Raw genomic sequence first — 121,896 nt, forward strand, 5'->3', positions numbered from 1 at the left:
TCCACATCTTATGTCATGAGGGAATCACAAATTAAAACAATGAGATACTGATACACACCTATTAGAATGGCCAAAATCTAGAACACTAACGCCAAATGCTGGTGAGAACACGGAGCAACAGAAACTCTCATTCACTGCTGGCAGGAATACAGTTTAGATGACAGTTTAGAGATTTCTGGCAAAACTAAACATATGATCAAACATGCCCCTTGGTAATTACCCAAAGGAGAAAAGCCTGAACATGATCGTTTTATAGCAACTTTATTTATAACTACAGGCCTGGTGCATGAATTCATGCATGTGTGGGGTTCCTCGGCCTGGCCGGCAATCAGGGCTGATCGGGCCCATCAAGGCCAGCTGTGGAGAGGGACTGAGGGAGGTTGACTGTGGGAGCGCACTGACCACCAGGAGGCAGCTCCTGCATTAGCCTCTGGCCCCTGGTGGTCAGTGTGCATCATAGTGACCAGTCATTCGGTCATTTGGTGGACAGGTCATAACGGTCACTTAGGCTTTTATATATATAGATTACCAAAAGTTGGAAGCACCCTATTGAGTGTCAAAATCAGAACTCACAATAACATTTTTTACTCCCAAATCTATGCTCTCTCTCTTTTTAAAATTTATTTCTTCATTACAGTTGGACATAAAGTATTATATTAGTTTCAGATTACAACATAGTGATTAAACATTTATATACCTAATGAAGTTACTACCACAATAAGTCTAGTGCCCACCTGACACTATATATAGTTATTACAGTACTAGAGGCCCAATACATGAAATTCGTGCAAGGGTAGGCCTTCTCAGCCCTGGCTGCCTCAGCCCTCACAGCCCCGCCCCGTACCCACTGGTTGTTCCAGAAGGTGGTTCTACTGTCTGGTCTAATTAGCATATTAGCTCTTTATTATACAGGATTATTGACTGTAATTCCTATGCTGTACTTTACATCTTTAAGACTATTGTTATAGCTGGCAATTTATACTCCTTTTTTTAGTTTTATTTTATTGTTTAAAGTAATACATATAGTATTACATATACTTCTTAATCATTTTCAGCTTTTATGCCCATCCTCTTAATCCCCCTCCCTCCTATAATCTGTAAATGCACAACGATTACAGAATACCTTGTCCAATGTCTAAATCTTTTCAGACAGCAAGTGTATTACATGTGCATTATAAATTAGGGAAATATACCTCCAAAAACTCATGTAAATTTTAAGCACATGGATTATGAGAAGGCAATCAATTTAAATATCTCAAGTTGCTTTAAGTTGAGTTCCAACTTAAAGAAAGTGGAAAAAAGCCATAGCCTGTTTGGCTCAGTGGATAGAGCGTCAGTCTGCGGACTGAGGGGTCCCGGGTTTGATTCCAGTCAAGGACACATGCCCAGGTTGCGGGCTCAGTCCCCAAAAGGGGGTGTGCGGGAAGCAGCCAATCAGTGATTCTCTCTCATCACTAATATTTCTATCTCCCTCTTCCTCTCCCTTCCTCTCTGAAATCAATAAAAATATATTTTAGAAAAAAGTGGAAAATATATGCAAAGTTTGCAAAGGCTATTTTTATCATTCAAAGGAATTTTAGCATTAGGCAGAGTAGAAACAAGGCACAGAGAGTTGTGTAGATAGCCCTGGTCATATTACTTAATATTTCTGGTCTCTGTTTACTCATTTGTAAAACTGGCTACCTCATCGGTAGTAGTATTATTAAGTATCATAAAAGTGCATGCAGATAACATAATGCCTGGCATGTAATAAGCACTCACACATGTTACCACTTATCACACTATGAACTCAAGTATTTGTTGGTTAAATTAGCAATGAAAATATAGAAAAAGCCTATGAAAAGTCACTTCTAAATAATTTTTAAAAGAAATGTGAGCAAAACTACAGGTATTTTAAGTCTTATAGATCACAGACAATTTTTAAAGCTTAGGCTCACTCTGATTTTTCTCATGTGGATTAGTACCATCTAAGTCTGCCCAACTAAGTCTTTTTGCATAAAACAATCATTAGAATTTCTTGCCAAGAAGAGAAAACAAAGCACATGTATTCCCTTTCCTTCAATCGCCTTTTTTGTTATTGTTGTTGTTAATCTCCACCCGAGGATATTTTCCCATTGATTTTTAGAGAGAGTGGAAGAGAAAGGGAAAGACAGAGAGAAATATCGATGTGAGAGAAACACATCAATTGGTTGCCTCCTGCACATGCCCTGACCAGGGCCTGAGCCAGGGAGGAACCTGCAACTGAGCTACATGCCCTTGACCGGAATCCAACCCAGGAATCAAACCCAGGACCCTTCAGTCCACAAGCTGATGCTCTATCCACTGAGCAAACCAGCTAGGGCTCCTTCAATATCCTTGTAAGTACTTCTTGTTTCTGTAAGTTAGTCCTACACTGTCTGGGGTTTTCTTTCTATTTGTTCACTACAACATCCTGAATTTAAATTTGGACTCTGCTACTTATTATCTATGTGTCCTTGGGCAAATTATATTAACCATAGATGAGGATAATAATATGTATATCGTAAGGTTGTTCTAAGGATTAAAAGTAATGTATTTTAAGCCTAGCACAGACACTAGTGCATTGAAACTTTAATTAACTTTAGTCTTTCTTTCTTTCTCTCTTAATATTTGAGACCAGAGTACACCTTCCACTATGTATTTTTTTCTCAAATTAAGGTATATAAGAATCACATGGAGTTTGTGAAAAAGACAAATTTCTAGGCAAAAATCTCCTAAGATTTTGATGCCAAGATTATGAGGCCAAGAAATTTTCATTTTCAAGAAATCAACTTAGGTGATTTCATGAAGTATCATACTTTTTAATGTTAATTTAAAATATATATAACTCAGAAAACATAGTAAAAGAAGCAACATAGGAATTAACATGATAAACTAGAAAATATCTATTTTGAACAGAAACCAGTAATGAAGATATAGAGGGGGAAATAAGACATAAGAAGTATAGAAAATAGTAATATGGCAGGCATGAATATTATCAGTAGTTATATTAAATGTAAATGAAGAAAACATTCCAAACAAAGGTATCTATTGGCAGAATGGATTTTTTTAAATCAATAAATATTAAATACCTGGCAGACAGATTTTTTAAAAATGATCCAACTTCGTGCTGCCCATAAGGACACATCTTAGATTTAAAGGCACAAATGGGTTGAAAGTAAAAGGATGGGAAAAGTTATACCACTCAACAGTACTTAAAAGAGAGCTGCAGTGGCTATACTAATATCAGACCTAATGGATTTCAAGACTATAATCATTGTTAGTGACAAAAAAGGACATCGCATCACGATGAAAGGATCAATGCATAAAGAAAACATAATAATTATAAGCATATATTAATGTACCTAATAAAAGAGCTCTCTTGCCTGGCTGGCCTGGCTCAGTGGTTGAGGGTTGACCTATGAACCAGGAGGTCACGGTTAGATTCCCAGTCAGGGCACATGCCCCAGTTGCAGGGTGGAGCCCCAGGATAGGGCATGCAGGAGGCAGCCAATCTATGATACTTTCTCATCAATGATGTTTCTATCTCTCCTTCTCGAGGACTGAAGGGTCCCAGGTTCAATCTGGTCAAGGGCAGGTACCTAGGTTGCAGGCTCATTCCAGGTCCCGGGCAGGCGGAAGCAAGTAATCGATGTGTTTCACTCACAGCCATCTCTCTCTCTCTCTCTCTCTCTCTCTCTCTCTCTCTCTCTCTCTCTCTCTCTCCCTCCCTCCCTCCCTCCCTCCCTCCCTCCCTCCCTATCACTCTATCAAAAAAAGCAATGAAAAAATATCCTCAGGTGAGGATTAACAAAATAATAAAATAAATGCATCCTCTAAAGCGCTTTACAAATAAATAAATAAAAGAGCTCTCATATAAATGAAGCAAAATTAAAGGCAGATATTGACAATTCAACAATAATATTTGGAGACTTAAACCAAACTCCATAATCCCTCCCTTATGTAGTCAACATGAAAAGGCTCACGAAACGAATTATCCCAAGTCAGGTCTGAGTTAGTTCCCTGAGCCCTTTGTACCAAGGTTGTCCCCATGTTTAAATCCAGAGTGTTCCCTCAGACATTATATGGTAGGTTACATCATCTCATTCACATCATTATTATTCATACTTTTAAAAGGGTAACTTTTAAATAAGATTGAAGATTTCAATGATAGGCATTTAGAAACCAATGTATTTTTTAAGCAGTTTTCTACACACACACACACACACACACACACACACACACTCACACACACACACACACACACCACCTAACAGCTGACATTTACTGTCTCTTTGAATTTTCTACTAACATTAGTCAATCAGATCCAGGAGCACTTCTAGGCTGTAGCTATATTCAGTACAAAGAGTACTTATGATTCACACACTGTATCTTCTCACTGATCACTGTTAATTTCCAGCTGACCTTTCCTAGTATCTCAACCACTTACCTTTCTATTTCTGTATGAAATATTCAGTTATGAATTTACATCTGAAATATATCTATCACTTCAAACTTTTCTTTGAATTAAAATAATCTTCAGGCTAATCCTTTATACAAAGAAAAATTTAAGGACAGTTTTTAGTTGTAACTATAAATCTCATTATCAGTAGGTACAGATTATGCATTGTGTAGCATATGCTGTGTGTGTATTTTTTATAATTTACCTTTTATCTCTATAGGTGTCTCTTTGTCATGATTCTCTCTCTCTGAATATCTTCCTTATTCTCTAGATGTTTCTGCTGCTTACCTTTTTAATATTAGGGTTTCTCTGAATTTCATCCTTGACCCACTTTTCTTTTTGTTTTGCCTTTCATTGCTAAGAAATCTAAGCCTCTCTTATAGCATTACAGATCTATAAGCCAATGATTCCTAAATCTCTGTTCCTTTCCTGAAAAATTCTTCTGTTCCAATCGTTATTTCCACATTCTTACTGTATAGTTAATTTGCATGTCCCATAGGCATCAACTCAACATCTCCCCAAAATATTCAAATCCAATCTTCCTGGCCTCTTCCCAACAAATCTTCCTGTTCTATTCATTGCTTCAATTAATGCACCACTATTTACTCTGCCCTTGAGTCATCCTTGATCTTCCCTGTTTCTATTTCCCACGTCTCAGGTCCCCCAAATACTGTCGATTTTACCTCTAAAATTCCTCACATCATTTGTGATAGGTTAAACATGGACACAAATCATATGCCACTCCTCTCACCATAATTGGATTTTCCCATGCAATTTGATTTGGCCAATTAAACATTAGCAAATATGACACAAACTAGGGGTTTAATAAGCATTTGTACCTTGGGACTTGTCCTCTTGGAACTCTGCTCTGAGACACACTGATGTACAGAAGTCAGTCTTGCTCAAGCATGAGAGCGCCTGTGGAGGAGAGAGAGGCCTTAGCCCGCTGTCAGCCCAACAGCCAGACATATGAGTGAGTCCATCCTGAACCAAGCGGGATATCCAATCATAACCTGATTGCAACCACAGGAATGTTCCCAGCAAGACCAGCAATAGAACCATCCAGCCAACTCATATATTGATAATAAATAATAAATCATTCTTTGTTGTAGCCACTCATTTTGAGGTGGATCACTAGGCAACAATAGTTAATAGAAATATAACCCCTTCTTCTCTGTGTTGATGGCCCTACTATATCTCTTCTGGATTTTAGAAGTAGCAAGTTAACTAAGCTCCCCAACTCCTGTATTTCCTCTCCCAATTTATCCAAAACCACAATCTTTATTACATTCGCATATAATGAAATTATTTCTATATTTAGAAACTTTCAATAATCACATTACATGAATAATGGCCACACTCTTTAGAATCTTTAATCTTTAATGGCCTCACACTCTCCACCCAATTTACTATTCTAGCATCTATTTACAGGATCTTATATATTTAAGCATTTGTTGCACCATCATAGTAACCATAGTGACCATAGTACACTAAATACAATAAGAATTAATTTAATTAGGTACTATGAATAAATGTTTCACCATGATCAAAAACTGGGTTTTGCTTTCTTTCACTTAAATTCGAATCTTGAAAACAAAGCAGTTCTATGTCCATTTTACTGATGAGGAGACAGGTTCAAAAGTGCTCAGTTCACAGAGTATTAGAACCTTTAATAAAAGTGTGGTTATCTGTTTCCTAGCAAAGAACATTTTGTACTAATTACATACTCTACATCTTCAAAAACACTATGAATTTGCATAATTTCAAAAAGAAAATTTAAATATTCTACCAAAATCAGGCTCTCTGACAGTGCTGTATCATTTTATATGATACTAGAGGCCAGATGAACGAAATTTGTGCAAGAGTAGGCCTTCCTTCCCCCAGCTGCCAGCACCAGCTTCCCTCTTGTAGCTCTGGCTTCATCCAGAAGATCATCTGGAAAGATGTCTGGTCTAATTAGCATATTATGCTTTTATTATTATAGATTTCTTTGATTCCATGTTATAAATATACAGTGAATTCTGTTCCTTTCATCTAATGTCAGGTTGCATGATAAAATATTTAATTAATGCTTCTTATTATGGTCAGTACTTAAGTAGCCCAATCCCTCCCCCAGTATTGTCAGAGAATGCTTATCATTTTAGTAGGGTCAGCCTGCTAAAGTCAACATATTTAATCTTCAGGTGTAGTACTTGGCTGAACGCCAGTAAAATCAAAAAGGTAGGTCTGAACAAGGAAGAAAATTTGCAAGTGTAGACAAGGTAAAACATCCTTTCAATAGATGCAGTAGAAAGTGTGTTCTATTCTGTAGGAAATGAACAATTCTAATGGATTGAATACACCATTGATTGCCTCTCCCACTTACCTGATTGTGAACTTGGACACTTAATTTCCTTGTCTTGATTTAACTTGTCTGAAAAATAAGAGTAATTATGCCTCACAAGTTGTTGGAAGCTTACCTAAAATAGTAGACATAGAACACATTGCACAATGTTTGGCATAGAGCAAGAGAGAAATAAACTGTAATAATTACAACTGTTGTTATGTTAGATAATAAAAATGTTCATGATTACTACTGGGGTGTTGAAAATTAAAGCTCTTTTCTTAACTGTGATAATATTTTATTTAGAATGTTAGTGTTGTCAGAAGATGCCGGGAGCCGGTCCATCCTTGCTGTTTCAAGGGACCTGGCATATATGGCATATGGTTCTTAATATGTTTGCTCACCTTCTTGGTGCTGTGTTTTAACCAAGGTCACCTCTCTGAGAAAGGTTGAATCCCCAGGTAGGGATTTTCCCCTGAAGTTAGGGAGGGAATAAAACCCCTCAACTAAGTGCCAGGCGGGTAATTAATCACTTTAACTATGAATAATCATGCTTAAGCTACATAATCTTTACTCCCTGGAATGGAGATAAGAAACGCCCTAACCTTTGTAATAGAGATTGATAGGATTGAATCAACTGGTATAAATACAGATGTAACAAGACAGAGAGAGACAGAGCTTAGAAGAGAGCCAAGAAGACAGAACCTACACAGAACATAGAACACAGAACTTAGGAGACAGAATTCAGAAGACAGAACCTACACGGAGCCTGGAGACAGAAGAACTTCGCTGGAGAGAACATGGCAAAAGATCCTGGACTGAGCCTGACTACAGAAATATGGCAAGAGAACCTGACTAGAACCTGGTGACCGAACCTGGCTGGAGAGCCTGGACGGAGCCTGGCTGGAGAACCTAGCAAGAGAACTGGACACAGAGCCTGGCTGGAGATCCTAACCAGAACCTCTCTGGAGATCCAGACCAGAACTTGGCTAGAGATCCTGGCTAGGCTGCTGATCAACTGAACGCTATCTCCGTGTCATTCCTTCTTCGCCGACTCCGTCTACACCTTTGGGGACCCCTGGACCTGCTGGGGTTGGACCCCGGCAAGAAGATAAGACTGGGAAGAAGATATTGGTCAGAATGTATAAAATGCTCATGGCTAACCCAATCACATGGCAAAGTGAATGAGACCACTATGGTTAATTTGGACAATATCAATTCACTCCCTTAAGGAACTTGCCCACTCAGATACCATTGAAAATTGAAAAAACTATTACAATTCTATTTGCATTTGGAGAATTCTATTAGCATTGGGAAAATAGCTTCTGGGTAGCCAACCAAGGATGGCTACTGCAGTTGTCTCTCCCATCTTTTTTCCGCTTCCATCTCCCTTTCTTTCTTTTTTTAAAATATATTTTATTGATTTTTTACAGAGAGAAAGGGAGAGAGATAGAGAGTTAGAAACATTGATGAGAGAGAAACATCGATCAGCTGACTCCTGCACACCCCTCAGTGGGGATGTGCCTGCAACCCAGGTACATGCCCTTGACCGGAATCGAACCTGGGACCTTTCAGTCCGCAGGCCGACGCTCTATCCACTGAGCCAAACCGGTTTCGGCCCATCTCCCTTTCACCCTACAGTCCACTCCACTCTAACATCTGTCCCTCTTGTTCTTCCAGTCACCTCCTGAAGCAACTATTGACTTCCACGTTCTGAAATGTAAACAACATTTTTTTAGTTCTGATCTTACTTCATCTCTTAGTAACTCATGACACATTTGATTCTCCTCCTGGAAATGCTCTTTTCTTGGTTTAAGTAATGCAAAACTTTACTGACTTTCTTATTTAGTATCTCCCTCCCTCTCTGTAGAGGACCTTTTCTCTTCCACTTGACCTGATATGACTCAGAACTTTCATTTTTTCTCAGTACATCTATCTATATGCCAATTACTCCTAAATTATATCTCTAGCTCACACTTCCAGTCCTACATGCTGAATTGCTTCTTTGACCCATTCACTTGATCACCTCACTGGCATCACAAGATTAACAATTCCAGAACTGAAGTTTTTATTTTTATCCCAAGATTGTGTCTCCTCCAGATTCATATTTTTTAAATATATCTTTATTGATTTCAGAGCGGAAGAGAAAGGGAGATATAGATAGAAACATCAATTATGAGAGAGAATCATTGATTGGCTGCCTCCTGCACGCCCCAAACTAGGCATCGAGACTGAATGTGCCCTGACCATGACCTTCTGGTTCATAGGTTGATACTCAATCACTGAACCACGCTGGCCGGGCCAGATTCATATTATTTTAATAAATGATACTATCATCCCTAAATCACCCACCCATCTGCTCAGGCCAAAAATCTGGGCACGTCTTGACATCTTTCTCCTGTCTCCACATTTAATATATTTTTAAGACTAGGTGATTCTACCCTCACACTATCCTGAATTTATTTATTACTCTCCATTTTCACCGCCAACACCCTAGTGCATGCTATTCCAATTCTCACCTAGATTAATTAAATTGTCTCCTTACAATGTCTATCTTCTTCCACTTCATTGCCCCAATCCAGTGCAATGTTCATATTGTAACCAATGTTGTTTTTTAAAGATATAGATGAAATTATGTCGCTCTCTTATTTAAAATCCTTCTGTGACTTCCCATTATACTAAAATATGACTCAAACCACTCAGTATGGCCCACAAGGCCCTGCCTTCTAGATGTGGATGTGGTCCATCCATGCCAACCTCTTCACTCTCATCTCATGTTCTGCTTGTCCCCACTAACTGTACTATGGCCATTTTGGCCTTTTAGTTTCTTAAACACCCTTTTCCAACTCCAAGAACTTGTTCATGTTCTTCCCCAGATTGCCTGTATTGCTGTCCATACACATCTCCCTCTCACACACAAACTGCACAAATTCTTTGTTTAACCCCTATTCATCCTTCAGAAAGGCTTTTTCATGAATGCCTCAATTAAAGGCAGTGCCCTTGTGTTCTTTTTTATATCACCTTGCTCTTTTTATTCATATCACATTCTGTAATTTTAAATTTTATTTTAATTTTACAAACAGATAACAAAGATGTAATTATTAAAGTTTATTTCATGCTTTTGCTGCCTGGTAGAAATTATGTTTACTTTAGAGTATTTCTTAATTTACCTGCATATATTTTTTAAAGAGATGTTTGGAACCCTTATCCCATTTTAGGGACTACTATAAAGAAATATCAATATACACACAAGTGTGCAAAAGTTTCTTTAGAACTCTGGGTACTAATGAAATTCTAAAATTTGTACATACAGGTATTGAATTCTAACTGCTATTTTAGCCCAACAAAATTCAGTCCTTGTTAAAATTTATTTCATTCTTGCACAATGTTAGATCCAAAAAAAGGAAAGAAAATATAAATTCAGTAAAATAGAGCTTCAAGATTTACTCTCAATAATGAATGATAAATCTCTTATCCAATGAAATCTAGTTTATTTTGATAAGTATATACCAAAAAATACCTCTATGTCTTTATAGACTACTGTCTTGTCCCTGATTTTAACTTATTAGAATGCATCAATTGCTCTATGTCAATTATTTGTGGGGAAAACATCAGTAATATTTTTTCTTTAACATTTCAAATAGGAAATCCCCATTAGTATAATAAATAATGTATTTGTCAAGGAATTGGCAAGCCATCTTAATCAGAAAACTTCCTGGCTGACAATCACACAAAATTGAAACCACAAAGCATATCTTAAATGTTTCAGCACTTGGATTTTCCTAAGTACTTCTTTTAAGTTCTTTCTGAATAACTTGTACAAAGATCAAAACATACTAATTTCATCATTGCTGCCCAAAATCATAAAAGAAACTTATAAAAGCTAATTTATACATTTACTAACTTATAAACAACAAAATGTTTCATGACTTTATTGAAAAGAGTCAATATGATACAAGATATTTCTCACTTATAGAGTCTGAAATAGTTGATAGCCAAAATATCTTCAAACTCTAAAAATACTAATTTTTTTACTCTTAGGCTAAATTGTACATATTTCCCTCTTTTCATAAAGAAAGGTAATAGTATATATGTTTCACCATTTCTATATTTCTACTTTATACTCATTAACTAGAGGCCTAGTGCACGAAATTCGTGCACTCATGGTGGGGGGGGCCTCAGCCCGGCCTGTGCCCTCTTACAGTCCAGGAGCCCTTGGGGGATGTCCGACTGATGGCTTAGGCCCGCTCCCCCCAGCAGTCGGACATCCTTAGCACTGCCACAGAGGCCAGAGAGGCTCCTGCCACCGCTGCTGCTCTCACCAGCCATGAGCCTGGCTTCTGGATGAGCCGCACTCCCCCTGTGGGAGTGCACTGACCACCAGGGGGAAGCTCTTGTGTTGAGCATCTGCCCCCTTGTGGTCAGTGTGCTTCATAGCGACTGGTCGTCCCGCCATTGGGCTGAAACCGGCTCTGACATCCCCTAAAGCAGTGGTTCTCAACCTTCCTAATGCCACAACCCTTTAATACAGTTCCTCATGTTGTGGTGACCCCCAATTTCATTGTTACAAATTGAACATAATTAAAGCATAGTGATTAATCACAAAAACAATATGTAATTATATATGTGTTTTCTGATGGTCTTAGGCGACCCCTGTGAAAGGGTCGTTCAACCCCCAAAGGGGTCGCGACCCACAGGTTGAGAAACGCTGCCCTAAAGTGTCCTAGATTGCAAGAGGACACAGGCCAGGCCAAGGGACCCTACCCATGCATGATCGGGACCAGGGAGGGACGCAAGAGGTTGGCCAGCTGGGGAGGGACCACAGGAAGGGCTCCAGGACATATCCAGCCTGTCTCACTTAGTCCCGATGGGCCAGACCCCAGCAGCAAGCTAACCTACTGGTTGGAACTTCTGCCCCCTGGTAGTCGGTGCATGTCATAGCGAGCAGTTGAGCAGCCTTAGCATTCATTAGCATATTTTTTTATTATTATTATTAGTTAAGGTATTACAAATGTGTCCTCATACCCCCCATTAACCCCCAGCCTCCCCCCCACACACAAACTCATGCTCCCATCCCCCTGTTGTCCATGTCCATTGGTTTGGCTTATATACATGTATACAAGTCCTTTGGTTGATCTCTTCCCCTTACCCCCACCCTCCCCTACTTTCCTTCTGGGGGTTGATAGCCTGATCGCTGTTTCTCAGTCTTTGGGTCTGTCCCTTTTCATCAGTCTATGTTGTTCTCTATAATCCACAAATGAGTGAGATCACGTGGTATTTATCTTTTTCTGACTGGCTTATTTCACTTAGCATAATGCTCTCCAGTTCCATCCATGCTGTTGCAAAAGTTGCCTTTTGCAACAGCATGGATTCATTAGCATATTACTCTTTGATTGGTTGAACAGACAATTGGACATTGGGACATTTAGCATATTAGGCTTTTATTATATAAGACCAGTCAACTATCTGCCCCCTAGTGGTCAGTGCATGTCATAGTGAGCAGTTGAGTGGCCTTAGCATATCATTAGCATATTACGCTTTGATTGGTTGAACAGACGACTGGACACTTAGCATATTGGGCTTTTATTATATAGGCTGTGTAGTGTACTGAACTGGTGTACTAGAGATCTGGACTCAGTCTTGCCCCTCTGGGAAGTAGAAAAACAATAATAACTCATTGCCACTTCTTTCCTTGAATAGACAGTTAATTTGGAGGATTTTCTGCCACCCCTCCACTCTCTCTTTCTATATCCTCCTTTTCTATTAAACACACATACATGCTGCCACCCCATCACCACTACCACCACTACCACCACTACCACCATCACCACCATCACTACCACCATCACCACCACTGCTACCACCAACATCACCACTGCCATCACTACTACCACTACCACCACCACTACCGCCACCACCATCACCATCACCACCACCACCACCACCACCATCATGGTACCTTGCCACTTCAGCCAACAGATCTGCTTATATCATAGGTATCAGGGGTAGGAAAAGATACTATGTGGAATGTATGAGAAGTCACAGTGGGAAAATCACAACATTGGTCCCTGAGGTACTAGAGCAAAGACATACAATTTGTAATAGTGAATATATGTCTTTTGAATTGCAACTTCTGTCGTGGTACTGAGCTGTGGTAGAAATTGAAAGCTTGACTATGGGATACCAAGGGATAATATGGCTATAATTTCCCACATGAGCTGAATTTTTCCTTATTCATCAATTCAGATAACTCAGACTCCTTTCCTCCACCATGGCTATACTGGCACCTTGTCCTCAGCTCAATCCTATGGCCCAAAAGGGGCATCTCTGAGTTTTAGCTAATGAAGCATGAAAATACCCAAGCTTGGTTTACAGATAAGTCTTCTCAGTATGTAGATCCAAGCCACTACAGCCTAACTCAGGGGAAATCTTCCTAATTGGGAAAGTTTGGGACAGTGCATCTCATCATCTACGTTTCATGATAAAAAGTTGCCTCAGATTAGAATATATAAGGATTCATGGGTAGTTTGGCTAGTTTGATCAAAATCCTAGAAGAAAAAATATTGAGATTAAAGACAAAGATGCCTGGCAGAAGCGAATATATATGAATAAATAGAAGTGGGTATAAAGCATGAAGACCTTTGTATTGAAAGTTAACACCAATCCAAGAGCTCCCACCATGGAGGAGTTACTAATCAACCAAGTAGATAGAATGGCTCAGCCACTTTGACAGCCAGCTGCCATTGGCCAGTCCAACACTGGGACAATGGACATATTAAAAAGCAACAGTGATGACAGAGATAAAGGTTAGGCCTGCCCAGCAGCTGGTGGGCACTCACTTTCCATAATGTATCTAGCTACTACTCCCTCTGAATGTTCAACCTGCCAGCAACAAAAACAATACTGAGCGCTTATGTGCACCATTTCTTAAGGAGACTATCTGTCCACCTGATGGCAAGTTGTCTACCCTGAGCCCCTTCTACCCTGAAAAGCTCTGAGATTGAATCAGATAGGAATAGACCTTCTAGATATGAATTGCCTTTACTGTCCATAGCGTCTCAGCAAACATCACTACCTAAGAGCTTGTTCTACCTGCACAGGATCTCAATACAGCAGAGTAGGCATGAGAGTAGGTCCATAACAAATGGATTCAACGGTCATATCATGTTCATGAAAATGTGGATCCAAGCAATGATGAGTGGATGGTTATGAACATGGAGATTCATTGTCTATACATCTTCGCAAGAAAGGATTTATGTCTCCAAATGGCCAGGTGCTGTCAGCCCCTTCAGGAATTTTCTCAGCTTCAGAAACCCCACTTCCTGTGGAAGTACACATCTAGCAACTGATCCAGGTATGAGTTAAAAGTTTCAGACAACTCATCACAATGAGTTAGGGCCATTTTAGCTCCAGAGCTCAATCAAGATGACTAAGTCTGGCATCACATATATATCACAGCTCAATTTTCCCTGCCACACTTTATTGCCTTGCCTTTTCTTCTACAGTTGTTCATCCCAAGGGCACTGCCTAATAAACATCTATGCTCTAAGCCCCACTTATATGGGTTCCTAGACTGGTCAAATTCTTAGAAAGATATGTAGAATGTTAGTTCCTAGGAGCTGGAAGGAGAGGGGAAAGAGGAATTAGTATTTAATGGGTCAGAGTTTCAGTTGGGGGAAATAAAAAAGTTCTGGAGAGAAATGATAGTGATGGTTGCACCACAATGCAGATGTACTTAAATGACATAGAATTGTACATTTTAAAATATTATGTATATTTTACCACAATAAAAAAAAAGAGAGAGAGAGAGAGGTAGTGAATACAATATGTGAGGAGAAGAAAAGTGGAAATTTCTTTGAAATTAATGCTTTGTTTCTATTGCGGAAACCAAGATGGGCTGATTTGCAAGGAGTGGTGGAGCGACCCTAGTCATGGAAAACTGATAAACGGGATCCAGAGTTTAGAAAGGAAGAACTTCTAATAACTGTCCTCCTGACCAACAGGATAGGAGAGCCCAAAGACCCAGATGATTATCTTTATGCTGAAATGCAAAGAGAAATGGGCATCTTTTGTCTCTCTCAAAAGGTTCTGTTTCTTCCTCCCAATAGCTTTTCATGGAAGCATGAATTTCATGGGAAATTGCTGGAGAACTGGCTAATGGACAGATTTGGATTTGGACTAGGCTGCTTGTCTGCGCAACAATGTCACTGTGGGCTAAGACAAAGGGTCATTAGATTGGCGAGAACTTTCCCCATTTCATAAGAGGAACACTGGCAGGTTGCTAAGATTCACAGGCAATCAATAGGACACAGGAATCAACTAAACTTGCTGGCACAGCAGCCATGGCAACAACCTTGGCAAACCCTCTGCACAGATAGCAACAAGCCACTTCAAAATCACTGGGAGCTGAGCCAAGAGAGGGAACACGGAGACAAGGACTTTGTAAATCTTAAGGATAAACTCCCTACACATGAAAAACAAAGAACAACTTCCAAAGCGTTTTCTTTGATTTCTTTTGATCTCCCTTAATTTAAGAAGCCTGGCCCTAAAGACTGGAGATCAGGCCCAGTCTTTCAAAGGGAAGGACAAATTGCCCCAAAGTCCTTAACATGCAAGCAAGTCCATTATAACGTGAGATCTGCCTGGAAAGTCCTGTTTTGAACAAAGGATAACATTCAAGAATCTCAGGGACCTTTAGATACAGGATCAAAAATAACGTTAATTCTGGGAAACTGGAATATAAGTAGAGAAATCATTTTGACTATTGAAAGATATGGATGTGATAATTGCTGGATACAGAAGACCAAAGACGTTTTCCTGAAGTGATATCTCCTTCCCCTGATATGTAATTGCAAGTGATTTATTGCAATTCTAGGAATGGAAAGAACATTCAAAAGGTTAAAGGGTAGGACCCAAACATTTGGGCATACCAAACGGGACCCTCTAGAACAGCGGTTCTCAACCTGTGGGTCGCGACCCCTTTGGGGGTCGAACGACCCTTTCACAGGGGTCGCCTAAGACCATTCTGCATATCAGATATTTACATTACGATTCATAACAGTAGCAACATTAGTTATGAAGTAGCAACGAAAATAATGTTATGGTTGGGTCACAACATGAGGAACTGTATTTAAAGGGCCAGAAGATTGAGAACCACTGCTCTAGAACAACTATATATCACAGTTGCAAATATCAAATATTACCAAAGTGCATTAGGAGTCTACCAAATTACATAACAAGGGTGTTGAAGGAACTGAGAATAACCCCATATACCACTTATCCCAGATTTGACTAGTCTAAAATAGAGATGAACATTAAGTCAACCTTTTAGTAATCCTTGGTCCCTGATGTAGCAAATGCAGTTTTTAGATCCCTGTTAACTTTGGTCACCAATCTAGTTTGACTTCATTTAGACAGAATCATACCTTTATTGTCCTACTATAGGGATAAATTCTCTAGCACTAGAGAAAATAGGAATTACTTTATCTTGAAGATTATTAAAACATCTTTACTACTTTTTACATTCATAAAGCCAAAAGGTTTTAAGCTGAAACATTTCTCTCTGTCTCTCTCAGCCTGAATACACTCAAGTAGACACACACACAACTCCCCCAACACATACACATTCCCATGTAGCTTTATTAAAGTTATATGTTAAACTTCCTACCCTCACCCCATGTTTCACCATTAATTTATTTAAGCAACTGGAGGGTGAACAAATAGGAATAACACCAGAGCGTTAAAGCAACAGCCAGTCTTGCCACTCAAAGTGTGGTCCGTTGCCTAGCAGCACCAAGCAGCATCTGGGACAGTGTTAGAAATGCAAAATCTTATCGCCCTCTCCTCCTCCTGACTTATAGGTGAACGAATTTGTCCTTTAACAAGACCCTCCAGTTGATTTTGTGGGTCCTTTAAAGTTTGAGAAACACTACTCTACACTAGTGGTTCTCAGAATATGGCCTCCAGCCAATAGCATCATTATTACCTGAGAACCTGTTAAAATACAAAGTTTTGGGTCCAACCCAAGACCAACATATCAGAAACTCTTCAGCTTGGGGCCCAGCAATCTGTGTTTTACCAGGACTTGCAGCTTGAGACCAGGTGGCAGCTGCTACCATTATCATTACCATATCCCCAATGATGATTGCTCACCTAACAGTAGTGACATTGACAACTGTTGCCAAAAGCGAACAGACCTCAGAAAGGCCCTTAAGAACCTACAGGATTTGTATCTGCATAGCTTTCTAAACTCACCTGTGCCACTCTCCCAACTGATCACTAAGCTCTAGCCACAAAGCTCTTCTTGCCTTTGGGACTCTGCTGTCTCCTCTTCTAGTAAGATTCTTATTCTCCATTTAGGGTGTCTGGCTCTTTCTTACCCATTAGGACCCATCAAAAACACCACCTGTTGAGAGAAGCTTTCTCTGACTCATCCTATCAAAATGTGTTCTCTTCTCCCTGTGTCTGAACCTTGTTTTCCTCATAGAGCATGTCACAATTCACAATTATGGTATTTGTTAGCTTATTTATTCACCATCTATTTCCTTATTAGACATTAAACTCCAAGATGCAGGACCCATCTGCCTTGATCACCACATTGTGCCTAACAGTATCTTCTGTATAGCAGGCTTCAATGGATATTTACTGGATAAATTATTAAATAGGAGCTATTACGGAAAAGTACCAGACGCAGATAAGTAGATGGAGCCTTACCATTGTTAGTGGTGGTACCACTAAGATCAATTCTTTCTGTGATCATAGTGGGAAAAGAAATGGTCTTTTCACACTGAATCAAGAAAATACGTCAGTTGTCCATAATGTTTGATAAATTTCAACATTAGAAGTTCTCTAAGTACTGAAGGTTTATTCTAGGGAACTTAAAATTTTGTCATTTAAATGATTATGTTATACAAGTAGAATAACTTTCACCTGAAAAGGAATGAAGCCAAAACATAAAAAAAAAATGTTTAATTTCCTTTCAAATGTGTGTTGAATTCAATACAAATTGTTAAAGCATTTTTCTAGGTCAAAAGAACCAATGTTACATTTAGAAGGCAAATGGATGCAAAAAAATATAATCTATGCTCTACTTTATTTTTAAAAAGTAACTCAAGATCTTATTCTATGTTTAATTGTTGTAATAATGATGTCTTCTTTACAGACAAAGATACTACAACAAAATAATGGCACAATAAAGGAATTTTTGTTGTTGTTTTTTCTCTTTGTAATATCTTCATATACCAGTAAAAAATAAACTCTTTAATAAATAAATATATAATAAATATTTGAAAATTGAAAATGTATAAATAGGTCCATCCTTTAAAAAAAATGTTTCATCTTGGTGTGGCACGTTTCATAGTCCACGTTACACCCAGGTTTTTTACATAGAATTTTTTACATAACCTGAAAAATCCTTCAAGGTCCTTAAAATATGTGTAGCAGTAATCCTGGCCAACCATGTCAATCCATTTCTTCAACATGAAGTATCTACTTTTAATGTAACTTTTAGAGTAAACATATTCCAGAGAGGTGAGGCACCAGAGCAGCAAACTAGGTAGGGTTCCCATTATCCACGTCTTAGAGATTTTCAGCTTCAATCTAGCATTAAGGACTGAGCCAGTGTACGTAAGGGAACTTAATCCACTTATAAAGAGAGATCTTGAGCTATGTCCAGTCAAAGTTTTTTTGTTTGTTCCTAATGTTCTTTCCAAATTCAGTCTCTGAGTGGAAAATAGGCTCTGAAACATTCTGAATGTCTTCCTGGGTTATTATTTTACTCTGGGAACTATAATAAGAAAAAATGGTTGCAGTTTGGTTCTTCAGTAAAGACACGATCACACTCTAAGTGTATATTAGTATGTCCTTATACAATGCAGGAACTCTTTCTGGATCCACTGGTCTAGGCAGGAAATGCGTAAACTTCTGATGTCTTTTGGACCTGGCACCATCTCTTGGAGTTCCGTCTTTGTTAAGTGCCACAAAATACCTGCGGCCAGTGTCTCCGTGTTTATATATGTTGGATGAATAGGTATTATACCAGTTCTCTTCAAATTGCTCCCTAAAGATGCATTCAGAAGTCAGTTTCTCCTAAAAGAGAGAAGATAACTGTCATTAAAAAAAGAGAAAAAAAAACCTTTGAAAATATTTTTTTAGAAAAATCTCAACTCTCTTTTTAGTTCTTTGCCTATAATTATATCCTTGCCAAGGAAGGAGAAAGATTGAATTGTTTTTACTTTATTTTGCTTTGGTTCTTATGTAACTTGGAATTCTTTCTCCCAGCAGTTCAATTCAAAGAACTTTGTTTCATGTCAATTCTCAATTTTATTTTCAAATACTTAAAAAAATATTCTGAACTTTCTCATGCTTCATTTTATTTCCCTCCTAATACTATCACCAACAAAGAGGCCTGTAGTTTATGTTGTTCCATCATTAGATGCCAAAGTTCTACGCAGAAAATCTCTACTACATCTTGAAACACTTCAGGTTCTTGCTAACATCCAAATTCTTAATTTAAGACCATCACTCCAAACCATATATATTCGCTTTATGAATTTATGAATTTATTGTTTGTTGATACATTCCCCATGACTAACTTTGATCTGGATGTTACTTTTAGGTAAATGCAGGAAAAGCCCAGTAACTTCTTGTCTCTTCAAGATGGACTGTATATTATTCTAAGAGTTGATTTTTTTAATACAACATATACATGAAAAAGGGAAATTATGTGCATGCTTTTCTCCTTCAATTGTAATCCTACTCTTGTGATTATTACACATGTAGTATTTCTCTTCTGAACAGACAGCCTGGAAAGAGCAAGGTTTGCTCTTATGAAGGACAGAAATAAGTGGAATGCCACTCACTGAAATATTATAACCAATTTTTTCTATGTATATGGAGTTTCTAACTGTACATGTGGTCTCAGTTGAGATTTTAAGGGGAAAAAGGTACTAGACAGTGCCATCAGCTAAATCATAGCGTAAACTGTCTTTGTAACTTGTTAAAGACTTGGACTTTAAGAAGTGATTTTGGCTTGGCCGGTGTTGCTCAATGGTTGAGCACCAACCATTGAGCAAGGAGGTCATGGTTTAATTCCTGGTCAGGGCACATGCCCACGCTGTGGGCTCCATTGCCAGTGGGGGACATGCCAAAGGCAGCCAATCAATGATTCTCTCATCATTGATGTTTCTCTCTCTCTCTCTCCCTCTCCCTTCCTCTCTGAAATCAATAAAAACATATTTTAAAAAACAAAACAAAGATAGCATGTGATATATACTTAGCTATAGAGGACAATAATGAGTAGAAAATTTTTACATTAAATGAATGTAAAGGCAAAAAGAATCTAACATGGCAGAAAGAAAATGCTCTCATTTTCTTTATCTCTGGTGGGAATGACCAAAATATGAAGAAAAGTAAAAAGACCTAAGATAATGGGCAGGAAAGCCTAGTGAGCTAAAAGCAATAAGGGTTTAAGCTTTGGAAATAAAACTGAGCTACTATACTATTGCTCAGACACATAGAAACATATCAGAACATAAAATTTGTACATAAATATATTTCTTCTGAAATGCATTATTAGTAGATATTTTACTTACAAAATGGATAGTCATTATTTTATGAATTACATAATTTTTAAAAAATACGTACTGATCCATAGAGTTCTCCTTTGTCATTCATTCCAAGGTAGAGACCACTGTCCACACCTCTAATACTGACCAGTCCCACTGCCACACTGATGAATTCCAGGATACCTAAATTCATTAACAAAATAACAATTTGTATTTATTAATGAACATATGACTAATAAAAATCTTCCAGACAGCACTAGACCAATGTTGCTAACTATAAATATAATGATGTACGTGATAGTCCCGTGTAAACTGAAAAGTGCTGTACAACTGACTTATTCTGACGGCCCTCCCATTTTATAGATGGAAAAAAACTAAAAAGAAAATAATCTCATCATTGTATAATGTTAAGGGTATAACACCTTAAACCAGACAGGCCTGGGTTTGAATGACAGTTCAGGAATTCACTGACCATTTGAACTATCCAAATCATTTGTCTTCTTTGAGCTTCAGTTTCCTCATATGCAAATTAAGGGAAATGCCTCCCTACAAGAGAGAGGTAAGAACTAGCACACACATTAGGCATTCTACAAGTGGAAGCTATTGTGATCATAAATTACTATATAATAGAGGTGTTCTTAGCTCTCTGTGATCTCATTAGTTAATTATAACTCTGGTCTATTAATTATGCCTTTGTGGGGTTTTTATTGTTGTTTTTTTGTTGTTGTTGTTGTTTTGCTTACCATGAGTCAAGTCAATCTTTTTCTAGCTGCAACCAGTATAACTTATATGGCTGTGTTGGTATTTTATATTTTATTGAGAATCTTCTATTTACATTTTCTGTCTGGTCCTCCAAAACAGTCCTCTAGCATAGGTATGGAGATATTATCATCCCATTTACATATAAAGAAACTGAGGCTCAAGGAGGTTTACTGACTTGCCTAAGGACATGACATTTGTAATTGATAGAACCCATACTTGAACTCACACTTCTGAACCTTAACCCAATGCTTCTACCTGAGGACACTGTTTCTTGAATACAATACAGTAGCTTCAAACTTTATAGATCCTATAATATGCTATTTTTTGTCACATGATTTTTTAAAGTAAATTTTATAGTTCAAAGAACTATAATTCACTAAATGTGATAGCCAAATACCAAGAATTTAGCATGCAAATCAATTTTCTATTAATAACTTTCTAGAATTACTTTCATTTACCAGAAGGTAAACTAGTGTTAAAAACTCTCCACTCAATACACTAAAATACCATAGTAAAGAAAACAACAACAAAACACCACAAAAGTTAATGTTTATGTCTGCAACATGCTCTTTCTAACCTTTGGACTAATGTCTTTGTCTTGTTCTTCCTCTTAGATTTTGCTGGAAAAGTATATAGACATACTTTCTGTACTTGGAACTTCCTTCCTCAATAGCTTTCTACCTTTACCCATTCACCCCCTCTTAAGCTCTACAAACAGTGTAAATGTGCACCATTTAGCCTGAGTCTTGCTTTTAAGTCATTTTTTTATTATTGTGCAAGTTTCTATTTGGACACATGATATTCCCAAGTCCAAGGGAAAGTACAAAATCTAGTTATTTGCCTATACGGAGGGCTCTACTCTGTCCAGAGCCTACTTCATTCTTTGGCAAAAACGCAGATTCTTAAGCTTTAATGTAGATTCTTAAGAGCCCAAAATGAATGTTTTCAAACTATTAGAAGATCATGTAGAATACTAGAGCTATCAAGGATCTTACAGCAACAATACATTACTAAATAGTCTATAGTGGCTTAAAAGAGTCAGTGTCCCTAAGGCAGAGAGAAGATAAGATATAGCAGGAAGACGCAGACTCCATAGAACAGCTATTATAATGACAACTTTAGAGGTAGGGAGTAAATGGCAATTAAATTTGCTGTCAGGCTCCATTAATGATGGATTCATATTAGAAATAAAAATATCGGGCCAAATCATGTTGGTAGAAGTAGATACGTTAATGAAATTTCATCCAGGATACACTTACAAATGTGTAATTATTGAAGTTGTAGTGAATGTTAAATTTACATTGAAAAGGATACTCTGGCTCACGTGTAACTTAATTTTCTTTAAGTGTCTGCTTTACATTAAGATGCTCCCGTCTTTCAAAGAACAGGAACTGATTAACTGATTAGGATGCATAATAGAGCCAGTTTTCAAATCCAATAAAATGTTTCATTTGCATATAGACCAATTATATAACAGATCTTATATTCATTTTTCTTGCAAAACTAAAACCACCTGTTCTTTAATTCTCATCTTAAGATATTGCTATCTTGTCAAAAATATGAAATTGTGGAAAGATAAAAATTACACATATTCTTAGAATAATTCTATTAGATAGTTTCAACTTTATTAAACAACATCCAAAACTTCATACATAACCAGGTATAAATAATTTTGTAATGGTTCATAGGGTTGATGGGAAAAGGGATATGTGTGGGTTTTTTTGTGTGTTCCTCTTAAAGATTTTAGCCACACTTTTTAATTCTGATCCTTTTTTTCCTCAAGGAAATAGTATACCACCTAGTAATTTGTAGTCATTAGATTCTTAAATGAGATCTGACAAGTCTTTTTTTATTTATAATATGAGGTGGCAACTAAGCTAATTCCTTCACAAAGAGTAGACATGAAAAACTTTCCTTAAGAGGTAATCGCAGATTTTAGATAGATTTTCTAATGCCCAGTGTCCCATAAAAAGACTTGGAGGTACTTTGTCTTTCTGGTATCATTTTCAAAGCCAGCCTTCTTTAAAATCATAATAAACAGGTGAGTCAACCCACAATGCAACCACATCAGACAAATCTATGGAAAATAGGGGAGAATAAAGGAAAAGCCTCTAAAGAAATATGTTTGATCTCAGTTAAGCTCTTTTTAAAGTAATGATTCCATGTTTAGGTATTAGGTAAACTCCTACTGTGCAGAGAAACTCTATTATAAGTATAGAGCTAACTCCAATAGGAAATTATTTTAACCTCACTGGGACCTTTCTGTCTATTGATGTGGTTTTGCAATTTTAAAATCCAGAATTCTGATTTTTTTACTTAATTGTGACCAAATCAGTATAAATTATCAAACATGTTAATTTACTTTAACATCTGAAATATCCAATCTTATGCTTTTTCAAAATTAGTTTTTTGATGACACAGAAATGAGTTTTTTAAAAAAGTAGCAAAATAATTTCATAATTAGGAATTAAAACCCTAGGAAAAGAAGGCAAGTAGCGAAAGAAACATAAAATTATACATGCTAAACATAAGTTTCTTCTCACCTACACTCCTTTGTAGTAAATTATGATGTCTTAGCTATCAGAGGCCACTAGGAGGCACTGTAATGCATTGTAATGCAGTCTGTTCATTCTAGGCTACCAGACCAATCTGGTTATCTTCTCTTTGTGACAGTAAATATTTTATTCTGATAAGTAGCCTCCCACCATAGAGTGACAAACGAGCACAAAAATCAATCAAAGTCATATTTTTGCAATTACTAAACAATTACTCAAAAATTTAGCAAAAAAAAATTACCCTAAGATAGTAATTCTGATATGCAATCTTCATTTCTTAAGGAATGGATTTAAATACCAGTTTAATGAGTGTTATCAAGTCTACAAATATTTACTCAAAGAAGCAACTCTTGTCATTGGGGAGATTACATGAATTGCAAGTGTTCCCAAGGCTACGTTATGTATGGGAGGGGGAAGTCTGAATATTACCTAAGCTTAGCTTCCACCTGCTCTACTTACAAGCCTTCATACATTTGTGTTCATTTCTAAATCTCCTGGTAGCTGCAGGATCTTTCTGTCATGAATGAAGTGCAGTAATTCTTAGAGGTGAGAGAGCTGAGCCACCTGGTGTCACCAAAGTTCGTGAGAATCAGAATCTCAGACTCTTCCATTTAGAACCCACTGTCCAAAAGTGACCCCAAAGTTGGCCACTAGGTCATGACACGTTTGACTCATAGTCACTGGGAATTCGGAAGAGATCAGTGGGAGCTGCAAACATACGGGTTTTAAAAAGTTCAATTTCTAGGCCTTGGAGTGCTACCAAATGACCACCCCATGCTCATTTCTACATTGAGAGTGACAAACGCCACTCAGCCCAAGATTTCCACTTCTCCAAAGTATGAATGAGTACTACGGGCCAAAAAGGGAATGAGAGTAAAACAAGGAGATTAGAACAAGATAAGAGAAGGCCATTTAGAGAAGAGATTCTCAGAGAATCCTACAGTGCTAAGGAAGGTGAGGGAAACCTGATCCCGTGTTGGGCCCCTTCACATTGCTGCTGACCAGTAAATGGTATCTCTGAGAGAGAAAAAACAACAGTGAATCTCTCCAATGATGTCCCAAATTTGATGATCAAACCCTTTGAGAGTGCTAGGCAGTTAACTCTAATATGATGAACAGTTCTGCAATGGGGGGAAAGATCCCGGGGTGTCAGAACCTGAAAGGGTCTTAAAGCGATCACCTATTCAATCCCATCCTTGTACAGTCAAGAAAACCACGGCTCAAACTGGTGAGGGCACTTGCTAGTTGGGGAGGAATTAACAGCAGAGACGTTCTGATTTCCCAGTCTAGTGACTTAAGGATCTGCCTTCACAATCGCCCACTTGTTTCTTTCCCTTAACCCCTGCGGCTCCCAGCGCCGCCGGAGGTATTCTGAAACCTGTCCCTAGGTGTTCCCACCCATATCTTCTTTCGCTTCCCCACTTCCTCTTACGTGCGGTCAACACCGAGATCTTTGCTTTGGGGTTTCGCAGTTTGTAAAGAGGAGCCTAGCGGAAGGACTGGGCATGCTCAGTAGCCATAGGCTTTTTTTTTTCTCTCTCTCTCTCTCTCACCCAAATAGCACTTCTCTAAATGGCCTTCTCAGAGGACTGCTGCCAGGTGAGCCTGACAGGAGCGACGGTGCCCACGGAAAGTCCACCTGCTGCCCCTGCAGGTGGACACTCGCTGTGCTCTAGGTGGGCAGGTAAATGCTCGCATCCCGCACAAGAGCAGAGCAGCCCTGAATGCTAACTGTAGGGTGTGTTTGAAGAAGCGAATGCTTCCTGTTACTACTTTTTGCTGATAAAACGGTAGCGGGGGGAGGGTGGGGGGCGGTGGAACGTGACAGGAAGTGGGAGGAAATAGTGTGGGGATTTTAAAAACAAAAACAAACAAACAACTGCCTGCGAGGTAGGCGGTGCGAGGGAGATCCCAGGCAGTAGAAGGGCTGGGAGTAACGCGCGCGCGGAGCCCCCCCTTTTTCTCCTCCCGCCCCGGCTTCCGGAGCCGCGGGCCCGACCTCAGTTAGAGGACCAGCCCTCGGGGGTCCCCGCGCTGCTCCCTCGAGCGCCAGCCCCGTCTCCCTGCGCCGGCGAGGAGGGCGGCGGCCGGGTGTGCAGAGGCGCCGGGCGGGGGCGCAGGTACCTACCGAAGAGGCTGTGGTCCTGCCGGGTGCCCCGCACGCTGCCGTCTGGCAGGATCTGCAGGTGGAAGCCGGTGCGGCAGTAGAGCTGCCGGCGGCGCAGGATGCCGTGCAGGTGCGCCAGCTCCGCGCCCCCCGGCCCGCGGGCGCCCCGCTCCGCCGCGCCCCGCCGCTCGCCCAGCAGCGGCGGCCGCTCCCCGGCCGGGGGCAGCAGGAAGTGCGAGCCCACCTGCTGGCCCAGGCCCTCCAGGCCCCCCAAGAGGCCCCCCACTTCGGCTAAGGGAGCCATGGGTGGAGGGGTCAGAGGGAGAGGCGGAGGATCCGCCGAGCAAAAGACGCCCAATAAAAAGGACAGCTGGGGTGGGAGGTGAGTGAAGAAAAATGATAGCGAACGGAGCGCAGAAAGTTCGGACCCGGCTACTCCTGCGAGGTCGCGGGATGAACTTGGCGCTGCGGGGGCTGGGAAGCGGCCGCTGTCTCGGCGCGATCCTCTCTCCGTGGGCAGGTGGGAGCGGGCTGCGGGCCTCGCAGAAGCATCTAGGGCTGCGGCTGCCGGCACTGGGGCAGGGGGCCGGGGCGCCCGCTCCGCAAGCCGATCAGAGCCGCCCTGTGTCCATACACGCCGAGTATATAAGCGGGTCCTCTTGACATATGCTAATCGAGTCCTTTCAAGCGCGCTGGGGAGGTTCTGTTTGAAATCTTAAACCGGCCTCCTCTCAACACGTTTTCGCTCTTCGGAAGTGACCAAAGGGGGCCCTGGACGCTTCTCTGTCCGTGCAGTCGCCAAAAGCATTCCCACACGTGGCCAGAGCCGGCCAGCAGCTTCGGGGAGGCGCAGTCAAGGCCCCTCTTTGGGGCTGGCTGTCTTGGGAACAACCTTGATGCGGCTCCGCCGCTGCTGTGCAACGGCCTTTGATGTGCGCTCCTCTGCAGTGATAGATGGCTGCTAAAAGGAGCCCAGCTTGGCAGGTATATAGGAGAAGGGGAAGTGGGGCGGGAGGGGAGGCCGGGAGGGGGAGGGGGAGGGGGAGCAGAGGGAAAGGAGAGGAGAGGAGGCGAATTGGACTCCTCCGGAGCTGCTGGGAGAGCCTGCAGTGGACAGGTGCAAAGAAAGGTAAGAGAGGGAAAAGGGAAAAAGGGCGTTACCTGAGGCTTAGACCTGCCCAGACACACATGAAAGGAGAATCAAAGCTTTGACAGTTTAACTCGCTAATTTTAAAACACTAATAAAATGTACAAGCATTACTCTTTTCTTTTATCATTTAGATGGGGGATTTTCTTTACATAATCAGGGTTAGGTTAGAAACACACGGGCTCTCCCTTCCCAGGCCCTCTTTAATGTTAATCGTTACTCAGCACATGATATAACCACGATTGTCTTATAGCTACCTGGAAGTTTTACATTGTGTGCTAAGGTCATGAACTGTTAACCAATCTAATATAATAATATAATAAATCCTCAGTCTAGGGATTATGAGTAAATCCAAATAGGCGGAAAAAAGGTAGTGTTCATCCTTATATTTGCCACGAATAGAAAATGAGTATCTTTAATAGTGTCATATGTAATGAGTCGCCTCCGGGGCCCTTCCTAACCCAAGAGCACCCCCCTTTCTTCTTGGTTGCGTTTTCTTTAAGGTTAGATTTTTTTGTTTGCTTTTAATTATAAAAACAGTGTTGATTCTTGACATGTTTTTGAGATATGAAGAGTTACTGGCAAAAAAAATGAAAGAATGCCTGTATGTATTTATTAAATAAAAAATCGTTGAAGTGAAGGAGTTGGATACATCTCCATTGGAACTTATAAACTCTCGGTTTGGACCACTAGTTAAATTCAAGATGTTTCCATTACTATTTTTTCAGTGGTAGAAGCATTGAGAATCCATCTTTTGGGGGATTTATGCTTCCCCTGAGCAAAAAGTGTTAGGGAATCACTAAAGATTAGTTTTCCAGTCGAGTTTCATAGTCTTTTCAGCAAAAGCCTAAACCGGGGAGCGCAAGTGGATGGGATCGCTTTATTTTATTTGGTCTAAAGGGTTGGGGGCTTTTTGCTAATTAATTGGCAGGTGCTTTAAAGCAGGTAAAGTTACACCTTTTCATCACTATGGCCCTAAGTACTGACCCTGGTGCCACCAAGTTATAAAAGAGTCCTTAAAACAAGTGATTTACTGTTGATAGATATGAAATAAAACAAAAACACTGGCTAAAAACAATAAACAGATAAATCACTTTAGAAATGTATACTGCCAAGTCTGTTTTAAAGGTTGTACCAGGTAAATGTCATATTATTTTACCTTTCAAACAACAGCAGTCTGTCTTGTGGTAGGACCCCCAAATCCACCATAATCAAGATTTCAAAGGACATCTGTGTAAACATTATCACATCAGTGTAAAACACCAACCAATGAGCTTTTACTTTGAACCAAATCTTCTTAATTGCAGTGTTAAATCAAAGAAAGTTAGATCAAAGTTGTGTGAATCTCATAAGGGGATAACTAAAATAGCCAGTACATACATCGAACACTTTTAAAGAAGAGATACTTAAAGGTTTAAAACAAAGATCAAGTACCTTTTAATGAGGTTTGTTTTAAGGTCTAGGTTCTGCACAACATATAATACTATTAATTATTCCATGATGGATATATAACATCGTCACCTGTTCCTTGAGTACTAGTTTGGTACCAAATGAAATATTTTAATTCTATAAAACATTTCCTCACACTTGGAGTCTTGCTGTGCGAGTTACAGCTCTAAGACTGCTTAAGTCTTATATTATTTACATATGCAAAAATATGGGGACATTTTATACATAGTCACCAAAACCCCAATACTTTAATAATAAAACTACCTTCTCTTTGTGCAGCGTTGGCATTTTCCAGTGCATTGTCTTACTTAGTATTTGGTCACCACAATAATCCTATGAGATAGGCACATTCCACATTATAAGGGGAAAAAAATTCTTCCGGATTCTAGTTCAGGGTTTAGTCCTACATCCCAGGGCAATGTCCTTAAGCTCTCTGAAGGCCTGTTGTCTCTTTTGTACAATAAGAACAATATAACTCCTGCCTAGTTCACTACATCTAGGATTGCTATGAGATTTAAATGTGAACTTGTTTAGGAAAGTGTTTTTAAAACTATGAAATTTTCCATGCATACAAGATGTTAGATACCTTCGGTTGTTGGGGGGAAATCTGCTTTATAATTTAACAAATGCTATTCATTTGAAATACAAAATAAATCTTTTTTCCCCCAACCAAACCTGTAATGTGTAAGTTTTGAATGGTGCTTAATGCCATTTTATAAAGGGCCAGAATAGAAACAAAAAGATAAGGACTTCTTTTGTTTGCACTAGTCATGTGACAGGAAAAGATAACACTAAAGATTTTTTTGCACATGCTGTGATGATATCATGGGAAGTTAAATAATTTTGAAGAGTGTTTTACAAGAGTGCATTATTCAACTTTTAAGTATACACTGCAATCTAATCAACTCTACCTATACTTCCTAGAGACCACACTTGCCTTGCTGTTCTACAAATATGTGGTACAATTTCTACTTCCACAAATGTAGTTACAGTTTTCCAGACCATAGAATTTCCTGCTAGCTTTTCAGCAAGCATATTGCCGTGAATTTTTGTTTCACACATGAAAAAAGATGGGTTTTGATAATTCTACATGTGTTTAACTTAAGAAAAAGAAAAAACTGATTTAAAAGTCATGACTTTTACCCCCATAAATAAAAGTACACTGGCTCACATTATTTTTATTTGTAATTACAAAATATTGGCGACAACATAAATTTCCTTGCATAGGAAACTGATTGAGCACGTTATGATATTTTCACACAGTGGAGCATTATACAGCTGGGAAAAAATGACAAAGATGGCTCTAAACTAATATGGAGCATTTCCGGGATATATTATTAAGTGAAAAGAGCAAAGCTTTAGCATACTTTATGTACAGTGTATTACCTTTTCTATAAGAAAGAAGGAAAATAATAAACTTCTACCTGTGTATGTTCATTTTTTCCCAAAAATAAACATAGATGGAAAAACCAGAAACTAATTGGTTAATTGACTACCTGGGTGAACATAAGAAGTGAAAGGAAAGTGACACTTCTTTGAGAACAACCTTTTTATAGAGTTTTGACTTTTCGAGAAATGGAAAGGTTATAATTTTTTTAAGTAGAATAAAATAAACAAGAATGAGGGGGAAATGGAATGGGACCAGAAGCAAATGAACCTAACTGAATTCAAATAAATAACATAACCACACAGAATGTAATAATAATATATATATTTTTAAAAACTAAGTAACTTTCAAATACAGTTCTTTGGCTATATAATTAAGGTCTAGAGAGAAAAGCAAACATAAACAAACATTGAATTTCAGTTACAAAGACTGATTTCCCCAGTGGTAGGGGTTAGACTAGTCTATTGTAAGATTGAGCAAATAATGACATACATTGACAATAATGAAAGCTAGGTGTTTCAGTTTTAAGGAATAGAGCGACAGACATGAAAACAGGGTAAGATTAGAATGAATCTTACAGTATGAATTGAAATTGCAGTTATTGGTATGAACACATAGGGGTGTGTGTGTGTGTGTGTGTGTGTGTGAGTGTGTTTCATCTTAGTTCTGTCCACTAAAGGGGCCTAGCATCAAGGATACACCACAGACAGTTGAGCACACCTAGTGTCTAGATCTTTAGCTTCTCAATTCAATCTACCATTAATATGACTCATAATTCCTGGAAAATATCTGGTTTCAGGACTGGAGCACCTTTTTCTTTTTAAGACTATTTTTAAGAGGAGTTTTAAGTTCACAGCCAATAAGAGGATACACACTTGCATAGCTTCCCCGTCCCCTACCTGGGTGGTACATTTGTCACAATTGAGGAACCTACATTGACACATCATCACCCAAAGTCCATCGTGTACATGGGTTGACTCTTAGTGTTGTACAGTCTGGGGGTTGTGACAAATGTATAATGATACGTGTCCATCTTTATAGTATTCTTTCACTGCCTTGAAACCCTCTGTGCTCTGCCTATTCATCCTTCCCCCCACCAAACTCATGACACCACTTATCTCTTTACTGTCTCCATAGTTTTGTCTTTTCCAGAATGTCACATAGTTGGAATCATACAGTACATTCTCTTCTTTCACTTAGCAATATGCATTTAACTTTTCTCCATGTCTTTTCATAGCTTAATAGCTAATCACGTTTTAGCACTCAATACTATTCTATTGTCCAGATCTACCACAGTTTACTTATTCACCTGCTGAAGGACATATTGGTTGCTTCCAAGTTTTAGTAATTCTTAATAAAACTATAAATTTCCATGTGCAGGTTTTTGTGTAAAAAACCGTTGGGTAAATACCAAGCAGTGTGAATGCTGGATTGTATGGCAAGAGTATGTTGAGTTTTGCAATGAACTGCCAAATTATCTTCGAAAGTGGTTGTTCCATTTGCATTCTGACCAGCAATGAATGAGAGTTCCCATTGCTCCACATCCTCACCATTATTTGGTGGTGTGGATTTTGGTGGTGTGTTTTGGATGTTGACCATACTAATATGTGTGGAGTAGTATCTCGTTTTAATGTGTGATTCCCTAATGACATAAGATGTGGGGCATCTTTTCACATGTTTATTTGCCATCTAGATATCTTCTTTGATGAGGCAGTTCTAAAGCTCTTTGACCCATCTTTTAATTTGGGTAGCTTGCTTCCTTTTGTTGAATTTTGAGTTATTGGTATAGTTTGGATAACAGTCCTTTATTACATGTGTCTTTTGCAAATATTTTTCCCCAATCTGTGGTTTGTCTTTTCATTCTCTTGACTTTGGCAGAGCAGAAGGTTTTAATATTAATGAGTTCAAGCTTAGAAAATTATATACAGGATGAGGCAAAAGTAGGTTTACAGTTATCAGTACATGAAACAGAGTTTATTCTTGTATTAATTATTGTATTATTTTCAATATGAACAACTGTAACCTACTTTTGCCCCACCCTGTATTTCATAGATCATGTCTTTTGTGCTATATCTAAAAAGTCATCACCATGTCCAAAGTCATTTAGGTTTTCTCCCATGAGGAGTTTTAGAATTTGTATCTCACATTTAGGTGTATGTTCCATTTTGAGTTAATTTTTGTGAACATGTAAGATCTGTATCCATATTCATTGTTTTGTATGTGGATGTCATATTATTCCAGCACCATTTATTGAAAAAGTATCCCATTTTTACTCCATTGACCTTTGATCCTTTGTTAATGGTCAGTCAACTATATTAAATGGATCTATGTCTAGGATCTCTATTCTCTTCCATTGGCTTATTTGTGTCTTCTTTCACCAATACCACAGTATCTTGATGCTGTAGCTTTATCGTAAGTCTTATGGTCAAATATTGTCAGTCCTCCAACTTTGTTCTTCTCATTCAATATTGTACTGGTTAGTCTGGGTCTTTTTTTTTTAATATATATTTTTATTGATTTCAGAGAGGAAGGGATGGGGATAGAGAGATAGAAAAATCAATGATGAGAGAGAATCATTGATTGGCTGCCTCTTGCACGCCCCCTGCTGGGAATTGAGCCTGCAACCAAAGCATGTGCCCTGACCAGGAATTGAACCATGACCTCCTGGTTCATAGGTTTATGCTCAACCACTGAGCCACGCCAGCTAGTCTGGGTCTTTTGCCTCTCCATATGAACTTTAGACTCAGTTTCTCCATTGCCATAAATAACTTTAATCAAAATAATAATAGGAGCAAGATATTCATAGAATAAAATAATAATTCATGAGTGCAACTGTTCAAATAAATAAATAACCAATCAAACAAATAAAAACAGTAAAGGAGAAGGGAACACTTTTCCTTATTGTAGATTCCTACTAATAAATACTGAAAGAATGATGGAATTAGAAAATGATGATTTTGCATCTATCATAGAATCATTGCTAACCCAGCAAAGTCATTAATGCATGCTAAAACTCTAAAACAAAAAATAAAATGAATAAGAAAAAAGAAATAAAATAAAATGAATGGGTAAAAGTTTGATGAAGAAGAAGCTATTTACAGTCTCCAATATCCCCTCCAAATTGTTTCTTAATCACCAAGAGAAAATTATAACTTTACAGTGAATTAAATCTAGCAAATACTATCTTAACCAAATAATAAAAATAAACAACAATAATGGGACAAACCATGTGCCTCTTGATATCCTAGGAAGGATGCATTGTCATTTTTCTGTGTGTTCCTGTCCAAAATGCATAACCTGAATCTAATCATGAAAAAAAAATCAGCAAACCCCAATTGAAGGACATTCATCAGAACAACTTGCCCATAGTCTCACAAACTGTCAAAATCAAGAAAAAAGTTAAGGAACTGTTCCAGATTAAAAGAAACTTAAGAGACATAAAAACTAAAGGTGATGCATGATTCTGGCCTGAAGCTGAACCAGAAAAATATAAACCGTGTAAGAGACATTATTGAAACAAGTGACAAAATTTTAATATAGACTCTGAATTAAATAATAGTATCGTATCTATGTTAAATTTCCTACCTTTGACCTTTTTACCATGAATATATAAGGAAAAGTCTTAGGAAATACAAAATAAAAATCATGTGATTTTAAAATTCCACTCACGCTGGAGTGAGAAATGTTAGTTCATGGAAGTCAAGTGATGCATTTGTAAGGTGAGGACCAGCTTGGGGCTAGTACCAGCTATGCAAGTGACGTATGTCAAGTCACCTGCAACTTGCCCGGAAGGCAGGTTAGAGAGGATAAGACAAATGTCAACCACATTACATTGTAGACGTTAAGAACAGGCATCAATAATGTAGCTCCTAATAGCACAGTTACTGAAATGCTACACGTGTACAGTAGCCTGGTGTGCATGTTACCGTAAGAGAAGCACGTTCTTTGGCGTAGTCCTCATACTCGAATGAATGCTCCATGAGGGCAGGGGTCTTCGTCTGTTTTGTTCGTGGATGTGTATCAGGCACTGACAACAGTACCTGGCATATTTTTATACGTGATACATATTATTGGTTGATTGACATACACCTAAAGACTTTTCAGAAACCTGAGTACTTGCTTTGATTTATTAAATTTATTTTTATATTTCCCCTAAGAATGGTTCTGGGTCATAGAATGTATATTCAAAGACTTACATTGAACTTGACTGTTAGAAAACGCATGCACACTGGGCAAAATATCCTTCTTCTTAAAAAGTAAGAACTCCTGGGCATAAAATCCACGCACTGAGGGAAAGGACAGCCACTAGAGGACGGTGTGGGCACACCCGCTCCCAGACCCTGAGGAAGCCAAGAGGGAAGACCTTGATAGAGGGGAAGGAATGCTGCCAAGTTTCACTTCTCCAGCTTCAAGTCACTGGTAAATTCCTCCTGCAAGTTTCACTTTCGAAAACAAAAACAGAATAACAGCCCAATGATAATGAGTAGGTCATTGGCAAAGATAAAAGTCAGAAAAACTGCAAAAATGTCAATAATCCCATGAGGAATGAAATACAGCTCAGCAGATTTTTGTGCAGCTGTCAGGACACCTTGAAAGTGTTGACGCTGAAAATACTTGACTCCAGCTATTCCTGTGAACTAGGCTATAAGTTTCTAGCTGGCAGTGAAGTTGTGAACTGCGTTCAAGGACAAGGAGCTAAGTCAAGTGCATGCAGTAGCAAGGAACTGGATTCGGAGTACTTTGTTGTCATACAAAACGAAGAGCAGTTCTTTGAGAAATGCATCACCCATAAAACAGCATGTACCAGAATCGGCAACAAAAAGACATGATCACAACAGCAAATAATCTCTTCGTGGATTTTTTAAAATAAGAGAAGAAAGTTTCAGACAGCAACCTTTTAGGAGTGAGTTCAGTCAACTCAGATCCACTAGTATTTCCTCAAAGTTATCAATATAATAAATTACAAATATTTCCAATGAGCTGAAACTATTGAAAAAAATATTTTTTCAGGGCAATCATTTTAACCTAGTAGTTTATTGGCTTGTGTTTCTGAATTTTGAACAATAATTCAATGCATTGCTTTATCCTTCTGAAGAAAGAACTTATACTCATGTTAAATTCACATGAATTCTCAGTCATTTTATAAAAACAAATATTTGTCTCTCAGTCAAAAAATATGTGACTTCTTACTGTAGAACAGGTGCTGTCTGTATTTGTTAAAAGGCAAAACACAACCTCTATCTTCCTGCTACTTACAGTCTAGTTGGCAAATACAAACAAGTAGAGAACATTATAGTGGTGGTGCTATGATGGGGAAGTTCAAAGTAATTTGTTAAAGCAGGTAGCAGGGTAAAGACTAAGCCAGCCTTGGAATGGTGCGAGCATTTTGGAGGAAGTTTCATCTAAGCCAGCAGTTCTCAACCTGGGGGTCGAACGACCCTTTCACAGGGGTTGCCTAAGACCATCCTGCATATCAGATATTTACATTATGATTCATAACAGTAGCAACATTACAGTTATGAAGTAGCAACGAAAATAATTTTATGGTTGGGTTACAACATGAGGAATGTATTTAAAGGGCCAGAAGGTTGAGAACCACTGAAGCAGAGTCCCATTGGGAGTGAGTGCCAGGAGGGGAGGGAGAGCAGACAATAGCCAGGTCAGGACTGTCTCCTGGGAAGGACCATTCATTCACTTTCCTCTGCTCTAAGATGCAGGCCTCAGACTCAGTTATCTCCATGGTCCCATCCAACCTAACATTTTATGATGTTCTATCCAAATTTCAAGGTAAAACTTAGTTGGAAAATAGAATTCAGTAACTTTGCTCTATAGACTAATTTTCACAAACCTCTGTCTTCAAATTATTTAAATTCTCCTTCCCTTAAAACCAGGACTTTAACAACGATAAGGAAGGTTCTAAGGATGACACTCAAATATTGATATTTTATAAAAGCAAATATATAAATAAAAATGTTCATGTATACATGAGCTTCCAACATCTGAAGTGCTCTTAAACATAACACAATATTTCTGTAGCTGTACCTGCAAGTTCCCATTATTATGTAAATGCTATATAATTTTTACTCTAACATAACCCACTTATAGCATATGTACTGGTAAATTATCTTTCAAAGTATGGTATTTTACTAATTTCACATAAAAGCCCAAATCAATTTCAATGTAAAGCTGCGTCGTGGTCAGTTATCACCTTTAAGACCTCTGTCCCCAACCTTTGTTTCACATCTCTGCCTCGTTACCTCTTCCAGTAGAATGCATACCAGTCCTTCATAATTATCAGAGAGGGTTATAGGAACTTTTAATTTTCATCTCCAGACTGGAAATAAGAACAAAACCACATTCACAGTGTTTTCTGAAATTCATCTCTCATTTGTTTCCACTTGTAAAAGACTTAAAATGCCTAATTAATGTTTAGCTCCTCCTTCTTCATTTGCTTTATTTTCAGTCTGAGAGAGCCCCTGGTTTGGATAAAGATCTCAAATTTCAAATATTGGTTTTATCATTGCTCAGTGTTCCTCTTTACATAAAAATCACTTTATGGACAAATTCTTCACGGGCACATAGGCAGGCACTAGAGGACTTGCTCAGTTCCTTAATAAGTAAGTCCATGTAATATATTCAGCCATAGCCAAGAGTTCAATGGTTAATTCTAGATATAGAACGCAGGCTCCAGTACATAGATTTTGATCACAGCATATGCCCTGAAACAAATACCACACACAGTAAAATCCCAATCAAACATGGTTTCCTTGTCTAGCACCGCAAGGGTGAAGGAACAGACCTCCCTATTCTGGAACAATTTGTTCGAGGAGACCTGTGCACCTGCTCGATGATGTTAGAGTAGCTCACTTAGTGGTTTTTTAAAAAGTCTTAGCATCAGGGGAAGGTTCACTTCATTCCCCTTGATGTGGTGGTCTGAGGTTTACAGGTTCCTGAACATAAGATTTGAGACAATCTTGAAAAAAATTACAATCATTTCCAAAGTGCAGACGAGTTTTGATATGCTTCAGTTGCCAAGGAATTTATGAAAACCCATACTTCAGACTTTTCGTTTTTAGATCAATCTCTCGTGTTTGAGGCAAGCTGATTTATTTTAACAGAAAAAAAAATTGCATAGTGATCTAAATCACTTGATTTATCCCCTTGCCTTAAGAATGACTACTTTGCTGTGGACAAGATAAAACTTTTAAGTGTAATAAATTTCAGTATTGCTTAGATGTATTATATCATCGTAAATTTGAAATAACCTATTTTAATCAAACTTAAAAGTCAACATTAGCATAAAGCAACACTTAATTAGCCTGCAATATCCAATGAGAGCTGGGTCCTGTTGGTTACCAGCTGGTAAAGGCACAGTTTTTCACTGGCTCACTGCAGACTCCGTTCAAGTCTCCACTGGCTCTGGATAGTCAGTTATTTCTGTCCAAGCCTGAGATGACTTTTTTAAACTCTAAGTCTTTGGAAAAACAAATATAATTATTTGGAAAGAGTAAAAGTAATTAATATTAATGTCTGTATATAGGTTGATTAAAACCAATTAACCCCAGAAGGGACGGGATGTTGTTAAACTCCTTTCTTGATTAAAAAAAAGATAGGTAAATTTTTGCCATTTGTAGCTAAAGATTTCTTTCGACAGTTTTCACTAAAGACTTCCCACCCCACAAAAAACAAACAAACAAAAAAACCTTTAAAAGGTTAAAATTTTTTCAGACTTGGCTATCTCTAAATTATTTTCTATTTTTACAGGGTAAATACAACATGTTCACATGTATACTACAGAAAATTTAAATGTTTTTTAATTTATCTGTTCCTGCAATTATCTTCACTGTCTTCTCTAATTGAAGAGTTGCAAAAAAACAAAAATTAAAAAAAAAACACCTATGGTGGCTCAACAATGCAGCTCTGCTCAGTCTAATAGCCTGCTCTTAGCAGATATATTCATCCACCAAGGCATTTTCCTATGAATTCTGGACCCGATCTGAAAATTTTGCTCATCAGAGTGTTCTGGGTAACCAATACCAATCAATTGGAGTTGGCAAGAAGCAATACTGGTTTGCCATCCTAAGCTTCATGCAGGATGTACACTGACTTACCTTATGCTATGCTTGATTTCTCCTCTTGGTGCCGAGCTGTCCATCTGCTCTGAAGACGGCCCTTCTGTTTGGTTATCTGTCCTTAAAGCAATTTCTCATCCAACACCTGACAGTCTGGGGTTAGAGCCAAAGACAAGGGTATATACTGGTTGCACTAGGCCTTACTACTAGGTACCTACTGGGTCTAGCCATACGGACATTACAGGAGAACGTACTACAACTCAAAGAAGATAAGACACTAGGTAGTTGCTTAAAATATGACGTTCCTTTTGGCTTTTCCTTAATAAATAAGGAGAATAGTTAACGAGCATCTTCTTAGGGGTTTTTAGGTACCAAAAGACTTTTATTAAGGTGCTCCTTGGTTAAATCTTTCAAAGCTATAACAAGATTATCTACCTTTTCCATGAGTTTCCAACTCTTCAATTTTTCACTCTTATCTCAACTCTTCACAAGTTCTATACATTCCTTCTAAGTTGTACAGTTCAGAACTGAGCAAGCCCTCTAGTAAATAACACATTAGTATAAGAGCACTAGGAAGAAATTCTATTTTTTATTTTATATAAGCTTTTTATTGAAGTATAACATACATGAAAAGGGATTGTGAGTTTTCCCAGAGTGAATATACTTGTCTAATTCGTACCTAGATCAAGAAACAGAACATGAACAGAACTCCAGAACCCTCCTTTCTCCCTTTCAGTCACTATCCTCTACCCCCAAAACACTATATTTCTGAAATATGTGTCATTTTGATTTTAAAAATATAATAATACAATTGGTTCTTTTGTGTTTGCCTTCTTTAACTCAATGTTCTGCTTGTGAAATTTACTCACAGGATTGCATGTAGCTGCACTTCAGTAATTTTCTTGCTATAGAGCGTTCAACTATATGAATGTACCATACACACACAGAAAATCCATACCAGTGTTGATGGACATGTGAATACTTTCTAGTTTGGGGCCAATTACAAATATTTCTCCGTGTCTTTTGGTGTGCATAAAGTAATCAATTTTTGATGAGTATTCACCTGGGAGTGAAATTGATGTGTCATATGGTATGTGTATACTCAGTTCCAGCAGTTACATTTTTAGAAAGATTGTTTTGCTACCCTAATGCTATTCTTGCATAAAAGATGGTCATTGTTTTATTCTGAAGCTATTCTCCACCAGAAAACAGCTTTGAATGGGCATAGACACTTGAATCACTATCAGGCATGAAAAAAAAGGATATAACAACTGAAAAAGGGCTCACTTGTTAGACAGGAAGCTGTACTAGTAGCAAATCTGAGCTGCTATTCCTTGTTTCCCAAATATGTAAGATAAGAGGTTCCTGCCACTAAATGGAGGACAAAGACAACAGTGAGAATTAAACAGAGAGACACTGTCAGCAAAGGCCCCGGAAATTATATAAACTCAGAAGTTGTGGAAGTCAGACTGGACAGATGTAATGGTCAGATTGTTACTGGTCTTGAAGTCAGATGGTTAAATGTACACAACTGGCAGCTTGGTGGTTGTCACTCGTGAGACATTAAGAACAAAAAGGGAGGGAGCTGTCAAGGTCAAGTCAGTGAGTGACCTTTGGCGGTGGATCATGCTGACATTCCTCAGAGGCCCACAGGTGGAAGCCTATTGCTTCGAGGCTCTAGGTCCAGCAGGATCATGCCAACGTACATGTAAGATGGGGCCCAAGTAACAAAATCACAAAACTTCCTGCGTGAACCCATCTCCATGACCACACCCTCTGATCCTTCCTTACCAACTCCTCGGCTCTCTCCTTTCGGCCTCCCATGTGCATTCCTTTCATTTCCAGGTGTGCTGCTTGCTTTATCATCTCCTTTGGTGGCCGATGAGCTACTTTACATTCGTTTCTCTCCTGATTTACCATTTCTATCTTGGTCTCCCCGCCACACAGTAATAATAAATTCCTCTCTCCATTTAATAAACATTGAGGCCCTACTATGTGCCAGGAACTGGGCTAAATACTAAGTAGCTCTGACTTCTTGGGGCTTAGACACAGCTGTTTGAGGGAAAAGGGCAGGGTGCAAACCGCCGTCAACCTGTCATTGGGAGCGGGACACCATCAGATGGAAAACGGGCCCTCGGTGGCTGAGTCACTGGTTCCACAGCTCTGGATTCTGGAAGTTGAGTTCTAGACCCTGGTGTCCAGTGTTTCTCTCTCTCTCTCTCTCTCTCTCTCTCTCTCTCTCTCTCTCTCTCTCACACACACACACACACACACACACACACACACACAAGTGACACTGACAGTGTAACAGACAAGTAGAACAAGAATGAAGATGGCACAATACACATCAGTTCTTTATTTTATATGTAAACCCAACAGCTTCCCTCCAAAAGTAAGGGTATTCTTCAAGACAGTTCTGATTTGTTGAATTAAGTGGCCTCGGGTATGGTAATGTTTTTAAATATATATATTCAAACGGTAACTAAAAAAGCTAAACAGCATTAGCTTCCCCCGATCCAAAGTCCAGGAGCTTTCATTGTGTAGTCAAACCCCCTTCAGTTTAATCTGCCGTTTGCATGGCTTGAGCCTAGGCTTCTGCCTCATTTCTGTTGGGCTCAAGACACAATACAAACGATTGGAGAGCTCGCGTGGGAAGATCGGGAGACCGTTAGGCGATGGGACCTCCTCGGAGGGGCGCTGCTAGCGACCGCAGACCACCCGGTACGGCAGGGGCGAGGGCGCGGCCGGCGGAGGGGCGCCCGGCACCCCGCACCCCGGGCTCCCCCGGCTCGGCTGACCTGGCCGCCGCGGGGCTGGTGCCCGCGACAGGTGTCGCCGGGGCAGGCGCAGTGCTGTCTGCGGGGTTGGCTGCGAGTGCGGCGAAGGAGCAGCCGTCCGTCCCCCAGGCTCCCCCTGACCCCGACGGGAGACCCCGCGTCCCCGCCGCGGACACCGGCCCGGGGTCCCCCAGGCAGGCCTCGCGCTCGCAGGGGTCGCTCTCGCCCCGCGCGCGCCTCCACGCTCCGACTTCTCGCGAGATTTTCCCCCAAACCCCCCCCTCCCGCCCCCTCCAGCTCGGGGCCGGCGGCTCCGCTATGGCTGCACTGCGGAGGCTCCTGTGGCCGCCGCCCCGGCTCCCGCCGGCACCCTCCCCTCACCAGCCCTTCCCCGGGCCGTGGGGGCGGCCGGTGGGGACAGCCGCGGGCCCTCCCGGCCGGCCCTGCCCCTGCCGGGAGGAGGAGGACCGGGCTGTGGCGGAGGCGGCGTGGAGGCGGCGGCGGCGCTGGGGGGAGCTGAGCTTCGCGGCGGCGGCCGGCGGCGGGCTGGTCGGCCTCGTGTGCTACCAGCTGTACGGGGACCCCCGGCCCGACTCCGCGCGGGCGCCGGACCCCGGGCGCCCCTCCGAGGGCGCCGACTTGGAGCCGGAGGACCCGCCCCGCGGCCGGGGGCTGCTGCCCATCCCGGTCGCCGCTGCCAAGGAGACGGTAGGTGCGCGAGCGCGAGCGTCCGCCAGGTGTTCCCCTGCGTGCGGGGCGGGCCCGCGGGGTGCGGGCCCCGTGACCCCGTGACCCCGGCCTTGGGAGGTGGTGGCGGTGTGAGCTCTGCGGCCGCGGGCAGGGCCCTCCCGCCACCGAGACCGACACCTTGTAGGCCGGCAGCCCCGGTGCGCATGCAGCTGCTGCCAAGGCTCGGAAGGTGCTGTCACTGATGATGGAGAACCTCGGAGGTTGCTGCAGCGACCGCGTAGCAAGGGCAACCCCAAACCAGGACAAAACAAAACGAAAACCAAGGTCACGCCCTGCAGAAAGCGGAGGGCGGCCTATGAGAGGAGGGACTCACCGGCCGGCCGGGCGGCCACAGCAGTGATCCCGGAGGCCCGGGCGGGGCGGGGCTGCGAGGTCTTAAAAGACATTATTGTTCATCAGTCGCAAAGGACCAAATGCCAAAACGGTGTAGAGTCGTTATCTCAGGTCAGAAAGAATGAAGATGTCACCAGATAGGGAAAAAAAAAATACACACACAAAAAACCTAATCAAAGGAATCTAGCCCACCCACTCCACCCGTTCCCTAAGGTAGAATCTCCTAAATAGGGACAATAAGTGAGAAGATGGATGGACAGGACAGCGAAAGTAGGAGACTAAAGGAGGCTGACGCCTACAGAGGAATTCGCACGAACATGTTCCGGTATCGTTAGTACTTAATATAAGGTAAGGATGAGTAAAAGGGAAGAATGAGTACAGGGACATGATGTTTTTGTTGCATCAGGATACTTAACAGTCACGTAAATGACTAGGAAAATCGTCTAGGAATGTTTTCCTTGCAGGACTAGAGGAGTGTGAAGGGCTCGGATGACAATAATTTAGAAAAGAGGCAACTGTTTTCAATGAAATGTATGTACCCTTTATTCTTTGCACGAGATGCACAGTGGCGATCTGATGCTGTAGGTGTGTCATTTCTTTTGGTGGAGGCTGTTGACGCATTTAGGTAAAGGAATCTACTTAATTGTCCTTCTAGCAGCAAATCACAAATTCTAAGCATAAAGTACTTTTATACAGTGAATATTTAAAACACTAGCAAATACTTCAACCTGCATCCTCCAGACCCCACACACATCTATAATAATAAAAGCATAATATGCTAATTAGACGAGTCAGCCGAACGACCTTCCAGACAACCTTCTGGATGAAGCCGGGGCCGGGAGGGCCGAGCCCCTTGCACCAATTTCGTGCATTGGGCCTCCAGTATATATATGATACATTAAACTTGTGTTCTGATGGACAAAGACAGAACTTTGCATCAACCACAGTTGATCTGGGAACAGAATAGGAATGTAGGAAACATCAAGTAGTCTTGTTTTCTTCTTTAAAAAAAATAAATTTTACTTTTAAAGTTGAGAGACAGGGTCATGCAGTTTTAATTTAAAAGACCATACTCAGAAAGCCAGGACTCTGAGTTCACGACTTACTGATTGTATCGTTACTCAACTTCTCAAAGCCTGTTTCCTCACCTGCAAAGGAGGTTGGTAGTGTCTTCCTCATACCATTATGAGAGTTAAATGAGATAATACATTTTAAAAAAGAATGGTACCCCTCGCACATAGTGAGCATTCAGTCAATTTGTTTAATTTTATTTGTTCATTTATTTACTTTATGGCTCTATTTATTTGCTTATGTTACTGCTAGGAGCCCAGCACACGATTTGAAATCGCCCAGCACCACCCACTCCCTCTCCAGCCCTTGAAGCAGCCATGGACGCTGCTGATCAGGCCCTCCCCCAGCGCAAGTGTGCGGAGGGCCCTGCTGCCCTGCCCCCAACGCTGCACGTGCAACCTCTTCCTGTCCAGGCAACTGTTATTGCATCCCGGATAATTAGCATATTTCTCTATTTCTATAGGTCTTGTTTATTGTTAGTGAAAGTATCTATACATTGTTTTAGAAGTCAAATAATTACTAAAGTCTGTATCTTACCCTTCCCAAGTTTCCAATTGTACATTCTGATCATTATTACTTTGGTATGGGACCTTTTTCCCCCCCTCTGAAAACTTTTATAATCTTCTCTTTATCCTGGTGTTTAAACAATTCACAACAATAATCACTGGTGTGGACATTTTTTCATTTATTGTGCTAGTTACTTTAGGGCCCTTTCAGTATGGAAATTCATGTCTGAAAGTTCTGTATACTTTTTAAAAAAAATAGATTTTTATTGATTTTCAGAGAGGAAGGGAAAAGGAGAGAAAGACATAAAAACATTAATGATGAGAGAGAACCATTGATTGGCTGCCTCCTGCGCGTTCCACACAGTGTCGAACCTGCAACCTGGGCGTATATGGCCTGATCTGGAATCCATCCCTGACCTCTGGTTTATAGATTGATACTCAGCCACTGAGCCATGCCGGCTGGGCCTATATATTTTTCTTGTATTATTTCTTTGACAGTTTTCTCCATTTTCTGTTTTCTTTTTCTGAAACCTCTATTAGTTTGAAGTTACATCTTCTGACAGTTCCTGATCTAATTCTACTCTTTCGTTTGTTCCAACTACTTCATTTTTTTAGTTGGTTTGCTTTTGTGGGAGATATCTGTATCTCCAGAGATAACTTTATCTTCTAGCCTTTCTATTGAACGTTTTATCTCAGTTATCCTAATTTTTTAATTCGAAGAACTATTCTCTGTTCCCCGGTGTTCGTGTGTTACAGTGATCTATTTTGTTTTATGGCTGCTACGTGTCTCTTTTTACTATAAGGATATGAATTATAGTTTTGTTTTTAAGTTGTCTTCTGCTCCATGCATTGTGTTATCTCTTCCAGGTCCTTTTTTATATTTTATTTTCAATGCTTTCACTATCATTTTGAGGTTTCCTCCACATATCTGTGGTTGTTGCCTATCTACATTTGAGGCCTCTCAGAAGCTCTTTTTATAGGAACATGGCTTTTTATTTGGTGATCTGGGCTTTTCATTAGAGTGGCATCCACATCCCAGTATTTTATAAATATTTTTCTCTGGTCTCATTGAGCTTCTCCAAAGAATGGGAGAAGTGGGAGGAACAGTAACCTGGATGCACAGCACATTGCATGTATGTGCGAGAACATGTGTGTTGGGGGAATACCCAGTGATGTACTTACATATTGTTATCCTCTGTTTTCAGCCTCACAGCTTTCTCTGCCAACACAGTTCCTTGTGTTCCCAAGGCCTTATCCTTTCTGAGATCTGTAACCCGAATTAGCTTGCTTCTGTTTGGTGTCCTCCTCCATGGTACCCAGGTTGTGCCTCTGCTCCTCTGGTCAATTACCTTCCCCCCATCTATTCAAGTTTATAAAAAATTAATGAATTTTCTTGAGTGTCCTTTTCTCTTTCCTAGTTTTTGTATGTTTATACCTTTTAAGAAATATTTTATTGTGATTTTAATGTGGTTTTGGGAGGAAGAGGTTGAAAGAAACTCATAAGGTCAGTCTGCCATTTTTTCAGAAGTATTTTAAACCTGTGTTGCCACTTCATTTATTATGCTTATTTGATTTTCCTGAAGTGGTGGAAATGTCTCCTTTTGATGTTTAAAACTATAGCAAGAACACTTGATTTATAAAGCCTCTTTTAATTAAGCAGTATGTTATATTGAACATAGCCTAGCATATAAATTACCCTGTGTGTGTTATGAGACTAATTTAACTGATGGCAGTATGCAGCAGTAACCTACAGACATGCAGCATGTTCTATTACTGTAGCCTCGAACATTTTTAAAGACATTGCCTCTGAACTTCCAGACGTCCTTCCCCAACTCTACCATACACTCCAAGATGATGACTTTTTGCAGTTATTTATTAATTGCCTGTCTTTTCTGCTTGTCTTTGCCCTTTAAGGAGAGGTCTTGTGTTGGTCTTGATCACCTTTATAGTATCATTGCCTGGTATGAGACATAATCCTGATAGATATGCAATAAAAGTTTGTCAAATGAATAAGTTTATATCAAATACTTGCATGGGACCTGCATATTGAAAAGGCGCAACCACAGTCTGTGAGAATTAATAGCTTAATATCTTGTTCAGCTATAGTCGTTATTTATAGCATTGGAATTGGGAAGACTTCAGTTAAGGTCAAAATTCCAGGCTTTGGGAAACCAAATCACGTGACACTATATTTATTTTAATTGTGCAAGTTTATCTTGCCAAAATTTTTTTAGTAAACATGGCCTTGAACTTTATTAATATTATAAAGAGATGTTGACAAGATTCTGTTTAGAACCTTTTAGTTTTAGCCTTAAAGTATTATTTTTTTATTAATGGAAAAAAAGTTTTATTCTATAACTGCCTTTTTGTTTCAGATCCAGAATTACTTTACTAGATTGCTTAACATACTTTAATCCATTGTTTTACTTATTATACAGAACACATGATCTATTTTATGATTTGTTAATCTTAAGAAGCTCTAAGCAACTTATTTTTATTCTCAAGTAAAAAAGAAAACAGTGTTTGTATCTTTCTTATTTATTTCTATAATAATTGCCAGTAATCATTCATTTTTAAGTTTCTTTCACTTTATCTCTTTTCCAACTTCTTTTTAGGACAGCACATTTTGAGACAAGGCTATGCTTCTTCTTTCAGAATATCGAAGATTTTGCCAGATGTTTAAAATACAAACATTACAGAGTGAGGGAAGTCACATAGAAATTGAAGATAGGTTAATTTTGTATAAAATAACGTTGTTAGGAAGCTAAGTTAGGCAATCACCTCTTTTGGTTTTCTGAATCACTTTGTCCTGCTAGTGGCCCGATCATGGTGTAAATTCACATATGACAATTTGTAGTGGTTTTTTTTTCCTAAGTAAATCGCAGAATAAAATTTGAATGAATTTGGAAATAATATTCCTCCTCTGGCTATACAAAACCTGGAGTTATAGAAATGCATGCACCTGTTGTCTGGGTTGCAGTGAATGATAGTTACAGCATTTTATGGGTATCCTTTTATTTAGATTCACATAGGGAATTAGGAAATGAAATTGTCATGACCTTGAATTTAAATTTTAAAAAAATTTAACATCTGTAATTCTCTTCCAAGACTTAGAAATTGTCCAGAAATGCATATTAATCAGTTTTAGTGAAAGTGTATGTAATGGTCAATGTAATTTCCACATTCAAAATAAATAAATAAAAATACTAAATTGTATTTCAAATTGGAATTCAGGTAATACTATTGGGATTTAATGTAATTTCCAACTTGATTCTCATAGACCAGGGTTGGGGATGGAGCCTGCAACTGAGTTACGTGCTCTTGACTGGTAATCCTCGACCCCTTGTCTGTGGGCCACTGCTCTATCCACTGCACAAACCGACCAGGGTACTATTACATCTTTTAATTTGCTTCTGTTTTGCATTTTCATGATTAAATAGGAGTTTTAAATGATAAAATGAATTTTTAGCTTACTTGTGAAATGTAGGTTTTCAATGAATATTTTTACATTGTCACAACTTTTATTCTGGTCCAGCTTTAGCTCTGAGGCCTCGGCTGCTGAAAACAGGTTTCTGGCCTTTGTTTACCGTCTGTATTTGATACAATGTTGCGGTCCGGCTGGCTGAAGCCCAGCTGAGTAAAGCAGGTTTCTGGGGTTTTGTTTAGCTTCTATATTTGCAACATAGTTGCTTAGAGTTGCAGCTGAGAGGCCGGCAAGTCAGGCGGAGAACGGAGAACGTTGGAGTCCTTTGTCACTGAAGCAAGCAAGCCTCCCTGTTCGCATCAGCTGCCTGGCTGCCGGCCGCCATCTTGGCTGGCAGTTAATTTGCATATCTCCCTGATTAGCCAGTGGGAAGGGTAGTGGAGTGACACCATTTGCATGTTTCTCTTTTATTAGTGTAGACTAGAGGCCCGGTGCACAAAAACTTGTGCACTTGGGGGGGAGGGGGGTCCCTCAGCCCAGCCTGTGCCCTCTCACAGTCTGGGACCCCTCAGGAGATAACGACCTGCTGGCTTAGGCCTGCTCCCGGGTGGCAGAGGGCAGGCCCAATCCCTAGGTGCAGCCCCTGGTCGGGCTCAGAGCAGGGCCGATTGGGGAGTTGGGGTGCTGCCCCCTGTCATGCACAGAGCAGGGCGATCGGGAGGTTGTATTGCCACCCTCAGTCACGCTAAGGGTAGGGCCGATTGGGGGGTTGGGGCACCGTCCCCTGTCACACTCAAGGCAGGGTTGATGGGGAGGTTGCGGCACTACCCCCTGTCACGCACAGAGCAGGGACAATCAGGGGGTTGGGGCACTGCCCCCTGTCACGCACAGAGCAGGGCCCATCAGGGGGGTTGGGGCTCTGTACCCTGTCACGCACAGAGGAGGGCCCATCAGGGGGGTTGGGGCTCTGTACCCTGTCACACACAGAGCAGGGCCCATCAGGGAGTTGAGGCGCCGCCCTCTATCACCCACAGAGCAGGGCCGATCAGGGGGTTGGGGCGCCGCCACTCTCACACTCAGGGCAGAGCCGATGGGGAGGTTATGGCTCTACCCCGTCACACACAGAGCAGAGCCAATCAGGGGGTTGAGGCGCCACACCCTGTCACACACAGAGCCGCAGGGCAATCAGGGGGTTGGGGAGCTCCCTGCTAAAAGGCACAGAGCAGGGCTGATCAGGGGGTTGGTGCGCCTTCCCCTGTCATGAACAGAGCAGGGTGGATAGGGAGGTTGTGGCCCCGCCCCCTGTCACACACACAGCCGCAGGGCAATCGGGGGGGGGGGGTTTGGGCGCTGCCCCCGGTCACGCTGATCCCGGTGCCGGGAGGCCTCACGGCTCCGCTGATCCCAGTGCTGGGAGGCATATTACCCTTTTACTACATAGGGTAGAAGCCTGGTGCACAGGTGGGTGCCGGCTAGTTTGCCCTGAAGGGTGTCCTGGATCAGGATGGGGGTCCGCACTGGGGTGCCTGGGCAGCCTGGGTGAGGGGATGATGGCTGTTTGCAGCTGGTCACACACCCTTCAGGGTGGGGGGTCCCCACTGGGGTGCCTGGCCTGTCTGGGTGAGCGGCTGAGGGCTGTTTTCAGGCTGGGGGTGACTGAAGCTCCCAACCGCTCCATTTTTTTTTTCTTTTTTTATTCTGGGCCAGCTTTAGCTCTGAGGCTTGGCTCCAGCTCTTAGGCCTCTGCTGCTGAAAGTAGGTTTCTGGCCTTTGCTTACAATGTTGTGATCCTGCGGCGGACTAAAGCAGGTTTCTGAGGTTTTGTTTAGCTTCTATATTTGTTACATAGTTGCTTAGAGTTGCAGCTCAGAGGCCTGCAGCGTCAGTCGGGGAACGTTAGAGTCCTCCGTCACTGAAGCAAGCAAGCCTCATGTTAGTTTCAAGCTGCCTGGCTGCCGGCCGCCATCTTGGCTGGCAGTTAATTTGCATATTGCCCTGATTAGCCAATGGGAAGGGTAGCGGTTGTATGCCAATTACCATGTTTCTCTTTTATTATTTAGGATTCCTTTTTTTGAGATGTATAACCCTTAGTAATATGATCTGATTAGTACTTTTTCCCCATAATATAATATTTAACTCACATGGGTAATATACAAACTTATACTACAGATTTTATTCTTTTGTGTAAACTTGATAGGCAAGTTTAAACTATAGAATATTAGTTCTAACTGATCTTCTGTAATTGTGCCAAACCTTGAGAATTTGAGTAACTTTATTTTGTGTAGTGTAAATACTTTTGTGTTAGAGAAAAATGTGTTTAAAAAAGTCAAACAAGTTCTATTTATGGCTGTTTATCTAGCATTAAAGAAAATGCCTAGTCACTTGTGTACTAAGCAGGAATTTTGAAATATATTACTTTTTTACCTTACTCCTTTATTCTCTCAAGTGTTGATAGATTATATAAGCTAAGTAAAATGTGAAAGTTTAGTGCATTGTCATTAAATTGACTAGCCTAGGACATTTGTTTGCTCATTTTCCCAAATTGGGAAAATAGAATCCAAGTGTTCTGCTTTTTTCTCCATTCACTAAATTGTCTTTTAACTATTTTAATATTCAACTCCACCTCCAAAATTTAGGCATAGGAAGTGTATATAAAAGAATTTAAAATAATTCCATTTTTTTTCTGCCTCTGATAAAGATAATATCTATCCAATTGATACTATAAGTATTGACTAAGTGAAATATTTGGATTATTCCTTTCCCTGGAAGTAATATAGTAGATTATTCAAACTGCTTGCAATAATTCAAAAGTGAATATTTCTAACAGGCTTACATCATGTCAGAAAGGCTGTCATAGATTAGACCCAGTTTAAACTAGTTCTAGCCCATTAGTTCTGTACTTCTTCCAACCACTTTAAAGTTATTCTTACAACTCTAAAGATGAGATATGGTTTATAATTCTCTCTCTCTCTCTCTCTCTCTCTCTCTCTCTCTCTATATATATATATATATATATATATATATATATATATATATATATATATGAACATTCACTCATTATCCCCAGGAGACTAAGAAAGGTTTTGAGATATTAATACCAACAGGATCAATGATGGGATCCTAAGGACAATAATAGGCAGCTTGTGGTCTAGGGTTTACAGTGAAAGTAAATCATTGTGACTCGAACTTTCACCAATCTTTGTTGTCTCATGGCTTCCTCCAGACCGTTTCCTGTACAAGTAAATGGGTCACAGCAGGATTTTATGTCCTAGTAAAGAATATAGTGTTAGTATTTTATAGCACAGACTTAGTCAAAGTCAAGACATCCTATTTAGGGAGTAAGGTTAAAATCTATACTTCTTATTTGGATCTAATGTTCTAAATATTATTGGTAAAAGTACAAATACTGGATGCTATTGTGAACCAAATATTTATAAAAAATATTATACATATATATCACCAAATAATAAAATTTAGATCTTATTCTGAATTATTATAGTAGTTATTTTTTAATTTTTATAAAACTGTAGGGAGCAGGCCAACTTCTCAAGGTTGCTGCCATTTCCTAGCAAATTATAGGTGCCCATTGTGTCTTTGGTCTTCTACTGCAACCATTACCCAAGAGAAGTTGGAACATGGCTACAGCCATAAATTGGGTTGAACATTGATTTTCAATAAAATGGTGAAAATTAGGAGGATATGGAGAAGTGAACCCAGAGAGGGATTATCTGAATGTCAGCTATGTAAGAGCAGGAGTTACTCAGGGAATAAGGATATATTGTTTGATTACAGGCAGATGAAGAAGTTCTAGAAACATATCTCTTCCATTTTTTGGTGGTATATTTTATTCAGGAAGTTTTCCTAAGTGGCATTCTTTAATGTCCTGTATGATACAAGTGTCTGCAGTTATGCTTTCTTAATTGTAGGAGAGCAGAGTGATGCCATAGGGACTTTAATTCATTTGGAAGAACAAGGTACTAGGGGTGGGGGGGAGTGGGGAAGAGCAGAAAGATCAGAGGTACCTAACCTATATTATTTGGTTAAGACACTGTAGTATACCTACTGATTCATTCACCACACTACATCCTAATCCAAAAGCAATTTTATCTTCACCGACTAGTAAATATTTAGCATATGCTTGGGAAAATATAGATCTTCCTCATATCCTTTCCCTCATGTCCTCCCTCTACAATGATCTCTTTGCCAATATCTACTTATGATTGCCCTCTACAATGGCTTTAAACTCAGTGATTTTGTGATTATGGAAATAATATAGTGAAGCAGGGTACAATAAAGAGCTTTGCCTTTGTTACGGGTTCCTTATATAGCTGAGTCAGCACCTTTTAAATGGCCTTCCAGGAAGTCTCAAAAAAAGACTTTAATTTGCATTTCACTGACCAAAACTTAGTCTGTTGACCCAATCTAATTGCAATAAAGCCTGAAACGTGTAACCTTTATTCTTTGTGCTATTGTGACAAGCTAAAAGTCTGAGTTCTCTTTCTAAGAAAAACTAAAGAGCAGGTAATATATTTATCAGTCTTTCTTAGTCTTACAGTTGTGTTGGGAAAATGGCTTTGAAATGAAATTAAAATGCATAAATAAATTATGGAATGCCCATTTAATAAAATAAATGGATTAGATTTCTGGTTCTACAAATACAGCATATCAGTCATAAAAATATTTTAAACATCCTTTTAAATACCCTATTGTACTTACAATGAATTAAGGAAAATTGCCAGGGGCAGAAATAAAGAGGAAACTAATAATAGAACACTGTGAGGTGTAGCTTATTTGGGAGAGTGATGGGTCATCATTATTCATGGAATTCTAGGGACTACGCCTATGTGGGGACAGGAGATAAGACCTTTGGAAGTTAAAACTGAGACCTTTCCTTTCTAAAGCTATAGGACTTATCAAAAGAATGAGCTAGAAAATAATCATCCATCTAGTAAAAGTTGATGACAAAGAAATCTGAAGATGTCTGTCTGAGCTCTAAGTAGGAAAAAAAGACTCTCCTGAGACTGTATAAACATGGTCCCATACTTACTACCTCATATGGATTCAGAGTTAAAACTTGTGTTACCCAAGCTGAGAAAAGCTGATGTTGCTGGAAGAATGAAATGCAAAACTTCTTTGGAAGGAAATGCCCTGAACACTGGCCATATCTAAATTCTATAAATAAGTTATACAAGAGGATAAGTTTATAATCCAGAAGTATAAAATATAAAGTTCTATAAGAAAGAGCCAGCTGATTAGATTCCTAACAACTTAATAATAGAATAATTTGGTTGAGTCTCTAAGTTAAATATATGCAAAAAGATTAAATACACAATGAAAAATAATAAATAGATTATAATAAAGACTCAAATAGCACTAGAAATGTAAAATATGATCATTGGAGGTTAGAAAGGTTAGGCAGGATATAAGATGTAACTGAAGAGGCAATTAGTAATCTGGAAGGTAATTTTAAGGAAACTACAGAGAATTTAATAGAGGAGATAGCAAATATTAAAGAGAGTTTATGAGAATGGAAAATAGACTGAGATGATCTACAATTTATCTAGCAGGGGTTACAGCTAGGAGAATAGAGAGAATGAGAGAAGCAATATTCTAAGAGATAATGAGTTCTTAAAACAAACAAAGACGTTGGGAAATATAAACAGTCCTGATGCAGGATAAATAAAAATTAATCTATATTTAGTTAGATTCTAGTGAAACTAAAATCAAAGATAAAGAGAGAGAGGGCAGATTTCCATAAAGGGATAGCTTTTGGCCTGATTATACATCAGCCGTGGGCAAACTATGACCCACGGGCCGGATCCGGCCCGTTTGAAATGAATAAAACTAAAAAAAAAAAAGACCGTACCCTTTTATGTAATGATGTTTACTTTGAATTTATATTAGTTCACACAAACACTCCATCCATGCTTTTGTTCCGGCCCTCCGGTCCAGTTTAAGAACCCATTGTGGCCCTCGAGTCAAAAAGTTTGCCCACCCCTGTTGTAGATGAATCTATGGCAATGGGTAGAAGTCAGAAAACAGTAGACTATACCTTCAAAATGCTGAGATAAAATAACTGCCGACATAGATTTCCATACCTAGATAAATTATCATGTAGGAATGAGAACAAAACAAATTTATTTCCATAAGACTGAGAGAATTTACAAGTCTCAGATCATCATTAAAAGAACTATTAAAGGGTGAATATCAGGAAGAAATGAACATAAAAAGAAAGATGAAATTCAAGAAGTAATGATGAATGAAGAAATTGGAAAAAATGGACTAATTCTTAAACAGTGGCTATATATTAAACCAATATTATTATTTTGAAAGGAGTTAAACTAAGGTGGTTCTTAAATATTAAACAATAATAATATACAAGACAGTAGGGCTTGATTAGAGTTAAATGCTATGAGGGAAATAAAAATAAAATTAGATGCCTACTTTATGACATAATAATCCAACTGGATTAGAGTTTTAAATGTGATAAGTGAAACTTTAAGGTATTTAGAAGACTATATATGAAAATAAAATTTTGAACTTAAGAGGGGGAGGATTTTCAAAATAAGACAAGATTTTTAAAAAGCACAATCCAGTATGGTAAATACTGCTACATTTCACTTCATTAAAACAGAATCCTATCTAATAATAGACAAACATGGTAATTAACCGTACCTCCGACACGCTTCCCATTGGCTAATCAGGGCGATATGCAAATTAACTGCCAACCAAGATGGCGGCCGGCAGCCAGGCAGCTGAAGCGAACAGGAGGCTTGCTTGCTCCAGTGATGGAGGAAGCCAAGGTTCCCCGCCTGCCGCCGCCGTGCTCTGAGCTGCACTCTAAGCAACTATGTTGCAATTATAGAAGCTAAACAATTCCCAGAAGCCTGCTTTCAGCCAGCCGGGCCTCAGAGCTGGAGTTGCAACAGTGTTTCAATTATAGAAGCTAAACAAAGCCCAGATACCTGCTTTCAGCAGCTGAGGTCTCAGAGCTGGAGCCGAGTCTCAGAGCTAAAGCTGGCTCTCAGCTCCAGTGACAGCCATAGAAGGTAAATAAATCCCAGAATTAAAAAAAAAAGAGAGAGAGAAAAAGGAGAGGTTGGGAGCTTCAGTCACCCGCCAGCCTGAAAATGGTCCTCAGCCCCTCACCCAGACTGGCCAGACACTCCAGTGGGGACCTCCACCCTGAAGGGGGTGTGACCAGCTGCAAACAGCCATCATCCGCTCATCCAGGCTGGCCAGGCACCCAAGCAGTACCCCCACCCTGATCCGGGACACCCTTCAGGGCAAACCAGCCGGCCCCCACCCATGCACCAGGCCTCTATCCTATATAGTAAAAGGATAATATGCAAACTGACCCTAACAGCAGAAGAACTGGGAATGACTGGTCACTATGTCACACACTGACCACCAGGGGGCAGATGTTCAATGTCAGGGCACTCTCACATGGGGGAGCTCTGCTCAGCCACAAGCCAGGCTGACGGCTGCCAGTAGAGCAGTGGTGTTGGGAGCCTCTCCTGCCTCCTCAGCGGCGCTAAGGATGTCCGACTGCAGTTTAGGCCTGCTCCCCGCTGGCAAGTGGACATCCCCCGACGGCTGCCGGACTGCCAGAGGGATGTCTGATTGGGCCTAAGCCAGCAGGTGGTCATCCCCTGAGAGGTCCCAGACTGCAAGAGGGCACAGGCCGGGCTGAGGGACCCCTCTTTCCCCCCCCCCCAAGTGCACAAATTTTTGTGCATCGGGCCTCTAGTATCTAATAAAATACAAAGAAGTCTCCGAATGGAAGAAGATAACTTATATTATACTAGAGGCCCGGTGTATGAAATTCGTGCACTTGGGGTGGGGGTGTCCCTCAGCCCAGCCTGCACCCTCTCCAATCTGGGACATCCCTTTCACAATCCAGGACTGCTGGCTCCCAACCGCTTCTGCCTGACAGCCTGATCTTCCCCTAACCACTCCCCTGCCAGCCTGATCGACACCTAACTGTTCCCCTGCTGGCCTGATCGCCCCCAACTGCCCTCCCCTGCTGGCCTGGTCACCCCCAACTGCCTGCCCCTGCCAGCCCCATCACCCCTAACTGCCCTCCCCTGATGGCCTGGACGCCCCCAACTGCCCTCCCCTGCTGGCCTGATTCCCCACAACTGCCCTCCTCTGCAGGCCATTTTGTGGTGGCCATCTTTGACCACATGGGGGCGGCCATCTTGTGTGTTGGAGTGGTGGTCAATTTGCATACTGGTTACTAATTAGCATATCAGGGCTAAATAGTATATCCCTCTCTTATTGCATTGGAGGGATGGTCAATTTGCATACTGGTTGTGACTAATTAGCATATGGAGGCTAATTAGCATATATCTCTTTTATTATATAGGACTAGAGGCCTGGTGCACAAAAATCTGTGCACTCGGGGGGGGCGGGTGTCACTCAGCCCAGCCTGTGCCCTCTCACAGTCTGGGACCCCTCAGGGGATGACCACCTGCTGGCTAGAGCCCGCTCCCTGGGGGATTGGGCCTAAGATGGCAATCAGACATCCCTCTGGCAGCCCGGCAACCCTCGGGGGATGTCCACTTGCCAGCGGGGTGTAGGCCTAAACTGCAGTCGGACATCCTTAGCGCTGCTGAGGAGGCAGGAGAGGCTCCCACCACCACTGCTTTACTGGCAGCCATCAGCCTGGCTTGTGGCTGAGCAGAGCTCCTCCCATGTGAGAGCGCCCTGACCACCAGAGGGCAGCTCCTGCATTGAGTGTCTGCCCCCTGGTGGTCAGTGTGTGTCATAGTGACCAGTCATTCCCAGTCCTTCTGCTGTTAGGGTCAGTTTGCATATTATCCTTTTACTATATAGGATAGAGGCCTGGTGCATGGGTGGGGGCCGGCTGGTTTGCCCTGAAGGGTGTCCCGGATCAGGGTGGGGGTCCCGCTTGGGTACCTGGCAGCATGGATGAGCGGATGATGGCTGTTTGCAGCTGGTCACACCCCCTTCAGGTGGAGGTCCCCACTGGAGTGTCTGGCCAGTCTGGGTGAGGGGCTGAGGACCATTTTCAGGCTGGCGGGTGACTGAAGCTCCCAACCTTTCCTTTTTCTCTCTCTCTTTTTTTTTAATTCTGGGATTTATTTACCTTCTATGGCTGTCACTGGAGCTGAGAGCCAGCTTTAGCCCTGAGGCTCGGCTCCAGCTCTGAGACCTCAGCTGCTGAAAGCAGGTATCTGGGCTTTGTTTAGCTTCTATAATTGAAACACTGTTGCAACTCCAGCTCTGAGGCCTGGCTGGCTGAAAGCAGGCTTCTGGGAATTGTTTAGCTTCTATAATTGCAACATTGTTTCTTAGAGTGCAGCTCAGAGTACGGCGGCGGCAGGCGGGGAACCTTGGCTTCCTCCATCACTGGAGCAAGCAAGCCTCCTGTTCGCTTCAGCTGCCTGGCTGCCGGCCGCCATCTTGGTTGGCAGTTAATTTGCATATCGCCCTGATTAGCCAATGGGAAGTGTGTCAGAGGTACGGTTAATTACCATGTTTGTCAATTATTAGATAGGATAGCACTTGCAAGGAATAGATTTGCAGAATATATCAGGATGATCTACAAATCAATAAGAAAATAAGACAGTATAACTGAAAAATAAGCAAAGGGTCTATACAGGCAACTCAATAGGAATATATTTAAAAAAAAACCAGTAAACCCATGAGAAGATGTTCAACATCACTAACTATAGGGAAATATTATGATAACCAGAGTAAAGCACCAATTGTTATTAATTAAATTGGTAAAATTTAAAATACAATAATGTTGGCATTGATGTAAAACCACAAAAATTCTTATACTCTGGTGGTAGGGGTACAAATCTTTGGAAAATAGATTGACAGTGTGTGTTAAATTGAGCATTCACATACCTCATAACTCCAAAATTCTATCTAGGTATTATATACTCTTGAGAAACTGAACTGTGTTCATAAAGACACATGTTTAACAATACTTTTACATGTCCCTGGTACCTCCATTTCTCATCCCACAAAAGCTATTCCAAAGTATTGTGTTCCGCTGTAACTGCAGCACACCCCACCTTGCCCTATCTCTGGTAAATGACCTCCATTTTGGATTTGATATTAAATTTATAATATGTAAAACCTAGATGAGATCTTCAAAGAAGTAATTATAGATTAAAGTAAGAGAGGAGGTTCATAGGACACTGTGGGTGAGTGAAACCACCATAGGGCACTGTGTAGATGAGAAGTACCAGCAAAAGTATTGGGAAGGAAATTCCAGGGGAGGAGGACAAAAATCAGGAGTTCTCCCCTCTATCCCTCCTCTAAAACTGTCAAGGTCATCGATGAGTTATCAACAGTGTCGGATGCTGTAAGATGAAAACTGAGAATTGACCTTTAGATTTAGAAACAAGGAGGTCATCAGTGACCTTGACAAGCAGTTTTAGTGGAGGGATAGAGGGGGGAACCAGCTGAAGTAGCGATATCAGAGACAGGAAATGTAGGCAGCTCTCTCCAGTAGCTTTGCTGTACAGAGCAGGAAAGAAATGGTGTGAAGAACCCTATCATGTAAGCTACTATTACAGTACAGTGGACACTTGAACATCATAAGTGATCGTTCCCCCCCCCCCCCGCCCCCATTTTACAACTTTCTTTTTCTATTTGATCTCAGCCAGGGACATACTGTTGGCTGGTCGTCAGCTGTGTGTATTTCCACATAGATACATTTACTAAGCATCAAAACATTTCACCTAGAGTACTTAGGGATTTTCCCACACTGGGAATTTGATGTTTAACCTTTCGACCACCCAACAAGCAAAACAAATGTTACTCCTTTTATCTTCGTAGAAGCTTTTAAATAAGCCTGAAGCCATTAGAGAAAGCAAGTGTAATACTTCCATGAACATTTTTTTTTTTAGTTAGAGTAAAAAATAGATGTGAATTGAGTCTCATATACATTTCATAGGTTTTTGCCCAGAAAATGTAAAATAAAAATCCACATTTAAGAGATAATGTGCTTTGTAATGTTTCATAAAATTTTGGTACAGTTACCAATATCAGGGCATAAAATTCTAAACTTCCTACATATAATCAAGTAAACTTTCTAATCATTCATTTTAAAACATTAATACTGATTTAATTTAATATAAAACATATTTTTAAAAAGAAAGTAATAAGGATGAATAATCTAAACAATTTTGGTTAATACAAATGGTTTTTATTTTTCCTTTTTCCATTCTTCATTTTCATGTCTGTTTCTTGGCTGCTAAGAGGTAATGCATTATACAGTGTTTAGATAATTGATATAATTGTCTCGAGTTACCTCTTTGGGATATTATCAGCTTGTAGGCATCAGTTTCTCTAATTGTCAAGTAGTGAATCCTTTATCTGGCATTTAATCTTGCCTCCCCAGGAAAACCAGACCTTACCACAGAGTAAATTTTCAAATTGCTGACCTGAAGTAACACGACACTATGCCTTGGCAGTGAACCTTTGCTTTCTGTTATTCTTAGGAGGAATAATGATATACTCTGTTGCCGGAAGGCCCTAGTTTCACTACCTTCAGAAGTAACATCTAAGTACAAGTTACAAAGATCTGAGTTTGGAAATTCCAGATAATGTAATTGCATTGACACATATTTTTATTTCCTTTGGAAAGATGAGATAATTTTTAAAGTGTAATTTTTATCATTTCTACCACTTCTTAAGCCACTGCTCTTATGTCAGCATATCCACAAAATACCTGAAAATGATCCCTACTCAATTTTATGAATAAATTGTGTGTGTTAGTTTACAGGTATGTTTAAAATTTTTATATCCATGAAATTCTCCATTTTTATAGGTAAGGAAACTGAGGTTAAAGAATTAGAATGCAGTTCACAATTTCTCAGTGTAACAAAAAAGATAGAGGTTTCTGGAGCTGGAAAGAAGATTTCCTAAACATTTGTTTAGCATACTTGAAAAGAATGTTAGTAAGTACCGTAAAATAATTTCCTAGAATATGTAAAATATAATTTCCTAGAAGGAGTAAAAGAAAAAGACAAATTTAAATTCTCTTCTACCTCTAGAGTTCTGTGATTTCATTTTTCTGTTGTGTTTTCTTACACTTAGAATAAAGATAATTGATGTGCCAGCTCTGAAACCCATGCTTGTATAGTTCTCAGTAGCAGTTTTGTGAGATCTTTTTGATATGAAAAATTCCATTTCCTCTATGAAATTTGCCACATATAAAAATATTGCAGTAGTACTTAAACTTAGGATGTCTGTATTCTCCTTTTCTCTGAAAATAACACCATAAAAATGTTCACATATCTAGTTAGAATATGCCCACATGAAACCCAAGAAATCATAATGTATTACATTTAATAAGATAATATTTGTTGAAATCACACTTATAATTTCATCTTTTAAAGTTTGATGATACTTTATTTTCAGAGTGAATTTTACTTTATTAATGAAAGAAATGAACTTGTTAGAATTTAAACAAGTTTATATATATAACTTTTGGGTAATTTTATATATTATTTGTTAAATTTTAGAGTTTTTAGTTCTTTTATTTGGATAGTTTGAGTAAAGCAGTCTGTCAATCAAATTTAGTTCAGGATCAACTGTTTTATAATCACATATCAAAATTTTAAAGGTCATCATCTTTTTACCTATAGACAGTTCAATTCAGTTTTTGTAAGTTAAACTTTTAGACGGTAGTTACTGTTCAGCCTCCCATAGATACTGTGGATAGGTTTGTGAAATGGAGCACAAAACATCTATTTACACTCAACTTCTCTCAATATTCAAGGATGGAGGACCAGAACCAATGTTTTCTTAATCTCACTGATTTTGTTTAGTGAAAAGGTCAGAGTTATCAAAGCGTTTTGCCGAATTTGGAAAAACAAAGCTGGGAGGGTGCAAGTGCAAGCATTACATTTCAAGTGAGTAGTGGCTGTGTTTAAGACTTTGGGAAGAAATACAATAAGCGCAGGATAAAATGTGTGGAAGTGTCAATTTAAGGTGAATCACAGTAGTCTAGTATTTCCTAAAAAATTAATTAAGGTCATTTACAAGTCTTACCTCCCAAGAGGCTACAGATGTGGTTTGTTTTGGAACTGTATCTCTCCAAGTCTTTGTTAAACATACTATATATAATTCTAATGTTTTTTCCCCTAGTCTTTATATTTCATGAGCCCTTGATGTTGTCACCAAAAGTTAGTGTGACAGAAAACTGCAAGCTGTTGACCATAATCTCTTCTCTTACCCCATAATAGTTAGAGCTGTGGATGCCAGATTCGTTATCCATTATCCTTTCACTTAAGTGACTAACTTCTCTTTGATTGACCACTTCTAGGCCTGGCCTATAAAAGCTCCTCACATGAACTTCTTCCATGCTGTCCTGCCCCACCTTGGTTGATAAAGGCAGTCATCATCACCCTGGGTCTCTGAATGAATGTGTGAATCAGCTTCCCGCTCCACCCCACCCCCCTCAAACCGTCCCATCCCACCCTGCAGACCTAGCATGTCCTTTTTAGAAATGAACACATTTCTGTTGTGTTTGAGCAATTACATTTGAGGAATTTAGCCCACCCTTTCTAATGTACTAGATAAAGAAAGGATTATTTGGTGAAGGCCTCGAGTTTTGAGAAGGAAAATAATTGTTTTTTGTTTGTTTATAAATTTTTTTATTCAAGTAGTCACCATACAATGTTATATTAGTTTCAGTTGTACAACCTAGTGACTCAACATTATTATAGGTCTTACAATGTGATCACCACACTAAGTCTAGTAACCATCTGCCACCATGCAAAGTAATCACAATATTATTGACTGTGATCCCCTTCACTTTTTCATCCATCTCCTCACCCATCTTCCCTTTGGCAACCACCAGTTTGTTCTCTGTTTTTGTTTTGTTGTGTTTGTTCATTTATGTGTGTGTTTTTTAAGATTATACATATAAGTGAAATACCTTCTAGGTTGATCCATATTGTCACAAATGGCAGGATTTCATTGTTTTTTGTTGTTGAATGATATCCCATTACATATATTACTAGAGGCCCGATGCACGAAATTCATGCAAGGAGCTCGGCCTTTGCAGCCCCAGCTGTCTCAGCTGGCCCTTGCAGCCCCAGCTTCGTCCAGAAGGTCACTCAGATGGTTGTCAGGACAGTCGTCCTGCTGTTCAGTCTAATTAGCATATTAGCTCTTTATTATATAGGATAATGTGTGTGTGTGTGTGTGTATGTGTGTGTGTGTGTGTGTGTATGCATGTATCACACCTTTTCCATTCATCTAATGATGGAGGAAAGTGATTGTTTTTTTATAACGATGAATTAAGTTTGTCAGCTGGACTGATCTGTACTCTCCTGGTATGAGAATTCAGCTGACCACCCACTTGTAAGTTTAACCTCTCCATAGACAGACACTAAGACCAATAGGAGACTATAAGTTTAAGATTAATGGGCAATTGGCCACTTTGACATTGTTAATGTAACTGACCCTATGATTTGGCCGCAGTCTTACGGATTCCTCTCTGATACCCCAGTGACTTTATGCCAATATCCAATGTACAACAGCTCTTTCTGAACTCAGGTTCCTCTTGATGTGGTCTATTCATCTCTTCTTTGAATAATGGATTTAAGCCAATTTGCCTGTTGCTTGAACCTCTGTGTATCCCCTGTATCCCTGGCTGAGGTCTATAGTTTGAGTCTTGTACTTGGTTCAGGATTGAGTCAAATAAATCATATGCTACCTCTTCTATACCTTTCTGTTCTGGCTTCTGTCCATTGCTGCCCTTCCTGAAATTTTCCTTGTAGCCAAAAGAATAATCTACTGAATTTGAGCTTCTTACAAATTATGTTTGTGTTTGCCTTTTTCTCCAACAATAACCAAGGACCTTTTCTATGTTTTAACTCTCAGTCTTCATTCAAATTTGAAGTATGTATTCGCCTCTTTCTGGCTTTCCCTAGTTCATACAATTATAAGATTCTCACCAGGTGCATTTATTCTTGTTATTCCTGTAGTCAAAAGTTAGAAGGACTTATGAATTTCATTCATGTTTTTTTAAAGATATTATAGAAGCAAAAATTACTCTTTATTGTTGAAAAGAATAGGTAATGTCAACCTATAGAAATTAAGAATTTTTCTTAATGAACATGATTTCTATAGCTTCTGTCGGTCTCTTCCGTGTGGTTCACAAATTGTACTTTATTGATTTGGAAAGGCTTATTTTTTAAGCACATGATACTGAATCTATCTATCTACTAGTATATAAAAGGCTAATATGCAAACTATACCCTTGGGAGTTCGACCTGGAAACCAGGAGTTTGATCGCTCGTTATGACATGCGCTGACCACCAGGGGGCATCGTGGAACATGGCGGGTGACCAGTGGCGGTGGCAGGGTGCTGAGGGAGAGAGGGAATGAAGAGGCGGGGGGTGTGGGGGTGGGGGGCGGGGGGCAGGGAACTTGATCGGCCCTGATTGCTGGCCAGGCATAGGTACCCTACCTGTACATGAATTTCGTGCACCGGGCCTTTAGTTTATAATAGACTTTCATTTTATCAATTAATGTTTTAACAACTACATGGATATAATTCAGGTTTTTTTACTTTCAGGTTAACTTTCCCATTCTCTTTAGGTACATTATACTTACTCATGAGTTTTTATTGGCAATTTGTGATGAAAAAAGTATCATTTACTGAGACAGTATATACTATTGAAAGATAGGTTAATTTTATGCTTCAAAAATTAAAATATATAATGGATTTAAGCAAGCAAAAAAAGGTATTAAAGTAGATCAGCCAGTGAATATAGGTGTACTTAACCTGCTCCTTATAATATAAGGATTATACCCACATATTCATGCCAGTGTGCTCAAGGTAAATGGCTGTGCATACATTTTTTTTAAAGCCTCAGAACATTGATGTGATATAAGATCATTGTCATGTGTAGGTAAGCAAGACTGCCAAGAGGTGGTTCATAAACTGGTTTGAATATCATTTTCCACCTTTATTGATTGATTATTGGTTTCTGAATGTTCATAACAGTGATGTTAACTCTTCAGAAGGTTTAGATTTATTCAAACTTTGGAAAATTCAAAGGTATATCTGAAGCTTTGAAAGGTCTGAGTTTCTCCTGACATTTGGTAGACTGCTGATCTGATGCTGTCCCCTTCCTCAAAGATTCTAGTATTTCAGGTTAGATATTCTCAGCTGAACTTCATGGACTGCTGCTCCATGTCTGCCTCCTAAAAAACCGTAAAGTTTAACTTGATTAGAACTCTACCACAGTAAAAAAATGTATCAAATTCGTCATTTGTGCTTTTATATCATTAGTTAAGAAAATAGTCTATTCGTGAACTATAGGGAACGAAGCATGTAAACTATGGAAAGGTTTGAAGTTAGTTAGAAGTGATTAAACCAAGCTTACTTATTGATATTTTTCCCTAAAACAGTTTTCGATAAAGAAGTAATCTTCCAATTGACTATTTTATAATTGATTCATTTGTTATAAGTAGGCACACTATATTCATTCATTCAACCAAATATCTGTTGAATGAATGAATAAAATCACAGTTCATTAGTTGAAATTCATATTGGAAACTAATAATAGTCCAAAGTTAATGTAATTAATAGAGTTTTGTCCACTAACTTTTGAGTTTTTCTTTGGGAATTTCTGTTTATGCTTCTACTTGCCCAACACATTTTAATTTTGGTTTGAGGACTCTATTCTGGTAAAAAGGTAAGGAAACAAGAGGACCAAATGAACTCTATGAACAATTCTAACTCTAAACTCGTTTATTTTTGGTGAACAAAGGAGACTAAGTAAACACCCATTCCTAATTTAAGGTAGAAGATAATTATCAGAACCAATAGCAAACATTGTATTTAGTGGCAATTCATTAGAAGCATTCTCTTCAAAACATGGAACAAGATAAGCATGCTTAATATTACTGATGCTATTCAGCATCATTTTTAGAGACCTAGACCGTTAAGTAGGTGTGGCAATGAAAATGAGATATAAATATTATAAAGGATAAGCTACATATCTGTCACTATTTTGAAAGAACTTATGATTCTCTACTTAGAAAATCCAAGAAGAAAGTTATTAAATTAATGAAGGAATTTAGTCACGATAGTTGGATACAGAGCAAATATACCAAAGTCAGTTGCTTCACCATGGAACCTTTTTCCAGTGAAACCTTTTATTCCTATTACATTTCAGTTGGTTAGAGGGAGAACAACTGAAGTGTAATAGTAATAAAAGCTTCCATTCCCAAGTCACAATTACACAGAAACTATACAAGATATAAGAGTAAATCTACAACAAATATCTAAAACTTGTGAAGAAAACTGAAAAACTTTACTGAAAGACATAGTTGAAGACCTGAATACATGGACTTCCACGTTCCCAATTTGGAAAAATCAAGTCTTCCTAAATTATACCAAAATTCAGTGTCATTCCACAGAAAACAATGTTTTTTTAAAATTTGACACATTGATTTTGAAGTGTACTTTGAAGAAAAAATGCATTTCAATCATCATAAATATTTTAAAAGGATTGACAATAAGATGGCATTTTGCTTTACTAATGTCAAATATATAACCAAAAGCTGTATTCATTTAAAACATTATAGCCCAGCCAGTGTGGCTTAATGGTTGAGCATCAGACCCATGAGCCAGGAGGTCACAATTCGATTCCCAGTCAGGGCACATGCTTGGATGGCGGCCTTAATCCCCTGTAGGGTGCGTGCAGGAGGCAGCTGATCAATGATTCTCTCTTATTGATGTTTCTATCCCTCCTCTCTCTCTGAAATCAATAAAAACATATTTAAAAAACAATAACACTATGACATTTGAGTAGGAAGAGACAAATAAGTAAGTGGAAGAGAATAGAGAACATAAAAACCTACCAAGTATTGATTTCCTGTTATGCTCTTTATCCCATCCATTCTCCCACCAAGTAAGCCAGATTATCCTATGAGATGATAACTAGACTGATCTAGGATCAGGCGAGTTTAATGGGATTTCATGAGAAAATTAATTTTTACTTTTTACCAGACCCGGTTTCATTTCAGCAGTGCCAATGTGTGTTATTACACTACTAGAGGCCCGGTGCACGAATTCATGCACGGGTGGGGTCCCGAGGACGCTATTGGCCCTCTGAGTGGGCAGTGCGATGCCCTTACAGGCCCAGGATCTGGATCCGTCGAGCTGACATTCGCACTGGTTGTCAGGAGCCACCTGGTGTCCGCTTTTATATCCTTTCTTCCTTGCGGAGTTTCTAGGGAGGGGAAGCGGTCGTGGTTCGCAAGGCCAACTTCCAGGAGGCCAGCGGCACTGGTCCATCAGTGCCTGGCCCATTCTCTGGAGATTGGACATGCAGGACTACTGAGGGAGTAAGTGGCTGCTGCCGGGTTGGTGGGCCACTGGGATGGGTCTGTCAGCTGAGCTGCGCTCCCTCTGTGGGAGCGCACTGACCACTAGGGCACAGCTCCTGCATTGAGTGTCTGCCCTTCTGGTGATCAGCGCATGTCATAGCGACTGGTCCACTGTCTGCCCCCTGGTGGTCAGTGCACGTCATAGCGAGTGGTTGAGAAGCCTTAGAATATCATCAGCATATTACACTTTGATTGGTTGAACGGACGACTGGATGACCGGACACTTAGTGTATTAGGCTTTTATTATATAGGATCATATGCTTCCCCTTTTAATCTGGGAAACAATTAGGGTGGTGCTAAATTGACTTGTGGTCACTTAATGCTGTTATAAAAAATGATGGTTACTTTTGCTGAGGCCATAGTGTGTAGAATTTATGCAGTAGAATTTTAATGAAAACCTTTAAATCTACTTGGTAGATTTCTTCTGATACTCATTCTCAGGTAGTTAAAGAATACAAAATTATTCTACAGTTCTGCCCATTTTCTCTTACTTTCTCTTACTATAGGATGGGTTAGAGGCAAACATCACAGGCCATTACTGTAAAATTTTAGGGAAGAAGAGCGTGTTTGAAAAGGTAGTGGACATGACTGTATGTGAAACATTAGCAGTGGTTCTCAACCCTTCTAATGCCACGACCCTTTAATACAGTTCCTCATGTTGTGGTGACCCCCAACCATAAAATTATTTTCATTGCTACTTCATAACTATAATTTTGCTACTGTTATGAATCGTAATGTAAATATCTGATATGCTATATGTATTTTCCGATGGTCACGACCCACATGTTGAGAACCGCTGCATTAGCGGGAGAACAACAGGATTTGCTAATTGATTGTTAGAAGTGAAGGAGGAGGAGGAGTTGCCTGCATTAGCTCATAGAAGGGGGATCACATTACCAGTTGCAGTGGTCCAGCAGGTTTGGCGTGCTGGACACACGATAGACTGAGCCTAAGGAAGGGCAGCTCAGTGAGAAAACAGGCACTTGTGAGCACCAAAAGTCACAGATCAAGCCCATATTAGGCCATAGCAAACAGAGAGATATAGGCAAAAATTGTGGTTCAGGATCTTAGACTGAGGCATGGCTTCAGATGCTGGTGCAAAAACAGCGTCACAGGGAGAGGTCCTCTAGGAAACTCACTGGAGAAGAGGTGTCTGGGGCCACGGAGGCCTAAGGAAAGGGCCAGCAAGAAGAAGCAGGAATGTAATTTGTGGTCACAGACGAGATTGGGCTCCCTGCCCTGGGATATAAGTGTAAAAGGGGACTTAGGATAGTAGACTGATCCCTGAGGAGTGTTCAGGGAGATTACTGCCCATTCTTGATACTGAGTTGTTCATTGTCTCACTTCTCACCCTTGGCAGAGTAAAAATGATTTCCTAATTCCTATGGCTTACCTGAGCATTGTTATTAATATACTGCTGATCTACTTGCCTCTGGTACCAGGTTGCTTTATCTCTGTGAAGCACTATTTTAAGAATCTCCCTAAAGCCATTTGTTTTCTGTCAGATTAAATTCCAGTGCTTTACTCTAGAACTCAGAGATTATTGTCAATTTACCTATCTTTTTCTATGAATGCAAATCCTATGCTCCAGGAAGATTATTACTACAAACATTTACTATGAAGTAGTATACACTTATTAAAAATGACCTACTGAACTATTTAGTGACTTGGGAAAATGGCCCTGAACTATAATAATAGAAGTGTAATATGGTAATTAGACCAGACAGCCGAATGACCTTCCAGACGACCTTCCAGACAAAACTGGGGCTGTGAGGGCTGAGGCAAGCTGCCGCAGCTGTGAGGGCCAAGCCCCCTTGCATGAATTTCATGCATCGGGCCTTTTGTATAGTAATAAGTTAAGAAGATCAGATTGCTGAACAGTATAGTATAATCCCCCTTTTTTTAAATATATATTTTATTGATTTTTTACAGAGAGGAAGGGAGAGGGATAGAGAGCTAGAAACATCGATGAGAGAGAAACATCGATCAGCTGTCTCCTGCACACCCCACACTGGAGATGTGACTGCAACCAAGGCACATGCCCCCTACTGGAATCGAACCTGGGACCCTTCAGTCCACAAGCTGATGCTCTATCCACTGAGCCAAATCAGTCAGGGCAGTATAATCCCCCTTTTTTTTTGCCAAAAAAGAAAACAAAAAATTTATATCTATAAATTTCTGAAGTTCTGTCTTCTAAATTATCAACACTAATAAAAGAGAAAAATGGTAATTGGCGTACGACGATACCCTTTTCATTGGCTAATCAGGGCTATATGCAAATTAACTGCCAACTAAGATTGGCAGTTAACTGTCAACAAGATGGCAGTTAATTTGCACATGTAGGCACAATGCAGGGAGGCGAAAGGGAAAGCAGGAAGAAGCCCCCTGCCACTGACAGTGATCGGAAACCCAGGGGGGAGCTAAGAGCTGGGGGGCAGGGCAAAGGTGGCCCTGGGGCCGCCTTTGCCCTGCCCCCCAGCCATGATCATAGAATCAGGTGCCTTTTCCGCCTTGGCCAGTGATAGCAGGAAGTAGGGGTGGAGCCAGCGATGGGAGCTGGGCACAGCCGAAGCTGGCAGTCCCAGGAGCTAGGGGCCCCTTGCCTGGGCCTAAAGCGAAGTCCACGATCGCGGGGCCGCTGCAGCTGCGGGTCCCTGCTGCCTGGGCCGGACGCCTAGGCCAGAGGCGTCAGGCCTGGGCAAGGGGCCGATCCTGTGATTGGAGGGTGATGGGGGTCAACGCCTGAGGGCTCCCAGTATGTGAGAGGGGGCAGGCTGGGCTGAGGGACACTCCCCCCCCACACACACACCCAGTGCACGAATTTCGTGCACCGGGCCCCTAGTATACAATAATTATCTCACTTTTATAATCAGGAAAATAATCCTTCTGTTAAAAAATTAATTTGTTATAGTTCAGAGAGAAAATAAATAACAGGGTAAAGACTGCAAATTAAGGAAAACAGAAGAGACTTCCTTCTCCTGCTACGCACACTTCTTCTAATTCTGTTCATCTTAACCCTAGAGAGATTTCAGAATGACTGTTGGTAGTAACTGTACTATAGTGATCTAGAGTTAGCAACTTTAGATGGTGTTACCACTAAATGGTGTCTTTAGTGGTAGTCATGAACACCCTATCAGGGTTTCACTTTTTAAAGAAAATGAATAACTACAATGAATAAGTTTCTAATTAAATAAATATGCCTATATAAAGAGTGCATAGTAGGCATTCTACCTTTAGAATAGTGATTTTCAACCTATGTGCTGCAAGAATTTTTAAAACATGCAATATCTGACCTCTTTTCCCTTAGATTGTCACGTGAAAAAAATGATGACAGCTCAACAATAGCCATCTGGTGTGAATGAATCAAAATTATACCTTTTTTTGGTCAGATTGGCAAAAAATATATTTTTTGGTGTGCCACAGATTTTAGTAACTAGTTTATGTGTACCATGAGATGAAAAAAGTTGAAAATCTCTGCTCTAGAGAAACTACTAGCTCAGAAATTTAATGTTCTTTAAGACTAAAACTGAAGAAATAAATTACATGTCCTTCAAAGTTCCAGTTTAAAATCTTCAGGCTGTTAATAACATTCATTGTAGAATCTTTGAAGTATTAATTCATTGTACTTATGTGGACAGTCTATAATAATAAAAGGGTAACATGCTAGCCAAAACCGGTTTGGCTCAGTGGATAGAGCGTCGGCCTGCGGACTGAAAGGTCCCGGGTTCGATTCCGGTAAAGGGCATGTACCTGGGTTGTGGGCACATCCCCAGTAGGGGATGTGCTGGAGGCAGCTGATCGATGTTTCTCTCTCATCGATGTTTCTAACTCTCTATCTCTCTCCCTTCCTCTCTGTAAAAAATCAATAAAATATATTTAAAAAAAAAAAAAGGGTAACATGCTAATTAGACCAGACGTCATTCCAGAAGTCCTTCCTGACAAAGTCAGGGCTGCAGGGAAGCCAGCCCAGGTCCGGGGGTCCACAGGTGGCCGAGGAGGGAAGCCAGCCCAGTCCGGCAGCCAGCGCGCGGCCAGAGGAGGGAAGCCTGGTCCTGGGTGCTGGAGGGAAGCCAGTGCCAGCAGCCCAGGGAAGGAAGGCCTACTCTTGCATGAGTTTTCATGCATTGGGCCTCTATTTAATTTATAAATTTAATTTATAAAATGATTCAGTTCTTCAAAAGACAATATTTTCAAATTTTCATTTACTCTGTTAATTCACTTTTAGCACAATTAAAAGCATTTACAATCTAAAAGGAGATGTTATTTCACATAGTTGAAACTTTTTTACTTTCTTTAGGTAGCAATTGGCAGAACAGACATTGAAGACTTAGACCTCTATGCTACATCTCGGGAAAGGCGGTTTCGTTTGTTTGCCTCTATAGAATGTGAAGGGCAGTTATTCATGACTCCGTATGATTTTATTTTGGCTGTTACAACAGATGAGCCCAAACGTAAGTATATTTTTAAAAATACCTTAATAATTTTATAAGATTGTTTAATCTCTAGTGTGGAGCAGTATAAGTTTTTCAGAACAACTAACCAAGTAATGTATTTCAGAAGACATTATGCTATACAGTGTTACCAGACTAATAGTTCTTACAAACTCCTATTGGTATCTCTTCTCTTTTCAGAATTTTTCAGTTGTTCCCTTTCTTAGTACATTAAGCTTAAACACCACCTTCACTCTTAAAATGCTTTATAACTTCATATTCTTTAAACTTATATTCTGCCTAGTCAATTTTTACATCCAGCCTAAACAGAGTAATTCAGAGGACTGGCTTCTGCCTATATCTTTTATATTTGTCATCGCTCCTGCAGTATAAGTATAGGCTGATTGTTTTTCACCTTTCCATGTGCTGGGCAGTGGCTCTCAAACTTTTTGGCAATATATACATTTTTGCAGACTTCTTTAATATCTGACTTAATAAAGGATAGTTGGATTCTCATATCTGCTTTTGTATTCAGTATGTTGCAATATGTTGTTTTTCATGAAGTATGTGAGCAAAATCTGCCTCACAGATATAAAAGTAGCAAAAGTATTTTGAAATTAGACTGACTAGTGTTTAAACTTTGGCATTCATTTAGTAGCTTTGAGAACTTGGTTAACGTATTCAATCTTCTGTTTCCTCATTTAAAGAGCTAAAAATAAAAATAGCCTTGTGAGGTTTTTTGAGGATTAAATATATCAGTTGTACTTAGTGTAATACCTGACACACAATAATCCTATATAATAAAAGTGTAATATGCAAATCAACCGAAAGGTGGAACAACCGGTTGGCGGGGGGCAGGGCCAGCAAGCAGGCAGTGCCAGGCCAGACAAGGCACGTGCAAGTGGGCAGAGAGAGGGGCCGGCGATGGGGGGGTCGGCGACCAGCGATGGCAGAGGGGTGATTGGGGGGGATGGGGACGGCCACTCGCTGGCTGGTGCCATCCCCTGATCAGCCCTCTGGTCGCCTCCCACAGAGGGAGGCCAGGCTTAGGCCCCCTCCGGGCCTCTAGTTGCTTAATAAATGTTAGTAGATATTATCATCATCATTATCGCTTGAATTTGTAACCATGATTTAAACACTTTTTTAAAATATATTTTACTGATTTTTTACAGAGAAGAAGGAAGAGGGATAGAGAGCTAGAAACATCGATGAGAGAGAAACGTTGATCAGCTGCCTCCCACACACCTCCTCCTGGGGATGTGCCCGCAACCAAGGTATATGCCCTTGACCAGAATTGAACCTGGGACCTTTCAGTCTGCAGGCCAACGCTCTATCCACTGAGCCAAACTGGTTAGGCTAAACATTTTTTTATATATAATTTTATGGTGATATCAATAGGAAAAAAAAGGTATCCTATGTAAACATTTGCTCAATAATTATAGTACAAAGTAAACATCAGTTGGGGTATACATCTGATTGTTGTTGATTATAACTTTGTGTTTGAAATTGAGAAAATTTCTTATTTTACCTACTTAAATGGAACCTAAAAGGTGAATGTCCCTTCTAGAACTAAAATAAGTAATTATTTTTCTCATATAGCTTCAAATATTATTTTAATTTTAGTTTTAAAAGATGTATTATTAAAAAATTAGACATACATAAAAATACTAAAAATACAATGAATATCAACCTATAGCTTTAAGAAATAAAATATATCCAATAGAATTGAAGTCCCTTTTCCTCCAAGTTTTATATATATATATATATATATATATATATATATATATATAGTAACTACATATTAAATAAGGAGTTTAGAAAATCAGAAAATCCTTTGAAGAACAATCTTAATAGCTCTTTAGTCTTTATAAGAAAAAGCTAATAATATTGGACATGGTGACATATCCGGCAGAATGAATATGTCTTTTGTGAATAATTTACCCTGGAGATCTCATAAACCCTACAAAACTCAAGAGTGTTTCTAACTTCCTCTTTTGATAAATAGCTTCTGAACATTACATCAGAGCATGTGCATGTACTTTTGTGCCATTTATTTTTCTTCTTTTTTTTTGTTATATTTCAAAAGCAACAGAGTATTATTTACATTGTTCTGCTTATTATGAAAAGGAGGATGTCTTTTAAAGTGAATGTATATAGTATCATAATTAAGGTTAACTGCTGAATTCAACTTTATAGGCCTGTGATTTTAATCACTTGATTATATGTTTGTATAAACTATCTTGAGTAAAGAAAGGATGTTGTTTCTACATAGAGAAGAAATCTATCTGCCTAAAAATCAGATTGCTAAATTTTAGAACATACTTCCTTTGTATTTTAAGATGATGTATTGACTAAAAAAAAGAAAGTTATTTAGAAAAAAAAAAAACCTTTCTTATAATCTTGAATTTGATATATTGTTTACATTAACTATGGTTAATTATATAGAAATAACAACATCGCCATGTAGGGATATTATTGGTTGTCATTATTGTAATGTAGTTAGGATACTTAATATTTACCAGTTCCTAATTAAGCTGTTTAATAGGAATTAATCCCATATAAACATGAGGTTAGTCATTAGATATTCACAGTGTTCAAATCTGAGCAAAGGAAACAGCAGTATGACTCACATTTATTTCAATATTATAAGATTCATAGTTTTTGATATCTTCAGGAGTGTGAAGAGGAATCAGAAAAAGAAAGTGATCACTGGTATTTTATTCAACTACTAGAGGCCCAGTACACGAATTTGTGCACCAGTGGGGTCCCTCAGCCTGGCCTGCGGGATTGGTCCGAAACTGGTTCGCCAACATCCCCCAAGGGGTCTTGGATTGTGAGAAGGCACAGGCCAGGCTGAGGGACCCCACTGGTGCACGCTCGGGGCTGGGGAGGGAGGGACACGGGAGGTTGGCCAGCCACAGAGGGACTGTGGAGGGCTCCAGGGCATGTCTGGCCCATCTCACTCAGTCCCTATCAGCTGGACCCCAGCAGCAAGCTAACCTACTGGTCAGAGCATCTGCCCCCTGGTGGTCAGTTCACATCATAGCGACTGGTAAACCAGTCAACTGTCTGCCCCCTGGTGGTCAGTGCACGTCATAGTGAGCAATTGAGCAGCCTTAGCATATCATTAGCATATTACAGTTTGATTGGTTGAACAGCCAACCAGATACCTTAGCATATTATGCTTTTATTATATAGGATAATATTTTTAGCAGAGAAGAATGGAAAACAGGATGAGACTCCCTACCTCACATTACTTGCTCTCTCCTTCATCTCTTTTACCTTTGTCCCTATCCTTCCCATTCACCCTAGAGAGACCTGACCTTTTAATTATAATCAGCGATAGTAACATAGTAGACAGCATGGGTAATGCCTTAAAATTATAGTTTATGTTAATATTTTATATTCTATGAATATTTAATACCACTATTTGTGTTTTTAAGACCATAGGATGTTTAACATTAAGTTAACTTATTTTATAAATCTAGAAATACACAAAGTTAGATAATAATTATGGAAAATGTGTTTCCTATTCAAATTATTTATTATAGTTTATAGTACATGAAACAAAAACATACCATAAATAAAATACCTTGGATCCAAATCTTGAGAAACATTGCCTTTTAGATATAAAGCTGGGTTTTAGGAGTTATGGTTCTTTTATAGTTACTGAATTTAGATCTATATGACATTAAGTATTATCTAATTCTTATATATTTGTTTATTATAGTTGCTAAAACATGGAAGTCACTTTCCAAACCGGTAAGTTAAAGCTCTTGGTATACATACACATTCATTCATTCAGTCTCTCTTTCTCTCTCTCTCGATCTCTCTCTCTCTCTCTCGATCTCTCTCTTTCTCTGTCACACACACACACACACACACTCTCTCACACACACATACAATTTGGTATATATATTTTCTAGAAATTAAATCACATCCAGGAACCATTTGAAGATGTGGATCAGTGGTAACTCTCATGTGTGAATGTAAGTTGGCATACCCACTTTGGAAAAACAGTTTGGCAGTATCTACTAAAACTAAAGATCCACATATTCTATACCTAGTAGCTCTACTCCTGGGCTTAAGTTCTACAACTGTGCATGCATATATACCTAGTAAGCTTACACTTGAATATGCCCTATGATCCAATAATTTCACACCAGTGTATGTATCCAGAAAAACTTCCATATATGCAGGAAAGATTGATAGGAATGGCCATAGATTGTTCATGTTGGCCGACAAGACTGTGATACAATATCAACAGTAGAATTGACAAATGAGTTTTGATATAGTCATACAGTGAATACTATATTAACAGTGAAAACAAATGAACTATAGCAATGCTTTTACTAGCTGAATCTCAGAAACCATGACAAAGTAAGCAATTCAAAAATACATAAAGTATAATTCCATTTGTATAAATTTCAAAACTGGGGAAATGAAACCATACTGTAAAGGATACATTCATAGGTGGGAAAATACCTACCTGAGGAATGATAAACTTAAAATTAAAGACAATATTTATCTCTGGGAGAGACGGAGGGAATATTATAAGTGAGGGATGCAGAGAGGCTACTTTGAAATTTTAGGAATATTTTCTGTAAAGTTAGATATAATGCAAATATGTGTCCTGTCACAACTACTACTTACTGACTACAGGTGTAAGCTAAGGCAGTGCATTACTTTGCTAAGGCTGCCATAACAAATACCACAGTCTGGGTGGCTTAAACAACAGAAATTTATTTTCTCATAGTTCAGGAGGTTGGAAGTTTAAGATCAAGATGTTGGCAGGCTTGTTCTCTCTTGAGGCCTCTCTCCTTGGCGTGTAGATGGCCGTCTCCCTCTGCCGTCTTCACATCTTTCCTCCTTGTGTGCCTGTGCTAATCCCTGCTTATAGGGGACCAGTCACATTGCATTAGAGCCCGCCGTAATGACCTCATTTAATCATGTTTACTCCTCTTTAAAGGTTCATCTCCAAACACGATCATATTCTGAAGTGCTGACAGTTAGGACTTCAGATGTGAATCGGAGGTAGACACAACTTAGCCTATAACTTATCGTATGACCAAAAAAAAAAAGAAGGCTCTAAGGATTGGAACTGTAGCAAACAATATTATTGAGAGAAACATATAAAAATACATAGATTTCGAATTTATTCAAATTTAGTACAAGTTTAATAAGGTTGCTGCTGCATATAACATTCTTGAACCAAAGTGAATAAAATATTTCTGCACCAGCAATAGCAACTGTATTATCAAATAAGATACATTTTACCATAGCAAGAAAAACTATTAGATACTTAGTGTACCTAGCAGAGGTACAGATGGATATATATATAAATAAATGTATTGAGGTGGGATTGGTTAGTAAGGTTATATAGGTTTCACGTGTACGTTTCTATGATACATGATTGTATATTGCATTGTGTGCCCACCACCCAAAGTCAGACCAACTTTCGTCACCATATACTTGCCCCCTTTACCCTTTACTACTCCCTACACCCCCTTCCCTCTGGTAACCATCATACTGTTGTCTGTGTCTATGAGTTTAAGTTTTATATCCCACATATGAGTGAAATCATATGGTTCTTAGCTTCTTCTGACTGACTGACTTTGCTTAGCATAATTTTCTCAAGATCTATGCATGTTGTTGCAAATAGCAGTATTTCATCTTTTCTTATGGCTGAGTTGTATTCCATTATGTGTATGTACCACATCTTATTTATCCAATCCTCTATTGAAGGACACTTGGGTTGTTTCCATGTCTTGGCCACCGTGAATAATGCTGCAATGAGCATGGGGGTGCATATATCTTTACGAATAAAAGTTTTCAAAAATTTTAGGGTAGATACCTAGAAGAGGGATTGCTGGGTCATATGGTAATAACTCTGTCCTTAATTTTTTGAGGAACCTCCATACTGTTTTCCATAGTGGCTATACCAGTTTACATTCCCACCACCAGTGAATGAGGGTTCCTTTTCTCCACAACCTTTCAACACTTGTTATTACTTGTCTTGTTGATAATAGCCATTCTAACAGGTGTGAGGTGGTATTCCATTGTAGTTTTGATTTGCATTTTCCTAATAGCTGGTGAAGTTGAGCATATTTTCATTTATCTGTTGGCCATTTATATGTCTTCTTAGGAGAAGTCTTTGTTCAGGTCCTCTGCCCATTTATAAATTGGATTGTTTGTTTTTATTTTGTTGAGTTGTATGAGTTGTTTATATATTTTAGGTATTAAACCCTTGTCATGGCTGTTGTTTGCAGATATCATCTCCTATTTGGATGGTTGGCTTTTTGCTTTGTTGTCACTTTCTTTTGCTCTACAGAAGCTTTTTAGTTCAATATAGTCCCATTCATTTACTTTTGCCTTTACTTACTAATTTTCATGTAATGTATGTATATTAACTGTATAATAACACAAAATTATACTCATTTAAGAAAATTATATGAATCCTTTAAAAGGCAACTATAATTCTAGGTAACTGAGTTCAATCCATCAAGTATTTATTTTGTTCCTATTTGCAATGCTGCAATATAATTCTGACACTAACTACCCGGAGTTATTGTCAGACTCAACAGGTTTAAGGACCCAGCCCCCAATAAGACTGCCTTCATTTCAGATGCCAGCTGCAAATTCAAGGTTCCCAGGCCACCCATACTTCTGACCAGTTGGCTACAAGTCCATGCAGTTCCCACAACTCACCTTAAGTTCAGTAATTTGCTAGTCTGCCTCATTAGGACTGTGGAATCTTCTACACTTAAAATTACAGTTTATAATTATTATAAGGGACACAAATAAGGACCAGCCAAATGATGATCACATAGGGCAAGGTATGGGACGGCCTCAAACACAGAACTGCTGTGCCCTCTCCCCATAGTCTCAGGTATGTCACCCTCATGTCACATCAGTGTATTCATCAACCTGAAAGCTACACTGAGCTTGGGAGTTTCATTGCATAAGTATGATTGATTGGATCATTGGCCACATGATTAAACTCAGTCTCCAGTCCCTCTCCCTCCCCCTCAGAGGTTGCCTAGCTTAAAGCCCCAACGCTTTAATCATATGGTTGTTCTTTCTGGTGATCAGCATCCTAGCCTAAACTCAGGTGTGACGCATGGATATAGAGTCTCCCTCCCAGGAATCTGGGACAAAGGCATCAACTTATTTATTATACAACACTACTATAATATAAGAGACTAAGATAGGTACCAGAGAGGGGAGAGAGATTCCCAGCCTGAACAGAAAATAGATTTTAATAAAATTTAACAGTGTTTAAATTTAACAGAAGACAAAGAAATGAGTGTGTCTGTTGGATGATCTATATCAGAAGAAATTAAATTATTACTAAAATAAACTGCTTAAAGTCAGTCAGGATCTGCCAGTCATTTACTAGTTGTGTGACCTCGGGTGAGTTGTGTTTTTTAAGACTCAGTAAAATATACAAAATGAGGATTGCCTTTTAAAATTAAATGAGATCTTGTAATAGCCCCATTGAGGGCACTCAGTGACAGGTAGCTATGCTTTTGTGGTCTTAAACGCTGGCCAAATACATGGGAACAGTTAAAATGAAAGAGAAGTTAATATATAATAGAGATGATAAAAATTAAGTGTAGAAAATGCATTTAAAATGTTTTTAAATCTCTTGCTCTAACAAAAATATTTGTTTAGTGTTGTGTAAACAGTAAATACCCCAGCTTTTCATCATTATTCATACCTGAAGTTTTACCTCTCTGCCATTGCTACCCATTACCTGCAGTGCAGAGACCACACCATGAAGGAAAGGAAAGCCAGGATTCACAGGCAGACTTCAGAGAGTCCCTAAAGCCCCTAAAAATACCTCTCCTGTCTTTGGCATCCAGGGATTTCTTATTTGCATGCTAACTCCACTTTGTAATGAAAAGGATGATTTCTAAATGTCACAGAACATTTTCAGGTAAAATTATATCAGGAAGGGTTTGTCTAAAGTGCTTCTAAACTCAAATATGCATAAAAGTCTCCTGGGCATCGTGTTGAAAACACAGATTCTGGTTCAGCAGGCCTGAGAGGGAACTGAAGGTCTGCATCTCTAACAACCCCCCCGTAATGCTTGGGCTACTGGACTTTGAGGAGCAAGAATCAGACCTAGAAATAGAAGTGGTTTCTAGTGTTTTCTTCAGTGTGTTATTTAGCAGACTAATTTTTAAATTTCAAATTATTTCAAGTTATCTCTACAAATCCTTTAATAATTTTTCTTCACATTTAACCAAACTATATTTTCACTCAGTTGTTTTCAACACAGTATATAAATACATTTAAAATTGTGTTAGTATATAAAGAGTGATTCAAATGTTTAAATTTTCCAAAATAGTTTTCCCCCCACCAGCTGTGATAGTTTGATTTTAAACAAACAAACAAAAAAACTACAACAATTGAAGTCTGTGTTCTTTAATGACTAAGGTAAAATTAGAAAAAAATTGAAAGTGTACACAATAACTTAATGTCCTTGTCCCCTAACTTCATTTAACGTCATAATTCTTTGAGTCACTATTAAAATATTCTTCATTCCTTCCTGATATAAACCTTTGTCCATTTACTTCTACCACAAAGCCCCCTAAATACAACAGGCCTACAGAGAACAGTATGTGAAGCCAGGGGATCACCTCTGACCTTAATTAGGAAGTCCACCTTTTTCAATGGCTTCCATGAAAATGTACTTTTCTAACTGGCTCCACAACTTACTGTTTTATCTTAATTTGATTACCATATATACATTAATCTAATTATTAAATTTATTTGCAATTTTTGGTAGCTCTAATTGAGCTACCAATTGTAGCATCTTTATCATTTATTTTATATTTAAACTCTGGGCAAATGTTGGCTTTTGTGGTTGAATGAACTATGGGTAGAGAATAGGATAAATAATAGCCATGTCTCAGATCTTCTAAGTGAAGAATTCTTTTTATATAGGCATTTAGATATTTTTTATCTTGTTTAGAATTAATTTACCTATTCATCAGCATTATGATACCTTATGTCATAGGAATTAAATCAAATGCTCTCAGAAACACCACCAGTTTGGAAAGGATCATCAAAGCTATTTCGAAACCTTAAAGAAAGAGGTAAGTTAACTTTAGTATTTATATATTTGAATATTGACACTTATACTGTATATATACAGATTTTTCTCATACTTAAAGTAATTTTACAGCTATGTGTACATTGAGAAAACACTGAAGAGAAAAACACAGAAATATAATAATGGTTATTTCTGGGTAGTGGGATTAAGGGTGGTTTTAATTTTACTTTTTATATATATTACTAGAGGCCCAGTGCACAAAAATTTGTGCACTGGCAGGGCCGCGGGGGGGTTGTCCCTCAGCCTGACCTATGCCCTCTCACAGTCTGGGACCCCTCGGGAGATAACGAAATCCTGGCTTAGGCCCGCTCCCCGGTTGGCAGATGGCAGGCCCGATCCCGGGGTTGGGGTGGGCAGCAGATGGTGCAGCCCTGCCTCGCCACCCCGGGTCACACAGGGCAGGCCCGATCCCGGGGTCGGGGTGGGTGGCGGAATAATAGATTTTCTTAAGTTTAATCAATATGAAAAAAATTATTGAATCTATGGTTGGCCACTCAATTTGAACATGTTTCTTTTAAAAACAACACTTCCCACAAAATTCACTTATTTCAACTTACTCTGTTACCCATATCTGTGTATCTAACTTAACTCACTAATTCATACATACAGTCAAATTATATAGTTTTTATTGCAATTTTTGCAATGTAATTTTTGTACATATTTATGCAAAAACTAATAAAATCTTTAAGATTAATTTAGTCTTAAAAAAGAATGTGTTTTTGAAATATTCTCAATAATGAAAGTATATGATATAAAAATATTAAAGAAATGACATAAAATTACCTTTTTCTTTTTCATCATTTTTAACCAATACTGGTTGGAAAATGTATTTACTCTAGTATGAAGACAAATAGTTTAAAGGAGTAGTTATAATCCATATATTTTGTCTAGTATAATTAGAAATTCATACTGCTTCCACCTGGTTCTCATGGAATCTGAAAGGAGGAATACTGTACCTTTTATTTTAGGCCTTGCATAATGTAGGATTTTTACCTCTTCGCAAAATCTGGCCCAAGGTATCTTTAAAGCTCTTAGAAATTTTTTCCTGGAAGTTGTCTTAAAGATTGCTGTTCAGATCTTAGGGTGGGATGATAAGGTCAGGAAATGTATTCCACTAGATCAATTTGAACAACAGTCAGTAAGATGGGACTGTGGAGACAGCCTGTTTCCTGATCCCATTTCCTTTTTCCCCTCCTGCATTTATTCTTTCTTTTTCACTTTTTGTTTTTTTGAGGGATCCCTATGGAATCTAGGTATTGTATCTTTATATACATTGACCATTCCAGAATCTTTCTCCCATAGCATTCATGGCAATCAACCAGAACTATGTCTATAGGTCACAATATTCTAGTATAAACAAAAGAGGGGAATGCTTTCAGGGCCTCCTGGCTCAGTCCCTTCATGTCTTCTGACAAACTACCTGACAGTGACTCCTCTTCTCTTTGTTCTATAACAAAGAGGGTAGCTTCAGAGAATACCAGGTAAAATGGAGGTTTAAAGTTCACAATCTGATTGTGTAAGGATTTTTTATACTCTTTAACCAAACATCAGGACTATTTGATAGCTGATTAAGTGTTATTGGCTTATTCCCGACTTTTTCTCAGGATCTACTTAGAAAGTAAATTAATGCATTAATTCTAGTTTTGGGTATTATAGTCTAAAAGAAAGAATTTGAGTAACAGGATGTATATTTTTATTTACCTCACACTAACTCCTTTTAAAGTTTGTGATTCTGGGATTACAGAGAACTCATGCTTCAGTATACAGAAAGTATAAGCCGTTTAATTAAAATATAAACTTCTTAGATTACATTTAATAGAAGCATTAAGTTTACAAATGATAACTTATGTCAGCAAAAGGATAACTATAGAGTGTTGTTTTTTGAATGTAGTACAAAAATCAAAATTCTGAGCAAGAATTGTTTTATAAACTGCTACTAAGAATTAAGCACTTTACAGTGTTAACCATTTCCAACTTTTTGTTTTATGTTTGATTCATACACTGAAAACTAGCCATAAGTTTAAAAGTTGCAGCATAAGTAAACATTATAATAATTAGTTTTATTGCCAATATATCTGGAAGCATTATGGTAATTTTATATGGGTTTCTTTAGAGACATGAAACAATGAAAGTAAAATTAATTTTACTGCTTTTTTGGGCTGTGATTTAATAATAATAGTTTAGTCTCATTTAAAACAATGTTTAGCATCTTCTTTAAAACTGTAAGTTCTTTATTAATATTACTTATTGCTATATAAGAATATTTTACTTGATAAATATGAAGAAAACATAATATTTTTATAGAGCATAACTGGTACTGTTTTTCTTCTAGGTGTGATTTCTTACACAGAATATCTTTTTCTCTTGTGTATTTTAACAAGTAAGTGTACTCATTAAATTTATTTCTGGATGCAATTTTTTAAAATTAGAATTTGTAAAAAACAAATCTTCCTTTGATTCTCTTAGATTCTCTTAAAATACTTTAAGTATGTCTATGCTGTTTTGCAAAATTCATGTCAAAATAGCCACGGAAAATGCTAAAAATGGTATATCAAGGGTCAAAATCATAAATATTATTATGGCTTATAATATATTCGTAAAATGTTCATAAATTGTAAACTAATATCCTATGTAAATCCCTGTATTTTAGTCTACATGGGAGCCTAAAGGTAGGACATGTAATGATTTGTAAATTTCCTGCTACACTTATTTGAATCACATTTTCTGCAAGACTAATGTGAAAGAATGTCTATCAGAATGTACATCATACATCCTGAAACAGCTTCATTTTTTTCTTCCTCTTATGTGCAGCAATTCTTATGAAATATATGAAGGGTCTACTAAGGTTTTCAGTTAAATTTCATTGCATTTAATGGTGGAACTATACTCCAGCCACCTGACCTTTCTATTCCTTTATTCCCATCTCAGGAATTTGTACTTTCTGCTCCCTCTACCCTCAGTGCTTTTCTTCAAGATCCTCATGATAATAAACATTATTTAGGTTTCCTTTGGAATGTGAAGACTTGGAGAACTCTTACTTGACCATCCTTTCTAAAATTCCTTGTATTTCTAAAATAGCTCCCTTTTTATCCCTTTACAGTGTTTTCTTCATAGCACTTAAATTATTTGAAAGTACTTGTTTATTGGTTTACATATTCTTGTCTGTCTTGTCACACTTGAATGCAAGGTCCATGATGGTAAAGATTTTATCTTTTTTGTCCATTTCTGTATTAAGAACAGTGTTCAACACGTGGTCGCCTTTTATATCATAGTTGGTGAATGAATGAAGACAGGCATGAATGAAAGAATATTGGTGGTGGAATTTCCCATTGTGGGGATTTGTGGAGATATATGGAAACAGGAACTCTCATGATTTAAGTTCAGTCAATAATGAATGCTACCATGAAAATTACAGGAGGGGTGCCAAAGAGTATTTCAAAGACTTGTTAAAAAGTTATCTTGTTATCCAGAATATATTCTGCAGATGCAAAATTTGAAATTAATATGTACCTAAACCAGTAGAGAAAAACTAAAACAGAACTAGTTAAGAAAGCCATGTGTTGAGATGGGACAAGATATGGTTTAAGGGTGTTGGAAAAAACACATATGGTGGGTTTTGCTTACTATGGGAAGATAAAGACCTTTGGGTGCTGTAAATCTTCCTTTGCAATTAAGGACCCCTCTTAGAAACTTTTAGGAGTTTGAAATTTAAATTATGGATATTGTTTAGGTTAGAACCAAGAAAAATGTGAAAAGAGGTCTAGCAGGAGGTAGGTTAGATCACCTATTACCTATCTATAGTTTTCTTCTCTTTACTTTTTATTATTTTAACTTTATTTTCCCTTCCAAATCATGCTTGTAAGGATTTCCTTTTTACATATATTTTTATGATCTTTTTAAAGCTTAAAACTTGGTTATCAGAGATGGTGTAGCTTTTTATTTCTTTCTCAAATGGATAATAATGAAAGTGTAAGTTTAGATTCCTAAAATACATGCAAGAAATGAAGTTGCATAAAAGATGACTTCCGTTTCCTTTATTTTCAGAGATAGCTATTACCAGTTAAGAAAGTAGGTCTCTGTACTTCTCCTTTGCTAGATTCAAAATTTCACAACAGCTAGTGGCAAGTGTAGCTGTGGGAGGTCCCTTTTTAAACTTCTTGCCAGTCATCTCAAAAGAGTAGGTCAAATGTTTTGAAAAATGCATGTACATGAGCTCTTTTAACAACATGTTCAAGTTTTCTTGTGTCCACGTTTTCTTGTTTATGCTTTAGAAGTGAAAAGAGAAAAAGGATTGAACCTCATTGTAGGGTTCATAAAATTAAAGCAGTTCATAGTGTGCTAAAACCTGTCTTTTTCAGAAAATTAATTATTCTTTGTATTTTGGGGACAATTGAGAATTAATTATGCAAGCCTCTTATTTTATATTTCTGTTTTTGAAGTTTAAACTCTAAAAGTTTCAACCCAAATATGCAATCGCTCATGCTTGACTTTTATTTTCATAGGTCATTTCCATTATAATTTCCTCCAGAATTTGGATTACTTTATTGTGTCATATTTATTTTTGGAAGGAAGATAGTGACATTTTACTATCAGTGCCATGAAGCCAGTATCACACAATATTTTTAAAGTATATTATCAATTCTGTTACTAAATATGCTAATATATGAAGCAGAAATATGTGTATTTCTATACAGCTTTTATTATATTTAATAGCAACATGTTGCTTTAATTTATTGCTTAAAGAAGTTATTTCTGTACTGAATATAAATTACTGTTTACAACTAATATGGACTATGTACTTTAAAGTCATTTCCCATTTCAAAAATACTCCTCTGTCTTTTCTGGCAGAGCCTCATGCAGGGTTTAGAATAGCTTTCAACATGTTCGACACTGATGGCAACGAGATGGTGGACAGAAAGGAGTTTTTGGTGGTATGTATATTATTTGCTGAATTTTTATCAATGATTAAATATTAATTCCTTATATTTTTATGTTTTTTATTATTTGAAATAACATCGTAGAAGCAAGAGTGAAAATTTTATGCTTTCATGTATATTCTCATATTCTTTGAGTAATTTTTACATTGTAAAAATAAATTATATTCCATGTATAAAGATGGTTATAGCTGTTTACACATTTTCTGGAAGTTTGAAATAAACATTTTCTTTTGAATGGATGCCCAGTGAGTGCTCATTCCCCAACTTACCGGCCACCCAGTCACAGTTCTGCCGGAGGAACTTCCTTCTCATTACAGGATTTACAATCATTGTTCTTCCTGTTCTCTTTCATTCACTTCTGCCTTGCATTCCAGTCTTGTGCCCATTTTCCTGTTCTCTTCTCCTGTCTTTGACCAAAGGCTGATCTAAAGAGGAAGAAGAAAGATTGCTTTTTAGATATTCGTCCTTTGATCTTTCTCACCTGACTGGTCCTGTGTTGTTGCTGGTCTAGCAACATCATTTCATCACCCCATGCTGCTTCCGAAATTTTTAAATTTCTTTTTACCCATGTGTTTCTGCTCCTACTTCTGTGGCAAAATATCTGTTACATTTTTTTTCTCCTAAATAGAGATTAACATTAATTTATTCTTTACATTAACAAGGTCTACTCTTAGCTTTTATGTTCAAGTCTATATTTACCTATATTCTCCTAGTAAAAAATGACATGTACATATATATATAGCCATTTTATTTTCGATTTTTCCTTTGTAACAAGCCATTAAAAATTCCTCAGGAAACCTCTGTACTATTTTCTTCGGAGGCTGGAACATGGAAGAGAAACCATGAAATCGTTTTTTTCCATGGTAGGAAAGACGAGATAAAAATCCTCATCAAAAGCTAATTAGTAACCATTCAAAAGGAAGCAAGCAGAATAATTGTTGGTATCTATCAAAACGCTTAATCTAATGCCCATGTAGTCCTCGCTCCTGAGTACAGTCCCTGAGCCACACCTTTGGAGCTGGAGCCATGCAAGACCCCTCATTTTCAGGATGGTAGGGCAGTGAGAGTTTTCAATATCATGCAAACACAGAGCTATGTTCTTAACATCCTCAAGTGGACAGATTTCGTTTTAAATATAGTTTTGTTATGATAGTGTACAACTGTATTTTAGGATTTTCCTAGTGGGCCTAGTAATCTAAATAACTATCATTAGGCTTTCTGTGGCAACAGTGCCAAGTTCCACCCCACTGACTTAAAGATTGACTTTTAGAACTCAGTCCATTGGAAGTTGCCTATATAGGTGTCTTTTGGAATACTATCTATTTGTGGAGATGGGAGGTAAAAACATTTATGTAGAACTTCTGTTTCCACTCTAGACTCATTAAAGCTGCCCTCTCTTTAAAGCTGTGGTTTACTCTTTGCAGTGGCGGTACTGCTTCCTCATTTATGATGTTTGTTTGCAAACAGCAAGAGTTCTGAAAGCAGAAGGTGGAGTTTGGCAGTTATTTATAGAGGCTTAAAGTCCGATTCCCGTGCCTATTTACAAAGTGATTATTAACCTTTGCTAAAAAAAAACAACAACAAAAAAACAACAACACTTTTCACTAAGAAAAAGTGTGAAAATGAATTTATATGTTAATAAATTATATTTTGTACTGTGTTTTTATTTCATATTATGGAAGGTAATGCATTTTATTTGACTTTCAACTACTGCCCTACAAAATGAAATGGAGAGTTAAGATAGCTGTGTACATTACAGAGACAGGAACAATAACCTTACCAGAAAACTTAGGCTTCCATTTATAAAATAGGATTTTAGAGAAGAAATAATCCTATCTAATAAAAGAGAAACATGGTAATTAGCGTACGACCGCTACCCTTCCCATTGGCTAATCAGGGTGATATGCAAATTAACTGCCAACAAAGATGGCGGTTAATTTGCATACATAGGCGCAATGATGGGAGGCCATAGGGGAAGGACAGTGATTGGAAACACAGGCGGCAGGCAAGAGCCGGAGGCACTGCCCCTGGCCCTGAATTGGAGAACCGGCCATCTTTGCCTGCCCCCCTGCTGGTGATTGGAGAAGCCAGAGCAGGCACGGAAGAGGCCGCCACCGGCCTCTTCCCTGGCCGCCCCTACCAGGGATGAGCAACCGAAGATCCCATGGCAGGAAAGGGGGGCCTGCAGCAAGCCCCCATGTGCGACTGCCCCTGGGTCGCCTCAGTGATCACGGAGCAGGAAAGAGGGTCTGCAGCCAGGCCCGTGTGCTCCTGTCCCTGGGTTGCCGCTGCGATCCCGAGCAGGAAAGGGCGGCCTCTAGCCAGCACCCCTGTGCATCTGCCCATGGGATTGCCCTGGAGATCATGGAGCAGGAAAGGGAAGCCTCTAGCCAGCCCCCATATGCGCCTGCCCGTGGGATCACAGCGGCGATCACGGAGCAGGAAAGGGGGGCCTGCAGCCATCCCCTGTGTGCACCTGCCTGCCCATGGGATCGCAGATGGGATCCCACAGCAGGATAGGGCAGCCTGTCCCTGGGTTGCCCTGGTGATCCCACAGCAGGAAAGGGGGGCCTGCAGCCAGCCCCCGTGTGTGCCTGCCTGTGGGATCGCCCAAGAGATCATGGAGCAGGAAAGGGCGGCCTGCAGCCAGGCCCTGTGTGCGCCTGTCCCTAGGTCACTCTGGCGATCCCACAGCAGGAAAGGGCGCCCCATCCTGGCCACAGCTCAAGGAAGAGTACAACATGCAGTGGAGGCCAGGAGCCTGAGAGATCAACAGAGAGGGGCGCCTCCCAGGTGTGGCTGGGGGCAGGCCTCCAGCAGACACACATACACATACACATACACACACACACACACACACGGGACGCCTGCACCGAGCCTCTGCTGCTAGACTGTGGCCATCAGTAGGACATCTACTGAGGGCTCCCGGACTGACGGGCTGGCTTGGCTGAGGGAACCCCATCCCCCAGTGCACGAATTTCGTGCACCGGGCCTCTAGTATCCTATCTAATAAAAGAGAAAAATGGTAATTGGCGTACGACGATACCCTTTTCATTGGCTAATCAGGGCTATATGCAAATTAACTGCCAACTATGATTGGCAGTTAACTGCCAACAAGATGGCGGCTAATTTGCATATGTAGGCACAATGCAGGGAGGCGAAAGGGAAAGCAGGAAGAAGCCCCCTGCCACTGACAGTGATCAGAAACCCAGGGGGGAGCTAAGAGCTGGGGGGCAGGGCAAAGGCGGCCCTGCCCCCCAGCCATGATCGGAGAGTCAGGCGCCTTTGCCGCCCTGGCCAGTGATAGCAGGAAGTAGGGGTGGAGCCAGTGATGGGAGCTGGGCACGGTCGAAGCTGGCAGTCCCGGGAGCTAGGGGTCCCTTGCCTGGGCCTAAAGCGGAGCCCACGATCGCGGGGCCACTGCAGCTGCGGGTCCCCGCTGCCCGGGCCGGACGCCTCAGACAGAGGTGTTAGGCCTGGGCAGGGGCGTTGCCTGCAACCGCGGGGAGCTGGGGGTCCCCTGCCCAGGCCTGACACCTCTGCCAGGGGCCTCAGGCCTGGTCAAGGGGCCGATCCGGTGATTGGTGATCGGAGGGTGATGAGGGTCAACTCCTCTGGCCGAGGCATCAGGCCTGGGTAGGGGGCGGAGCCGGGGATTGGGGGGATATGATGGTCCCCTTGCCCAGGCCTGAAGCCTGGGTCAGAGGCGTCAGGCTTGGGCGGGGGGTGGAGCAAGCGATCAGAGGGAGATGGGGGTCCCCTGCCAAGGCATCATTCCTGGGCCAGAGGCCTCAGGCCTGGGTGGGGGCCAGAGCCAGTCATCAGGGGGAGATGGGGGTCCCCTGTCCAAGCCTGACACCTCTGGCGGAGGCGTCAGGCCTGGGCAAGGGGCCGATCCTGCGATTGGAGGGTGATGGGGGTCAACGCCTGAGGGCTCCCAGTATGTGAGAGGGGGCAGGCTGGGCTGAGGGACACTCCCCCACACACACCCAGTGCACGAATTTCGTGCACCGGGCCCCTAGTTTATAATAATAGCTAACACTTAGAGTTACTGTGTGACAGGCAATGTGCTAAGTAATTACTTAATAATATTTACTCTGCACTCTATTCATATAAGACCTGTCAATTATACCTCCATAAAGCCAGAGGAAAAATATTTCCCATAAGGTACGGCATTACCTCTATGTTCCTGATGTGGAAAACAAGCCTTAAATAACGAGAGTAACTTTTTCAAGGATTATACTTGCAGAGCCCATGCTCCCACCACAATGCTCAGTTACCTGAAAAAACCTTAGAGGTCATCTAGTCCATCTTAATTTAACATATGAGTAAATTGGAGCCCTGCGAGGGTTGAGTGGCTTGTCCACCACCTTAGAATTGGTGTGTGACAGAAGGTGGGCTCAAAACCAGAGACCCTGTGTTCTACTCCAATGTTCTTTATACCCCAGTGGGCTTCCTCTCTCTTTATGTTTGTGCCATAAATTCCATGTCTTTGTGCCTTAGAGATAAAATAAAACTATAATTTTGTACATTTTACTAACTGTGGGTTGCTGGTACCAAAGGTTGTATTTTCTTTGGTATCAGCAACCCACAGATAAGTAGGTGGGTACCCAGAAACTCTTGTTTGATATTGATTGGTTTTCTTTTCAGCTTCAAGAGATATTCAGGAAAAAAAATGAAAAGAGAGAAACTAAAGGAGATGAAGAAAAGCGTGCAATGCTGGTAAGAATAATTTATAGTAGTTTCAGGGAGGTTTCTAGATAATTACTTATGTTGAAAACAATAAAGTCTATAACTTTGGGGCTGTTCCTTTCTTGAAAACTTTTTAAAGTTCTTATATAGAAAAATTGCTGCAGTATTACATGTATTGATACCAACATTTATATCAAATATTGTTATTACATTTCTGTAGCCATAATTACATTCATTAAATAATTTTATTCATATTGTGGTATTCCATGAGATTCATTAACAGGTTAATATAAATCATTATGCATATACAATTTAAAGGAGAATTGCAAAGTACCATATAGAATTTAATGGTACTATAACAATATGAATGTTGAAGTAAAAACAAGGAAATAATATGTTATTTTGCATTCTTAGAAGTATATATTATCGATTTTTCTTCTGGGATGATGTTTTCATCTTACTCCGAAGGTAGAGTTAAGCAACATTTCACTCCATTTTCCTACCAGTTTTCTTTTGCTTGCCCCAAGTATTTCAACCTGACAACATCCCAGGTCCACATAAAAAAAAATAACAGGTACTGCGTCCTTATTACCAGGCACCATACTAGATGCTTTGCCTGCATTTCTCATTTAATCTACCCAGCAATTCTCTTATAGATGTACTTATAGATGTGGAAACTGATTTTTGAAATGGTTAAATATCTTGTCCAAAATTATATAGCTACTAGAGGCCCGGTGCACAAAAATTTGTGCACTTGGGGGGGTCGGGGGGGGGGTCCCTCAGCCCAGCCTGTGCCCTCTCACAGTCTGGGACCCCTCAAGGGATGACCACCTGCTGGCTTAGGCCCGATCCCCAGGAGATTGGCAATCAGACATTCCTCTGGCAGCCTGGAAGCCCTCGGGGGATGTCCACTTGCCAGCAGGGAGCAGGCCTAAACTGAAATCGGACAGCGTAGCAATGCTGAGGAGGCAGGAGAGGCTCCCACCACCACCGCTGTACTGGTGGCCATCAGCCTGGCTTGTGGCTGAGCAGAGCTCCTCCCATGTGAGAGCGCCCTGACCACCAGAGGGCAGCTTCTGCATTGAGTGTCTGCCCTCGGTGGTCAGTGTGTGTCATAGTGACCAGTCATTCCCAGTCCTTCTGCTGTTAGGGTCAGTTTGAATATTACCTGTTTACTATATAGAATAGAGGCCTGGTGCATGGGTGGGGGCCGGCTGGCTTGCCCTGAAGGGTGTCCCGGATCAGGGTGGGGGTCCCGCTTGGGTACCTGGCCAGCCTGGATGAGGGGATGATGGCTGTTTGCATCTGGTCGCACCCCCTTCAGGGTGGGGGTCCCCACTGGGGTGCCTGGCCAACCTGGATGATGGGATGATGGCTGTTTGCAGCTGGTCATACCCCCTTCCGGGTGGGGTCCCTACTGGGGTGCCTAGCCAGTCTGGGTGAGGGGCTGAGGGCTGTTTTCAGGTTGATGGGCGACTGAAGCTCCCAGCCTCTCCTTTTTTCTTTTCTTTTTTTATTCTGGGATTTATTTACCTTTTATAGCTGTCACTGGAGCTGAGAGCCGGCTCCAGCTCTGAGGCCGTTGCCGGCTGAAAGCAGGTATCTGGGTTTTTTTAGATTCAATAATTGAAACTCTGTTGCCATCACTGGACGCTCTAAGCTCTGAGGCCGCGCTGGCTGAAGCAGGTTTCTGGGGTTTGTTTAGGTTCTATAATTGCAACATTGTTGCATCTGGAGCTCAGAGCCCAGCAGCGGCAGGCGGGGAACCTTGGCTTCCTCCATCACTGGAGCAAGCAAGCCTCCTGTTCACTTCAGCTGCCTGGCTGCCGGCCGCCATCTTGGCTGGCAGTTAATTTGTATATCTCGCTGATTAGCCAATGGGAAGGGTAGCGAAGTTATGGTTAATTACCATGTTTCTCTATTATTAGATAGGATTAAATGACAATTCCAAGATTTGAATCCATGGCTGACCAGCTCCAAAATCTAAACTTTTACCCACTGTAGCATATTTCTTCATCTAGTACTTAGATAGCAGAAACATAGTGAATTTTGTTGGCATGTAAATGGCAATTGTTTCATTTGCAAATTTGTGATTTGCATTGGTCGACCAGGAATTCAAATAATTAACATACATCATTTAATTAGTGCTCCTGAAATCTCATTTACCTAATTTAGCTATCAGGCTATTTCTTAAAACAGCCTTAGCATTCTATGATAATACAGTGGGGCCTTGACTTACGAGTGTCCCGACTAACGAGTTTTTTGAGATACCAGCTGTCTCTCGGCTGATTTTTTGCATTGAGTTGATAGAGTAATTTGAGTTAACAAGCTCTTTAATGAGCTCCTTAATGAGCTCGGCCTCGGAACGAATTAAACTCGTAAGTCAAGGCCCCACTGTATAGCTCTCTACAAATGTTTAATTAGTGGTAACTTATTGTTAATAGCCATCATATTTTAAATAATGCAAATATGAACTGATGAGATTTTTGAGTTTTGAAGCTATTAAAATTCAGTTGAGAGTGAAAATATATGGATTAAATTAGAGAGATAGCATAGCACAGGGTTTGAATATCAGCTCTGTCCTTAATACCTGGGTGACCTTGAATAAGGTCCTTAACATCCCTGTGGCTCAGTTTCTTCATTTTTACAAAGGGGACAAGAGGAGTAATGGTCACATGTGATTCTTATGGGGTTTAAATGAGCTAAAACATGTAGCCACTTAACAGTATGTAAAATAAACACTCAAAAAGGAATTAGTAGAACCATATAGTTACTTAAACCTGAATATTTATATACCCAAATAAAAATTAAATCAAAACCAAATGTAAAAATATTTACATGCCAAATAAGATTAACTATATTTCAAAAGGAGAGAGGAAAATGAACATAACATTCTTGAGACACATTATTTGCTAAGCTCTGTGCTATAGCTGTTAAAAATTTTACTTCCATTTAGTCCTCATTATGTGTCTCCCAGGTAAGTACCATACCTGTTTTACAGATGAGAAAACAATCCTAGAGGGATTCATTAACTTGCCTAAGGTCATGGCAATATAAGAGCAGAACAAGATTCCATCACAAGTCTCTCATACCATTTCTACTGCCATGATGCTACATTTAGATTCCCTCTGTCGCATATAGAATTACTGAAGCATCCTCTCTAATAAAGAGGTAATATGCAAATTGACCATCACTCCAACACACAAGATGGCCACCCCATGTGGACACAAGATAGCCGCCACAAGATGGCCTGCAGGCGGAGGGCAATTGTGGGCAATCAGGCCAGCAGGGGAAGACAGTTGCAGGGGACCCAGGCCTGCAGGGGAGGTCAGTTGGGAGGGACCAGGCTTGCAGGGGAGCGCCATTGTGGGTGACCAGGCCTGCAGGGGAGGGCAATTGGGGGGGGGACCAGGCCAGCAGGGTAAGGCAGTTGGGAGCAACCAGGCCAGAAGGAGAGGTCAGTTGGGGGTGACCAGGCCTGCAGGGGAGGGCAGTTGGGGGTGACTAGGCCTGCAGGGGAGGGCAGATGGGAACGACCAGGCCTGCAGGGGAAGACAGTTGGGGAGGACCAGGCCTACAGGGGAGGGCAGTTGGGGGCAACCAGGCTGGCAGGGGAGGGTAGTTAGGGGGGACCAGGCCTACAGGGGAGAGCCATTGTGGGTGACCAGGCCTGCAGGGGAGGGCAGTTGGGGGCGATTGGGCCAGCAGGGGAGCAGTTAGGCATCAGTCAGGCTGGCAGGGGAGTGGTTAGGGCAGCGGTTCTCAACCTGTGAGTTGCGACCCCTTTGGTGGTCGAACGACCCTTTCACAGGGGTTGCCTAAGACCATCCTGCATATCAGATATTTACATTACGATTCCTAACAGTAGCAACATTACAGTTATGAAGTAGCAACGAAAATAATTTTATGGTTGGGTCACAACATGAGGAACTGTATTTAAAGGGCCAGAAGGTTGAGAACCAGTTGGTTAGGGGGTGATCAGCCTGGCAGGTAGAAGTGGTTAGGGGCAATCAGGCAGGCAGGCAAGCAGTTGGGAGTCAGCAGTGCCGGACTATGAGAGGGATTCTAGATTGGAGAGGGTGAAGTCTGGGCTGAAGGACACATACACCACCACCATCACCACCCCCTCCCCCGTGCACAAATTTCGTGCACCTGGCCTCTAGTCTATCTAATAATAAGGTAATATGCAAATTGGTCGGGACGCCGACACTTAATGACCAATCAGCAGGCTGCGTCCCTGCCCCCTGTGCTGGCCTGGAGACATGAGGCTCGCATCCCCGACCCCGGCAACAGGCCTGGGATGTGAGGCTCGCGTCCTTTCCCATGTGCCCGCCTGGAGATATCAGGCTTGTGTTCCCGACCCTGGCAACAGACCCTGGACGTGAGGCTCACGTCCGTGCCCCCTGCACAGGCCCAGGGGTCCGCAGGCACGCGGAGGTTCTCAGGCCTCCACCACGCCCATCCCGAGGGCGGGGCCATGGTGGGACCTCTGTGCGCCTGCGCCAGGTGTCCGCAGACCTCCGATGGCTTTGGCCTACCTCTTTGGGGCAGTCCATTGAGGAGCCCCGGATGGGTGGGCAGGGCCTACCTCTTTGGGGCGATAGATCATGGGGCTCCCACACTGCACTGGGCCACTGGTGTCTAAATAAAGTCACATACTTTGGAGGAACAAGTTTTACTCAAAGCAATAGCTCCATCAGAAAGTTACAATTGAAATGGTTGAAATGAGCACATTATAAATAATGTTTAATTATATGAGATTTTTTTAAACTTTGCTTCTCATCTTTAACATTTATCCCACTTGTGTGTATGCACTGTATATAGAATGTAGCATAATGATTTGCCCTTCCTAATTGATTATTTTGTCATCTTTTTCTTTTTTTCTTTTGCTGTACTTGGGTTCATTCTGAAATGTGACACTTCATTTGGCCCTTTGTGCTCTATGTCAGCGTCTCCAACTGTATGGATACCATTCACCTACTGATAGTGTATGTACAATACTTTAAATATTCTTTATGTGAATATCCCTCCCCTGTTATACTTGATAATGTTATTTTGTTATCTAAAACTATATCTGCTACTGAAATGTTTAGGAATTTATTGAATATGATAAGATGCAACCAAGCCAAAAATTTTTTTTATTTCCTTCCTATATTTATGAGAAGACTAAAATTTACAGAGTAATTGTATAACTTTAACTTTAGATTGAAATAAAGATGAGTGAACAACAACCAGCAACTCTGGTAAACAATTGAAATTTTAAAATTTTCAGCAGTTTTTGAAGAGTTAAATACAAATTATGGAGCAGATTTTCAGACTATGCTCCTGCAAACACAGGCATTTTAAGAATTAGGTCTACGTACCTGACATACATTATTTTCTCAATTCTAATACAGAGTTTTGTTAATGGGTAGACTTTTCTTAGTTTTCAGTATTTCTCCCAATTTTTTTTTCTAAAACCTTTGATACCTGCCTATCACCTATGTTCTATACAAAAGTCTGGTATAAGATGACATTAGATATGTTTAATCTGTCAATGTATCATGTTATTTCCCAAAGAGGATTATGATTTTCAGACTCTTCTTTTCCTGATGAAGTTAGGAGTTCTGTAAATGATCTTCCAATATACTCTTCTTATGCTAAGCTTTCTTCTTTGCTTTCTCCTGGAAAGTTGAGCTTGTTGGTTAGCCCAGCTACTAAACAACTAAGAGTAGGCCATGCCCCTTTTAAATGTAAATATGCAGGATTCATTTAATTTCCCCAAGGTTAGAAGGATCCCTCAAATTACATAAGTTCCACCTGAGAGTAGGCCTTTGAATTCAGGGTGATGGACTCAGTATAATGCAGGTCAGAGAGTTCAGTTATAGTGTGCAACTCTGTAAGCAGCTGTGCTGCCTCCTGTGTTGGACAATCAGAAGTTCAAGGCACAAAACCTGACTCTGTTCTAGATTTGAACATATGCTGGAGGCCAATTCGGCATAACATAAACCTCTGATACCTTGCCAAAGTCGCAAGGAGTGGACCTAGAATGGGCTGGCAAACAAGCCAAGTCCATGGGACCCTTAGGACGGACTAGTTATTTTGATTCTTTACAAGATACTTAAATTTTTTCTACAAAATTCATGACTGTTTGTCTTTAAATATGGTCTATCATTTTCTTAAAATTTTGAAAAGATTCCTCTATTAATCATTTCAAAAATTGGTAAGAATATGAAAGATAAATATCTTATAGTTTATAATACCGTATGTCTTGTGAAACTTAATAAATGTTAATACTTATGTCTTTATTATTTATTTTTCTAATCTAATATGTCATTGCGTGAGCCATTTTCCAACTATGGCAATTTATAGTTTTCCTTTAAATTCATAATAATTTTTTTTAAAAAAATGCAAGCAAACAAGAAAAATTCATTTAAAATTAGAAAAAATTCAGATAGCCTAAAAGTTTATATGAAATATGATTGGTGTATGTATTGCACAAATATATTATTATAATATTATGAATTAACTGGCAATTATCTGCTAGTTTCCAGAGCTGTAGATGAACTGGAATGATCAAGTAGATAATTTGAGTACAGTTCATGGAGCTGAATATAACCTAAGATTCTACCCTTAGGAAGAAGTTCCTCAGTAAAGGCAGAAGCCCTCCTGACTTGACTATAGAGACAGAGATTCTGTGTCCTCTGTTGGACTCTGTCCCAAAACTTAATGGCTCCTGCAGTAGGTTCTACCTGTATTCTGTCAAGTTACTGTTTACTTCGTTTCTTGCTTCAGTATTTAGGAGGATCATTACCTATACCTTTCTGTTCCAAACAACCCTGATTCTTTTCATATTTCTGATATAGCCAACTCCTGATTATCTTACCACTGTAATGAAAACATATATTAAAAATTCAAAAAATAAATAATGCAAAAGTGAAGTATATTTGATTTTGGTATGCCTTATGTGACTTTTTAAAGTACTTAAAGATTATCTTAATTACCCTAAATCCATTGTAGTAAAAAAATGTACTAGCTTTTATACAATTTTTTGACACTGTTGAGACGTGTTTTATGGACTAAAACAATGTTAATATTTACAAATGATCTGTGTTTGAAAAAAATGTGTATGTTCTAATTTGGGGTATAGGGTTTTATTTTTAAGATAGATAATATATCAAAACATATTAGAACAAACTTATTAATTAAATGTTTTAAATCTGTTATTTCTAATGTTTTTGTCTGCTTAATCTTTCAGTTAGTATGTTAAATTATATGTTACAATGATAGACTTGTCAATTTCTACTTATAATTATGTTATTTTTTATGTTATATACTTTTGAAACATTGTTATTGCCTATTTAAGAATATAAATTACTTATGTCTTTTTAATGAATTGACTCTTCTATAATATACTAGCCCTAGATATCTAGAAATGTATTTTTCTTAAAATATATTTTATTGTTAAAATATACCACCTTTATTTTTATTAATATTTTGTTATTTTTGTATTTTGTGTTTTTTATTTTTCATTTTTCCCTCTAATGATGATGAAGCTTTTCCTGATTTTTAAAATATATTTTTAGTTCAGAAATTTACTGTAAATAAAATAAATAATAATAAAAGTTTGACCACAATATAGCTAAAAAATAAACTTGCCATGTCCCCAAAAGCTCCTTATATTGTCTCTCTAATGATAATTCTTTCCTCTTCTCCAAAAGATAACTACAGAAATGACTTTTATGTAAACCACTTCTTTGGCTTTGCAGTTTTACCACCTACTTATGTATGCATCATAAATCATATGATTTAGTTTTACCCATTTTAGAACTCATATAAATGGGATCATATTATATGAGTTTTTCATGTTTCTTCTTTGACTCAACATCATGATTGTCCATTTCATTTTCATTGTTGTATCTAGGTCTAGTTCATTCACTATTATTGCTGTAAGCAGCAATATTCAAACATTTTGGTCTCAGAACCCCTTTACATTGTTGAAAATTATTGAGGACCCAAAAGAGCTTTTGTTTGTATTGGTTATATCTATCTATATTTACTAGTATTTACCATATTAGAAGTTACAACTGAGAAATTTAAAAATATTTATTATCCTTTTAAAATAAAAACTCACATGTTAACGAACATTTTAATGAAAAATAACTCCAAAAATGTAGTGAGGATAGTGGCATTTTACATTCTTTGCAAATCTATTTAATATCTGGCTTCATAGAAGACAGCTGGTTTCTCATAGATGCTTCTGAAAGTCAAGCTGTTGCAGTATGTTATTTTGGCAGCAAATACTCTCAATTGCTTCCCTTGGAGTGACCGGCTCACTTGGTTCACTTAAAAAAAAATGTCTGCCAGATACCAAAGTCTAAACAACCATAGTTTGTCTATCAGTTATTCTTTCAAGTAAAAATGATTGTTCATGAAAAAAAGTGGCTACTTTTCTTTGCAACACAAACCGTCACACACATGTTTTTTTTCTGAAGACAATCATATGACTTTAGTAGGCAGGAGAAGTGCTTTACGCATGCTTCCAGGCTCACCACACCAAATATTGAAAAGATGTATGCTCAAAGGTCAGTTTAACAAAATTATAAGTTTATTCTTCAGCAAGTACATTCTTTTTTTTCTTTCTTTTGAAATTAAAACTTTTTAATTTAAATTCTTTATTGTTTAAAGTATTACATAAGTCTCCTTTTCCCCCCATTGACCTCACCCCAGCCACTCCCACCCCCCCAGCTTATGCCCTCATCCCCCCCCCCCCCACTCTCAGTGTCCATTGGTTAGGCTTATATGCATGCATACAAGTCCTTTGGTTGATCTCTCCCCCTTATTCCCACCCTCCCCTACCTTCCCTCTGAGGTTTGAGCATCTGATTGATGCTTCTCTGTCTCTGGATCTGTTTTTGTTCATCAGTTTTGTTCATCAGTTTCTCTGACTTAGCATAATGCTCTCCTGCTCCATCCATGCTGTTGCAAATGGTAGGAGTTCCTTCCTTTTTAACCACCTTCACCTACTGCCCATTCCTTCCCCACCTCAGGCAACCACTCATCTGTTATGTTTCTATGATTTCGGGGTGGTTTTTTTCTGATTTTTAATTGAGGTATGATTGACATATAACATATTGGTTTCAGGTATACAACATAATGATTCAATATATGTATATATGCCCTTATTTTGAACGATAATTTTACTAGATATATTGTTATAGGTTGACACTTATTCTCAGCAAATTATGATATTATTCCAGTCTTCTGGCTTCTATTATTGACATTGAAAAGTCAGTTCTAAGTCTAATTATTATTCTTTTGTAGATAGTCTTTTCTTTCTTGCTACTTTTAAGATTTTTTTTGCCTTTGGTGTTCTACAATTCTATAACATCCTTTTTACTATTACCTGTTACAAAATTTATTGAACCTCTCAAATATGAAGATTGTTTACTTTTATTCTTTAATATTCACTGAACTATCTGTCTTTTACCTCTTTTAATAAAGGCGTAGACCTACCTTACACTCTGTTAAGGAGGCCTAAAGCTCACAGAGTCATCAGAGACACTAAGACTGAAGAAATTCTTTGCCAGTTTTTTTACTATTTGCATATCAAAACATTATAATACCTGTTTTATAATCACAGCACTCAGTTATATTTGGGCATATTCCCCTATCAGTCTTTCCTTAGCCTGCATGTGTTTGTTCTGATTTTGTGTTTGCTTTGCATTTTTTGCTATTAAAATCTATTCTAATTTTATGGCTACCTTAAGTTTATTTTAAATATTCTATTATATTTTTCTGGTATTAAAAATTTCTACTAGTTTTGCATGTTCTGAAAATTTACTCTTAATTACATCATCCAAGCCATTAATTAAATAATAAAATATTGGCTCCTGAACAGACACACATATAGGAATCTATGACTGTGCCAGGAAAACCACTGATATATTAGCCATATTTCCCTGCAATTGCATGCCATATATTTATTTAACACAAGGCATGACAGTAGTTACTGTGAGAACATTGTCCCTTCCCTCAGAAACTTTATAATTTAAAAGACTCTTTAATGCAGCCATTCCGTTGTATATTCTAGCAAAATTTAACCTGAAGCTAAATAAAAAGTGGGGAAGCTTTCTGCAGGAGGTGACTATTAAGCTGTTATGTTCTAAATAAGACTTTTATTTTGTTTTAAAAAGTGATATATATTATCTTCACTCTAACCGGTTTGACTCAGTGGATGGAGCTTTGGCCTGTGAACTGAAGGGTCCCAGGTTCGAGTCCGGTCAAGGGCATGCACCTTGGTTGTGGGCACATCCGCAGTGCGGGGGGTGCAGGAGGCAGCCGATGGATGTTTCTCTCTCATGGATGTTTCTAACTCTCTATCCCTCTCCCTTCCTCTCTAAAAAATCAATAAAATGTATTTTTTAAAAAGTGATATATTATCCTGATAGATAAATACACATTCTTATTTTAAAATATAGCAACGCGAAAAGGAGAAAATAAAAAATATTCTAATGCCACCATTCAGAGGTAATCAGTATATTGGAGTATACTTACCTCTTTTCTATGCACAGGAAATATGTTTTTTTCGATAGAGCTCCATGTCAGTAAAGTTTATAAAATTGATTTCATCCCTTAACAGGTTGTAAATATTTGTCTAATGTCATCAGTGTGTGTGTGTGTGTGTGTGTGTGTGTGTGTGTGTGTGTGTGTGTGTGTGATGTTGACAAGTGTTTGGAAGTAGGGAAGAGGCTTCACAAAGCAAGTCATTCCTGTAACCCTCCTAAGAATAATATAGTAAGTCTTATTTTCTAGCTTGATAGATTTAATCACCCTTTTCTTTATCATATATTAACCTTCTAAGTTACAATTTAACAGTATATCCATGTTCAAAATGTTTAGATAATATTGGCACACTGTTTAATCTGGCTACCATTTATTGAGGTTCTACCATACCTATATAAAAGAAAGTGAACTGTGTTAGTTCTATATTCAGCTCATTTTACTTATTTAGCTTATAATTTTAGTTAAAGCTTCTTTAGTTACTAAAGGGAGTGATGAGCAAAATGTCATATGGCTAAACTTACACTTATGGTAATAAATATGTCCATGTTATATACGTGACTCCTGCTGAATAATACTGTACTATTAACATGTTTAAAGATTTTATTCAAATACGGGCAATAGGCAGTGCTTTCAAGTTAATAATGAATTGAAACTTGGATCTTTGAAATAATTCTCAGATGCGTTATAATTTTATTAGTGGCATCAGACTTTTAAAAATTAACACACACACACACACATAAATAAAAGTGCTCTCGTCATCAGCTGCTACTCCTAAGTGTACGTGCTGCATTTTCTTCCCACAATAATCAAAGAATCCCAAGCCCAAGAACCTGGGAAGCCTTCCCTGGTAAACCTGGACAGAAACTTACATTTAATTATTTCTGAGTCTTTATAAACTCTTACGCTTGTAGTTCTGCATTTTCATATGAAGATTAGACTACACTTCTTAGTCTAGATATCCTCTTCTTCAAACTAGCCAATACTGAGGTAGAAGCTAGTGTTCTCTCCTTATGGCAAATATCAAGTACCTTATATGTAGTATATATCATAGATATATGTAGTATATATCTACAGACACACCTATCAAATCCCTGAAGAGCTTTGAGTAAACTGGCTTATTTCTTTTTGACAAATTTCAGATTAGTTTAAATTTTGTTTCTCTAAAGTGTGGATACGGTCATTTTGATTCTTTGATGCACTAACACAAAGTATGCCAGCCAACAATAATTCATTTTTAAATTAATCATGGCTTTTATTGGTTGCTACAAAATTCCCGAGATCTTCTACAAATGAATTGACTTCACATCAGGCATGAATAAAATTTTTATTTCACACTTTCTTAGAAGTTACACATGTTTCAGTAGAAGGGCTTGGGGGAGGGGTGAAGAATATGATTCTTTTTGACAAAGCCACATTGTACTTAGAAAGAGTGGTTATATACCATTACACCTTTGAAAATACCCAGGGTTTACCGGCAATGTAATATAATACTGTTGTGTGCAGTAGAAAACAAAAGAAGGTAAGCTAATGTGTTTTCTTTTCAAGGTTGGGTGAAAAGATTTAAAGTGTATAAATTGTCATTCTTTGTGACTACCTTTTAGATTTCAGTTGTGCTTCTTAAAACTTCTACAGGTACTTAAACCAGATGCTGAGGAACTTGTCTCCAGAAGCTACTGGGATACATTGAGACGTAATACAAGCCAAGCACTGTTTTCAGACCTCGCAGAGGTATAATTAAACCTCGACCAGGTTGTTGTATTATTTGCCATTTTGTTCATCTCGGCCTTGTTTTATTTTAGAGTCATAGTGATGGAGCCAAAGATATATTTTATCTTTTTCCTTTCCTCCAGTAAAGCAGCAATTTCTATGTGTAAGTGGTGTATTTGAGTATGTCAGCTATGCTGGCAGAGACTGCAAGATGACCTATATCTATGTTAAATCAACTTGCTTGTTGTAGAAAACATGACTTTCCAACTTAATTAAAAGGAAGTATTGTTATTTTTAACTTAAGAAAATTTGAAAATGCTGTTTCATAGTTTCACAGATTCTTCTAACCTTATAACTTGCAATATTTCATGAAATGATGAAACTTAACTTTGGTAAAAGATAGCTAATTGCTAGAGTTATGGAAGATTTAAACAATTAAGTTTCCTAATATCAATAGAGAGTAGCTTAGTGTGGAGCACGTGTGGTAGGAGCAGTCAAGGAAGGGAGAGCATTTCCTCTTGACATTGTTTATTGCGTGGAAAATAAAAAGCACACCAACTGTTATTCATGCTGGTTTTGAATTTTATTGAGACACACACCTTATTGCTGCACTGAGACTGCTCCACCACCCCGCTCTGATTATGCCGCTGTTCATAGGGATTTGTCATTTTAAAAGCTGGGCTGTGTCTTGTGGATTAAACACTAATTTATGTTTTTTAAATAATCTTTTTCTTGTTGACTTGAGAGACTCCCACTTATTTATGCATTTATTAGTTCATACATGTTTGTGCCCTGATCAGTGATTAAACCTACAACCTTGGTTCGATCAGGACGTTGCTCTAACCAACTGAGCTACCTGGCCAGGAGTTATTTTATGGTTTCTATTGAGATTTTTTTAAAGAACTTTAGAGATGGCTATCATCTTACAACAAAGGACTTTTCAGTAAATACTAGCAGATATAGCTCTCATTAGCTTTTTCTTTGTAAAGTTGATTTCTCATTTCTTTTTCTAAAGTTTGACTTTTAAAAGTTACACCTAAAAATATCTAGAGAAGTAAACTGGATTAGGTGTAATTTCTGTTATTTATATATACAGTGTTACTCAAATGATACCTTTAGACTAGGGCAAACACTTAGAAATGTTCATTTTTTGTCAGTTATGTTCAATTTTAAAGTCCCAAAAGAAATAAAGCTTTTATCCTATCTCTAAACTGTGTTTGATATATCAATATGGTATAATTATGGTGAGCAATTACTCTTTTAAATTACCTTTTAAATTCGAACTATTTGTAGGCATGAAGTGGTAATAGACGTTCCACTTATAGATAATTTAGAGGTACTTAGTTCTAATCATCTGTGCAGACACACATTGGAAGTGCTTAATTCTGTGATCATTTGTGCAGGCACAAAGCGAAGGCACTACTGTGAGCCTTTGCTTTCCAGAGCCTAAAAGTAAGAGCCACTTGGGACACCAGCCCTTTGAGCCTCTATGAGCCACTGTGGCCTCGCTTCTAGTCAAGTCTACTCAAGTCACTGTTGTCCCTCCCCATTCTAGTCTGACCACCTCTCAGCCTCCAGCCTATCTTTAATCTCATTTAACTCTTTTAGAAAATCTCAATTCAACACAATCTGTGCATTAGATGTTGAATTTAATTTATATCCTGGAGGTTTAGTATCAGAAGACCAGGAAACTCTTACGTACACTCAAAAATTGTGATTATAGGTTCTTTTGAAGGTGTTTATCACTCTGGCAGAGGTGTGATGGAGCTGGTTTTTTGGCTTCCCACAGCTAGTTCTGCACAGCTCTTCCTAACTCATCATCCTGTTAAATCTCGTGGGTACCTTGAAAATGCCCATGATGGGAGTATTAATACCATAGAAATGGGCAAACACCACCCATTGGGCTTTTTGTCCAGGAGCACCAGTTTACTAGCACACTGTTGGCTATAGCCAATCCACACTATAATCAGCTTATGCTAAATTAATGAATGAATTTATTCAAGCATCATGAAAGTAAATCTTATGGAGAAGAGAAAGTAGAAAAGAAAACAAAACAAGCTATATTCCAAAGGAAAATAATTATTTGGGAATTGTCTGTTACCACCTTCCCACATTAGAGAGGATAACAGAATTAACTATGTTAAGTTACAACTCATTCTAATTCCTTATAGGTGACTACTGATGCTGGTGTAACACTGACTTGTTCATAATATCAGTATTTCAGGATTCAAATTGGTTCAGAAAGAAAGCTTAGAAATCTATTTTTATTTCTTTGTTTCTTGTATATTTAAAATGTAAATCTTGAGATAAGCATTTTTCTTCAAATATTGTAGGTAAATTTGAGATTAGCCTTCCATATTCTTATGCCAGAGCTGTTTCTAACAAGAGATGATTTTTCAATTATAGTAAAACCATATTGTAATGAAAATTTAATATGCCATAGCTAACACTACTTTCTAACCAAAATAATAGGTAATACATTTACGTAAGCCTCTCAAACAACTGTTGAGCACAGTTTGAATACCAAATTATAAAAACTATTTTGAGTTTTATAGATGAAATTAAAAATTTTTTGTTTGCTTTAAACTTTACTCATCCTTACTAAATTTCAGTAGGTTATTCAGAACCTCTGCCAACAATCCCTCCAGCCCTGGGATAGAGCTTGATAAGATTATCACACTGGAATCAGTAAAAATATGTTGAAATGATATCCTTAAAACTCTTTCTTTTAATAGTTTGATATTTTTATTTCATGCAAATTTACTAATTTATTTCATTTTTTATGAAACCATTTAAAGTAAGTTTTCATCAAAACAAAGTTAGATAATGGCCTTTCATGTAAATGACCCCTGGGGTTCTTTTGTGGCAGTTTCTTGCTTTCTTATGAAAACACCTGAATTCATTTTAGTCTAACAATGAGCACAAGAATCAAAGGGATGAAGTCTCTATTTTTGTCCCAGCCCTCCTGTGATGCAAGTTATATAACATTGTTAGGATACCAAGGACTCTGGTGTAGTTTTCAGTGACTCCCAACAGTACTCCGTTTCATTGAAGGGGGGCAGTTTTCACCATTCCCATTTTCTAATTTTTCTCTCTAATGTCAAACTTTTACTTATGCCTCTGTGGCTCTGGATTATCTGGATAAGTGCAACCTAAGTCTAATAAGATTTTCATGATGAAAGACTGTAAATGAAGATCCGCTGTGCTCTGTGGGCATGAGAAAAACTGGCTGAATGAGGTCATTATTTAAACCTGTGTTAAACAAAGCCATCTTATTCCCGTGTGTTAGGTCTCGAGGTAAAGGACAGCACGGCACTACAGAAAGCATTCCATAATGTGTTATCTGAGTTCACTAACTTTGGGTCTTTCTGTAATCTCTCATTTTAAGGCATCTTTTTTTCAGATCTATATAATATTATATGTATAGCTTCAATAACAAGTTAAAGTGTACCACGTAAAAATCTTTTTTTTTTACATTAAGCTTCAACATTATTATCTTTTCTATCTAAACTTCTAAAAATAAATGGATTTGGCCAAAATAATAATAGCTAACACTTATTGGGCCTTTACAATATGCCAGTTAAAGTGCTAAATGATTTACATGTGTTATCTAATGCAATAATCCTTTATAGTAGACTGGAGGCTCAGTGCACAAAATCCATGCACTGATAGGGTCCCTAGCGGCTGCCGGCCAGGGCCTCCCTCCCTTCCCCCAGCTACCCCCTGGTCGAACTCCCAGACGAACTCCCGGTCGAGGGGACAATTTGCATACTACACTTTTATCATATAGGATACTTTGTTATTCCTGAGGATAATATCCTCAGAGAGACTGACTTCACCATAGTCACTTAAACTAATAAAGAAAAAAGTCAGGACTCAAAGCCAGACTCTGACTCCTGCGCTTCATCGTATTTGCTCACCACACTACTGCTTATTTGTGAAGTAAACAGCTTTCTAAAACACCAACCCTCCTCCTCTGATCTATTTTGTCCTTCCACATTTCGTTCTTTTAGCTGCTAGATGGCTACCCCAGTTCTTCATGCTGACTTCTGATTGGCTAGGTCTTTCACTCTTATGCTCCTTTTAGGCATGCCTTCTCAAATATTTCCTTCTCCTACTAATTTAAGCTGTTCTGTGGGTAATAAACTGATTAGACTTGATTGTATACTATCACAAAAAAATGTCTATAATAAACATGAGATATCTTTCCTGCCACTCCCCTCAAGGTCTTACGCTTTTTCTCAAAGCATCTTACGGTTGCCAATCAGAATCTTTGTATATTTCTTTTAAACACATATTCTAATTTTATCCTCAGAATTGTTATTATAGATAGGGTTATTCCCATTTCACAGAAAAGGTAGTTGAAAGTCAGAAAGTCAGTGAACCCAGGTCATCTGATTTTAAATCCTGCCGTTTCCATTCCAGCAGTCTGCGTTCTCAACCTACAGCTACTGGTGAAGTAGTAGTCCCTTTTGAGCAGTATACTCAAAATTACACTAATCTGCCATATATGGAGCCCTGAAAAGCTGGCATCACTAATCCTATATAATAAAGAGGTAATATGCAAATTAACCCTCACACCCTCACAAGATGGCTGCCTACGACCAGGCCGGCAGGGGGGTTAGTGAGGGACGACCAAACGACTGAACAGCAGGCTGCATGGAGTGACCAGGCCGGCAGGAGGGCCATGAGGGGCAACCAGGCTGGCAGGGGGGAGCAGCTGGGGGCACCTAGGTCAGCAGGGGGAGTAGTTGGGGGCAACCAGGCAGGCAGGCAGGTGAGCGATTAGGAGCCAATGGTCCAGGATTGTGAAAGAGATGTTCAGGATCGGGCCTAAACCAGCAGTTGGACATCCCCCAAGGGGTCTTGGATTGGAGAGGGTGCAGGCTGGGCTGAGGGGACCCCCCCCCCGCTTGAATTTCGTGCACCAGGCCTCTAGTATGATATATTTAAAAGGTGGTATATGACACCTGTTTTTTGGGCTGTGTTATTTTCCCTCTAGCAATCAGATCTTCAGAGATGTTGGTTGTACTGTAGGGAACTTCTTTTTTTTTTTTTTTTTTTTATTGCTTAAAGTATTACAAAGGGTATTACATATGTATCCATTTTATCCCCCCGCCCTAGACAGTCCCCTAGCCTCCCCTATCACCCAGTGTCTTATGTCCATTGGTTATGCTTATATGCATGCATACAAGTCCTTTAGTTGATCTCTTACCCCACTACCTCCTGCCCCCCAACCCTCCCGGCCTTGTAGGGAACTTCTTGATTATTCCAACTCCTGAGAATACTTGGGACTACTTCTCAGCAAACTAAGTTGGGAAATAGTAGAGATCTTCTATACCAATTAATAAGGAGTTATATGCTAGAGATCATTTTGAAAAATTCAAACTAAATTACTTAAATACAAATAGATTAGATTACTGAGAATGTCAACAATTTTAGATCATATAAAGCTGAAGATATCCTACATGTTGGAGTTTTTAGAGAGAGAGGAGTAATCAGTGTAGCAGAGAAATCACTTTAGAAAAGGTGTCATGGATTCAAAGCGGGCATGCTGGAGGGAAGAGTATAACCCCATACTAGTCTTTAGAAAAGAATAATATTTGGTTTAGGGAGAAATGAAATAAAGATCCTATACTAGTAAATGTTATGTAGGATAAAATAGCTATCTTCATGAAAGAGGGCTATAAAGAATCAAAGAATTACCAAAATTTAGAATGTGAAAGAAGAGAAAAGGACTGATCCTTTGTAAAAGAGTATATGCTTTCTGTTTCCTATGTGTGTGTTTTTTATGGAGTACTTATTGTCAGGGTTCTGGCCGAGAAGTAATACATTTCAAATATGTCCCTTTTAATAGAGAAAATGGTAGATATTATATAACTCTTAATTTGCAGTATAATATATGGGAAAGGTACAGTTATGTGAAATTTATCATTTTTTACCTGAATTTCTAAGATAGGTATGAGTTAATGGCCAAATGAAGAAGGAAGGGAAGAAAAAGAAAGGACTGGAACAGAAATGGAAGGTGGGAGGAAAGGAGGGATAGTGGGAGGGAAGCAGGGGAAAGAAAGGAAAAACCTATAAAGCTACATAAAAGGAAATAATGAAGATTTTCCACAAGCCATTGAACTTTATAAGGACTATAATTAAGCTACTTTAAGAATACACTTGTTGGAACTTGGTTTATCAAGTTGAATGGGAAAGGAAATACCCTCTGGAATTTTTCAAAAAATGTAAGACTTTTCTTTGAAAAAACTGTAGCTGATGTAAATTTCAAAGTATTACTAGTGTAGTTTCTATTCCAAATTATAGTATCTTCTACCTAAATTACCATAAATATGGAATGCAGTAAAGTATTATACTCTAAGTTCTTTTGTAAAGCTTGAGACCATGTCTTTGTCAGCCCCATATGTTCTATACATCTGAAGACTGTATCTATTTTGAACATCCTAAAAAAAAGGATTTTCATGTTGATTAAGAAAATTCCACTATAAATTACTTAAGTACAAATAAAATATTTAGGTGATTACTAAAAGAGTTCAACTAGTTTAAATAATTTAAAATATAGGTACCTTTTTTGCATAATTTGAGGTAGGAAACTTCCTAAAATATATAATCATGTCTTTAAAAATTTTTTAGGATAAAGATAGGTTTTGTTCATATTTCTGTTTTCTAATTTTGAACTTCATTTTAACTGTAATGGCATTTATTAATACAGTCTTACACTTTTCATTCTAATGTTAATATACTTATATCCTGGATATTTATATGTTGATAAAATTCTTTGAGAGATATTGGGTATCCTCTGTTTGCTCATTACAGCTAACCTTTAAATTGTGATTTTTTTTTTTAAGCGTGCTGATGACATTATGAGTTTGGTAACAGATACCACACTTCTTGTACACTTTTTTGGAAAGAAAGGAAAAGCTGAGCTCAACTTTGAAGATTTTTATAGGTGAGCTTAATTTTTATATTTGTGTTGAAAAAGAATGTTAACATGCTAAAGTCAGAAACACCTAGTGCAGTGATACCTTTTCTCTGCTTTCATCTTAACTTGAGGTACTATGTTTAACAAATATCCACTTCTGTGAGTACCTTTATACCAGTGGTTTTATTGATAAGAATAATAGGAAATTACTGAATGATAAAAAAAAAATGTATGGATATCTGGATTGTTATTTCCTATACATTCAGAAGTACTGCAGCCAACACTACACATCACATGTTAACTCCTTTAAGTCTCATCACTACCCTGCAAGGTTTTTTGTTATCCCCATTTTACTGATGCGGAAGCCAAAGCCCTGAGAGGCTGAGTGCCGTCTGTTACCATCAACACTCTTCATTTATCTTATCCATTCTTTATCCATTCTTGTCATAGATTCATGGATAACCTCCAAACAGAAGTTTTAGAAATAGAATTCCTTTCCTATTCTAATGGAATGAATACCATCAGTGAAGAAGATTTTGCTCATATTCTTTTACGATATACAAATGTGGAAAATACATCCGTATTTTTGGAAAATGTGCGTTACAGTATAGCTGAAGAAAAGGTATCTAATACCCTATTTTTACTTTATTACATGTGCTATTATCTTTTAATTATATAAGTCTATAAATATAATGTTTTGTTAGTTCTTTTGCTCTGTGAATTAATAGATACTTTGGATATTTTTTTCCTATATGTCCTAAGTTTTCTGGCTAAATTTTAAAAATGGCTTAATTTAAAATTCTGGGTAGGTATTCATATTTTTCTTAGATATGCTAAAAACCCATAAGGTGGTTAACAATTATTTTATTCAAATTATGAATATCATTTTTCAAGAGAATTCTGCTGAACTATAGGCTGTGACTACTATATAAACATCACCTCATACAAAGCAGTTTATATTGACATCAGTCACAATTGATTCATTTTTATAACATCCTTAGTAAAAGGTCATTTGAAGATGGCCATTGGTGAGTGAATGATCTTATCAGCAGTTGAAGTGAGGTTTTTCAAAGAGTTTGGATGGCATGAATGGTTAAGGACCTGGAACAACTGATTGTCTGTTTGTTTAGTAGCAAGTGTTTTGTCAGCAATTCTGTGCAGTTGTGCATTATCTAGTGGTATTTGAATGCATCGTTGCAACCAAATAGAACTGGTGTTACAAGCACCCCGTCAAGCATGGGATGTTTTGGATATATTGCCTTCTATTTGTGTTTGTAGAAGGATCAAGGTAATCTATCCAAGAAAGACTTGCAAATAGTTTGACTTTGTATAAAATGGATACCTGGTGACAATTCTCCAGGAGAAAAAAGGACTCGATGTATTTGGCCATTAGTTTTACATAATCTCTCAGTTAGGGGTCTTTTATCAGTTTTACATGTTAAACTGATTTTTTTTTATTCATAGACACTTCCCTAAAAATAAATATTGAAATTGTATTATGTCAAATTACTAGGGTATTTTTAGGGCCTTAAAGAATCCTACAGTGCTGAGGAAGGTGAGGGAAACCTGATCCCGTGTTGGGCCTCTTCACATTGCTGATGACCAGTAAATGGTATCTTTGAGAAAAAAAAGAAAAAAAAAAGAAAAACAGTGAATCTCTCCAATGATGTCCCAAATTTGATGATCAAACCCTTTGAGAGTGCTAGGCAGTTAACTCGAATATGATGAACAATTCTGCAATGGGGGGAAAGATCCCGGGGTGTCAGAACCTGAAAGCATCTTAAAGCGATCACCTTTTCAATCCCATCCTTGTACAGTCAAGAAAACTACGGCTCAAACTGGTGAGGGCACTTGCTAGTTGGGGAGGAATTAACAGTAGAGACGTTATGATTTCCCAGTCTAGTGACTTATGGACCTGCTTTAACAATCACTGCACCAGGCCTCTAGTAATGTATATATTGATACACATTATATGGTGTCCCCAGGTTCCTTAGGCTCTGTGCATTTTTCTTCATGCTTTTTTCTTTCTGCTCTTCAGATTGAATAATTTCAGTTGTCCTGTCTTTAAGTTCATTGTCTCTTTCTTCTTCTCACTCAAATCTACTTTTGAACCTCTAGTGAGTTTTTCATTTCTGTTACTATACTTTTCAGCTCCGGAATTTTTTTTTTTTTTTTGGTTTCTTGTTTTACAATTTCTGTTTAATTATTTTGTTAATACATAGTTTTCCTGATTTCCTTTAGTTCTTTGTTCATGGTTTCCTTTAGCTCTTTTGAGCATATTTAAGACAATTTGTTCAAAGTCCTTTTCTTTTTCTTTTTAGTCCAGTGTCTGAGCTTCCTCAGGATTGGTTTCTGTTGACATATTTTTTCTATTTCTTTATACTCATTATAATTTTTGCTAAAAACTAAACATTTGAATATTATAATGTAGTAACTCTGGAAATCAGATTCTCTTCCACAGTTCATTTGTCATGTACAGTTGCTAATGATTATGTTCCATTATCTTAGTGGTTAGCCAGAGAACTGATAGAAATTTTCTTAAATGCCCAGAGACAGGAAGAAAATAGATAGTATTCTCCCTGAAAGCATTGACATTTATATTTACAATTTGCTTAAAAATATCCCATCCTCCTGTTTTTCACTTTTACTAGCAATTAACATGTCACCCCGAGACAGAGACTGTTGCTGTGGCACTGGTCGCAGCATACACTGATTCAGAGCCTGAGCAGTGACCAGTTTCCCTGGCAACAAGCTCTCCACAGCGGGACAAACCCCTTCTGGCTCCATCTCCCTAATTGATTCGAATGGTCCTCTCTGGAAACATGACAGGTGGGATTGGGTCACAAAGCAGAATTCAGGTTTGGAACAGCCGACCCTGAATGTAAGAAAAGAGAAAGAGAAAAATGTGAAAAGACAGTGAGGATTCTCCTTGCAAATAAAGAGGGATTGTAATTAAAGTGGTAATAATGTATATAAAACTTTGATAAGAAACTTACAATAAATATTATTTTGATAATAAACCACTTAATCAGTAGTTGGCTTGCATGAAAATAGGCTCTTCTGGTTTTTTTCTCTAGCTTTCCAGTGCAGCCTTCTTAGTATGCCTTCCCCTACATTCAGGTCAGAATTGGTTAAGCTTAAGCTCTTGGCCCTTGCTCTTTTCAGTTTACTTTTTCTTTCAATCACAGTAATTTACTGAGTAGAACACTTAATTAAATGCAGCTCTTGATGCCCAAATTTGTATTATCTGAAATATGTGGTACTTATTTTAAATAACTTCCCTATTTAATTCAAGTAATAGTAGTGGCAATAATTGTAGCTTATGTAAATGACATTCCAGAGTCCTGTCCATGATCACACACCAAGCCCTGCATCAGGCCTCTCTGAGCTGTACGTACAGTCACTATGCTTCCTCCTGCTGTGCTGGCCATGCTCTCGCAGCAGGAGCAAGTAAAAATACACTACTGTTGGCTTATTTTCATTTTTCATTGTCATTATAAAGATATTGATGATCATCATACAATGTTAAATTATATTTAATGAGTATATGTACAGTGGACATTTTTTTTAGGTGTCTTTTTAAAACTATTCTTTTTTCCTTCATCATCATATTTACTTTCAGGGTTTAAAAAATTCAGGCCTCCTATGCAGAGGTTTTGAAATTGAAGCTTTTCTATCCATTTTCATTGTAGCAATTTTTTGGAACTTTGTGCTGATATAAGAGTATTTTTAAAATATTTTCACCTAACATTGCTAGTGGTAGCAACACTGCCAAGTTAAAAAAAAAATCTGAGTGAATTTTACATTCTATCTGGAGAAAGGTTTCAGAATGTGCCCTAGAAATGTTGACTTGCAAGTTATATTGCACATGGTTAGTCTATTTCTTTCTAGTAAGTGTAGGTATTTATTTTAATAAATTTGGCCACACTAAAATCTATTTACATATATTTTCTCAATATAGGGCATCACATTTGATGAATTCAGGTCATTTTTCCAGTTTTTGAACAACCTAGAAGATTTTGCAATAGCCTTGAATATGTATAACTTTGCAAGTCGTTCTATAGGGCAAGGTAAGTAATAATCTTTCAAAAATTAAAAGCAAAAAATAACCCTACATTGTTTCTAGGGACTTGACAGCAAATTAATTAGATATAATAGCATATCAGCCATCAGTTGCCTGAAAGTTTGTTGTGTTCTTCAATGGGAAATCTGTTTTCCCTAAGCAGAGTTTAGGGAAATAGGCTAAATATTTGTATAACAATATGCAATATGCAGATGATGTATTACAGAATTATACACCTAAAATCTATATAATTTTATTAACCAGTGTCACCCCAATAAGTTCAATAAATAAACAAAAATGTTATTGCCCTTCATTTCTTACTATGGGGGGAAGCTGATGTTTGTAAAAGTTCAAAGAGAAAAGCACCTCATGACTGCTTGGTAACATTGAAGGATGTGTGTCTACTTATAGAAGAGCCAGCTAGTCATGCCTCAGCCATCATCACAGGATGATGCATGTTACCCACAATCCCTGTGGCTCAGAAACCTGCATTTTGTCAACAAAGGCCCCCTCTTAGCTATGGACTCACAGTAACCATGTTTTAAGAATGGTATGTAAAATTGAATGTCAGTTTTGCTTAATTTTACAAAGAAATACAACTGTCATAGAATCCAGTGCTGTTGACCTCAGAACCAGCTCTTTCTTTCCCTATAGGTAGACCAACAAGTCAAGTCCTTTTCTAGAATTCTATGGCCATAACTACTCTCCTTTCTTCCCTCATGGCAATATCCTTTTTAAATATTCTTGCCATACAAGGACTTTCTGATTTGACCTGTGTCTGCCATAATCCATTTTCCAAATGTAACCTAAGGGGACAGAACTTTGTTTTATTGCCAAGCTCCCGGGAGAGGCCAAACTGCAGCCCGTGAGCACTAATAATAATTCTCTCTCCCAAAGCGTGGAGAGTGAGTCCCTCATGTGGCTCCACTCATTTATTCACTGAGGAAGAGAAACCTGAGAATTTGTCATTTTACCTTTGGTTTATTCTAGATGTTCAAATAGGGCATCTTCTCAATTCAACCCATTTTCGTGAAGGAACCCAGCCATTCCAGACTAGCGTTTACTACCATGATAAAACTACTAATCAACCACAAGAGAAAAAAAAGTCTGGTTCAGAATGGACAGTTACTGTTTCACTTTGTGGAACTGGGAAATGGAAAAAATCGATTGTGTACTTTTGCAGGTGCTAGGAATATATCTATCTCTTTATTTTCTGTTGTCACTGCTAGCACCTTAATTCAGGTTATTATTACCTCTTAAAAGGATCTGGTATTCCTGCCAATACCCACATCCCTCTCCAATATTTCTTAGACAACTCAGAGAATAATCTTTTGAAAACACTGATTTTAGCCTTTCTACATGCCTGCTATGGCTAAAAATCCGCTTTAGTTCCCCAGCTGCCTGTTGAAGAATATACAGGTTCCTCACCTCAAAGTCCCTGTACAGAGCTTCTCCAGCTCTTGTATGTCCAGACTGCTCCTTGTTTTCTGAACGTGTTTTATACCCTCCTGAATCCTCCATGCCTTTGCGCATGTCATCTCATCTGCCATTTCTCATCTCTACAAGCTGAAATCTTCTATCCTTCGGGCTCAGCTCAGATACAAAATTGCAGCTTTTTCTATTCACTGCTCTTCTCTCTCCTTTCCCTACTCCACGCTACAGACAGAAGTAATCACTCATTTCCAAATTCTCATAGTGCTTTGTTGGTACTTTGTGTGGTCCTGTGTATGGTTATTTGGGCAGATGTCTCATCTCCTATTGGAACTGTAAGAGAACTAAAGTATCTGTCACTGATAGTAGGTGCTCATTAAACATTCATTGAATATGAATGCATATTAAACTAAAATACAGTTATTCTTGGCCCTTTAAATTAAAACTACGAAAGCTTGATAAAAAAGGACATGGTACTTTTACACCATGGAATGCTATGCAGCTGTAAAAAAGAAGGCTCTCTTACCCTTTGAGACAGCATGGAGGGACCTGGAGAGTATTATACTAAGCAAAATAAGACAGTCAGAGAAAGGCTAGTATCAACTGATCTCACTCATACATGGAATCTAATGAATAAAATAAAATGATGAACAGAATAGATCCAGAGACACAGAAGCATGGAACACACTGACGAATCTCAGAGGGAAGGTGGGGTTGGGGTGGGTGGGAAGAGATTAACCAAAGAATTTACATGCATGTATGCATAACCCATGGACACAGACAATAGTGTGGTGAAGGCCTATGCAGTGGGGAAGACGGTGGGGAGGGGGTCAATGGGGTGGGGACATCTAATACTTTCAATAATAAATAAATTTTAAAAACTACAAAAAGTTTTTGTTTTCTAAAAGATAGCATGATTAATGAAAAGTCATGTTACATAAGATCATGACCCATGTGTTTAGGGAAAAAAAATGTATTTTATAACCTTTTTAGTAATTAATATTATAAAAATAATAATGGCTTACTCCTTTTCTGTAACATTTATCTAGATGAATTTAAGCGTGCTGTCTATGTGGCTACTGGTCTCAAACTTTCACCACATTTAGTGAACACAGTCTTCAAGATTTTTGATGTTGACAAAGATGATCAATTAAGTTATAAAGAATTTATTGGAATTATGAAAGACAGACTCCATAGAGGATTCCGGGTAAACCTACATATTTCAACCCTATTGATATTATTTTTTTAAACTGAAAGGGAAAAATCCACCTAAGTTTCAGAAACAATTTATATACATTTTTCATAAAATGTTATACTTGAAAAGAAAGATATAAGGCCCTACCTACTTGCAGAAACAATTTGAAGTGATAAAAGACAATGCTTTTTTAAATATGAAATCCGTTTGAATATTAATAACTTAATTTCATAATCAAGTAGTTCAATGTCTTCGTCCCAATTTGTGGGGGCAAAAGTTGCCAAATATTTTTTATTAATTAATCTGCACACTTGCTATCAAACTTGTTAGTATACAAAGGAATACCACTATTTCTCATTTTACATGATGCAGATTTCCACTAGGCAACTGAGATGCTTAAGTCACCATATATTCAGCACTTTTCATATAGAAAATAAAGTAAAAACATTTTTTGTCTGCTGATTCTTCCTATTAACAACTTACACTGTAAAATAATATGAAAAATTCAGATTTTTATCCTCAAGTATATTTTAAAGAATGAAATATAGCATGATCAATAAATGTTTAGATATGTAGCATATTTGTAGGTGGTGCTAAAAATGGGAAAAGAAAAAATATTTCTATTAACAGCTAGAATATGCAGTTATCCCTCTTTGGTAGGAATACCCCTAAGTATTATACATTTAAAAAGAGAAAAAGTTATATATACAATAAAATCAAGATTCATCATAGACAATGTTTTTAAACATTTTTAGTGATTTTTTAAAATCCAAGCTGTTTTGGTAACGATACTGTGTACTTAACTGCCACCTAGCGGCCAGTCATTAACATTTGAAATTATGGCACAAGTACCTAAAAGGGCATGTATTGAAAATTATTTATTCTTCCTCAGAAATTTTAGAGTAGCGATATCAAATTAAAGTGTAAACTATGCTATAAACCTCTGATGCTGCATTTTTCTCTTAGTTGTTGTGTGTTTTATTTTTTGCTTTATTTATTGCATATTTGTGGCCCCGTAACATTTCATTGACTTTTACATTTTTTAATCCTCTGTTCCACAGGGTTATAAAACAGTTCAGAAGTATCCCACTTTCAAATCCTGTCTGAAGAAGGAACTGCATAGCAGATAAGTATGTTAGCTTCTCTGTCTAAATTGTTCAATAACAATAAAGGAAGGGCCATGATTTATTTTTCTGCTGTGACATTTAGGAAATAACTAAGAGAAATACATTTTATTTTTAATTTTTAGGTCACTAATTCAAACTAAGAATTACTCTGTTAATGATTTTATTTTAGTAACTTTATTTTATTTAGTAATTCAGTTGATGAATTAATCATTATAACAAAGAATTACTTTGCCTCTATTAAGGTGTGAAATAAGCCTGATTTAAATACTCATCCAATTGCTAGTCTCTTGAAATGTCTTGATTGAAAATGATTCTGTTTAACCTGCAACTTTGTATCTGAGTAGACATAAAATAATAACTTCATATTCGACTATTATAATGTGGAATCATTAACATCTAAGGAATATTTTTTACTATTTTTTAGGATCATTATTCCCAATGTCTGCTACAATAATAGAAGCTAATCTTTGTAGAGTTATTTTAGATGCTTGGCACTATATTAGGTATTCTTCCACCTGTAGACTCTCATTTAATCCTCACAGATATCCCGTTTAACCACCGAGAAAATAGAAGCTTAATGAGTCATTTGCCCAAGATAACATGCGCTAATAAGTCGCAAACTCGGGTTTGAACCTCATTTTGTCTGATGGCAAAGACATCTTATTATTTTCCAAACTATCCCTGTAGAATGCCATAGGTGAGGAAGATACAGGAGGCTCATTCAGTTTGTTCAACCCAAAGAAATGTCTCATACTTGTTGCTGATCTCCAAAATGAGCGATTTGTTTTTCCTTTTCTCTTCTATAAGTCACCTATAACTATAAAATGTTGGTCGATTATGGGTTCCAATTAGGTAGGTCTCTAATTGCAAAAATACATTTATTGCTGTTTTTTCAAGCTGGAAACATTTATATTTGTTATAGCAGTATTACCAAAATTGTTCCAAGCGATATTGATGCATATTATTTTTAAAGTTTAGTTAAGTAAGTTAGAGAAATATAATAAACATAGTTAAATAGGTTCCGTCCTCCTTAGAACTTATGGGATTTTATTATGCATTTGTGTCTCTAAAAGAAAACGGCAGTATTCTGTATTTCGCAAAGTAGCTTTGAGGCCTAATGTTTTATGGAGCCCATCCTGGGAAATGCTGGTCTAAACTGTTTAGTGGCAAGTAGGCTAATCATTCATCTGAGGTGATAACTGTTGTGACTGAGCTAACAAACCATCTTCCTAATCTTTGTTTTAAAGAACTTGATACTGCCCTGTAAGAACTTAAACTGAACATTAGAAAACATAGGACCATACCATGTACATGTTCATATAGGTAGTGTACTCAACTAATTTGTCATAGTGTCACTCTGACGCTATTGATTCTATGTTGTAGTTCATAGAACCATAGGTAAAAAGGACTACATTTTTTCTAGACCTTGAAAGGACTGAGAACTAGACAAGTTACTAAACAAAACACTGAACTTTTAAATTAAAAGAAATGTTTTATGATTAAGTCTTTTGATCCTTGTATTTTCTGTTCGGTGTTTTTATTATGTGCCTTACTGTTTCATATTATCATAATAATATTTGATTAATGTCATCACCTCTGAATTTCATGCTAAATAAATATTGCTTATATTTTTTAATTAGGTTCTTGTAAAGCAAAGTTTAAAGAATTTCTCTACATAACAAATGCAAGAAGCAGTAATTTCAGAAAACAGAAATGAAGGAAAAGGTGAAATGCTAATTATATTTTTTCTTGAACTGAATTCTTGAATATAAGACAGATAAAATGCATCTTCATACTAACTACAAATGCTGTATGTTATCTGGCTAAGCTTTTGCCTTGATTTACTGAACTTTGCACTTTTTCATTCCTTTCAGAAGTACATAGATACTTCCACTGACTATATAAGAATGTATTTTAAAATTTATTAGAAATTTGCCTAACCTCAAAATAATGTATGACTCCTGGAACCTAGATCACTTAAAAAAGAACAGTGACATATTTTTTTGGTTTTAGACTGTGAACTTATTTTAAGAAAACGAATATTCCTTAAGATTTAGCTTAGGGCCTTAGAATTGTTGATAAATCCCTATTATTTATCTAATGTTCAGTTACATTGAAAGTGTTCTGAAAAACAAATAGAAATTAAAATACTATACAATATGATGATTTACACTGTACTTTTATCTTTTAAAACTACTAAATTAACAAGGTATTGTTTTAGTCATATAAAGTTTTTTTTGAAGTTTTTATTCATTTATCAAAGTCAACAGAATGTCTAGTATTCTTTTATGTATACAGTAAAGAAATTTAAAATGTAGATTTTTTTTCTCAAAAATCGTCCTATGTTGGTGGTAGAATAGTGGTAGTTGTAGCATCAGTCACCGTCATTGTCATTATTGTTTTAACATGATGCTGCTCCTGATTACAGATGGTGTACGTTAATAGCACTAGTGAAAATCATATCTTTTTTTCTTTTTTTTATCTTAAGTTTTACATATGTCTTCTTCTTCCCCAATCGACATGCCCCCCCGCCCTTCCTCCCGCCCCCCCCCCCAAACCATTCCCACCACGGGCAAGTCCCCACCGCCCCAGTGTCTGTGTCCATTGGCTATGCTAATATGCATGCATACAGGTCCTTTGGTTGCTCTCTAAACCCCCCTTCCCACCTCCCTGCCATTTGTCTCTGGATCTATTTTTGTTCATCTAAAAATCATATCTTACAATTTGTAACTTATTGCACATTGTTAATAAATGTCTATAGCATCCAAATGAGTACTGTAAAAGACTAATATAAAATGGTTTAAGGACTTATGTAAATATTAGGTAGAAGTTAATATTGTTTCTTGCAAAAGGACCACCTGCAAAAGCGATAACAAATAGTAATAATGAATAATTTAATGTACTTCATTATTTCAGAATATGTCTTAAAAGATAAAAGAAAAACTGTTTAAGAAATAGCAACATTAGACTTTCACATGGAGAAAATTTGATAGTACTTAATGGAAATCTGTTCAATTGAAAAGTTTCATTTATAAAAGATTACTATACAACAAAAGTAGAACAATAAGTTTAAATTAATATGTTAATGTATTATATGTAAAAGATATATACGTTTATCTTCTTTTCCAAGATGTATTTGATGTCATTTGTACACACTCCAGCTATTGCCTTGCTTTTGCATATGAAAACAGGAAATACTGACTTTGTTTTTATAAGTTATTAAATGTGAAATTAATAGCTGTGCATCAGCCTATTTATAAAAGTAATGTTATTTCCAAGAAAATGTTATTAGCATTGGCTATGTATTTGACTTTTTACATTCTTTATCTGATATTATTTATTACATTGATGTAGCAATGTGATTCATAAATGTGAGGATTCTATGTAGTATAATAATTTAATTTCACCTTCTTTCAAGTTTGATTCAATTGATTGACTAAATGAAAATGTCTGTTCACTCATTTAACATACCCTGGTCTATGTTACCTTACCTGAATGTTCTCAACATTATTTGCTATCTAAAATAATTGAAAAATGCAGTTTACTTTTATCTTTGACTATAAGTTATATTATCTTGCATACATGGAAAAATTGCCATTTAGGAAAGTCTTATAATGCACATTAAAAACTAAATTAGCTCATTAAAATTATTTATAATTCTGTCATTCTCCCAAGGAATACTACATTGTGATCTTTATTCATAATTGCTTATCAGAGTGAATGGATATTCATTTGTTTATAAGACTGTAGCATAATATTAAAATTGGAATAAGTGAGATATTCTGGTCAATTAAAATGGAAAAGAATAGTAAATTACAATGATTCCCTATATATTATCACTCATGAACTTTAACCCTCTAATTAAAATGAGAGGTAAAAAGAACTCTTTGGATTGTTGTCTATATCAAATGAAAAATTTTAAGCACTTTGAAAATAGTAATATACTAAATACATTTATGCTAGTATTCTCAGAATTTCCTTCTACAAATTATTCTTTGGAAAGGTGAAGTTATACATAAAATTTTAGTATTATCCTCTTTACAGAGAGTCTACATGATGAAAGATTTGTGGTACCTCTCAGAATCATTTAATATTAAGAAAATCATTTAACTTAAGTTCCAATTTATTGTTCTTATTATAAAATATAGCTGTAAAGCAACCTTACATTCTTATATTATCTGAAAATAAATATACCTGCTCTTGAATCAAGAAACTTAGTACCTTGCTTTTATGTTTATCTGTGGAGTAATGTCTTTTAAAAAAATTGTCACCTCCAAACTTCGGAACTGTTTATTGGTTACCAAACCTCCATTGGTCTCATACCCTCTGCTATCATACTACATGCCAATGAAATTAATCACAACACGTCTGTAGGTAAACAAATCACAGAGCCATAAAGCCTCTAAAAATGTACAATAGGCATTGATACTGTATATAATGTGGTCATTGGTACTGAGAAGCTTTCAGAAAGTTGACGTGACTTAATGGAGTATCAGTTTTGCTCTACAGAAGTGATTGCTTAAATGGCTTAAAATAATTAAACCAACACAGCCCCTTTGGTACTAATTTTGGCTTTTTTGTAGGCATCATCTTAAGAAGATGACTCTTAGAAATTCACCAGTTTTCAAAATACACTCATTATCCTACTCTTTATAGCCATACAATAAATTAACATTTTTACATACTGCTTTTACTTCCAAAGGATGTAAAAATACCAATTGTGTAATAGTCAATAAGTATACAATAAAAATTTTAGCGATAAGAAAGCATAGTTTTTTTCTTTTCTTTGTAAGTAAGTCATAAAATAATGGTATGTCTTGCAATGAGTCACATCTTAAATTCTGTGAAATATTGTAAGATGAAACTCACTGCAAAGATATAATTCTCTTTACTTTGTATATCTTTATAATTCTCTATATCACAATCAGTATTTTTGACACACGTCTTAAACTGGGGAATATATCTAAAATTATGACTTAATGAATATTAATATACAGTGCTCAGAGAAAGTACAAACATTATTATAAAAGTTTTCTGGAAAAGATAAGTTGTGTCAGTCTTGGAAAGGAAGGGAAGGACACGTGTTTATGAACACAAGAAAAGAGAAAAGAAAAAGAGGATGGAGAAGGGATCTGAATGAATATAGATTTTCTTTTAATTGGGATTTAGTAGACAGTTTTTAGAAAAACAAATGTTTAAAAATGCAGTAAAGCAATAATGACAATACATCCTTTCATTTACCAGGTTGAAAAGACAGTGGTTCTATAGTATACAGTGTTGGTAAGTGTGCGAGGCAAGTGCTGACAAAGCTATACATGTTCAGAGGGAAACAGAAATATCTCAGAGTTTTGATCTAGAACTTTACTTCTGGGATAGTAATATCCCAATACATATATTTATAATTTTGCATGTCAAAAATATACCTAGTAAATGAAATAGTATATAACTATGAGAAAAAATGAAGTTCATTTATCATGCTGATATGAGATGATTCTACAAGATACTTTTATGGGAACACATCAAGGTATAGAAGAGGGTACGATATGCTTCTGTCTGTGTTAAAAACACACTTTTCTTGCAAAGATTTATATTTTAATATATCTTTATCAAAGTTATGTGTACAATTTGTTAAAAGTTAAAGAGCTCCAAAGGGTTTATGTAAAACACAGCATTCCTCTTTCCTCGTTTCTGCTCCTCAGAGGCGATCGCTTTCTAATCTTTTCGCAGTTCCTTTTGGCACCTGCCTTCATATTTCAAGATAACGTGCTTATACCAGTATTTCTTGATTGAATTTATTTTTAGTACATTACTGTTGACTTCCTACAATGGAGATGAGAATTTGGCTTTATTATACAAACCCCTTTTAAGACACAAACACACTCTCTCTTCCTTTTCCCCATCCTTTCAGTATAGTTAGAGCATAATTTTATAAATCAATTAGTGCAATATCAGTTACTATATTTCCTTCCTTAAACATCTTACTTTCCCCAGAGTTAATTTTCCCCTTTTCAGTCTGCTTAATTTTTGTGTAGTTCTCCTTTACCTATTATCAATTCATCCCAGACTCACCTCCAGGACTAAATACATATTGTTAACACATTGTAACACGTGAAGTAATGTGTAAATTTTTTATACTTTTAGAAATACCTCCTGGAGCTCTCTGTCTTAGGATCCCATCTCGAATGGTTGTTACCTAGTCCTAATGCAGAACAACTTGGAAGCTCTGTGTGCATGGAATGAACTTTGATTGATAGGTTTCCCTCGTTGCTGTTCTGACTGGGCCCTTTCCTCTGAGGGACTGTGACTAGTAGTATTGAGAGGTCTTTTCTCTATGGCGGACTTCTGCTGCCTGGTAACTCAAGCCCTGGCTGCTACTTGGTACAGAGGTCTTCTGAGATGGGGCCATAGGCATGAAGAGCGCTATACGGTCATATAGTCAACAAGTGGCATTGCACTGTTTTGAGTGTTTTTACCATGTCTTAGTTTACTTTTTCAAAAAAGCACATTTTTAAAATGTAGGATGTCAGTCTGGAAAATGTGGGAATAAATCATGAGGGTCATGTGTGGGGTAGATTTATTCACTAAATCTAGAGGTAGGTTACTTCTTGAAGCAGATACAGTTTTAAGAAAAAATG

At 38.4% G+C, this 121,896-nt stretch overlaps 2 protein-coding genes across 3 annotated transcripts; one reads left to right on the plus strand and one right to left on the minus strand.

Annotated features, from left to right (window-relative positions):
* Window positions 1–17,910: 17,910 nt before the first annotated feature.
* On the minus strand, window positions 17,911–26,274 carry FGF20 (fibroblast growth factor 20). The gene is made up of 3 exons (XM_059681107.1): window positions 25,793–26,274; window positions 20,427–20,530; window positions 17,911–18,869 (listed from the first exon to the last, which is right to left on the minus strand). Exons 1-3 carry the CDS (start codon window positions 26,073–26,075, stop codon window positions 18,624–18,626), a joined length of 633 nt encoding a protein of 210 aa, XP_059537090.1. The 5' UTR covers window positions 26,076–26,274; the 3' UTR covers window positions 17,911–18,623.
* A 14,600-nt stretch (window positions 26,275–40,874) lies between these two features.
* On the plus strand, window positions 40,875–120,027 carry MICU3 (mitochondrial calcium uptake family member 3). 2 transcript variants are annotated; one of them, XM_059685557.1, is made up of 15 exons: window positions 40,877–41,311; window positions 69,384–69,537; window positions 73,247–73,278; window positions 78,542–78,620; window positions 80,970–81,017; window positions 83,486–83,568; window positions 88,225–88,296; window positions 93,216–93,254; window positions 100,443–100,538; window positions 107,372–107,472; window positions 107,896–108,067; window positions 111,407–111,515; window positions 113,989–114,146; window positions 115,196–115,264; window positions 116,902–120,027. In XM_059685557.1, exons 1-14 carry the CDS (start codon window positions 40,922–40,924, stop codon window positions 115,262–115,264), a joined length of 1,602 nt encoding a protein of 533 aa, XP_059541540.1. In that variant the 5' UTR covers window positions 40,877–40,921; the 3' UTR covers window positions 116,902–120,027. The 2 variants fall into 2 exon arrangements, with proteins under 2 accessions (XP_059541541.1, XP_059541540.1); XM_059685558.1 differs by lacking the exons at window positions 111,407–111,515; window positions 113,989–114,146; window positions 115,196–115,264; window positions 116,902–120,027 and adding an exon at window positions 110,097–110,283 and having other exon boundaries at window positions 40,875–41,311.
* The last annotated feature ends 1,869 nt before the right edge of the window (window positions 120,028–121,896 follow it).

The sequence above is a fragment of the Myotis daubentonii genome, chromosome 2 (genome assembly GCF_963259705.1).
Source record: "Myotis daubentonii chromosome 2, mMyoDau2.1, whole genome shotgun sequence".
NCBI lineage: Eukaryota > Metazoa > Chordata > Mammalia > Chiroptera > Vespertilionidae > Myotis > Myotis daubentonii.

Excerpts from the sequence above, each read along its gene's own strand:
- MICU3 (XM_059685557.1), top strand. The coding sequence starts at position 40,922 with ATGGCTGCACTGCGGAGGCTCCTGTGGCCGCCGCCCCGGCTCCCGCCG. Across the intron at positions 73,279-78,541 it reads GGAAGTCACTTTCCAAACCG|GAATTAAATCAAATGCTCTC; the intron begins GTAAGTTAAAGC and ends CTTATGTCATAG. Across the intron at positions 83,569-88,224 it reads ACAGAAAGGAGTTTTTGGTG|CTTCAAGAGATATTCAGGAA; the intron begins GTATGTATATTA and ends TTTTCTTTTCAG.
- FGF20 (XM_059681107.1), bottom strand. The coding sequence starts at position 26,075 with ATGGCTCCCTTAGCCGAAGTGGGGGGCCTCTTGGGGGGCCTGGAGGGC. Across the intron at positions 20,531-25,792 it reads GCAGGACCACAGCCTCTTCG|GTATCCTGGAATTCATCAGT; the intron begins GTAGGTACCTGC and ends TAATGAATTTAG. Across the intron at positions 18,870-20,426 it reads AAGGAGAACTCTATGGATCA|GAGAAACTGACTTCTGAATG; the intron begins GTACGTATTTTT and ends TCTCTCTTTTAG.